The sequence below is a fragment of the Aythya marila genome (genome assembly GCF_965140915.1).
Source record: "Aythya marila genome assembly, chromosome: 23".
Classification (NCBI taxonomy): Eukaryota; Metazoa; Chordata; class Aves; order Anseriformes; family Anatidae; genus Aythya; species Aythya marila.
This window is the reverse complement of record NC_139064.1, coordinates 3757051-3886695: the sequence shown is the minus strand read 5'-3', so window position 1 is coordinate 3886695 and position 129645 is coordinate 3757051. Positions and strand designations below refer to the sequence as shown.

Sequence of the window (129645 nt, the reverse complement as noted above, 5' to 3'; positions counted from 1 at the left end):
TTTGTGCTGTGGGAAAAATAAACTGCATAAACGAGAGCATTTCAGCGTGCTGGTGTAGAGGGTGATGTGTACCCTGCCGGCCTCTCGGCATCCTCATCTGCATTTCCCGGGCTCCGTTCAGGTGCTGATTGGCTGCACTGCTGGTTATCTGGCACTGCCTGCCTGCACCGAGGGCTGGAAGGTCTCTGGGCTGTGGGAATAGTTGGGAAGGGCCGTGCGGATGGGTTTTGTACCAACCTGGGTGAGGAGGAGACACAGACTCCGAGAACTGGATGCTGCTGCTGCCCCACGAGACCTGGCCAAAGAGAAGCGAAGAGGAGGGTTTGTAGATGCTGCGACACAGAGGCATTTTTCTGCGTGCTGAGGTAAGTCAGGGTTTCGCTTCAAGCTATTTATGTAAACCTTCTTTACCTTGTGGCTGTGGCAGAGCAAACCTCCCTAGTGTTGACAGAGCAACACCATTTCCCCTGAGCCTATGCAGATAACGGTGCTGGAGGAGCCCAGCACCAACCTGGTGCAAAGGAGAAACCCCAAAGAACTTGGAGGGGTAAATATGCTTCAGAGCGAGCCACTGATGATTGCAGCAAGAGTGGTCTTGAAACGTGACCACAGGCGACTGCAGGCAGCCCCAGGGCTGGGCTGGCTCGTGGTGGTGGTGCCGATGCCATTGGGGATCCAGCTCTGGCATCGCTCCCCACTGACACAGCTCCGTGCCCCCGTGGAAACAAACAGGCTCATTTTTGGAGGGATATGGGAATCCGAAGGTGAGAGGCCAGCGTCTGTCCTAGGAGCCTGACCTGCCGGAGGGGAGAGAGCCACCCAGAAGCACCAGGAGTGTCAATGCTTGCTTGGGATCAGAATCTACTCTGCAAATGTAAATCCTTCCCCCCCCCCCTTGTTTTAATTCACACAGATTTCCACTTCATTTCCTGTATTCAAAATGCTCCCCGGCTGATGGCTCATTTCCCTGCTAACAGCTTCCTATCCCCAGGTTGAATTCATTAAGCAGTGGCTGCTCTGGGCTCTGACAGTGCCTGCAGGGCTCCTCCTGCTCGCCGTGGCTGTGGACCTGCACCACGGCAGAACTTTTCGGGTCCAGCTCCCCACAGGCAGCAGCTGATCCCCCCCCCAGGACAACGTGGACCTTTTTCAGGCCACAAAAGGAGCCTCCTGCACTGCCACCTTCTCAGTTTTCCCTTTGTGGGTGAGACCAGCATTGCATCAACCTGCAGTGGGAAGCGCAAACCAGATCCAGGCAGCCCCGTGGCTGCCGGTGGGGAGGAGGGAGCATTTCCAGAGCCCAGCAGCTCTGTGCTCGGATCACCCCAGCCTCTCCGTCCAGCCCGCAGGCTGATCAGCTTTTTGTGCAATCAGCTGCCGCCAGGTACAGGAGGTGGGAGATGAAATCTGAAAACCATCCAAAGCGGCGGTGTCACGAACCAGGAAGCAGTAATGATTTACCAACCTTTTTTATGCAAATCCCCAGCGTGGCTGGAGCTGGAGGGCTCTTACAAAGACCGGATGGTTTTGCCTGCATTGTGCGCCTGGGATCCGATCTCCTTCCCCTCCCAGAAGGGGCTCGGAGCTGCCCAGGTGGTGCTGGACAATGCTGGAGACCCGAATTTGGCCAAGCACTGGGATGTGCCCCTCATCCTGCACTAAGGAGTCCTCATGGAGCAGAATGGAGCCCTCCTTAAGGGCTCTTTGCCCATACCTGGTTTTCTTCCTTTTTGCCAGCTAAAATTTGGAACAATTGCTAAGTCCCAATTTTTTGGCCCGTCTCCATCACCTTTTGCTGCTTTAGCAGGGCAGAAATTTGCCCTGGGTGCTCCTCAGAGCTGCACGGCGAGGGCTGAAGGTGTCCCAGGGGCACATCCTCCACCTGGTGCAGCACACCAGCACAGTGCCTGCTTCAGCCCAGCCACGCCACGTTTTAAACAGGGCTCATCCAGCAGGGACACTGGATTTGCTGGGAGAAGCACAAATGGGACTGGCTTGGCCAAAAAATAAAAGGCAAAAGGGGAAGAGACAGCAGATATCAGAAGTTTTTCACTTACTGTCGCACCGCTGGCTGCCTGTCGCGCCCTCCTCTGCTGCAGTAACTCCTTGACTGTTATCTTTACTCGCACGCCTTGGTACACCTTGGGCTTTCCTGGAAGAATTCATGGGAAAAAAAAAACACTTAATGGGGTGGGAGACTTGCAGAGCACAGGGGACATACAGCAAATTTTCAGACATGCTCTAGGTGGAACCAACTTAGAGCTGACAGATATCGGTCTCTGGATGTTACTTGTAAGCAGAGTTCCCAGCCCTCTCTCACACCTGCTATTCAGGCTCGTGACAAGCAGACATTTATGAAAAAGTTGGTGTTGGATGATATGTATTAATCATACGTGTTCTGTTCTTCAGTATCTCTTTTTTTTCCCCCCCTCCAGGTGTCCTAATACCCAGCTCCATCTGGTGCTACTGTTGAATCCATTTAAATTCCTGTCATATTTGCCGCTCTTAGGACCTGAAAATAGATGTGGGAACCACTTCATCTGGCAGATGAGGAGCAGGAATAAAACAATGCAAATATGTGGGTGGTTATTCAGAGGGCTAAATAAAACACAAATAAAATGACTGCTTTCATGAATCGCTTTCTGCAAAGCCGAGATTATCTCTTTGTCTTGCTCATTCTGTACAACTCCCATTTATTTCAAAAACAACAACAACAACAACAAAAAGCATTTAGGATGTCTTCAGTCCAGCCAAAACCAACAAAACCATCAGCCACTATACCTATCACCACGAGGGATTTTTAGTACAGGAAACAGCAAAGAATTTATCTAGTCTGAAAAATCACTTTCACTCGCCGCACTCATGCCGAAATACTCAAAGCCTCTGGCAGTTCGGTTTCCGTCCCGACTTTTCTGCTGGTATTTTCACGCAGTGGCAGACCCTACAAACAGCAGGGTGGCTGCTGGCGGGTTCCCTGCCCTATTGCGAGAAGATGGGGCTGGGGGGCTGCGGGGATGGGGGCTGGGGGGCTGTAGGGCTGGGGGATGAGAGCTGGGGGCTGTGGGGTCGGGGAGCTGAAGGATTTGGGAGCTGAAGGGTTGGGGCGTTGGGGTCTGGGGTCTGTGGGGTTTTAGGGATGGGGGTTTCAGGGCTGGGGGGCTGCTCCGCACCTCCCCTATGCTGCCTGCCCCCAGGGAGCTGCTGAGGGTTCCCCAGAGGATTTTGCCCTGCTGAACCGGGCTGAAAAAAAACCCTTTTAGCACGCCCTAAGGCCGGGGAAGGCTGGGGGGCTCCCAGCCCCTCCTTCAACCTGCCCCAAACCCCCCGGGGGGCGGCGGGGGCCGGGGTCTCGGCGCTGCTCAGCCCCGCCGAGGGGCCGGGGGCTGGCGGCAGAGCCCCCCCTGCTGGGGGCCGGGGCTGGGACAGGACAGGGCCGGGGGATGGGGGGCGAGACCGCGACCCCATAGCCTCCCCCCTCCCCGTGTGCCCGTGCCCTCCGCGGAGCCTTCGCTGCCTCCTTCCTCCTCCTTCCTCCTCCTCCTCCTCCTCCTCCTCCTCCTCTCCTCCTCCTCCCCGCCCTCGCCGCTTCCTCCCCGCCCGGGCGCCGAGCTTTGGCCTCGCAGGCGAAATGACCCCGCGGAGCCCCAAAAAAAGGGGCCACCGGGGGGGTCCCCCGGCTCTTACCGGACATGGCGAGAGGTGGCGGAGGGGGCACCCCCCGGGAGACCCCCGGCGGCGGCGACCCCGGCCCCAACCCCGGCCCCGTAGCGGGGCCAGGGGGCTGCGGGCGGCGGGCTCGGGGTTGGGGGGCTCAGGACCCCGCTGGCCCCGCGGCGATGGCAGGCGGTGGCCGGGCCAATATTATGGTTTTATACCCCCGGGGAAAAGTTTGAGTTTTTCTCCCCTAATGCCAAGTATTTAAAACCTCTAGAAACCAATGATTTGACAATCAATGATTGCGCGATACTTTCAATTTGAATATTCAAAGGCTCCGCAAAATGGGCTATCTTTTTGTGAAAGCGAGCACATCCCCATCTAGCAGAGGGGCTGGGGGAACAGGATTCGGCAGGGCCACCCTCCCCACCCCTTGCTTTTGGGACATTTTCAGGGTTTTAGCCATCTTCCCCCAAACGAAGCAGATGCCTCGAAGCCAGCTCAGTGTTTTCCCCTCAGCCGCCCAGGCTGGGCTCCAGCCCTCTCATATTTCACTTGCTACCTGCAGAGAGGACTCCTCAAGGGCCGCCGTGGCTTTTTGCACGATTTGTCGCTTTTTCGGGGCAAATCCGAAGCTTTTCAGACCAAAATGGCACGGGGTGGGCGTGGCGCAGCAGAGAGGCCGCCCTGGGCACCCGGGTGGCAGACAGCACCCGAACCCCACTTCTTCCCCCAGGACCCCCTCCCCTCTGCCAGATGCTGGCCTTGTCTTGGCGTTTATTTGCATTTTTTCCCCCAATTCGGGCACTTTGCTGGTGCTGCACACAGTGGCCTCTCCTTCGTGTGCTTCAGCTCAGGCCTGCCCCGTGTGCTGCAAGCCGTGGGGCTGCAGGCCGCCGGGACCACCCAGATTTTGGGCAACCCCTCATCACCACACAGCACCGATGTGGCCGGGGGCTCGGTTTTTAAGGTCCCACTCCAACTTTTCCCTGGGCACCGCAGTCTCTGCCCTGCCTCGGGAATCGCCGGCCGATGGCAGAAAGCAGGCCAGGCTGTTAATAATCTACCAGCTGCTCAGCTTGGCTATTGTTGCAGCTGAATCTTTTCTTTCTCCTGAAGTTGGACAAATACACTCGATTTCGGGGGGGAGTGGGCACGGCGGTGATCCTTTCCCTCGTGCAGCGGGGCCAGCATTGCTCTGCCCCAGAGGGGAGCCCTCTCCTCGTCCTATTCTGGAGCATGGGGGGTTCTGGGGGGTCTCAATGGAGGCCTGCCTGCACCAAGGGGTTGGGGTCCCTCAGCTCCTGCCATGCTGGGGATGCTTCCCCCTGGAGTGCTGGTGGCAGGGGGCTGAGCCCCAGGTGTGGCCAGGAGCCCCCTGAAGGGACAACTTTGGAGTTGGGAGCGTTTGGGATCTGACACCTCCAGCACCTCAGCCCTGGCTGCTGGCTCCATCCCTGGGCCGGGCTTTGCTGGCCCCCCCGGGGCAAACAGAAAGGCGCAGCCTGCAGGGTGGGTGGGTGAGGGCTTGGGGCACGCAGAGCCGCGGGGGTTTGCTTTTCTGGACGGGTCTGAACAGGGCCGGGGAATCAGGAAGCAGGAGCAGGGAGCGGAGCCAAGGCAGGGCTGGAGCTGGGTGCTCCCGGCTGGCTGCAGCCACACGCCGGGGGCTGTGGGGGGCTCGGCCCCACAGGGGGTGCTGGGGGTGCAGCGGTGGGGCTGGGCTGTGCCCGGCCGTGTGGTGGCACCTGAAAGCTGCAGCACTTCCACCCCGTCCTCTGGTGCCAGCAGTGTGGCCTAGGGGGTGTTTTTGGGGGATCTGAGCAGCCTGGGGGCTTTCTGACTTGCAGCTGCAAGGGGGGGCTTTGTGGAAAGGGACCTGCTTGGCAGCCCCGTGCTGTGTTGCTCATGGGGGTCCAGCACCGCTGCCTGTTTGTGGGTACATGGCTGTGCCCCCAGGTCCCATGTGCAGGGGTGCTCGGGGCTGTAGGGCATGCAGCCTGTGACCCCAGGCTGGGCTGTGGTCCCTGGAGGGGGCCGGGGGGCTCCCAGTCCCCCCCCCATCCCCAGGGTTTAAGGGGAAAGGGCGAGCAGCGCCTTCAGCCACCCCATCACCGCCCCCTTCTCAGGCCCTGGGTCCCACAGGGAGGATTTTTGGGGTTGAGGGGGGGACGAGATGGGGGCCAAGGGGTGCAGAGGGCTCTGGTGTCTGTGTGGGAGCGTGTTTGTGTGTGTGCAGAGCTACCTCTAGTGGCCGTGGCAGCCTGGCCTGGCACTGGGACTGCAGGGCAGCAGGGTGCCCCATGGCAGCCCCACAAGCTGCAGGCAGCTCCTGGAGCCCACGAAGCCTTCGCTTGCCTCATCTAGGGCAGGCAAAGCACCATTATGCTATTAATGAGGGCCTCCCCCAGCCCCTGCCTCGCTCCCCAACCCTCTTTTGGTGGCACTGCTCTGTGGATGCAGTTTAAGGTTCAGCGAGACCTTTTTCCCTCAGCAGCTGAAAGCGAGTGCCTGAGACCTGTCCCTGCAGCACAGGCCAGTAACGTGCAGGTATTTTTCAGGCTGTGTATTTTACTCGTAGCACAGTGGGACGGTGAGCTCTGGCTCTCCTAAGGCACCAGAGCACCCCTGTAAGCTAGACGTGGCACATCCAGTGACCTCTAACCAGAGCGTGAAGCATTGCGTGCTGTCAGCATCCTCGGTCTGAAGGAAACTGCTGGGGAAAAAGCGTGCGAGTAGCTCGTTTGCCTCAATCACAGTCAATGCCTGCCCTTCCCTCCAGCTCTCATCCCTCCTCAATAAGTTCTCCGGCCTTCGTAGGTGCCCCAGGCGGGACTTCCATCCTCCTTCGCCCAGGCAGAGTTATCGTGGAGGGGCGGCAGCTCCGCGGGTGGCTCTGGAGAAAGGTGGCTCATCCTGGAGGCGAGCTCGCTCGCCGCGGTGACGAAAGGCGAGAAGGAGTAGGGCGAGGTGGCGGTGTAACTGGACGAGTAGTGGGCATCTTCAAGGGGATGCAGGGGGTAGGGCTGGGCTCCGGGGCCGGCCGGGGTCCAGCTCGAGCTCCGGTACGGGGAAGAGCCTCCGGGCTCGTGCGAGGCGAGGCAGCCGGTGCCCGTGGGCAGTGCCTGCGGAGGGTCGGAGCACGCGGCGTCCGACTGGCCCAGGCTGTCAGGAGAGGTCTGCTCCCACGGCTCTCTCTGTGGAGAAGCGGGGAGAGAAGGCGAGGGAGAGCCGTGAGGTTTAAAGCTTGTCCTGGAGGGGATGGCACACCTAGCCTGGTGTCACCATGCCACGCTCCCCTCCCTGCCCCGAGCCTGGCTGGGAACTCTCACAAGGGTTTCTGTGGGATTAGAGGGGTGTTAAAAGTGCTGGAAGGAAACATCCGTGGGGTTAGCGGTGGGCAAAGCTGGGCACAGGCTCCCAGAGCACTGACCAGCCCTGATCCTACAGGGTTCAGGAGCTCTGCCCCGCGGTGTGAGCCGGGAAGCAGCAGGGATAGGGACAGGGACGTGGATTGGGGTAGGGATGGGGATAGGGAGAAGGAAGGGATAGGCAATTTTCTGGAGCCAACACAGGATGTTTCCAGAAACTTCAGGAGCTTAATGGAGCTGTTATTTGGGGAACGGGGAAGAACATGTATTTAGCAGCCACTCTCCAACAGGAAAAGGGGCCATGAGGTGCGAACAGAGAGAAAAATAATTCCCTTTCAGCCCTGCCCCATCCGCCGCGTGCTCAGCTGGGGCTGCCTCGTGCAGTGGCCATTTCCTTCCCATGTGGGACCCCCTGACCTAACCCCAGCCTCAATCGGGTGATCGCTCACGGGGGGCCAAGAACCAGAGGCACTCACTAGTAGGAAATGCGCCGTGTCACTGGGGAAGGATGGCAGGAGAGGGGGCAGCGAAGGAGGGCTGAAGAAGGAGCTGGTACCAGGCGTGAGGGGAGCGCTGCGGAAATCCCCGTATTGCTCGGGGAGATAGGGGTCCAGGAGCGTTGGGTAGCCCTGGGTGGTGGAGGAATCGCACGCGAAGGGCTTGGAGCCCAGCGGGGATGAATAGACATCACCGACAAACTGCTTGGTGTTGTGGAAATCCAAGTCGGCTGTGAAGGATCTCCTGACTCCGTAGTAACCGGCCGTGGTAGGGGAACCTGTGGCGGTCAGAAAAAAAAGGGATGGCTAAAGGGAAACCACACCAGCAGCACCCGGGGAGCCGCAGAGCATCTCCACAGGTGCCAAGCAGAGCCCTGTCCTCTCCTGCACCTCCCCAGGTCGGAGTCAACCCTGATGTGAAGCAGCTGTGCCTGCCCAAAGCTTTTAGCAGCTTGGGCTGCCCCTTATCCAGCAGATCACCTCCATCTGCAGCAAACCAAACATGTTTGGGGAAGCTTTAAATATGAGGTCTTTGTTTTTTGTTTTTTTTCCTTGTCCTGCCACAACCCTGGGGGAAGAAGTGCATGAGAGGCTGCAAAACCTCCTGCCTTTGTTCCAGTGGTGCTTCCCTGTCCTGAGCTCAAGGAACAGCACAGGTCAGTTCCTGCTCTTGTGCTTTTTTTATTCAGTTCCAGGGAAAACTGGAAGGCACAGAGGGGTCAGAAAGGGGTTCACCAAGTGGTATCTCCACCAAAAAAAAGTTGGAGCTGCTGTAATTGCCTCTGTCTCCCTTCAGGATCTTCACACAAGACTATAGGGGCCTTCCAGCAGACCACTGCTCCTATGTTGACTCTTTGAAATACTTTCCTCCTGGGCTTTCTCTAAGGGGTGGCCCCGTTCCTGTGCTCCTTTCCTCACCTGTAGAGGAGCAGTACCTTCTGTCCAACCCCCACAGAAGGTATTTATGGGTGGGAGGAAAACCTCACCTGGCATTTGGCCGAAAGAAGACTGTGGTGTGCTGGTGCTGCCCTGCAAAAGATAAAGATGCGTTAAAAAAATGTGTTTTCAAAGCAAGGTGGTTCTCTGAGCTTGTAATTTGGGAAGGTGCTGGCATAGCTGTGATGTACTGTTTGAGCCTTGGCGTTATCAGTACGGAGAGATTAACTTCAAGATTTCAAGCCTGGGGCCTCTGAGGTATTAGCAGATGTAGGCTAAGAAGAGATTTCAAAGGTCTTGGACAGAGCTGATAACAGTAGAAATACCACGATAACTGGCTTCGTGCTCATACACCGCAACGTCCCTTAATGCAGCCACAATGCTGGGTGGTTGCTTTGGTGTCGGCATAAACCAGGTCCCAAAAAGTCGGTGTGCAGGTCCTGGGCTGGTCAAAGCAGGCTGGTTCCGTGCTGCCCATGTGCTAACCTGGCTGTGCCGTGCTTCCGTGCCACGGAGCCTCTTCAGCTGGCTCCTGGGGAGCTGCGTGGGGAAGGCAGCTCTCTCTGGCTCCTGTTTGGGTGGCACGGTAATGCCGAGAATAATAATATCAGCAGTTTCTTGGCCCCAAGGTAAGGGAGGATTAGTCCTGAGCGACCCTGGTGCTCTGGGTGGCTCATTCCTTACAGGGCACTGCGGGGAAGGCACCTGCTCCATCCCCGGAGCCGTGCCGAGGTCTGCCTCCAGCCCTCTGGACCCGCAGTGCCCGTGGCAGCGATGGTGCCGTGCTATTTCCAGTTTGCATAGCGCAAACAGGAGGTTCCTGCCATAGCAAGCAACCAAATTTAGAGGTTTTGATTTGAATTAAATTTGCCAGTGCTAAGACTTCCTTTTACTGCCCGGGGAGGCTCGCAGCTGCTCCCTGCTCCGTCATGGAAATGAGCCCAGAGCCCACAGGGCCACAGGAGTGGCAGGAGGTGGCAGGAAGGAGCCCTCTGGCTCGTGGGCAGATGAGCTCTCACCTTGCAGGGTCAAAACCAGGGCTTGCACCTGCCTGAGGCTGAGCCTCTGCTGGCCGCAGCCCTCAGCGAGGCTCCTCGAGGCTCCTCGCTGGTAACGCAGCGCCCTGTGGGGCTGAGGCCACCCCATGCAAATCTGGTGTCAGCAGACACCCCTCCTGCTGCATGCCTGCTGTTTTGGTGATCCCTTCTCCTGCTTCAGGGCTTTTTCCCCACCGCTTTCTCTGCCTGCCCATGGCCGCAGCATCCTGAAGGTTCCACTGTGGAGGGATCTTTGCCTGAAGGTGATGGTTCAGCCCCCTGCACGAGTGTTTACACCTCAGCCTTGGCAAAAAGCAGTCCAGAGCTGTCACCTGGCAACCCTAATACTGTGTTTGAGGCGTAAGGGAGCAGCAGGGCTGTGCTCTGCCTGCGTTTGGAGGTGCAGGTAGCAGAGAAGGGCTGCGCTGAGAGCTGGGGTGTGCTGCTGGAGGAACGGGGAGGTCCCTGGGCATCCTCTGTTAGGGAGCATTTCAGATCTGTGGTGCCTCTGAGTAAATCCTTGATCCTGCCTGTTCAACAGCCACTGGAACAGTGTCACAGGCCCTTTGGGGCACACCCCCGTGAAGGCCCTACATTGCCATTGCCTCCTGGCTCCTTATCAGGTGATGAATGGCTCGGCTTAATTTAAGCCCATTAGTCCATTTCCTCCCTGCATGACTTCCTTTCAGCGCTGTGGGACCGGGCTAGCTGGGTCTCCTGCCACACGTCAGCGTGCCTGTTCAGCATCACTTCAGCCCGCAGCACGGCCAGCTGCCGATAAGCCTGGCCCCCAGCTGCATTGCTTCACCCCCAGAGCTCAGGCCTGTTCAGCTACAGAGCTGCCTTGGGGTGGAAAAAAAGGGTAAAAAGGGTAAAAAGGGGTAAAAGGATGCAGGTCAAGCTGTGAGTGTTATGGCTCTGGCCCCGCGATGGGGAGCCCAGGTGCCCTGGGTTAATAAACGTGCTTTGCTGACCACAAGGCTCTGAGGGCTGCTGTGCCTGTCTGTGCACTGACGGGTGTCCTTGCCTAAGACAAGAACGTGGTTTAAGCCTTTTAGCATAAAAAGGGTGGCAGCTTGGTCAAGTCTCTGTCTGCAGAGAGCCAAAAGAGAATATCAGACCCTCCCCAGAGCCCAGGGCTCAGTCCTTTTGGCCCTGCAGTTGCTGGGAATTCAGATGCCCAAACTGTGCATTTTTTTACCATGGTACAAACTGTTTTCCTATCATTTAATGTGTGTCACGCCTGGATGTCAGGAAATGCTTCTGCTGCCTCCGCAAACAGCCCATCAGCTGCCCTCTGATGGGCAATGACCTCTCCTCAGAAGCTCGATTCAGCTCCGCAGACCTTCCCTTGCACGGCAAAGATTTTCTGATTTCAGAGCAAAGATCATGTTCAGACAAAAGATGCAGCTAAATTACACCGCATCATAAATATACAAAGGGGTGTTCAGTCATCTGCTGTTTGCTTTGATTCTGGTTTATGTTACCTGTCAGATAAAGAGCTGCTCCTACAGTTGTTCTTTTCATGATACGTTCCAGCAAATACGGATGTTTGCCCTGCACAATAATTTTTTGTCTATCACGGGGAATTAGCAATAGGGCAAATTTTGCATTAGATAGACACAGATCTACGTAGCTCTGGAATATAAAGCAAGGGGCAATAAAGCAAGCGGTGTGTGTTTTATAGTCCCTGGGGCTGGCAGTTGGACACGGTGAGGTGCTAAACAAAAAAGCTGCTGCCTCTGGAAAGGGAGCAAGGGAAGCATGAGAGTCCTCAGCGAGGATCTGGTTGTTCAGTGAATGCCAACAGCATCAGAATTCTGAAAATGTGTTAATTCAGGTAATTCAGGTCTCTGCTCCCACCCTTTCCTTGCAGGACCTGGTTTCAGCAGCTTGGCTGCATCTCCTCTTCTGTCAGCGGCCAGCCTGGAGGCAAGGTGCTGCTGCCTGCTAAAGGTGAGACCTGAAGCACCCAGCGATTGGCTTGTGGTGCCTCTGGGTGCCCCGTGGTGGCACCTGCAGTACTGTGTCCCTTCTGGGGACAGCATAGCTTGTATGGCTATTCCAGAAAAAAAAAAAAAACCACCAACAACATAGCGTACTATAATTTCACTTCGGTTTCCTGTTGCCATAGAACCACTTGAAAAAGACATCATCTCTTACAAGCTGATGTTTGGCCTCTTTCCAGACCATAACACCACTGCGCTTCCCCTGGCGCTTGGGTATGCCAGAGAGGAGCTGGAAGGAGCACAACATTCAGGGAAGATCATCTATTTCTGCGGCACTCGGCTGTTCAAATGTGGCTGGTGAGAAAGCAAGCTGACTTGGGAAGGTGTCATACACAGGATGTGAAGGGAATGGGAAATTCAGTGTTACTGGTTTGCTAAATATACACACGCTGCAACTTCAGTTCCTCCAAGGTTCACCGATGTGGAAAAATCAAGGAACCATCTGTGATTTTTGGGGGGGAAAACACTGGTGTTGTAAATGTTTGCACTGTTCCCTCCTGATGTTGGCGGTGCCCTGCACTCAGTGCAAATGCTCTTTAAACCAGAGGATTACACGGACTGACTTCTGGTTTAAAAAATAATAATAATAATAAATAAACAAAGCTGACTTACGCTGAAGCAGGAGCCACTGCTCTGCCTGGATCGCTTTTCAGCAAGAAGATCTTTGACTGTGTGTTTCACTCGCACTCCTTGGTACACTCGCTTGCCAAAATCTGTAGTAACTAAGTGAATGAGACAAGTGTTAGAGGAGTTCAGCAAAGGCAGAGAGTAGGCGGAAGAGGTTATTATGGAAGAAGCCAATTCCCTCCCTCTGCACACCAAGTTAGGGAGGAAGCACGTAAGACTTATTATTCATGCAAAATCATCCCTTAGGAACCCCGCAGTGAGGGCTGCTCGTCTGCAGAGAACAAAGACTGACGTGCCCTGCCCTGTAGTTAGCACTGGGTGCCATGCGGCTTCTGTGCAGCTCCATCAGTGCCTGGATGGTTGGTGGATTTGTTTTTTTTTTTTTTTTCCAGAGTGCTTGGGGGCTCCTACATCTCCCCTTTGGATCAGCAAAATTTGATTTAGTGGCACAGCCCTGCTTGCTTCCAGCAGAGATGCTGTGGTTTAGCTCCTCGTTGCCCTTCTGGCTTTCAGCACATTGCTCTGGGGGCAGAGATGGTTTTGATCTCTTTGCAGCAAAGGCAGAAATAGCCCAAATGGTGGGTTTGACCTCCCTAAATGGCAATGTGAATTAGATTGTGAAGGTATCATGAAAGGAAAGGAGGGTACGGTCTCAGCCATGCCACCCTGGAGGCTGATGGCAGTCCTGCCTGTTCCCTCAAGCTGCCTGGAATCCAGCAGAACCCATACACAAGGTCTGTGATTTGTGGTGCAAAGCGTTTGTCCTCTTCCCTTGCCTGGGAAAAGCTTTGAGGTCTGTCTGCCTTGTGTACAGGTGTTCTGCCACAAGTGAGGGCAGAGAGCTACGGGGTGCAGTTCCAGGGGAGCTCTTTTATCCCTGCCAACGGGCTGCGCCGCACAGAGCTCGCACCTGCGGAGCCAGGGAGGAGTGTCCAGATGGGCTTTTATTGGAGCCTTCCAGAGAAAAACTGAAGTTTGAAGTTAATCCCTTGGAAAACACCAAGCTGTGCTTTCCCGAGGGGACACCAACAGCCATTCCACAGCTGAGGTGTTTGTCTGAAATTGTGGTTTATCGTTTTGCCCGTCTGCTTTTCAGGAAGTGCCGTTTGGCTCCTTTTATCACTTTCAGTCGTGTGGCACAGTGTCCCCAGGTGCACATACGCATGGAGAGCTTACAAAGGGAAAAGGGTGGAAGCGACAGAATCGCAATGCTGGCTTGGGGTTACCCCAGATGTTTTCTGTTGGGCATAGCAGCTGCAATTTTGGGGCAACTGCAGCTTGGGTTTGGTGTTTGAATACCAACTGGAGAGAGACTTCAGCCAAGACAAGGTATGAGGCAAACACATTGCAAGGACGCTGCCCCCAGAAAACTTATGATCAATATAGTCTAAATAGGGGTGAAGACAGTCTGCATGCTGACCAGCATCTCTGGACAAGCCAGGACACTGCCAGCAATGGATATAATCTCTTGAGGTTGAAAAATTTCTCTGTATAGAGACTGGCTCTTCTCCATGGCCCAGAGAAGTGTTCCTCCTGTAGTCCCTCTGCTGGGCTGTTTTTACTGAGAGCAGTTGGAAGCAGAGGTACCTGTGCTGGCAGCTGGGGTTCAAAATCTCTGGCAGAGCAGGCAGAAGTGGCAGAAAGAGCTATGCTTCCTGCATCGGAATCTCTGCGTGAGTTCCTTTAGAGACACAGCGCTGCGATCTGATGGATGAGCCAGAACTGCAGAGCACAGCTCGCTGGGCTCCACCGTGGTTTGCTGCCTCCAGTAACTCAGGCAGCTGTTGCTGGCTGCATCCAGCTGAAGAATCAGGCCTCGATTCAGCACGGAGCTTTGGCAGAGGGACCCCAGCCATGAGTATGCTCATATTTAATTTTCAGAATGGAGATATTTCTAAAATAGCATTGCTAGAAAAGCCGTGAGCAGCTTTAATTCCTTAGTTCATCAGCCTGCTATTGCCAAATCCTACAACACCTTTGTTAGCTGACCCTAACAAAGGGTCCGTGTGACCCTTTCCAGCCACTGTCTGATGCTCTGCACTTCTGCAGTCCCGTTTCCCTAACATCTTTCCAGTGTCTTTAGACTGTAGTAAAAACGCTTCCGTAAATCTTTACACCGGGGTGTTGTGCTGTTGAAGTTTCTTCACTCATACACCCACAGTTATAAGAATTAGAGACAAAGTAAGCAATACAAGGGCTCTGTCCTCAAACCCCCTTTTTAAGGAAGCAGCCCAGCACATGCAAGTGAAATAACTTGGCGTGTTATTCAGCAGGATCGGATGCTGAGCTATTAGAACCCCACATAATCCTGCTCTTGGCAGCATCAAGGAAGAAAATGCTAATTTAGGCCAGAGTTGATGTAATTTTTCAAGTAAATTAGATTGTATTTCACATCACTTTGGCATAACTGCCTTTTGGAAAAAAAATATTGAAAATAAAATTGAATTTGGTTTAGAGAGGGCTGAATATTCAAATAAATATTGTTAAATTATTGGAATAGCAAAGGTATCACATGCTGATTTTAGCCAATTCTCCTTTCTGCATTGTTTTAAGTTGAGCCCAAGGATGGCACGGTATATTCTGTCCCCAGTATTTCCATTGTGCTGCTGCATCTTTATGCTTTCGGAAAGTCGAGGTGCCGAGACTCACCTGTTTCCATTGCGATCACTGGTGATGAGTCCCAGCTCTCAGATTCTGCAGGAGGTTGGAGAAGGGCTGTCATGAGCTTCCCAGAGCAGAGTGAAGTCAGTGCTCATTCTCCACTGATAAAGTTCCAGCTCAGCCTGATGGAAATATATTTTCTACAATTTAGTGATGTCTCCACAATACCTTGTTTGGGATTTGCTTAAATGCAAATCTCTTGATGCGTGTACCGCTCCGATTTGCATGGTCAGTGTGGATCATTCTCAATGGGTCTCTTTCCTGTCTGAGCTGACAGTTCATGGAAGAAAACTGAGCTGAGTTCATCAATGGAAAATGTTTGGTTCAAGTGAAAGGCTGGTAAGTCTTGCAGTGACGGGCTGTCCCTTCATGGGTGAAAGAACAAGCTGGAAACAAGCACTGTCAGTAAACGTGAAATGTCCGTGTGCTGATGAAGATGCACACGAGCCATGCTCAGGAAGTAGGACTGTCTGTCTGGGACCTCACAGGACAGCCTGGGCATTACACAAATTCTCTGAGAGCCATTTTCCTGCGACACAGCTAGCAGAGCACAGCAATGCGTTGAGGACAGGCTGCAGCGAGGCAGATGATCTTGGGAGCATTTTGTGCACAGAGTGGGCTGGTACACAGCATTACTGTGCTCATCTTACATGAGCAGGGCAAAACTGGCGCCATTGGATTCCTCATAATTAAATATTCCTCCTTGTGGAGCCTGCTGCCAGCTTGCGGGTCTGTTAGGTAAGATCTGTCTCTCTTTATAATTCTGTGTGCTCTCCCTTGCGTTGGCCCGGAGATGAATTTGGCCTGTCATGTGAACTGACTTCCTGAGGAAGGCTGCTATTGTTATTATTATTACTATTATTATTATTATTATTATTATTATTATTAAGTGTAATTATTATTTTCCTTTAGAAGACAAGCTATAAAGGGCAGCAGCTGGTGAAGGCTGATGTGATCAGGCCATTGAGAAAAGTAGGGAAGGCAGAGCTGAGGTAACATCACAAGTAATTCCCAATGTACAGAATTCCCAACTTATGGAATGATTCAGGTGTTCTGCCTGCTCTGATGTAGTGCTCAGGACCAAGAGGACATCCCACAGCCTCTTGGAAAACCCTAGCTCCTGTGAATGAAGTCTTTGACCGTGTACATTTGCCCTCTCCATGGACAAGTCTTATTTTGGCCAGACTGTCCCTGGCTGCCCCCACCTGGTATGCGGAGTGCTGGCAGGTGTTACAAGGGCAGGAAGCACCAGGCAGGGCAGGGAAGCGTGGGCAGATGTGAGGTCCCAACAGCAGAGTTGTCTTTGCCTCGTCAGCAATAAGCTTAGTTTGCCACCTGCTTCTTGGCAGGCTTCCCATCCAGTTTTGTCTCCCGTGCCAGATATTTATATACTTTAGTTAGGATTCACAAGTTAAAGCCAAGCCCTGTTCAAGCTAATAGCTTTGTGCTAGTCCAGGTGTACTGATTACAAAACAATTACACTGAAAACAACAACAGGTCCTGCAGAAAATAATTAAACAGAGATAAAATAAAAACTCAGCCTTCTTTTAGAGGGAATCCATCCCTTAACTTACATTTTCCTTTGAAAAAGCATCAGATCCAGATTTTCTATATTATTTAGTGGATTTAGGCACGTACTGTGTGTACAATAGGAGTTATGGAAGCAATTGTGTATTGACAAGGCACCTTTTTATGGCACGTTTTATAAAATCCCATTCTGTTTAGCATGGTATTTACCTGTGCCAAAGCAAACTGCTCTAATAATTGTGTCTCTGTTCTATACTACAAAAAGCTGGAGCAGCAGATGCAATACTCAATGCATATTTGTTTATTTCAAACTGTCATTTCAATCTGTCTTTTCATTACTGGGTAAAGAGAACATGTCACATTGTCTCACAGCGGCAACGTAATACCAATGGATAGCATGTTTTTTTTGTGTTTTGTGTTTGGCCAGGATGCCCAGATGTGTGTATTTAGGTTGCAAGCGTGTGCACTGAGAGGAATTTGGTTGGTTGTTTTTTTTTTTTTTTTTTTTTTTTTTTTTTTTTTTTTTTTTTTTTTTTTTTTTTTTTTTGATAACAGCAGCAGCATTTGCCCTGGAGGCGTTGAAATGAATCTGTGGCAGCTGCAAAGCCTTTGCCAGTCTTTGTACTCTGCTGCTGCAAGAACCAGGACCCGCACCAAAAACCCTGATGTGTTGGTACGGAGCCTGGGGTATGAGTTTATCAAGCCCAGGTGTGAGCTGGTCCCAGTGCAGTCCTGAAGGGTTGGTGATACTTGTCATCCCGTGCAGATATGCAACACAAGTCCTGTGAGGAGCGGCTGAGGGAACTGGGGTTGTTTAGTCTGGGGAAGAGGAGGCTCAGGGGACGCCTTATTGCTCTCTGCAACTGCCTGTAAGGAAGGTGTGGGGAGCTGGGGGTCGGCCTCACAGGTAACTAGTAATAGGACTAGAGGGAGTGGCCACAAGTTGTGCCAGGTGAGGTTTACGTTGGGATTTAGGAGACATTTCTGCTCAGGAAGAGCAGTAAAGGTGTTGGAATGGGTTGCCCAGGGAGGTGGTGGAGTCACCGTCTCTGGGGGTGCTCAAGGAGAGGTTGGACGTGGTGCTTGGGGACACGGCTCTGTGGTGACATTGGTGGTAGGGGATGGTTGCACCAGGTGATCTCGGAGGTCTCTTCCAACCCTAACGATTCCATTGGGGTCTGAGCTGGGCGATGCCGACCAGCCAGCAAGGTGATGACGGGCGAACGTCGCACAGGGCCATATCCTGCCCTATTGCCATGTTATGAGGGGTTAGAGATGTGTGCAGGAGGGCAGCCATAAGTAACTTTCTGCCCACGACGGCGGTGCTGAGGGGCTCCTGGGCCAGCCCTGTGCTGGGGCCAGGGGTCGCGGCCCTATTGGGGTTTGGGGTTTTTTTTGGGGGGGTGGGGGACAGATTTATGCCCGGAACCTTCGTTCTCCGCCTCCTCACCCCACCCGCCCCCTTTCCTCCGCAGGACGCGCGGGTGCGCGCCCCGCGCTGCGATTGGCCGGCGGCCGAGCGGCGGGCGGCTCCCATTGGCTGGCGGCCGGGGCGCGGTCCGTTGCTTTCCGGCTCCCCCTTCGTGAGGCAGGGCCGGGGCCGGGGCCGGGGCCTGGGCTGGGGCTGAGGCCGCCATGGCGCCCGTGAGGGAGGCGGTGGAGCTGCGCTGCGAGTGGGCCGCCTGCTCCTTCGCCGCCGCCGCCATGGAGGAGTTCTGCGGCCACGTAGCCCAGCACCTGCGGCACCACCTGCCCGGGGAGCGGCGCGACGAGCTGGACCCGCTGGGTGAGCGCCCGCCCCGGGGGGGCCGTGCCCCAAAATGTCCATATTTGGGGGTGTTTGTTGCATTTTGGGGTGATTTCCTGGCTTTTTTTGGTGCAGAGGAGTACACGTGCCTGTGGCAGGAGTGCGGGTTCTGCTCCCCCGAGAGCCCGGCCGACCTGGTGCGCCACGTCTACTTCCACTGCTACCACACCAAGCTGAAGCAGTGGGGGCTGCGCGCCCTGCGGGCCCAGCCCGACGTCAGCCGCTGCCAGCTGGACTTCCAGAGCCGCAACATCATCCCCGAGATCCAGGAGAACTTCCTGTGCCTGTGGGAGTACTGCGAGGTGAGGGCCCCGCGCGCTCCTCAGCGGTGCCCGAGGCTCAGGGAAGGAGATCTGCGCCTCCCCTGCCTCTATTGGTGGTGTTTGTGCCCCTGTAAGAGCGCCCGCTGTGTGCTGGCTGAGGTCAGCGTGGGCGTCTCACCCTCTTCTGCTTGTCTCTCCTCCCCGTCAGAGGTCGTTCGATAATCCCGAGTGGTTCTATCGGCACGTGGAGGATCACAGCTTCTGCTCGGAGTACAAGGCGGCTGGGAAGGAGAACCACGTGGTGCTCTGCGGCTGGAAAGGTAGCGGGGGCGTGCGGGGCTTCTCCGGGGGGCTTGGCGTGGGGCTGGGCTGCAGGGGTTGGACAGGAGGGCTCTGTGTGCCTTCCAGGGTTCCAGAGAGCTCTTGAAATTAAAGAGCGTGTGTGTGTGTGGTCCTGGTGATGCTCCTGCCAGGTTTCCACCAGGAGATTTATTAGGGTGTTGAATATCGAGCTTTTCACTTCAGGTTCATTACTACCTACGAGTGAAGGCTCTGAGTTAAATTTTTTAAATAACTTTTCATTTCCACATGTGGGTGGAGTTGCCCTAAACGCTTGTGGTGCCGGGGGGCCCGCAGCAGTTGTACAGCAGCGCTCTCATCCTGCTGCATCCTCCAAGGATCCTGCTGCTCAGCCGGGCTGGGGACGCTTACCCCATTGTCCCCGGGCGTGGAGGATCCTCACGGCTCTCTCTCCTCTCTGTGCAGACTGCGACTGCTCTTTCAAGGGGCGCTGCAAGCTGCGGGAGCACCTGCGCAGCCACACGCAGGAGAAGGTGGTGGCGTGCCCCACCTGCGGCGGGATGTTCGCCAACAACACCAAATTCTTCGACCACATCCGCCGCCAGACCGCGCTGGACCGTGAGCAGCCCCCCCGGGCGGGCGGGGGGGTGGCTGGGGCTGCCTGTGGGAGCAAAAGGGTCGGGTGTGGGGTGCTGAAGGGCCCGGGAAGGGTCGTGTGGGGGAAGCAGGGAGGTTAGAGGCTGCACAAAAGGAAGGCAGGTTGGTCCTTGCACGTTTTATTTATTTTCTCGTCCTTTTGGCGTTGTGTCTGCTGTTCCCGGCTGGAGAGGAGGGTTCCCAGCTCCGCTCTAACGACCTCTTTGTCTCGTTTGTGCCGTTCTCTGCGCTTTGATCTCGTTTCTCACCCCCCTCTCCGTTTCCTCCCCGGCCCCGGCGCTGCAGAGCAGAGGTTTCAGTGCTCTCACTGCTCCAAGAGGTTCGCCACAGAGCGGCTGCTCCGCGACCACATGAGGAACCACGGTGAGCAGAGGCTCCCTCTCCCAGCCGCGCGCTGAAGCACGAGCTCTGCCCTGCCCCGTGCTGACATTCCCTGGCATTTCCTGACGTTCCCTGACGTTTTTCCCCCTCAGTGAACCATTACAAGTGCCCGCTGTGCGACATGACCTGCCCGCTGCCCTCCTCCCTGCGCAATCACATCCGTTTTCGGCACAGCGAGGAGCGGCCCTTCAAGTGCGACTACTGCGACTACAGGTGAGGGCCGGAGCTCGCTTTTCTCCCAGCCCGGTGGCAAAAAGCACCCGGAGCGTGCGCCCTGCAGCCTGCTCCCTTTCTCCTCGTTTCCTTTTAGCTGCAAGAATCTCATCGACTTGAGGAAGCACCTGGACACGCACAGCAAGGAGCCCGCCTATCGCTGCGAGTTCGAGGCCTGCAGCTTCACCGCGCGCTCCCTCTGCTCCATCAAGCTGCACTACCGCAAGGTCCACGAGGTAGGGCCGTGCTCTCCAGAAGAAAAAAAAAAAAAAAGCAAAAAGAAACCAAAAAAACACTAAACTTGTGCTCTGCAGAAGCCTGAGACCAAAAAAAAAACAACCCTAAATTCACACTCAGCCCCAAATTGTAGGAGCGTGAGGCTGCGCTTCTTTCTGGCTGTGGTGATGTTTGATATCAACATCCGACACCCTGATTGCTCCCACGGGGTGCCAGCCCCTCTGCTCGGGCTCTGGGGGTGTTGATGTCCCTCTCTCTGCCCCCCAGGGTGACTCGGAGCCCCGCTACAAGTGCCACGTCTGCGACAAGTGCTTCACGCGGGGGAACAACCTCACGGTGCACCTCAGGAAGAAACACCAGTTCAAGTGGCCCTCGGGGCATCCCCGCTTCAGGTACTGCACCCCTTCATCACCCCCCTAGCGCAGGAGGCAGCAAAGTGACCCAACAGTGCTACAATCCTCGCAGCCACCGGGGTTTTGGAGCCCCAAATGTGATTCCTCCTTCCTCGGCGTCCCCCCTCCAGGTACAAGGAACACGAGGACGGCTACATGAGGCTGCAGCTGGTGCGCTACGAGAGCGTGGAGCTGACGGAGCAGCTGCTGAAGGCCAGGGGGAAGCAGGGGGAGGCTCTGGACGCCTCCCCCGACTGCGTGGTGCTGCCCGAGGGCGAGGGCAACCTGCAGGGCATCATCCTGGAGGCCCCCACCGAGCCTCCCCCGGCGGAGAACCGCGTCTGCGAGCCGCGGGCGGCCCCGCCACGTGCTGCAGCTTGTTCTGCTGCCAGCCCCGAGACAGCACGGCCGGGAGCTTTGCCAGGAGCTGCTCTGACCTCGGGGCACGAGCCCGGCGCCCCAGGGAGCCCCGTGGGGAACGGCAGCGACGAGCAGGGGGAGGGCGAGGCCGGGTATTACGGCCGGCAGCGGGCGGTGGCGCCCGGCGGGCTGCCCGTGGAGCTGGAGGAGAACGTCATGGACCGGCTGCAGAAGACGGCCGAGGAGCTGGGCATCCAGATCGTGTGAGCAGCTCGCCTCCCCCTGCGGCTCGGAGCCCTTTGCCTCCCTCCTGGGGGGTTTTTGGGGGGAGTTGGGAAGTGTCCGGGGGGAGAAAGTCGGCGGTGTTTTCTCCCACGTGCAGCCGGCTGCCTTCCTGCCCGCCTGGGTGGCGTGGCGGAGGAGAGGGACTGCTCTCTGCCGGCTGGGGGTCACAAAACTCAGCCGGAACGAGCTGTCCCTTTATTTTGGGGGCTTGGGGACCTCCCCCAGGCTCCCTCACCGGTGCCGTGGGCCTGTGTGGAGCCGGGTCCTCAGCTGGGTTGTGCCCAAACAGGTGCTGTGCAGCAGAATCTCACCCGGGGAGGCGTCAGGCCCTCTGCAGAGCTGTTTTCTCCCCGCCTTGTGCTCTGCATCTTCCCTCATCCCTTCCCTGCACCTCATCCTGAGCCCGTTGCAGGGGTCTCGGGGGCAGGAGGGGGCTGCAGCCGCTCTCCCTCAGCGCCCTCTGCAGCCCTGGGGGCTCGGAGCCTTCTTCACGCTTTCATTTTCCCCTGGGTTCCCTCCCCACGTTGGGGTTTGGGCTCCTGGCTGGGCGGTGGACTTGGGAGAGACGAATAAAAGCGTGCCAGGCCCGACGGTGTCCGGTGCCTGCTTCAGATGAGACCGAGCTGCCGGGGGGGCTGCAGCTCCACGGCCGAGCTGCTGGAGTTTTTTGGGAGTTTTTTTGTGCTGCTGCTCGGGGCAGCTGCCCCCTGCCTCGGGGCCTGTGGCACGGGGAGGCCGCGTTGAGCTCAGGCTCTTTTCCTCGCCGCTTCCTGCCACGGGTTTGATTTTTTTTTTGCTGCCTCCTTCAGGGCGTGCCTGTCAGCTGCCTGCAAGGTCAGCGTTTGCATCTCCGGAGTAGCCTGGGCCTGGGCGCAGAGCCTCTGGGCGAGCAGTTTGGGCGAGGACAGGGCAAAACCGGGCTCGCTGGTGGGGCTGACCCCGATTTTCCCCTTTTCCTTTCTCCAGCGGTCGAGCACAGGCTGCTGGAAGCCCGGGTTGGCGGAGGGAATGAGGCCAAACCCCGGCCATCTGCTCCTTTCCTAATCCTAAACTCTGGGGGGGTGATCCCGGGCTGTGCCCTTGTGCTGGGGCGATGCCAGCAGCCCCCACACACGGGGGCTGGAGGAGAAATTGGGGTGAAACGGGGAGAGCCGAGTGTCCCGGGCTGTGGGGGAAGGTTTCCTGGGTTGTCCCTTTAAACCCCGTGCCCAGGGAGGGTAATCTGGCAGGGATTATCCCGTGGGGAGCCACCAGCTAATCCCTGCCAGCCCAGGGAGCTCTCCTGGATGGAAACCCAGCTCGATTTCCCCCCTGGGCCGGGCTGGGGGGCGAGGGGAGGAGGGCAGCGAGTGCTATGGGGCTGGGGCTCCTCTTCCTCGCCCTGCTGGCCACGCTGGGCTCCGGCGAGCACCCAGGAGGTAACAACGGCGAGGTTTGGGACGAGGGGGATCCCCAAAAATGCTGAAATTTTGGCACTGGGGAAGGGAGAGCGGGCTGCAAGGAGAATTTGGGGACTCGAGGGGATGCTGAGAGGAGCCTTTGGGCTCACACCTCCCACCCGCAGCTCTCTGCGGGCTGTGGGGCTGGCGGGTGGGGTGCTCCTCAGCCCCCCTAACCCCGCTGCACCCCTCTCCCCAGCAGCCCAGGACACCTACTGGGCCGGCACGGCGCCCATCTGCCTGGGGGGCTGCAAGGGGAAGCACAAGGAGCTGAAGAGGAGCCGGTGCGGGGCCGGCAGCTGCTGCTGGCTGGGCTACAAATCCTTCTGCCGAGGTACGGCAGCACGATTTGGGGGCCGTGCGTTTTAGGGCCGGGATTTTTGGGGCCCGGATCCCACTCGTGGGGATTTTCTCCCGTCCCCAGTGAACTGCGGGCGGCCCGAGGTTGATTTCAACTCCCTGGTGCACGGCAACGACTGGTGGGTGGGCTCGGTGGTGCGCTACAGCTGCCGGCCCGGCTCCCTGCTGCTGGGGGACCCGGCCAGCGCCTGCCAGCCCGACGGCCGCTGGACCCCAAAACCCACCTGCCTCCGTGAGTACCCCACGGGGCGGCAGCGGAGCCGCGCTCACCCCAAACCCGCCGCGGGGATGGGAAAAGCTTCGGGGAGCACCCAAGGGACGCGCTGCGGTGCTGCCTGCCCTCAGGGATCTGCCTGCGAGGCCGGATCGAGCTCAGCGAGCGGGAGGTGGCCGGGGGGTGCTCCTCGTCCTGCGGCGCCCCGAGCCACATGGGGTCCCCCCCCCACCCGGCTCGGGGCTGCCTCAAGATCTCCGCCTGCGTCCCCAAACGCCCGGGCTGGGCGCGTTGGTTCCTGCGCTGCCACCGCTGCGAGTGCGACTGCTACGTCCCCTGCGGGGACTCCCAGTAGCAGCTTCCCACCCCCCAGTAAGGTCCCGGTGCTGGTTTTGGGGACGGGGGTGGTTTTATCTGGTTTTGCTCCAGGTAGGGCCGAGGTTTCTGCGCCCGCTGGTGCTGGTCCTTCGGCCACGCGTCCCCGTCGCTGGGCTCTCTCCACAAGCCCCGAGCACCCCAAGGCCTCACCCGGGAGGAGAGGTTTGGGGTTTGTGGCCCTCTGTCCTCCTTTAATCCCCCAGGGAAGGAGTGGGGACGTGCGAGGGGATCGCTGGGGGTGCATTTTGAATTTAATTTAATTCCCAGGGGTAATTAAAAACCCTTTGCAGCCCGTTTGGAGCTGGCCCCTGGACTGGAGACCCCCCCCCCGTCTCTCCGCTCCCCCCCAGCTGCGGGAGGGGAAGGCTTTCCTCAGCTCACCCCATTTTATTTATTGATTTTTAATTAACACCCTCGTTAGTGCCACCCATTCCCAGACATCTCTCACATTTCAGTGCCAGGTGAGGCTCTGGGGACGTGGGGAGCTGGGGGCAAAGCCCTGATTTGGGGTGGGGGGGGGACACACAATTTGGGGCCAGCCCTCGGTGGATGCTGTCAGCTTTGCCTCGCTGTCCCCTTGGGGTGCAGGGCGAGCTGAGCGGCTTTTGGGGTCCTGGGCGTGGATTTGGGGGTGATGGGGAAGCTGGGGGGGGGTGACCCAGGGGTGCAACGTGGGGGGGTGGCAAAATGGGGGCTGGGCGAGCTGGGGGGAGGCTGCTGGGGCTTTCGGGGCGTGCGGGAAGAGAGGGACGAAGGAAGGAAGCAGGGCCAGTGCCTTTGGTGCCTTTAAGAGGGTTTTTTTTCGCCACCCCCCAAAGCGGTGGGGGGCTCAGCCGGGCCGGGGGCTGCGGCAGGGCCACGGGAGACACGGACACAGGTGACACGGCCACGGGTGGCGCTGCCCCGACCCCCCCCGGCTCCCCCAGACCCCCCCAAAGCCGCCTCCTTCCCCCCCCCCCTCCCTCCCTCCCTCCCTCCCTCCCTGCCATCCGTGCGCATCGCAGCCCCGCGGAGGGATGGGGATGGGGATGGGGAGGGGACCGCGGCTGCTGGGGACCCGCAGGGACAAAGCTCAGCCCGGAGCCGGGTGCTGAGCACCGGGCACCCCCCCGGCAGCCCCCCCCCCGGGCTCCGGGCAGCGCCCCTTTGTCCGCAGGGGAGAGAGAGAGGAGAAAGGAGAGGAGAGAGAGGAGAGAGGCGGCGGCGCTGCGGCAGCGGGGAGCGGCGGAGCCCCGGGAGCTGCGCTGGGAACGGAGCCCGCAGCCCGGCAGGTGAGAGCCCCGGGGGGGTCCTGGGGGGGTCCCCAAAAAGCTCGGGGCTAACGGGGAGGGAAGGGGCCGGGAGGGAGGAGGGAGGTCCTCGGCCGAGCTGCCGCCCCCAGCCCCCGCTTCGTGAGCGCGCCCAGCTCCGGAGAGGGGATTTTGGGGGGGTTTGGGGGGATTTGGGAGCGCTGCTGGTTACGAGAGGAGGCGAGGTGAGCCTCGAGCCCCCCCCGCATCCATCAGCCCCCCGGCACTGACCCCCTTAAGCAAAGGGGGAGCAAAGCTTGAGGCTGCAGGGGGCGGGCGGGGGGGATCCTGCAGCCCTGGCACCCACCTTTTCTCCCTTATGGTTGGTGATTTTGGGGTTTTGTTTGTGTGGTTTTTTTGTGTTTTTTTGTTTTCTTTTTTTTTTTTTTTTCGCCCCCTCCCCACCCTCAGCCCTGCGAGGGATGTGCCTGCAGCGGGGAGATCTCGGCGCAGCTCCTCGCGAGGCCGTCCTCGCCTTTCAGGGGCTGCGTGTGTGCACTGCAGCTGCGGCCGGGAGCCGCCTGCAGCCTGCGGCTCGGCACCGTGTAGGTTGGCAAAGCCTCGGGGGGGGGGCAGCCCCACAGCTTGGGGGGGGTCCCTTTAGGACGGGGGGGATGCCCTGATCCCGGCTCATGATGCTGCAGGGGGACGGGAGCCGAGCGGGGATGGAGCGGGTGACAGCGTGGTGACACCAGTTTGGTGCTGGGCTGGTGACCGGGGCTGTGCTGGTGAAGGATGGGGGCATGAAATGGGTCCCTGGTCCCAAAAAAAAAAAAAAAAGGGGCCCCCGGTGAGCTCTGCGTCTCCCCCAGCGCGCCACCATGGCGGAGAAGGGCATGGATCCCGCCTGCGTCTCCATCGCCCTGGAGGACACCGTGTGCCACGGCAGCCCCCCGGATGCCCCGCTGCTCACCACCCACCTGAAGAAGGTGGAGAACCACATCACGGAGGCGCAGCGCTTCTCCCACCTCCCGAAACGCTCGGCCGTCAACATCGAGTTCATCGACCTGTCCTACTCCGTGCGCGAGGGCTCCTGGTGGAGGAAGAGAGGTAGGGGCCGCGGCCGGGCAGGGGTCCTGGGGCTGTCACGGCTCTGTCCCACTCCCTGACCTCTCCCAGGTCCCCAGTGTCATCGTCTGTGCTGGATCCGTCCTTTTTTTTTTGCCCCAAAATGAGCGCCAGGAGCTTGGCGTGGTGCTCAGCTGCCTGGCCCCAAAACCAGGTCCCATTTTTGGGGCTGTGTGGGGCACTTTCCTGGCAGGGGGGCAGCCAGGATGGCTGAGTTTCCTCAGCACGGTGTTTCGGGGTGTGGTGGCTGCTGTGCCAACTGCAGGAGACCCCAAAAGGTGCCCCAGCGTGGTAAGGGGTGTGTGGTGTGTGTGTGGGGTCCTTTCCAGAAGCCCCCTGTGCAGCCAGGGCCGTGCTCCCTGTCCCCGTGTGCCACTCTGGCCCAGAGCTCGGGGAGGAAAAAGGGGAGGCAGCTGGCAGCTGGTGGGTGGTAGTCGGCTTTAATTAGCTCTCTGTTAATGGGATGCCAATCAGGCAGCCCTGTGGGACGGGGGGGGGGAGCTGATCTGGGGAAGGTGAAGGGCGGTGGGGCTGGGGGTGCGCAGAGCAAGGCTGCGGGGTCCCTGCTCAGCCCCGAGGGTTTGCAGGTGGGGAAACTGAGGCAGCGCCCGGCAGCGGGACCAGCCCCAGGGCGAGCTCTGCCTCGGGATGCTGAGGAATCACGAGGTGGGGGCCAAACCCAGGAGCTGGGGGTGCCCGGGGCAGAGCAGGGCGCAGCACCCGGGGGTCCTGGGGTGCGCACCGGCGGCGAGGAGCGCGCCGAGGGCTCGTGGGGTTGCTGGGGGAGGCAGGAGGAGGAGGAGGAGGAGGATGCTGGCCTTCCCCCCGGAGCAGGCAGGGCGGCGCGGTGGTGCTGGCGGCCAGGATCTGGCCCCGGGTGCTGAAGCAGGAGGTTACTGGCAGTCAATGAACGCGAGTAACCGCTGCGCAAGCTGCAGTGGCGCCGACGTGAGCAGCATGCGCGCCGCTCGCTCGCCCCGCTGCCGGCACCCACGGCGCCCTGCCCGCCCCCCTCCCACCCCGTGCCTCTCCCCTCGGGGTGCCCGGACCCCAGGGGTGCGTTTTGGGGGCTTGGCAGGGGCTGGAGGTGCCGGATTTCTGCTCCAGGAGAGGGGCTGCCCCCTTATTGTGGGGTGTGCAGGGCTGGCCCCGAGGCTTGTCCCCACCTGCGGGGGGGGATGGATGTGGTGGCATCACCCCAAGGTGCAGCTGCAGCCACGGGGTGTGGGGTGGGCGTTTTGGGAAGAGGTGCCCAGCCCTCATCCGTGGTTCCTCGTAGCCCCAGCACCCCACAAACCACAGCTCCCCTGCCGGGGCTGCGTTTTGGGGCGCTTCCCCACAGCGTGGGGCTGTGCTCGTTCCCTGCTCCCCCCCACACGTCCTCGCCGCGTTCCTGCTGCCACAAAATGCTAACGAGCCGCCTTAAAGCAGAGATAATTCCAGGTCTGATTAGCGCTGGCTGCTGCCGGGAGCCACGGCGTGAATGCCAATGAAGGTGGCAGCCGGCAGGCCTGGGGGCTCTGCCTGCCCCTCCGCCGGGGTGGGACAAGGTGGCACCGTGTCACAGCCCCGTGGCCACCCTCAGCAGGCTCCCTCCTGGTTTTTTTCCTGCTCTGTGGGATCACCTAGGGCACGGCTCTTTCTCGGACCAGCCAAAAACTGGGGGCAGAGAGCACCCTAGAAGTGGCTGTGGCACACGTGGAGGTCTTTGGGGTGCCCCCGGTGCCGGGATGCTGTCGCAGCCCCCTTGCACTGATCCCAAACTCCGGCCCCTTTCTGCTCTCCCCCCCCAGGGTACAAAACTCTCCTCAAATGCCTGTCGGGGAAGTTCTGCCAGCGGGAGCTCATCGGGATCATGGGGCCCTCGGGTGCCGGCAAGTCCACGCTGATGAACATCCTGGCCGGCTACCGGTGAGGCTGGGGGGGCGCTTGGGGAGGTTTTGGGGGGGATCCTGAGCTTCATCCACCCCACTGGGCTCCTCCATCCCGCAGGGAAACGGGCATGAAGGGGCAGATCCTGGTGAACGGCCGCCCGCGGGACCTGCGCACCTTCCGCAAGATGTCGTGCTACATCATGCAGGACGACATGCTGCTGCCGCACCTCACCGTGCTCGAGGCCATGATGGTGAGCTCCTGGGGGGGCCCACGGGGCCTCCACGCTGCTGCTGGGTCCTTCTGATGAGGGTGGTGGGGTGTGGGGGGCCAGTCCTGCTCGCCTTTGCTTCCTCGCCGTGAGCTGTGACCCCCCCGACACGGATCGGGGATGCCCCCGGGGTCTGAGGTGGTCTCGCCCTGCCCGTCCTCCCCCCGCAGGTCTCCGCTAACCTGAAGCTGAGCGAGAAGCAGGAGGTGAAGAAGGAGCTGGTGAGTGCCGAGGGAGGTGGGTTTGGGGTTTATCTCGCCCCAGAACGGGGGAAGAAGGGACCCCCAGGTGGTGGGGACGGGGCGAGGGTCCCCGGGGTGTGGCGGTGACGGAGGCTGTGCCCCCAGGTCAACGAGATCCTGACGGCGCTGGGGCTGCTGGAGTGCTCCTACACCCGCACCAGCTCGCTCTCGGGGGGGCAGCGCAAGCGCCTGGCCATCGCCCTGGAGCTGGTGAACAACCCCCCGGTGATGTTCTTCGACGAGCCCACCAGGTGGGACCCCCAGGGGGACGGGCTGGGACCCCCAGGGGGGCTGCAATGGGGTGCCCTCCTCCGTGGGCCTGAAAGAAGAGGGTGCCTGCAGCTGGAGGGTGTCTTTTGGGGCGTCCTTTTCCCCCTCTCACCTCTCCCCTTCTCTCTTTGCTCTTTCTTTCTCCTCTTCCTCGCCCTCCGTGGCCGCAGCGGCCTGGACAGCGCCTCCTGCTTCCAGGTGGTGTCCCTGATGCGCTCCCTGGCGCAGGGCGGCCGCACCATCATCTGCACCATCCACCAGCCCAGCGCCAAGCTCTTCGAGATGTTCGACAAGGTTTGGGACGGGGCACGGGGCCCCTCGGGCAGGGAGGGAAGGCCTGGGAGGGGTGTGGGGGCTGATAAAGGTGTCCCACGGGTGGGGAGGAGCAGGAGAGGGGTCCCCGCTGTGCTCCGTGCTTGCCAGATTTGCTTTCTTTTTTTATTTTTCCCCAGCTGTACATCCTGAGCCAGGGCCAGTGCATCTTCAAAGGCGTCGTGACCAACCTCATACCCTACCTGAAGGGCCTCGGCCTCCACTGCCCCACCTACCACAACCCCGCCGACTTCAGTGAGTGCCCCCCTCACCCAGTCTCAGGCCGTGTTTTTGGGGTGGCGAGGCCCCAACCCCAAAGGGACAGGGGCTCCCACGTGCTGGTGGAGCTGAGGGGACCACGAGGGCTGGCTCAGCACCGCTCAGGGCTCCCGTCCTCCTCTCTGCAGTCATCGAGGTGGCCTCGGGAGAGTACGGGGACCTCAACCCGGTCCTGTTCCGCGCCGTGCAGAACGGCATGTGCACCATGGCCGAGAAGAAAGGCAGCCCCGAGAAGGCCGACTCGTGCCCGGCGCACTGCGTGGCGGTGAGCGGGGAGCTGAGCGGGCTCCTGGAGCCACGGGGGGCACGGATCCCGGGGTGCCCGGCTGGGGACACCTCCGTCCCCCCTGCCCCACGCTGCGGGTGCTCAGCGGGGGCACCCCAAGAGGTTTGGGTACCCCCCGTTGGGAGGTGATCCCTCGTCCCTGAGCCGTGTTTCTGGCTTGTCCGTGGTCTGGCAGGACGTGGACCACATCGAGAGCCACACCTTCGCCACCAGCACCTCCACCCAGTTCTGCATCCTCTTCAAGAGAACCTTCGTCTGCATCCTGCGGGACACGGTGAGGGGCACGGAGCCCACCCTGGAGCAAGGGGCAGGCTGTGCTCTGCCACCCCGGGGTGCTGCGGGGCCGGGGCCCTGCCTCGCTCAGCCCCCTCGCCCCCCGTTCCTACAGGTGCTGACCCACCTGCGGTTCATGTCCCACATCTGCATCGGGGTGCTGATCGGGCTGCTCTACCTGCACATCGGCAACGACGCGGGCAAAGTCTTCAACAACACCGGCTTCCTCTTCTTCTCCATGCTCTTCCTCATGTTCGCCGCGCTCATGCCCACCATCCTCACCTGTAAGGAGCTCCCGGCCCCGGGGATGGGGGTGCTGGGTGCTGGGGGGGGCTGAGCTGGCTGAAAGGGGGGAAACTGGGCAGGAGAGGGGGAAAAAAATCTTAAGAAAAAGGGAAAAACGTCCGTGGGGATGTCCCGGAGCGGATTGCAGTGCTGTGTTTGGTTGCTGCCCAGCCCAGAGCAGACTCGTGGAGTTTTTCTTCCTGCTGAGAGGAGCTCTGTGAGGCTGTGCTCCCTGCTGCTGCCTCTCCCTCTCGCTTCCTCAAAAAGCTCTGCCTGAAACCCCCCGGCCCTGCTGACTTCTCCACGCACCAAATTCCCCTTCCAGCCTCGTTTTTTCCCCCCCCGGTGAAGCCGTTCGGGTCCCTGCCCGCGGGCAGACAGCTGCTGGGGTGGGGGGGGATTTATCCCCACTGGGGTGGGCAGAGGGGCTGCAGCAGCCCGGGCTGGGGCTCTGCCGACCCCTTCCCACCCCGCAGTTCCCCAGGAGATGTCGGTGTTCCTGCGAGAGCACCTCAACTACTGGTACAGCCTGAAAGCCTACTACCTGGCCAAGACCATGGCCGACGTGCCCTTCCAGGTGAGCCCCAAACCGCGGCCCCCAAAACCCCCCTGGGCTCCGCTGCGTCCCCCAAAAAAGGGTCCAACAGGGCTCTGTCCCCTCCGCAGGTGATCTGCCCCATTGCCTACTGCAGCATCGTGTACTGGATGACGGGCCAGCCCCCCGAAGCCACGCGCTTCCTCCTCTTCTCCTCCCTGGCCACCGCCACCGCCCTGGTGGCTCAGTCCCTCGGGCTTCTCATCGGAGCCGCCTCCACCTCGCTGCAGGTCAGGAGGGGGCTCGGAGGTACCCGGGGTGGAAGGGGAGGTCGCTGGGGGGGGGGGGTCCCGGGAGTAAATTTGGGGACCCGCGTTCGGGCGGCTGTGCTCCCCAGGTGGCCACCTTCGTGGGCCCCGTCACCGCCATCCCCGTCCTGCTCTTCTCGGGCTTCTTCGTCAGCTTCAAGACCATCCCCACCTACCTGCAGTGGAGCTCCTACGTCTCCTACGTCAGGTGGGGACCCCCCCGTGGGGCTGGGGAGGTTGTGGGGGCGCACAGGGGGTGACAGCGCGGGGTGCTCTGCCCCAGGTACGGCTTCGAGGGCGTCATCCTCACCATCTACGCCATGGAGCGCGAGGACCTGGAGTGCCTCGAGGACTTCTGCCCTTTCCAAAAGCCCATCAAGATCCTGCAGGAGCTGGACGTGGAGGAGGCCAAGCTCTACCTGGACTTCCTCATCCTGGGCATCTTCTTCGTCATCCTGCGGCTCCTGGCGTACCTGGTGCTCAGGTACAAGGTCAAGTCGGAGAGATAAAGGGGTCGCGGGGGCCCCGCTGCCGCTCCCGGGCCTGGCCTGGGGACAGACACAGCCGGACCCGGCGCCCCGGGGCCGTTTCGGTGGGTGCCAGCCAGGCCTGGCTCAGTCGAGAAGGGTTTTGAGACATCTCGGAACTGTTTTAACCTTCCCACGCACTCCTCATCGCCAACGTTTTGTACAGCCCTGGCGCCTGCCGCCCTCATTTCCCCGGGGACCGCCGGACCCCACGGAGCTTGGGGGCCCCTCCGGCCACCCTGCTCCTCTCCGAGGGGCACCGGGGACGGTCCCAAAAGGCCGAGGGGGCTGCTCCGTGCCAGGAGGGGACACCCGCAGAGCCACCACGAGCCCCCGGAGCACCAGGCCGGCAGCATCAGCATGGAGAGGAGCCCAAAGACTCAGCAGGCCCCGTTGCACAAGGCTTTCGTGTTTCCTGCCGCCGTAGCCGCAGAGATTGCTGCATCCCCTCTTCCTTTTGGCCTAGATCTCCCCTCTTTTTATTTTTTTCCTCTTTTTTAATTTTTATTGTAGCCCTCCCTGCTGCCAGCCTGCGTGGAGAGGAAGGGGAGGCAGCGGGCAGAGGACGCGGGGCTCTCGTTCTGCTACAAACCCGGGGACCTGGCAGGGTCTGTGGGATTGGGGCGGTGCTCTCAGCCCTTTGGCAGCCTCCTCTTTGGTCCCGGTTGGCTTTGGGATCCGAGCCAAGAGGATAAAAGCAGCGGGACCCTCCTGGGGTAGGAGCACACAGAAATGGGTCCCAGACTGGGGCTGGGGAACAGGTGAGGTCTCGGCGCAGTTTGTGTGCAGCAGGTGAGCCTGGCGCTGGGAAAGGGCTTTGTGTTTGGGCACTGGTGCCCGGATGAGGTCCCTTTTTGGGTAAAGTCCCTTTTGGATAGGGTCCCTTTTGGCAAGGGTCCCTCTCAGCTCCCCCAGAGGCACCCCTGGAGGAGAGGGAAGGCGTTTGGGCACCTCGCTGCCTCTCTGAAGGACACGGGGCTGTGCTGATCCCACCAGGAACCCACTGCTGGAGCACGGACAGGGGAGGGCACAGCTCAGCCCCAGGCACGCAATATCCTCGGGACTCTCCTTCGCTTCCCTTGGCTCGTTTTGGGACTGCTCCGCATGATGGAGATGGATGGCAGATGCAGGGCTGGGTTTCCCCTGCCTGGACAGCACGGACACGAGGAGCTCGGAGCCACGAGGGGCTGGGAGCAGGACCTGCCCCCGTGCTGAGCATTTGGGTTTTCCCCAGGGGCTCTCGGCTGACTTCTCGCTGTCCCTTTGTGAAATTCCCTTTGGTTCCTTCGTCCTCTTCCCCTGCTGACCCCGTGCCGTGCCCTGTGGGGAAGCCACAAGGGGTGGCGGAGCTGCAGGGCTGTCCCCCATCTCCATCTCACTGCCTGGGGGGGATTTTGGGACTGCTGCCCCCCTCCTGCCCTTCTCCTGGGGTTTATTCAGCCTTGCCCAGCACGGGCTGGGTGCTGCTGGGCTGAGGTTTTTCCCCTGGGTGTGGATCCCGAGGCAGCCGGAGGTGCTGATGGAGCAGCTTAACGCGGGCCCTGCCTCCTGCTGCTCCAAACACGGGGACCAGAGGGGTGAGGACCGGGGCTGGGGTGAGCTCTGGAGGGGGAGAACGGCTCTGCCGGGGGCTTTGGGGTGTGGGGACGGGGGGCTTGAGGGGGGTCTGGGCTTGTCCTGAGCGCTGTGGCAGCAGCGAGGATGCACTTTATTATCAGAGACGGGGCAGGGCAGCGGGGACGCTTCTGGCTGCGGGCATCACCGCGGCTGGATAATCGCGAGGAGGGCGATGGAGAAGAGCAGGCTTCTTCCCCCACACCCCCTCTCCCCTCCTGCACCCCCCCTGCCCCTGCCATGCACTTTGAAGGGACGAGGCCGCGGCTCAAGGCTGTGGCTCTGGCTCCTGGGGAGCGCTGGTTGCACTCCGACCCCTCGCACCCTGCTTCAGCTCCTTCCCCTGGCTCCCTCGGCCCCAAGGCAGGGGCCCCTCACCTCCATGCAGGGCACACGCACGCAGGAGCAGCTTTACCCCAAGCTCCCGGGGTCCATTTGCCAAAAAAAATCGCGGAGATACCAGCCCTGAGGCCAAGGGAGGTGGGTGCAGGGGGGCGTTCGCCTCCAGTCCTGCTCCCTCGTTTTGGGGAGGCTGCGCCGCAGGGCTGGGGCACTGCTGACCCTACAAAAGGGCCTGGCCGGACCCAGGCAGGGTGGGAGCGAGCCCCTGGGGTCTGGGAGGAACTGGGGGGGGACTGGGAGGGACTGGGGGGCTGCCACAGGGGGGTGCCCCATGGGGGCAGCGTGCCCGGGTCCTGGCGGTGCTCAGCGGTGTCCGGAGAGCCCTGGGGCAGGCGGAGGCGTCGCGGCGTGTGTCAGGGTTTGGGGGGTGCCAGCTGTGCTCGTGGGGTTTCACACATCAATAAAACCTATATTTATAGTGTATTTATGGGGTGTGTGTAGTGTGTTTATGGGGCTGCCTCCCTTCTCTGGGGATGGGGAGGGAGAGGCGCACGGGGACGGGTGTCCCATGGGTGCTGGGGTGGGGGGGTGGCGCACCCCAACCCCCGTGGGCTTTCAGGAGGGACATTTGGGGTGCGAGTGCAAGCACGAGGGGGGGGCGGGGGGTGCAGGCTGGGATTTTCTGGGCGGTTCCTGGGATTCCCCAGCACTTTTTGGGGTGCCGGAGCAGCTCCACACCCTGCGGGCCGGCGGCGCGCTGCGTGCCCGTACAGGCGCGCATTGCACAACCCTGCCCCAGCCCGGCCTGCAGCCGCCCCCGGACCCCCAAAACACCCTCGGGACCCCCCCCCAATTCCCTCCAGTCCCCCCCCAGCCCCTCCAAACCCCTCCCGGTCCCCTCCTTGAGCCTCGTCCCCGCCGCATCCCCGGCTCCGGGCGGGGGCGCGCTCCCCCCGGCGCTGCTCCCGGGGACCGGGCGGGACCGGGGGCGGTCCGGGGGGGGGGAACCGGGGCGGAACGGGGCGGGCCGGGGGGGGGCCAAGCCTCAGGAAGTCCCCGGTGCCCTCCGCCGAGCCCTTCCCGAGCCGGGGCTGCCGTCGGGGGGATCCCGGGGGGGCCCCCGCGGGAGGTGGCAGCGGCTGCGGGGGCTTTGGGAACGCGGGGAGGGGGCTCCGGGGGGGGGGTTCCTCGGGGTTGGGTTTGGGATTTGGGGTTGATTTGGGGTTGATTTGGGGTTTTTGGGGGGCTGCTGAGCCTCTTGTCCGCGGCTGGGGACGGGCAGCGGGAGCGGGGCTTTTTGGGGTTTTAATGGGAAAGCGCTGAAAAGCCCAGCGAGGGGGGGGGTCCGGCAGGAGGAACCCCCCCATTTTCCCCTTTTTTGCAATATTTTGGCCCTCCCCTCTGGGTTTTGCCACGCTGTCAGGGCTGAGCCCAGGCTGCCAGCTGTAGGGCCAGGAGGTGGCAGGAGCAGGGAAAGGGTCTGGGGGGGGGGCTGCCCTGCCCGGCCCCCATCTCACCTCGCTGCCTGACCCTTCTCCTCACATAGGGGATGTCCCGGGCCGTGCAGGGCCGGGGCTGCCTGCCCTGGGCCTGTTTGGGGCCGTACCTTCGAGCTGCTTCGCTGCCAGGTGAGCCCACACCACCCCTACGGGGCCCAGACCCCAAATCCACCCCCGTCCTGGGGTCACCTCGTCCCCCCTGGGCACCCACCCCAGCCACCCATGGGGCACCCTATGGGGTGCCGAGGTGGTGCCGGGGGTGCTGCGAGCCCTGCGGGGCTGGGGGAGGCTGTGTGGGACCCCAAAGCACGTTGTGACCCCACAGGTGCTGCCGGCGGCTCCTTCCACGGGAAGATCCTCAGCGGGGACGGCGTCTCCCTGCCCAGGTACAGCACCACCCCATAACCCCTTCCCAATCCTGCCCATCCTCTCTGCCTCACCCCAACCCCGTGGGGTCCCCGGGGCTCTCCTCGTCACCCCGCTGCCAGCCCCTGCCCTCCTCCCGATGCTCTCCTCCTGCCCCAGGAGCTGTGTTCGCCACCAAGGAGGCCCCCAGGGCCCCCCAGCTCAGCGCAGCTCCTCCCGGCACGGCTTGGACCACCTGAGGACCGTGGCCTCTTCTGGTGAGCGTGGAGGAGGACGGGGGGAGCCTGTGGTCCCTGCTGGCGAGGAGCCCTCCTCTTGCCAACGCCTTTTTCCCCCCCAGATGCCATCAAGAAGCACCAGAAGAGCCTGGCGGCGTGGTTCAGCAACCAGCCCAGCGAGGAGAGGCAGTTCGGCCCTTCCTTCTCGCTGGACGCGGTCCACGTGGACCCGGTGATCCGGGAGAGCTCCCTGGAGCAGATCCTGAAGCCTTCCCCCGAGCTGACCGTCCGGCACCAGCTCCAGCGCTCCTCCAGGCGGGTCATCAGCCTCCAAAACCTCTTCGAGGCGGACTCCTGCGGGCGGCAGGTGAAGAACGTGGTGCTCTACGGCACCGTGGGCACGGGGAAGAGCACCCTCATCAAGAAGATGGTGGTGGACTGGTGCCACGGGCTCCTGCCCCGCTTCGAGCTGGTCGTCCCCTTCTCCTGCGAGGACCTGTCCCACAGCCGCGTCCCCATCTCCCTGCGGCGCCTCGTCACCAAGAAGTACCAGCACCTCCGGGACGTGGCTCCCCTTCTGGGCGCCTCCAACCTCAAGGTTTTGTTCATCCTCAACGGCCTGGAGCGCCTCAACCTGGACTTTCGGCTGGCTGGCACCGAGCTGTGCTGCGACCCCAGCGAGCCCATCGCTCCCTCGGCCATCGTGGTCAACCTGCTGCGAAAGTACCTCCTGCCAGAGGTCAGTGGCCCCCCCTTCCAGCTCCCCTGTGCTTCAGGCTTGGCTCTTGTGCAAATCGCTCCTTGTCCGGCTTGGCCGTGTGTCAACAGCCAGGCTCCGTCCCTGCAGGGACTCCCCGAGGTGGCTTCTCGCTGATTTGTCCCTGGGGGGTCTTTGGGGAGGCCTGAAAGACGAAGAAGGCAGCAGCTGGGGGCCTGCCCGCTGGGCTGTACCCTCCCAGATGTAATTTATATCCAGCAGGGGATGGGGAAAGCTCTTCGGTGCGCTTTGCCTGGGCAAGCTTTGAACCAGCGCGCTTCGGGCGGCAGCTTCTCCAACCCCCGGGGTGCTCCTGGTGAGAGGTTTGGGGTCCCGCTGAGCCTGGCTAAGAGGCGACACCCTCCCAGCTCAGCCGGCCACCTCCGCTTCCAGGCCAGCATCATCGTCACCGCGCGCCCGTCGGCCGTGCGCCGCATCCCCGGCAAGTACGTGGGGCGCTACGCCGAGATCTGCGGCTTCTCTGACACCAACCTGCAGAAGCTCTACTTCCAGATGCGCCTCAGCCAGCCCGGCTGTGATGGAGAGGGCTCGGGCGAGCAGGAGAACCTGGTGGAGATGCTTTGGAGGAACCTGGAGCGCCAGAACCAGATCGCCGCCGCCTGCTTCTTGCCCTCCTACTGCTGGCTGGTGTGCACCACGCTGCATTTCCTCTACTTCACCCGCACGGTGCCGCCCAGCCAGACCCTGACGGGCATCTACACCAGCTTCCTGAGGCTCAACTTCAGCGGGGAGGTGCTGGACAGCACCGAGCCCACCGCCGTCTCCATGATGAAGTACGTGGCCAAGACGGTGGGCAAGCTGGCCCACGAGGGGGTGATGTCCCGCCAGACCTGCTTCTCGGAGGAGGACCTGCGGCAGTGCTTCGAGGTGGAGATGAAGACGGAGAGCGAGCTCAACCTCCTGGAGGTCTTCCGCAGCGACGTCTTCCCCTTCTTCCTCACGCCCTGCGTGCAGCCGGGCAGGGAGCACGCTTTTGTCTTCACCATCCCCGCCATGCAGGAGTACCTGGCCGCCCTCTACGTGGTGCTGGGCGAGAAGAAGACCCTGGCGCAGAAGGTGGGCAAGGAGCTGTCGGAGCTCATCGGCAAGGTGAGCGAGGACGCCGCCGTGGTGCTGGGCATCGTCTCCAAGGTGCTCCCGCTGCGCTTCCTGCCCGTCCTCTTCAACCTGCTCAAGATCTTCCCCCGCTTCTTCTCGCGGCTGAGCGGCAAGGACCGCGACACGATCGCTCGCACCATGGCGGAGGAGCTGTTCAAAGAGGAGGACTACTACAACGACGACGTCCTGGACCAGATCAACTCCAGCATCCTGGGCGTGGAGGGCCCCCTGCGGCACCCCGACGAGGCCCCCGACGACGAGGTCTTCGAGCTCTTCCCCATCTTCATGGGGGGGCTGCTGTCCCGCCGCAACCGCGCCCTCCTGGAGCAGCTGGGCTGCTCCATCAAGAACCTGGCGGCCTTGGAGATCGCCGAGGCCATGAAGAAGACCGTCATCAGGAACAGCCGCAAGGGGCTGCCCCCCTCGGAGCTGATGGACTACCTCTTCTTCCTGCACGAGTTCCAGAACGAGCGCTTCACGGCCGAGGCCGTCCGCTCCCTGCGCACCGTCAACCTCTCCTCCGTCAAGCTCACCCCCCTCAAGTGCTCCGTGCTGGCCTCCGTCCTGGGCGCGGCGGGCCACGAGGTGGCCGAGCTCAACCTCACCTCCTGCAACCTGGACGCCGCCAGCTTGAGGACCCTCTTCCCCGTCCTGCTGCGCTGCAAAGTCCTCCAGTGAGTACCCGGCCGGCGCAGGGAGCGGGGTAGGGCAGGGCAGGAGGGTTTTGTCTGTGCTCGGAGCCATCCCCGAGGACTACAGCATCCGTCGTGCCCTGCTCCTGGCTCGGGCGCTGCGTGCCGGGACCTGCAGTCCCCCCGCAGCCTCCCCGCGAGCAGCGCCCGGTGCCCGCGGGCTCCATCCCATTGCTCGGTGCCCCCCGGTAACTCGCCCCGTTGGGTGCGAGCAGGGGATGGGGACCCCAAAGAGGGGGACACGGGGTCCTTCGTGGGCCATTTGGGGCGCTGCAGTCTTCCCGTCGCCCAGGGGGTGGCGAGCAGCGCTCGCAGAGATGGAGGCGGCCGTGCAGCGGGGCTGGGCGCCGCTTCCTTCCTCTGCAGCTTGGGGAGGGTTTGGAGGGGTCCTGCTCCCCCCCGAGACCCTCGGCACCCCCAGGCAGTGCTCGGGGTCCCCTCCTCTCCCTCGCTGCTGCCGGCGCTGGCTCTGAAGCTGACGCTGCCCCCGTGCCCCGTGCTCCTTTTTGGGGAGGAAACCTCGGGGGGCTTTGTCTGGGGAGCCCAAGCGGGGTGGCGATGGGGAGGACGGGGTGAGCGCCCCCCCCCCCCCCCCCAGGCAGCATTTTGGCTGCTCCACCCGCTGTATTTTGCCCTGCACCAGCCTGCAGCTCAACAGCCTGGGCCCTGATGCCTGCGAGGAGCTGCGCGCCCTGCTGCTGCACGCCCAGTGCGCCGTGAGCGACCTGCGGTGAGTGCTGCCTCCATCCCCACCCCAAAAAAAAACCCCCCTCCCCGCTCCGGGACCCCCTTCCCAGCACCGTCAGCTCCCTGAACGCGCGTCCCCGTGCCCCGCAGGCTGTCCAACAACCCGGTGGGGGTGCAGGGGGCACGGCACCTGGCCGAGGCGCTGGCGGGGAACCGCTCGCTGAGCCGCCTGTCCCTGCTGCACGCCGCCCTGGGGGACCGGGGAGCGGAGGAAATCGCTCGGCGCCTGCCCGAAAACCAGCAGCTGCAGGAGCTCAACCTGGGCTACAACTCCCTGACGGATGCGTCCGCCCTGAGCGTGGTGGAGGTGGCCAAGAAGCACGCCACGCTGGACAAAGTGCAGTGAGTTCAGCCCGCCCGCTCGCGGGCCATGCTCCCCGCCCGATAGCCCTCCTGCTGCCACCTCTCTGCCCGAAATCCTGCCCCATCGCCGTCTCCTTTTCTCCTTTTCTCCTTTTTTTTTCCCCCCAAGTTTGTACTTCAACGACATCAGCGAGGAGGGCAAGCGGGCGCTGCACAGCCTGCGCATGGAGCGGGACGGCGTCAGGGCGCTCGTCTTCCTCACGGCGGGCACCGACGTCTCCGACTACTGGTCCAGCATCCTGAGCACCGTGCAGAGGAACCTGCCCTTTTGGGACCGCGAGCGGGTTCGCCAGCACCTCGCCCTCCTCCTGCAGGACCTGGAGAGCAGCCGGAGGCAGACGGGCAACCCCTGGAGGAAAGCCAAATTCCTGCGGGTGGAGAGCGAGGTCAAAAGGATGCTGGCGAAGCTCCAGCACGGGACCCTGTGAGAGCCGCCGGCCGGGCGGGGAGGAAAATCTGTCCCCGGGGGGAGATGCCCAGCGGTCGGGTGCTGCTGAGGCTGTCCAAGGCGTTGGGTACGTGGGAGGACCACCAGGAGCCCAGGAACACCCGGGACTTCTTCTTCTTCTTCTTCTGGGCTTGGAGAGTCCCAGCCCTGCTTGTGAAATCCTCGGTGCCATTAAAGCGCTCCGCTTTACTTTCCTGGTCTCGCTCTTCCCTGCTGAAGCTGGGAGCCCCCCCCCCTCGGGCTGTCCCCGAGCCCCTTCCTCGGGGTGCTGGGTCCCAATTCCCAGCCCTGCTGGGCGAGGGCAGGCGGTGCCCCGGGGCTGGGAGGGCAGGGGAGACGTCGGGGGCTGTTTAACCATTAAACCTGGGGCGTCTTGGGAGAGGCGGGGACGCTGGCCTCGCTGCCACTTCACCCTGTACCTTGATCCCCCTTCGCCTTCGCTGCTGCCATGAAGCAAGTGGAAGGTAGGTGCCGGGGGAACGGGGCCTCGTCCCGCACAGCCCCTGCCCCACGGGCACGTCCCCGGTTCTGTAGGGCAGCGGCAGAGCCCGGGGAGGCACCGGGAGGGAGCCAGGAAAACGCAGCTGGGCTGTTTGGGGGGGGGCTCGGCAGGAATCCCCTCTCCGGGGCATTGTGCTGGAAGAGGTGGGGAGGTTTCCAGCAGTTTTGGGGTCTCGTCGCCCTCCTTACACCCACCCAAAAGGCTCGGGGGGGGGGGGGCTGTGCAGACTCTGCGAGCCCCCTGGCACGGCACGCAGCTCACCTCTCCTCTCCCCCCGCAGGGCTCGAGGGCGACAGGACGTCCATCGTGTAAGTGCTGAGCTCCCCCCGTTATATGGCCCCATAACGGGGCTGTGCTGGGGCGCTGCGGGACGGGCTTCCTGGTCCCGGGGAGGTTTTTCCCTGAGCTGTCAGCTCGGGAGAGGTGTAGGGTCAGCCCCAAAAGGGGCAGCCCCTCCCGGTGTGCCCCATTGGCAGGGCTGGGGTGGGCACGCAGGGGAAGGCGCTGGGGCTGCCCTAATGTGGCCTCCCCCCGGCCCTTTCTCATTTCAGAAAGTTTGAATTTAACCCCAAAGATGGGATCGACAACCCGGCCCTGTCGCTGGCTGAGGACACGGGTAAACACCCCGCTCTCCTGCGGGATCAGGGCACCCCAGGGCGCGCGTGCCAGAGGGAAACGGAGACCCCCACGGCTACGGGGAGGGGGTCCCGGTCCCGCAGAGCATCCCTGCGGCCCCTGCTCACCGCCCGTGCCCCCTCGCAGACGGAGAGGCCGCGGGGGAGCCCCGCTTCTACCTCCTGAGCAAGGGCAGCGCGGAGACCTTCGGCTTCTGCCTCCACGAGGAGCTGGGCGGCGGGGGGCACGTGGTGAGGCAGGTGGAGCTGGGGGGGCTGGCCCAGCGCAGGGGGCTGCAGGACGGGGACCGGCTCCTGCAGGTCAACGGGCGCTTCGTGGACCACCTGGACCACCAGCGGGTAAGCCCCGAGCATCTCGGGGGGGGCGCAGAGGGTCCCCGGCTGCCCCCCCTGAGCCCTGCTGGAGAGGTCCCGTTCTGCGGGGTGAAGTCCTGGAGGATGGGTTTGTGCCCCGAGGTGGTGCAGAGGATCAAGGCCAGCGGGAACCAGGTGCTGCTGGCGGTGCTGGACGGCGATTCCTACGAAGCAGCCAAAGCCCTGGGCAGGGACCTGGCCCAGCTGCTGCCCGCCGACGTCCGCCCGCGCCTCTGCCACGTCAGGAGGGACAAAAACGGCTTCGGCTTCAGCGTCTCGGGGCCAGAAGGTACAGGACGGGGACGGGGACGGGGAACGGGGATGGAAACCCGCCGGTGGTGCCACCCCGCTGGCTGCATCCCGCTCCTTCCCCCTGGCGCAGGCACCAAGGGGACGTTCCAGCTCTCGGTGCGGCACGGCGGCCCGGCGGACAGAGCGGGGGTCCCCACGGGCTCCTGGCTCCTGGAGCTGAACGGGGCCAGCGTGAGGAGCTGCTCGCGCGCCCAGCTCGCCCGAAAGGTGCGTGCTGCCCCTCCCGGGACGGGCGCGGGGCTGGCCGTGGCGCTGAGCGACCCCCTGGTTGTCTTGCAGCTGAAGCAGAGCGGCAGCAAAATGACGCTGCTGGTGGCGTCGGGCGCCGTGGAGGAGTTTTATCGCCTGCGGGGGCTGCAGGTGCCGGCCGCGGCGGCGGACGCCTCCTGGCTGCCCTATAAAGCTCGCGAGCTGCACATGGTGAAGGGCCCCGGTGGCTACGGGTTCCTGCTCAAGGAGGACAACTACGGGGCGGGGGCGATAGGTGAGGGGGGGATCAGGGAGCCCCCTGCCTGTGCTGGGGGCTGCTCCCAGCAGGATCTGGGGTCCAGCAGTGTGGGATCACCCCATGAACATCTTCTTTCCCCTGTCCCCGCTGTGCCAGGCCAGTTCCTGTGGGAGGTGGATGCCGGGCTGGCGGCCGAGCGGGCGGGGATGAGGGAAGGGGACCGGGTGCTGGCGGTGAACGGCGAGAGCATCGAGGGGCTGGACCACCAGCAGACGGTGCTGAGGATCCGCGCCCACGAGGACCGGGTGACCCTGCTGGTCATCGACCCCGCCAGCGACGAGTTTTACCGCTCGGTACGCCTCGGGGACCCCCGGGGTGCTGGGAAAGCAAGGTTGTGGGGTGGATCTCAGCCCCAAAGCTGCGTGGGGAGGTCCCTTTAGGGTCCCCGGCTTGCTGTGGGGCTCCACGAGCCGCTCAACTCACCCCTCGGTGCTCTTTTCCAGCTGGGGCTGTCCCCTCTGCTGTTCCTCGAGGACGGTGACCCTGCCTCGGGCTCCTGCACGCCCTCCCTGCCCTCTCCCCACGGCTCCCCTGGGCTCTGCCACGTCGATGTGGGACCAAAAGGCCCCGGCTCCTGGCTGGTGGCTGCTGCCAACAGCATAACCATCGCCCAGGTAACCCGTGGCGCCGCGCTGCTCCTGTCCCGGTCCTTCCCTGGCCCCCTGGGGCTGGTGGGAAGGGGCTGCGTGGCCCTTTGGGGCTGAGCACAAAGCTCCCCAAAACCCACCCAGGGAGCGGGTGGATGTGTGCTGCCCTCTTGTCCCCACAGAGCCCGCACAAGGAGGAGCAGAGGTGGCTGCACGAGGCGTTCTAGTGGCCCTCACCACGACCCCGGCGGGTCCAGCCTGCTGCTGCTCCCGGTTCCAGCTCCTCAGAGAGCCGAGGAGCCGCTCGGGACGGCCAACGCTGCTCCAGGCTGGAGCTGCCGGCATCACACCTCGCACGGACTCGCCTCCGCTGCCCGAGGCCGGCCCCAGGTTTTTATCAGAGGCCACCTGAAGGCAGAGCTGCGCCCTCGCCGCCTCCCGGAGCGTTTGGGGACGCGGCACTCGAGCCCTCGCCCAGCTCCAGGCTCTGGGTCGCCCCCAGGAGAGCCGAGGCAGTGCCCCTCACGCCGTGACCCGGGGCGAGGGGGAGCCTGGAGCTGGGCTCAGCCCGGGGCTGGCCCTCGGGCGAAGGGGAGAAGGAGCAGGGGAGGCCTCGGGGCACTGGAGGAGCCCCCCAGCTCCGCGCCTGGACTTTATGGGATGGTAAAACCGATGAGGATCAGGGCTGGTAAAAACGCCGTGACTGTGAGAATAGGTGGTAAGCTTTCCATCCTAACGTCCTGTTCTGCTTGGCGCTTTATAAAGGACACGAACCCACTCCGCCAGTCCCGTGGGTGGTGTAACGGAGGCTGTGGGGCTCAGGATCCGTCACCCAGGCTGGAGGTGGAGCTGGGAGGCTCCCCACATGCTGCTGGCCCCCTCCTGGAGTCCCCCGGGGTGCTACATCTCCAGGGGGTTGAGGCCAAACTCCTGCAGGTGCTGCTTGTGCTGCAGCTCGACGGCCGTGCCCTGCTCCTCCCAGTGCTGCCTGGCCTCGGCCAGCTTGGCCAGCACCAGGTCCAGGCTGTCCTGCTGGGAGAAAGGACAGTGAGAAGGGGAACGGTGCTGCCCGGGGGAGCCCCGTCCCCCAAAAAACAGCCCCACTCACGTGGAGGATCTGCTCGTACTCGCTCTCCATGGCGCGCATCGTGCCCTGCAGCTGGGCGATGGTCCTGTCCCGCTCTGCCAGCGCCTTGCTGGCAGCCTCGTGGCTCCGCTGGCTCTCCTGGAGCCTGCTGGCTGCGGGGTTGGGGACGGGGGACACTGAGGACGAGGGCACGGGAGGCTGGCACTGCACCCACGGCGTGTGGCACGGCCCCTGCCCCATCCCCGCTGCAGGGGATGCGCCGGGAGCAGGGTCAGGCTTTGCCTTCAGCTCCTGCTGTGCCCACAGCGCAAGGCGAATGGCTCCCATCTCCCGTTTCTCCCCCCAAAAAATGTGCTTTGCTGCCCTGGAAAGAACCCGTCCGCATCCCAGCAGCAAGAGGGGGGTGTCTGGGGCCGTACCGAGCTGCTCCCGCAGGCTCTTCACCTCCGCCTCCAGGCGCTGGCTGTGGGCTGCCGCCCGCCTCTGCAGCTCCTGGTGCTGCCGGCTCAATTCTGGGAGCCGGGGAGAGGAGAAAGGGGCGATAGGAGGGATGGGAGGGAGCTCCCCGAGCTGGGAACCCGGCCCTGGTGGCCGGGGGGGAGGCTCTCCTCCTGTGGGGGAACCGCTCAGCCTCTGCGCCGAGCGTGGGAGAGCGAAAACGAGCCCGGAGTTTTGCATGTGGCGAAGACCGCAAACCTCTGGCTGAGGTTTTCACCTCTGCTCACACCAGCTCCGGCTCGAGCACTGGAGGAAGCGGCACGGCCGGGGGCTTCTGCAGCCAGGGGAGGCGTGGGGCTGAGCAAAATGGCCCGAAGGGAGAGCTGGGGTGAGCTCGGTGGCGTCCCAAGGTGTGGGACCCTGCGTCTGCGCCCTCCTGCCTCTCCCTCACCTTGGTGCATGGCTCTTTTGTCCTCCCGTTCCTGCTCCAGCGCCCGCTCCAGCTCCTGCAGCCTCCGCCGGAGCCCCTCGCTGTCCGCCCTTGCCCACGGGGCTGCGAGGCAGAGATATGGGGCTGCTGTGGGGTCTGTGTGCCCACAGGGGGTGCCCCACGGGGATCCAACCCCTGGAGCAGCACCGTGCAAGCACGGGGAGCTGCAGGGCTCCACGCAGCGGGGTGCCCTGCTCAGTGCCGTGCCCAGCACCCCGATTTTCCTGCCCTCTTTCCCTTCCCAAGCTTAGCCCTGGCTCCTCCAAACCTCACCCGGGTGCTCTCCCAGGCTGTCAGCCTCTTCTGCCGCTCTCCTGGACGTGGCTTCAGCTCGGCTCTCTGCAGCCAGAGGGGAGGAAGAAGAGGGGGAATGAGGAGCAGCCCGGCTGTGGGGCTCGGCCCGGGGACACCGAGGGCTCGCACGTGGCTCGGGGGCAGCTCCCTCGGGATGCTCGCCCCATAAAGGCTTGGCTGGGACACACCTGCAGCTGAAAGGCTGGCACCAGGGCTGCATTTTTGCCGACACCGAGGCAGGGTGCAGCCGGTTTTACTCCAAGCAACTTCCCTGCAGAGGCTGCACCCTCACGCGGGACCGCGGGCTGATATTTCGGGGGGAAAACAGGGCAGCAGCCGGGCTCCTTGGTGCACGGAGCTTTGGGGACCTTTCCCAAACCCCGCTCCGGGCATTCTTCCACTCTCAGAGGTCTGTGGAAGCCGGGGCCTGGCACTTTGAAGCTCCCCACCAGGTCCTGGAGGTGCAGCGGGGCGCAGGATGCTGCGCAGAGCCCTGGGGACCCTGCTGCCTCCTCCTCCTCCTCCTCAGCATAGCGGGAATGCGAGGCTCACATCCCTGCTGCCTCAAGGCAGGCAGGACCCCAAACTCACCCCCTGCACTTCTCCTTTTCTGCTGCTTCACTCTTTTCCCCTTCCCTTTGCCCTTTGGAGGCATCCTCCGGCAGCGCCGCTGGCAGGGACCCGGCTCCCCGAAGGCGCAGCAGCTGCCTGGAAGCCAAACCCCGCTGTTGTAGCAACTGTGTCCGCAGCGAGGGCAGCTCGTCGCCTGGCCCCACGCCTTCCCCCGCCTCGCAGCAGCTGAGCATTTCAGTATTTCCCCTCCCAGTCACACAGGCGTGGGCCACACGCCCCTAGAGCAGCGCCGGGGTGGTCCGAGGCCGTCCCCGCTGCCGGCACCGAGCCGCTTGGGCTCGGCTGGACCCCGTCCCAAAAGCATCCCACAGCCCCGGTCCCACAGCAGCCCGGTGGCTCCGTGGGGATGGGGCAGGGAAGGCGACGCTCCCAGGTCGCAGCCCATGGCCAGCCCAGCGCCTCGCTCCCTTCCTGCCCTGGCTCTCCCCTCCGGCACACCCCAGCTCTGCCCTGGGGAGCGGGGCTGGATTTTGACCCTCTTTTATAAAAAAAAAAAAAAAAAAAAAAAAAAAAGAAGGCGAGGAAGGAAGGGAGGGGATTTCAGGCTGTTGTTTCTGCTCGGGACACGGTTAACCCCGAGGAGCTGGGAGCGTGTGGAGGTGCTTTCTTCCGCAGGATGCTGAGCTCGCTGCGTGGGCTCTGGGCGAGGAACATCGCAGTCCCAAATCCTCCTTCCGCAGGGAGGAGGCAGTCCCCAAGGAAAGCAACCTTTGCTTGAGGTCCTGCACGTAAAGAAGCCGTGGCTCGGGGTGAATCACGCCCGGGGAAGCAGATAGGCAGCAAATTTTTGTGCTTGGCTCCACCAGGCTGGTGTAACCCTCCCCAGCCCTCTCCCCAGGTACTTGTGGTATCCCGGAGCTGGCCAGGACACCCTCCGGTGGTCAGTCCGGCTTGACTATTAGCCAGAAGCCATTAGCATCTAATGGGAAAAAAACCTCAGGAACACGGCCTCAATAAACGTTGACATATTTGAGGTCAATATAATCCTTCGGAAAATTTGCCCAGGTAATTAAAGCCAGACAAGGAGCTGCCTGTCCCAGAAACATTTACCGACTTCGACCAAAGGCTGTAACATCAAGACGGGGACTTTTATAACCAATTTATACACAGTTACTTGGCCACATCTGGTGCAGCCAAAAAAAAAAAGTGTGTTTTTTTTGTTTTTCTTTTTTTAGGGGATTTGCACACCCTGGGGATCCCTGTGTCTGGGTGTGGGGCAGGGAGCTTGGCCGTGGGGTTTGCTCTAGCCTGCAGCCCCTGTCTCTGGGTGCTTGTGCGGGACACATGACATCGGCCACACCGCAAAATTTGCTGTTTTTGTGTTTTCTTTCCCCTCGTTGTTGTAGGAATTAACGCCTGAGCACAACATGGCTGTGGGGATGCGGCGACTGTGGGGCGAGGAGCGGGCTCTGCGGCAGCTCCTGCTGCAACGCAGCCGCCTGCTTCCCGATTTCTGAACGTCTTCGTGTGGAAAAAAAGGGAACTTAGCCTTTAAAAAGGGGAAATAATTCTAATTTGCAAGGCGCAGGGGGCGGCGCGGCCTGGGCCCAGCAGGCCGGCCCGCTGGCAGCCAGACCCGTTGCCATGGCGACGCCGCCCCGCCCGGCCCGCGCCCCCCTCCCGCCCTCACCAAACATGGCCGCCGCGCCGCCCTCCCCTCCCCGCGCGCCTGCGCGGAGCCGGCGGGAGGGGGGACGGAGTGCGCGGGCGCTGCCCAATAGCCGCCGGCCCCTCCCCGGCGGAGTGGGCGGGGCGAGGCGGGCGGGGGGGCGGTGCGACCAATCGGTGCTCGGCGGGGGGGCGTGGCCAAGGGGGGTGTAGGGCGTGGCTGGCGCGGAGGGCGGCACTTGGGCGGAGGGCGGGGCAGGGGCCGGAGCCGGGCGCCCCCCGCTGCCGCCGCCGCCACCGCCACCACCGCCCGCGGCTCCGCCGCTGCCGCCGCCCTCCCGGCCTGGCCCGGCCCGGGGCTGCGCCCCCTTCCCCGGCCGCTTTCCCTGCAGGGCCCTGAGGCCCGGAGCCGCCCCCGCACCGCTCTGATGTCGGCTCCGCTGAAGAAGGGCCCCGGGGGGCTGATCGGGCTGATGAAGGACGCCTTCCAGCCCCACCACCACCACCTCGGCCCCCACCAGCCCGGAGCCGTGGATAAGAAGATGGTGGAGAAGTGCTGGAAGCTGATGGACAAGGTGGGGCTGGGGGATGGGGTTTGGGGGGGATTTGGGGGGGTTTGGGGTTTGGGAAGGGGGGTTTGGGGTGGTTTATGGGGTTTAGGGGGGTGTTTAGGGGGGTGTTTTGGGGTTTGGGGGGGGAATGGGGTCCCTAGGGCCGTGGGAAGCGATGCTGGGGGGCTAGGGGAGGTTTTGGGGTTGGGGGGAGGTTTTTGGGGGGTTGGGGTAAGGAGGAGGCAGGGTGTGGGGTGTGGGGGGGTTATAGGGTCGTGGGGAAAGGAAGGGAAAGGTTTTGGGGGTGGGGGGGGAGGGAGCAGGGAGGGTTTGGGGTGGGGGGGTGGGAGGAGGGTTGGGGGTGGTGGGTAAGGAGGGTTTTTTTTTGGGGGGTATAGGGAAAGTTGAGGTGTTTTGGGGTGGGGGGATCGCCCCGTGATGTTCCCACGGGCAGAGGCTGGCTGTGGGCCGGCCCTGGGGGGCTGCAGGTGAATTTTGGGGTGCCCCATGGGGGTGTCGGCCTGTGCTGGGAGCCTGCTTTGTCCCCTGAGCCCCCAGGGCTGGGGCCGGGCTCAGCACAGCTCCTGCTCCTTAAAAAACCCCAAAAGCCTGGGTGGGGGGCCCTGGTGCAGCCCTGCGAGGAGCTGGGGGCTGTCTGCCTGCCCTCCCCTCCCCTCCTCCGCTGTAAAATGCCAGGAAATGGCTGTTGTGGGGGCAGGACAGCGGGACTCGGGGCCTGATGGATCACAGAGCTACGGCCTGGGGAAGGGGCTTGTCGTAGGAAACCCCAGCGAGTGCTTGGTTTGTTTGGGATCCTGGCGTTATTTATGGAGCGACCCGGGGAACGAGCATCCAGAAAGGAGCAGAGATGTAAAAACCTTCTGTTTTCCCCTCTGGGAGCAGGGCTGGGGGCATCCCTCACCCCCTCAGCCCACACTTCTCAGCCCTCCTCTCTCGTCCCCGCGGTGTTTATGCATGCGGCGTCTGAAGCTCCTGCAGCAAACGCCGAGGAAGGCAGCGTAGATGACTTTCTTCAAGCCGTATTAAATGGTGTTCGTGCCAAGAAATCACTTGGTGTTGGCTGCCTCGCCACAAGGCACGGCTCGTAGCTGTGCTCCCGGTGAGCTCTGGTCGCCTTTCCCAGCCTGAGGATGGAGCACGGGGGGTTTGGGGGAGCACCGGGGGGGCTAACGTGGGGCAGGTGGCTTGGGGAAGAGCTCAGGAGCGGGTTTCTCTTGGCAATAAGCTCCCAGATGCGACTTGTAGGAATGCAGCTCTTCGTTCCTGCCTGGACGTGATGGATGTGGATGTCAGCCCCTGTTTGACTCCGTCAGCTGGGCTGCTCGGAGCAGGCGGCCTGCAAAAAGCTCCGAGTCCCCTGGCGTGGCTGGGGGAGGCGTTCACATCACATCTGTGGAGCCACCGTGAAATCACCGCCAGAAAAGCCGAGCCAGGGCTGCCCCTGTGCGTGCCACGGGTCCAGGTAACCTCATCCCAGTGTGCACGCACCTCCCGGCTCTGCTGCTCGGACAGCTCCAGCTGACGGAGTCAAACGCAGGTTGGCAGCCACATCAGGTGAGGTTTTGGTGAATTTGGGTTGTGTTGTGCACGCTCAGAAGACGTTTGGGTCGGAAATTTGTTTAATAGTGCAGCAAATTGCCCGGCTTTTATACGGTGGTTGTGGAAGGAGCGATGAGAGAGGATAAACGAGCGGAAGCTGTCGGGATTGGGTTGGCTTTTCGGGCCAATTAAGCGAAATTACAGGTGCAAATTGGAAAAAAACCAACCAAACAATAACCATTAGTAGCTGATGCTTGCCTTGCAGAGCCGTGAGCTGTATCTGTGCGTTCACGACCCGGTTCCTTGGTCTGCACGATGAGCTGCTGCCCGAGCACTCGTGCCTCTCTGCTTCAGGAGCTGCCTCCTGCATTTCTATGCGAGCTGATCCCTCCAGATGCTCCTCAGGATCCTCTCTGATGCGTCCCTGTCCTTCAGACCCCTGCAGCTCAGCTTTTTGGTGGTGCTGAGCGCCTCTCCTGCCGTGGGACGTGCTAGGGTAGCACGGGTGGCCCTCTCCATCCCCGCAGCAGGACGCTGAGCTGGGTGAGGGCGATGGATTTAGCTCTGCCACGGCAGCTCAGATGCCTGTGAGCCTGCAAACCCGCAGCAGTCACTTCCTTCTGGGCTCCAACCTGGTGGCCTACAGCTTGCTTCAGCTGCTTTTGGGTTGTTTTTATCGTGCTGGCTCATCTTATCACGGTCTTCAGCAAATAAAGCGGTGCTCGGTGTCAGAAAACCGATGATGTATCGGCTGTTGAAACCAGTTCGGGTGTTTTTTTTTTAAGGGAAGGGCTGAAGCTGTGAATCAGCTCAGCAAATGTGACCCGGGCAGCCCACCAGAGCTCGGGGAGGGGTTTGAGGCACGGGTGGCGGTCACCAAACACCCAGGGAGAGGTGCAGGGGGTGTCACAGCTCCTGCTGTTCACAGCAGAAGGAGGTGAAACACGAGTTTGGCAGGGGATGGGGAAATTTTAGGTGGCTTCCCTTCTCCTGGTGGCTCCAGATGAGGTGGGATTTCCAGAGAACTTGGCTGTCGAGCTCCTCAGGGAAGAAATGAACTTGTCCGAACCATGGGAAGGATGGGGAAATGACAACCCCAAGTTGACTGGATTGGTTTCTTTGCTTCGAAAAATGAAAAATTGTTGAAGTCAGGCTTAGGGTTCTTACCGGGTCTTCTTCTTAGAGTCTTCTTGCTGGACTTGAGGAGCTTTGGAAGCGCTTCTGGTATCTCTAAAACCCCCAAAGTCTCCATAAAGCCGTGTTCCTGAGAGCACAAGGCAGAAACGAGGCCGGCTTGGCTGAGCTGAGACCGCTTAAAACCACGGGTTGCTTGTGCTTGCTGCTGTCACACCTAACGAAACGTGTGCTGGCTGCTCCGTTTCCTTCCCCATCGCTGCTCCCGGGGCTGGGGACACTTCTCGGGGCACTGTCACCCTGCTGCCAGCCCCGGACCAGGCAGCGGTTCCTGTGAAGGGGCCGTGTTTAACCCCTTATCTGAGCTGGTTTGGGGTGACTCGGTCAATCGAGAAGCTCGTTTGGTAATAAAATCAACGCTGCTCAGGCCCTGCTGCGAGCTATTTTGGGTGTCCTCGCGGGTCACGGCGTGTGAAATGTTTGGTGGAGGCTTTGAGGGGTTTGCAGGACTCGCTTCAGCTGCGAGGAAACGTTGAATTGCTCCCGAGGTTGGGCCCATTGCTGATTTTTGGGGTCTGTTCCTGCAGCTGGGGCTTTGGGGGCAGCAGCCAGCCCCGTTTCTGTGACAGAGCCTGCGAGCAGGGCTGGCATGCTTGCTTCGTGTGGCTTCCTCGTCCCGAGCGCTTTGAAGCCTCCAAACCCAGCGTGTAACAACCAGCCTCGCTGCAAGAAGGGGTTTTGCTCTCCAAAATGCAGCTCGGCTGGGATCTGCCTGCCCCGTGTAGGGCCCTGGCCTCACGCAGGGGATGGACGTGTTGCTTGGGGTGGCTTTTCCAGGCGAGGACTTCCCTAAAGGGCAGTCTTTTTCTTTTTTTCTGCTCAATTTTAGCAGCCCGCTGCCCTTCCCTTCTCCATCCCCTCTCGTAGGGGCACTGCTTTAATCAGATGCTGCCAAACCCCACGAGGTTGCTTATTGCACGAGCCCCGAATGACAGAGTGAAATGCTGAACTTCTCTTTTCGGACTAAATTACTTCCATTTTCCAACACCCCTTAGGTTTTTAAGGGAAGTGGGCGTTTAAGCCTGCCCTGTAGGGAACCAGTCCCTTAAATTCCTCTTGAAGGTCTCTCTCGCTGTCTTTCATGGCAGGTAATAGAAAATTTTGGCAGTGGTGGATGGTGAAGAGGCTTCTTTTACCCTCCCCGGTCATAAACTTCGTACCCTGAGCTGTTGGTGTGTCCATCAAGGACCTACATTAAGTTCAGTTTGGATCTCAATTTGCCTGTGAGGCCTGAGCAGCAATATTCTTGTGATTTACACCTTAACTGCAGGATGCACGAGTGCCTAAAAATGCAGTTATTCTGTCAGTGAACCTAACAATTCTCTTTAGATGGTGAAGCTCTGGGTTGACGTATTCAGGTTCTTTGAGAATGTGATCTGCCTGCCTTAAAAAAAAGGAGAACTTGGGGCTGGGAAGGAAGAGAAGTTAGATATTTAGCTGTGCGCCAAGAGCAGGCAGGGCATGGTCAGCCAATAGCCCTTTACCCTAATTATTTAACCAGAAGAGCTGTGAATATGCTACGTTTTTTTAAAAAAAGGCACAAATTATTGTGAAGAATTCCCTTTTTCTATGAGATTTGTCTACTGGAAGCCAGGCTGATGCGGAACAGGGAACACACGTTCTCAAGAGCTCAAATTTTTTCCGAGCTTTCCCCTGCGGTGTCCATCATGCTGTGGCTCCCTTCTCATCCTTGCCCAGATTTCCTTTGCCTTCACCCTTCCCTGATGGCCGTAATTACCCCCAAAAAGCTCTTGTTCCTCGTGGTCCTTGCACTATTGAGGTGAAATTCTGCTCGGGGGTGTGCTCAGAGCCCGTGGCAGCAAGTCCTGGGCGCACCGGTGGTCGGCTACATCCATGCCACTACAAACCCCATATGCTCCATGTTCTTGAATTTTGTTTTTTATGATGAGGTGGGGTGAAAAGCAGCCTCGTGAAGCAGTTACCTGTGTGCTGGGGGTTTTGCTCTGTGGATTTGGTAGTGGTTGGATTCCCCATCTGGACTCGAGCACCCAACACAACTTGTTGGGAGCGAGTTTTGGTGTGCCGCGTTCGTAAGTAACCCCGAGCTGTCTTTAAGTGACCGATTGCTGCTTGATTTTTATTTTTTTATTAAAAATGAGTGTTGTGGATTAACCGCAGGTGGTGCGTTTGTGCCAGAACCCGAAGCTGGCGCTGAAGAACAGCCCGCCCTACATCCTCGACCTGCTGCCTGACACCTACCAGCACCTCCGCACCATCCTGTCGCGCTACGAGGGGAAGATGGAGACTTTGGGAGAAAACGAGTATTTTCGGGTCTTCATGGAGAACCTGATGAAGAAAACCAAGCAGACCATCAGCCTCTTCAAGGAAGGGAAGGAGCGGATGTACGAGGAGAACTCTCAGCCTAGGTAATGGGGAAATGGTTTCAGATATCCGTGGTGTGAATTCACTTTGGTGAGATGGCTGCTGAATGGCATCTTGTCTGCCCCTCAAAGCAGACCTGGGATGAATTTAAGGCTAAACGTGCAGTTTGAAGTAAAATATACTTAGCTACGTTGGAATCAGAGTGTGGAGTAAGTGTTCAGAGCCTGCGTAGCCTCGGCTGTTGTCTGGTTCAGGTGTGCTTGGTTCATGTGAACCATCAGGTGTGCTGTGGAAAGGTTTTGCACGTATTTTTCATTCTCCATAGAGAATGCTTCATGAGAGAGGCTGGTAAGGTCCAGAATCACCTTTCTGGCCATTTTTGGAAGCAGAAGAATACTTTGTTATCTGTACCAAAGGAATCATCAGGCTTCCTGGGATTTTTTTTCCTTTTTCTAGAAACTGTTTCCAACAGAGAGGGAAGAAGTAAAAGAACCTCAATTTGTGGGAAGAAGGCATTGAGCTAAAACCCCCAAACCTTCATACATTGAAAACTTGCTTTTTAAGGGTGCGAGCAGTCTTGCAAATGCATTTTTTTTTCAGCAGTCATATCTTACAGGTGAAGAGTGCTCACTGAAATGGGTGGGTGGAAAAGGAGACTGCAACTGTGTTTGGAAATAAGCTTCACTTGGTTCAAAATAGCGTGAATTTGATGAGCACTGCTCTGTGCTCGACTGCTTTCCTTCCTTTGGCTTTAAGGAAAGCAAAGCTCGGGTGACTTAGGAGAAGGGTAAAGCTCTGGGAAACGCCGATCCAGCATCCAACGTGTTTGCCTAAACTGCTGGCAGCCGGGTGTGATGGACAGAGATACAAAGCATGCGCCTGTAATTTTAAACTCCGTTCAGGGTTTTGCAGTAGGCATCGAATTAAGAAAAAAAAAAAGAGGAGAAAAAAAAAGTGAAAACAACCCAGTAGCTGAGCGTAATTGCCCTGGGGAGAGTATGTGGTTAACGCCCTGGCAACTACTTGCTTGAATTACTTCGGGGGGGAAGAAAAAAGAAGTGCTGGCACATGTTTCTGCTATAGCATTGAACTCCCTGTAGCTTGCTCTGTAATGCTGAGCTCCAGCAGCCCGTGATAGTGGGTATGGAAGTCATTGGTGGTGCTGCCTTGTTTCTCACCGCCACTGTTCAAGAATGAATCAAGATTTTATGTATCTATATAAATATCTTTCTGCCTTGCTGCCTAGCGCCGCTTGGTGAGCGTGGACTTCCTCTTCGACTTTGTTTGAGGCAGGGTTTGGGAGTGGAAATGCAGCTCGTGGTGCGGTGTCGTTGCTTCTTTCACGAGAAGTTCAGTTCTCTGTACGAGGCCTTCAGGAACTGGCTTTGGCGTGATGTGCAAACACAAGGGGTGGACGTGTGGGGCGGGTGGTTCTTTTTCCCCTTTTTGGGGAGAATGTGGTTTCTGTAGACACAGCCAGCTCCTCACGCATCTGTTGCAAGTTTGGGTGAGTTTGGGGGCGATGGTGCTAGGTGGAATTTTAATAATTATTACAGAAGCTCATGGATATAACAAGGATGGGGGGAAGACCACACGAGCCTGCTCTGTTTTGGGGACGAGGCAATATTTAGTGGAAAACGATGGAGGGTTTTGTGCCTGCGCTCAGATCCAAGTGAGCTACAGCATGAAAAGCACTTTTTACTGGGAATGCATTGATTAAACCAATTAAAATTGATCTCTGGGGCTTCTGCTGGAACTGGGCATTCTATTGGATTGTCCTTTGAGATGGTGACAGCACAGATTGTCGCTTCAGACAATGATTTTTACAGCGCAACAGGTTGTTCCTGGAGTATTTCAAGGAGCATTTATCACTTAGGATTTGTGTATTGCTCCCATATAACGCAGGTGATGTTACTTTCTCAAACACTGACTGTTGCCTCCAGAAATAGGCTAAGAGGGTATGTGAAACCCTTGCCTGTGAGCTTTGTTCTGGTCGGCTGTGTGTGTGTTGTGACCATAAATAAGGAACATCCGATGAGCAAGTGATAGGCAGCCCTGTCAGTAAGTCCAACACCTCGCCTCCTGTCCCACGTTATTTCAGGGAGAAGCAAGGAGCAATATTTCAGGAGAGTTCAATCACCCTGGAAAAAAAACTCCTTATTCACTTTGCAGTCAAAATAATTGGAAAAAAAAAAAGGAGGGTGGGGATCCAAACCAGTGAGCTTAAACAGGCTTCCAGTGGAGGATGCTTGCTGGCAGAGGTGGCAGGGGGGCTTTGGGGAATTTCTAACTGTGCTGTTTGTGAATAAACAGCTTACCAGGGAAGCGACTGTGGTGAGACGTATAAACATAAGCATGAAATCAGAATCACATCCCAGCTAGTCTCATTCCATCTTCCTTTGCTTTTTGCTCAGCCTGGGAATCACCAGGTAGTGTTTTGGCCCAGGAGCAGGGTGTCCCAGCCTTTGGTGCTGGTAACGACTCCAGTAACTTTCTCAATTCCCTAATTTTCTTGTAGAAAAGGAAGAGGTTAGGGTAGCCTGTGGATTTGAATCATATGCTGATTCAAGAGAGACCTCTGCACTGAGGATGACACTTCTGCTTCGGCTAGGAATCTGCTCATTACAGCACTTCCAGCATCAGGCTGCTTGCTTGCGTGGGCTCCTGGAGCCTGATGACTTGAAGTGCTATTCACTTGCTTCTTCTTAAATTTAATTAAAAGAAATGGTGCTCTAAGTGCACCTCTAGATTTAAAATGTTTATAATCAAGCGAAGAAGCTTGACAGATTTCCTCACCTTGTTAGGAGTTGAAGGAAAACTTGCTTTTTTTTTTTTTTTTTTTTTGGCTTGTAAGAGTGAATGAGTTCAAATATCCAAAGCGTGGGAGAAACTTTCTGGAAGATTGTCAGCAGCCCGTAGAGCAAACAAATATAACTTGAATCTGGTATTCATTGGAAATATACTCATGGCAGCGTGTGTGTGTGCTTATGTGTATATAAAAAATCTGTTTTGCTCTTGATCTTATGCGAGCTTACTGCTGATGTTAGTCTGCAGTGTTTTGAAAACATGCCTTTAAAAATCTAATTTGGTGTACTGAATGATCGCTTTTTCTTGACTTTCTGACATTTTTCCCGTTGTCCTTGAAGTTTCTTTCTTCCTGTCTTCCAGATTTAGCATTCAGTTTGTTTCCTGTTGTGTATGCTGTTGTTTTCCTCCCCCGGAGGTCTCTTGCTGTAGAGAAAACGCTCTGTTTTGACGTTTGCATAACCAGTGTGCAAGCTGTGCAGGTGTTTGCTGCTAGCAAACACACCAGCCATTAAAAACGAGCGAGGTCTCCTTCAGCTGTAGGATCAGGTTTGTCTCAATCACTCGAGCATCCAGCTTTTATTTTTATTATGTCTCAATCTTGGTGCATTTCCTCTTCTCGGCGATTCTGCAGCCTGTGCCTCCACGGTGGGCAAAGGCAGAAGTGGAGCAGGGCTGCGGGGCACCGTGTCCTGTAGCTGCTTGTGCTGCCCTGAGAGCTTGCGAATGCTGCAAGATGTGTGTCATAGTGTCCAGTTTTTCGGCACACTGTGGTCTGTGTGTTTTGGGTAGGCTGTGTGGGAGTGTAAGATGGATGCTGGTTGGTGCCAGCTTAAGGCAGGCTTAATTTAAAGCCCAGAAGTTCAAATAAGATTGCGTTTGCATGTTGAAAGTTTCAGGGTGTATTTGCAAGGAGCAGAGGCCTGGATGTGTTCCCCTCTGATGTTGAAACTAGAGCAGAGAGGCAGAGGTGCTGAGAGCAGGGCTCGAAGAGGCTCGTGTGAGCGCTCGCGGATGTGGGTGAGTCTTTGTTCCTTCAATTTCAGCCTTGTTGCAATCGTGGGGCTGTTAGAAGTGAATGCAGCTCTCCTGTGTAATACCTTAACAGTCGCTGTGCTGAAAGCAGCCTCCTGTTGTGGCTAACATCACCGTTAGCACGCCTTCCAACGCCAGCAGCACTCAATGGCTTGATTTCTTTTCCTGGGACTGTGACAGCCTCGCTGGCTCTGCAGCCCTGCGGTTTTGATGTCCAGGCCTTCCCCAGAAACTGCTGTGAGCTTGCACGACCTCCTCCTGCGATTTTAGCAAAGGGAACCTGCCTGCTTCTTGTATCAGGAGAGCTCGACAGATGCTATTCAAATTCTGCTGTGGCTCACTTGCATTTCTATTTCAAAATTAACGCTGCTGAGGGTGCTTCTAAAGCCCTGCGTGCATTTCCTGACTAATTGAGTGCATGTGGTAACTTCTTGTTTCTGTTTATAGACCGAGTAGGCAAGCAGATATGATTCAACGTGGTGACTTCCGAGTAGAGCTTTTGTTTGGTGGGGGCACTGTGCTGTTCTGCAGAGCACTGACGGTTTGGGAGCTTGTTTTGGTTGCCCTGCTTGATGGCAGCGTGCCCTCGAAAACCAGACTGTAGGTTTGGGCATCTGGTAGGCCCAAATGATAACATCTGCAGGGCTGGGGATTGGAAGCAAGGGGTATTTCAGGAGTTAAGCCTTCTTAATATTCTGTTGTATGTTTGCCACGAGCCAAAGGTAAGTCATTCAGTCAGTAGCAGGTTTTCTGGAGGAGCACAAACATTTCAGAAACTGTTGGCTTGGATTCTTTATGGGTTCACAGTGCTGCACAAGGCACGTGAGACTTGTCACTTTAAAATAAATAAAAAGCCACACAGAGGTGACATTTGTAGCCTGTGTAGCTGAAGCAGTGCAGTAAAAGGAATTCTGTAAAGGACAATTAACAGGTCTGCACCCAAAGGAGAAAGGTGCCCGAGCTTAGCCCTGAGTAGCGTGCTGGGCTGCCTACAGTGGTAAATGGGACTTCTGTGACCCCTGTAAATATTCTGAGTTTCTTGAGTTTACTTTTTAAATAATGGTAACAAAAACTGGCTGAACATGCATATCTTTTTCCTGCAGTGTGCTAGTAGTGCCACTGACTGACAGTGCTGTGGCACTACTCTGACCATGCTCAACTTGCCTGAACTCTTGATTACAGTTTAATTTAGGGACTCGGTGGTTGTCCTTTTATTGTTTCTACTACAGAAAGCTTTTACTTGTCCAGATCCCTTCCTTGCAGAGAGGAGCTGCCATGTGTCAGTTTGCCCTACTACAGAAATTACTCACAGCAGCAGCTTCCTTGCAGCCTTGTACCTAGATTATTTACACTACGTGCGGCAGGGCAGGAAAATAACTTGCTGGGAGGAGACTGGGAGCGGAATCCTCTGCTCCTTCAGAGAGGATGAATCAGGGTGGAGAACCTCCTTTTCACCATGGAATCAGCTCTACCGAGGATGTTAACACAGCCTGTTACAAGGGAAAATTCAGAAGTTATTTTCTAAATAAGGTCAGCCCCTCGCGAGCGTTTCCATGTGAGAACGTGGTTATGTAAGCGGGAGGGTGGGGGTAGGTGAAAGGCTGAGGAGAAGTCATTACTCAGGATGTAGACTGGATGTTTAGGAAATAGCACAAGTTATTTTGCTCGTTCGGCTGGCATGCTTCGGGAACCAAACTGTTAACAAAATTCATGTATCCGCAGAGGAGAAAATGGGGTTAGGCAGGGAATGTCACAAGCCCTCTCCATGTAACGTGGAAATGCAGACGGTTTTGGGGAGCTAGGCTGTGTTTAGCTGTTGTCTTTCTGACAGCAGTCTTAAAGGGATGCTGGCTCAGCAGGATTTCGTATCCTTCTCTAGCTCCAGTATGAAGACTTTACTAATTCACACAGGAAAAAGCGACCAATATTTAATGCCTACTGGAAATGACCGTGCGTATCGCTGAAGGGGAAGGAAATGCATGAAGAATGACTTGGAAAAAAAATGCTGGAATTTAAAGAGAAAAAGTTGGAGAAGACTTGTGTTATGCCGTGAACTAGGGAAGCCCTCTGGGGGAGGTTAGTGCTCTGGGTGCGTATTTTGGAGAGCTAACAGACACACTTCTGTCCAGCGAAAAAGATGTGACAGAATACGAAACTCAAGTGGTGCATGCGAGTCCTCCTTCTGTCACTTCCTCCTCATGCAGCTAGGACTTTTTTTTATTAACAAAACCCATCAGGGTGAAGTCTACATCTGCATTTAAATTAGAACATCTTAAAGAAAAGAACAGGCTCCAAAGCTGCCCACAAGAAAGGTTTCCTTGCCAAGCTCCAGCATATGAACACTAACTAACTGCTTATTACCCAAGAAGAAATTCATTATCATTTAAATGTTGTTGGAGAGTGGAATGTAAATTATTTCTCTTTAATTTGGCTTTCAATTGCTGGTTTAGGTGATAATTATGGAACTCAGATAAGACTTAGCATAATTGGTGTAAATTCATAGCCATTTTAGTTCTCTTTGCATCGAATTGGACCACTATCTTGAAAATCAGTTTATGGGGAAAGGTAACCTTCCAGATCACTGCACAACAAGGAAGTAAACTTCTTATTCCTGTCAGCTTCTTTGCTTTCAGAGCTTATAGACTTGGGGAGTTGTACAGAAGGCTAACTCTGCGGACTTGCTTTTGTGGCTGAGAGTCCAAGTGCATTGTTTAGCTGGTAGTAATTATTTTTTAAAGCGTGGCTAGGTTTCTCAGAGCTGGCAAAAATCTGATTCTGCTTCTTGGCAACTGTGTGGTGTTTCTTGGGCTTGCGTGCCGAGGGCCAAGACAGCACTTTTTGGGGTTCCTTTGATGGGAAGGGGACCGTGGTCATGGCCCTCAGTGCGTCATGGTGGGGCCTTCTGTGGTGTGAGCTGCTGGCAGTGCTTGGTCCCATCTAACAGCAGGGCTGTGCTGCCCCCCGGTACGTGTCACCCACGTGCAGGGACAATGTCACTCGCTGCCACCCATGGAGGGGACACCGGGGTTACGAGTGGGGAGGTGGCAGCAGCTCTCGGCCATCTGCTGCGGGCCCGGTGGCTGCGGCCTGGGGAGCAGGCCTGCGCTGGAGCTGGCTGTTTGTGCTGGAGTCTTTGTGTCCTGAAATCCATTAGTTTTGGTGTTTGGACAGGATGTGGGTTGGGGTGGGATGCTGGAGCTCACAGGCTGCCTCCAAGGAGTCTCAGGCTGCGTTGTGACAACCGAGGCCGGAGCCCAAATGCCAAGTACGGAGCCTGCCCTGGGCTGGAGATGAGGGTTTGGGGCCTCCTCCTTCCCTTCGGTTGTAGCACATAGCCCCAGAAATACACACTTTTATCTCCAGTCTGAAGAGCCCAGGTACAGATACATGACCAGGAGGTTTTGCTGTGTAGCCCCCGTTATCAGGTCAGCAAATTACGCTGATACCTGGGCGCGAGGCTGCCCTTTGTCTTGTCGATCCTCAGGGCTCTTTCAAGACCCCACTAATCAGATGTGTTGAGCTCTTTAAAAACCACTAATCAGATCAAAGTAAGTATTTTCTTTTAAGTACTTTCCATAATACATAAATCCAGGAAAACAGGGATTTTCTTTACCCTCCCAACGCTGACAGACGTCTAGCTCGTTAAAAATGTAAAATAGTGTTTGTGCTTTATAGCTGCAACTGGTTCTGATGGGAATGGAAAGGCGTACTGCATGCAGAGAGCGCCTTTCAGTAGTCAACTATTGCATTTCTGGCAGTGAATATAACACGTAATTGTGTTTTAAAAGAAGGGGGAGGCTTCCCAGCAGCATCAGCACGGGCTTGGAGCAGATGCTGAGCAGGTGAGGATCTGAGATGGCGTTTTCAGGCACTCCTGACGAGGTTGTGCTGCCATCGTGCCTCCCGATGCCTCGAGCTGGGTGCTGCTGTGGGGTACATGGGGTGAGGGTGCCTCACCCCACAGCCCCTGTGTTGCTGGCCCTGCTGTGCAGTTTCAGGAGGGGAGGAACCCTTCTGCGATCAGCAGCCCCGCGCCGCCCTGTGGGGTGGCTTCTGTTGAGCTAGCAATAGTTAAATGGAATTTCGTTCGCTTCCTGTCTTGCACGTTTTGTTGAAAGTAGTTCCGTTGTTGCTATTTTTAAAGCTGATTACTGTGCAGAGAGGACTCTGAAGCTGTCTGCGTTGTACAAGTCAGCTTGGGATCACCGCGAGCGTTTCGACTCGCTGCTGATGTGAGCAGGCTGGAGGCTCGTGTTAACATGAGGAGCGCACAGAAAACTTCTTGCTGGTGTGGTTGTCGGATATCAGATCCAGTTGTGCTTTCTGGAGCCAGGTGCAGCCACCTAGCTGCTCGCATTGAGGCTAACTGCTGCTGTCTGGTGCATAGCTGGTAGCATCTGAAAAGCATGTGTCGTGTGATAACCTCCTGCCTTTGTGGTTTCTGAAACGTGCCTTTTACTTGTTGGGGGCTTGTTAAAAAAGCCGACTTTTTTGAACTCAAATATGGAAGGTGGTTGCAGGAAAAAAAATACCAGCTGTTTGCAGAACCCAAAAGCTGTGGTTTTTTGTTTGCTTCAAATTATTAAGGTCAGGAGCATATACTTCCAGATACCTGTATGGTACTGAGCCTGTTTCCTAAATGTCATCTGGTAACTGTGCAATTAATTACAGGATAACCCCAGAAGTGGGAGGAGATAAAGTTCCCTACCCTCTCCTCTGATGTCTTGCAGTAGTACTTAGTGGATGGCGTTCTGCAGTGCTGAGCACACGATAGGGGATTAGAAATTCCCCAGCTGTAATTCTGGTTTCCAGCACTGTCCGTGCTTCAGCTGCCTCACCTGTAAAATAACGTAAATAACCTGTTGTGTTTTTTTTGCCTCTAGGAGACTTAATATGATCTCATATTGAGAAGAATGTCCAGGTCCTGAAGGAGGTTGTATCCATCAATAGAGTTGTTGATGTGGGATTTACAGAGAAGCAGGCATTAATTGCTCTGCTATTGAAATAATTACGGTGTGTTTGCAGCTCAGCGTGGGGTGCTATTGGGCTGTGAGGCTGCAAGAAGTTTTGGATTCTGACTTTTTTTTTGGGGAAAATAGAAATTTTCAGCAGTAGCAAGGAATAGTACAGCGATTGGAGTGGTTTACCTCAGTCTGAGTAATCGTCTCACTTCCAAGGCAGTCAGCTGTCCTCCTTTTACCATCTAAACGGAGCGTTTCTGGGGAAAGGAAGTGGTGTAGCGGAGTTGTCCGAGGTGCAGCTCTTAATTCTGCGAAAACAAAAACAATTAGAAACTGCGTCATCATCGCTTTTAGGAGCCCTGACTTGGAGTCAATGAGTTAGCGTGAAGTTCTCAGATCCTCCCACATCCTCTCTAATGCTTTTTTTTTTTTTCCTTAATTTTCCATGAGACTGAATGAGCGTGCTTTGCATTTTTTGAAGAAATGCTCGTAGTCATTTTTCCGTGCACTGAGATTGCATTTCTTGCTGTGAGATCAACTTTGGGTCGTGCCCTTCTAAGCAGCCAAGCTTACATGTGAAGAGCCTTCACTTAAGTTTTGAGTAGGATGGTTTTACAGTAACTCAGGCGCTCTGATTTGAGTTTTGTACCCTCTTAGTTGTCAGAATTGACTTGTACATCAACTCCGTTGTATGGAATGGGGCATTTGGGGTTTAACCAAGGCAGCTGAGCACTGTTATTTGTTTCAGGGCCATGGAGGTGTGGCTGAGTTCAAGTCCTAGCTTCCCTTGAAGAATCTGCTGCCAGCAGCCGATCCCTAGGGGTGCTGAATGTTCTTAGTGCAGACCCCGTGTTCACAGGTTTGACTGAAGCCAGCAGGAGCGCAAATGCACAATCAATTTGCCAACCTGCTCTTGAATAAGGAGTGTGCACTACAACTTCAAAACCAATGAAGCATTTTGTAGTTGGCTGTCTTCTTGCAGCTCCTCGTTCCTTCTGTACAGTGCTTTTTTGTAGCCTGCTTGCAGTGAAACAGCTCCACAGCCGTGGGGTGTGTGCCAAATCGTGGCACATGGCACGGTGCTGTGCCCATCGATCACCCGGTTGGGGTGGTCTCCTCCTCGCTGCGTGTGAAGAGCCCTGGGGAGGAGTTGAGAGATGCTGGAAGGAAACAAAAGCTGTGGCTGGCGGTGGCACAAGTGGCAGTGCTGGCTTCCCGTGGCCTCGAGGTAAGGATGGTGTCGGAGTCCTGCTCCAGTTGGGTGACTTGGTCACTTGAAGCTGTTTAACTAATGGCCTCGCTGCTGGAGGTGCCAACGCTGTGATTCAAGCCTTCCATCTGCCAGTAGTGGCTTTGCAAGACTGAGCCCGTACGTAGAGCAAAGCTTTTGCCCAGGAAATGGGAAAAGAAAAATCAGCTCGGGGAGGAGCAGCAGTGAGGAGGGGTGAGTGCTGGAAGCACCCGGCTGGCTCCTGCCTTCACCGAGATGCATGGAGCACGGCCAGCCAGGAACAGAACACCACAACCACAGCAGCAGAGGGAGGATGGAGAGCTGAGGAATGCATCTGTGCAGCCTGGGGAGCTGATGAAGAAGCGCTGGGCACCTAAAGACACAGCCTCGAGCCCAGTGTCAAGGCAGCACGGTGTTGAGGGCAGCTGTGACTGCACGGAGTGGAAAAACGGTTGGCTTTCTGAGCTTCCCCTCATGATGTGTGGTTGGTTCAGTACCTGACGAGGTGCTGAGAGCTCTGCGTGTGTGTCAAACGGCTCTCGGGGGAGCGTAGGAAATCCCACCCAAACCGTGGCTGCTGCTCTGTCACCAGACCGAAGCCCAGCCCCAAAACACGCCGCCCGTCCTTTGAAGCTGCTGCAGGTGCTGCCTCCGGCTTATTCGCAAGCAGCGAGGGGAGCAACTGCTGTGGCTTGTGGTCCCTGGGATGGTTGAACGGTGCCAAAAACGCTTGGCTGGTGGGTGTTTGAATCCCACACACAGCCAGGGGCATTCAGGTGCCCAGGGCAGCGGTTCCCAGCCTGAGGCTCAGCTCTGGGCACCAGTACTGGTGGGATTTGTGCTCCTGCTTGTTCAGCTCCAAGTTTTCCAAAGGGGCAGCGAGTCTGTAAGAAACAGAGGGCTGCTGGGCTCAAAACACGTGGGAAGCTCTGGTCATTGAGCCATTCTTTGAAAATATTGCCGTATTTTCTGGAAAATGCTTATTTCTGCATGCTGGAGCAACGAGGTGAGGACAGCTGCTGGTGGTACTGAGCACACAACAGCATCGTCGTGACTGATGTGCCAATAACCACGGGTGTCTGTCAGTGCAGCCTGTAAATGTCACTGTAATTGCCAGCGTTTACTTGGTGTGTCTTCGTTAACAAACGTGTAACGTGGCTTGTTAAAATAAAGGAGTGCACTTGTTGAAATATTCTCTTAGCCCAGGTTTGGCAGCTGGGTGCTGTGTGAGCAAGCTGGCTCCTGCTTTCCTGTTGTTATTTGGAGATGCAGCTCAGCATTTACACTAAGTCATGGTGACTTCTCAAGCTAAGAAGCTCACTCCTTTCAAGGAAATAAGCCACTTTTCACCTCCTGGAGCACTGCATCGCTGCCGGCCTGCCTAACTTAAAGGGTGCCAGGCCTGCTGGTGCTGTGCAAGGTGCTTGGCATGGCCCCTTTCCTGGCTGAGGCTGCACACACACTGCCCACCAACCCTTCACGGAGATGGTTCAGAACTTAATTCCTGCAAATTGCTTCAGTGTTAGTGTAGGGAAGTCATTTTTGCTGTTAGCTCAAGCCTCCCCTTTCATAAACTGAGTAAAACCAACTTCCATCCCTCTTGCTGCCTGAGTTGTGAATGCGTTCAATGACTCCAACCAGCCTGCTGTCAGCTTTTCCTCCCCCCACGGCCACAACCTGTCCTCTTCTCTGTCCTTTTCTCCAAGTGAGAGCTTTCAGAAGAGGGCTGGGGGAACGGGCTGTACGGCTGGGACCTCTGCTTTGCAATTTTTCTGTTTTTTTCTTAGCCAAATGCGCTGTGGGGACAGAAGGGGACCCCAACAAATGGGACCCCGACCCCTGGGCTTCTTTCTGGGCCACGCTGGGCTGCGAGCTCACCATTAAATCATCTCCAAGGGATCAGCTGGGGCTCTGCCTCCTCACCTGAGCCTCTGTGGGGATTGCTGCTGGGAAGAGGAATACAAAAGCTGGAGTTACTGAGCCCTGCAGCGCTGTGGGGTGCTGTGTGGCTGGGTTCCCCGGTCAGGGAGCAGCTGGGGTGCGGCTGCGTTCACGTGGGGAGCTGGCACCTCGCTGTCCTCATCCAGCTCCTTGGCTCGCGTGGTGTTTCCTACACGTGGGACCTTATCTGCTGCTTTCATTTGTATTTAAATAAAGTTCCTTTAAGGGCAGGTGAGGGATTCCAGTGTGGATCCATAGGACAGGCTGATGAAGCAGGACTGGAGCTGAGGTGCAGCAGGGCTCCCCGACAGCCCCTCTCCTGTTAGCTAACACAGCCTGGTGAGCAACAAAGAAAGCTTTTTGGGGGTGTTGGAGCCAAACGCCCGAATCCTGTGGCTGCTTTCCAACACGTCGCGTGTCCGTGGGAGAGCTGCCGAGTGGAGCAGCCTCCAGGAGAGCGGCCGGGTGGTTTCGTGCTTTCACTCGGGGTCATTTTCGGGGTCTGCTGGCGTTGGGCACGTGGGAGGTAACACAAAGCAGGATCCCTCGCTGGGAAGCCGGCACCTTCTGCGAGCACTGAGCAGCTCTCGTTGCTGAGCCACAGCACAAAGCGCGCTGGAATAAGCGAAGGTGAGAGAGGGAAGCTGCTGGCAGAGGTGATTTATGCTTTTGAGTCCCGTGTGCCTTTTATAGGGCATGGAAAGCCTCCTCTGGGCACTGTGGGCTGGGTCAAAGTGTGGAAAAAGGGCTCGCAGCACACGGGCACATATCACAGCGAGCAAAGTCGCCTCTGGGTGGGTTTAGGCTCCGTGGAAGCCTGGCGTGGAGCTGGGGGACCCGAGCCCAGGTGTCTGGGGGAAATAGCTGCAGAAAGGCCAGGAGCAGGTTGTGGGGTAGGTGTTGCAGCTGGGACGGCGCGTCTGGCACAAGGAGGATTGAAAAATGCCCAAGATGGAGCAATTTGGGGCTGCTCCAAGCAGAACAGGAGGAACTGGTGAAAGAGAGGGGCTGGGGGCTGATTTGAGCTGCTAACACCCCTGGGCTCAGCACCCTGACCCCCAGCTTTTAGGGGAGGGTCACTACCCATTCGGAAGGAAACCCCAAGCGTTGGGACCTTCCCTTTTCTCTGAGTTTTGTTTCCTTTTGGCGGGGGGGAATTTGCCTTGGAAATAGCCTGGCTGCCTCAAAGAGGTCCTGCGAGGCAGCCGTGGTGGAAAATGCCCTAAGAAACGCCGCCCTTGCTGATCAGCTCCGTGTGCTGGATGGGTGCTGGGTGAACACCCGAAAAGCAGTCCCTTGTAGGACAGGGTTTTGGGGCTGAGCTGCTTCTGGAGATGCAGTGGGTGCTGTTTCTGCCCGTTTCGGTCACTTTTCTAAAAGAAACTTCTCTTTCTGTGATCCTTTGCAGGCGTAACCTGACCAAGTTGTCCCTGATATTCAGCCACATGCTGGCAGAGCTCAAAGGGATTTTCCCCAGCGGCCTCTTCCAAGGGGACACGTTCCGGATCACCAAGGCAGACGCTGCCGAGTTTTGGAGGAAAGCTTTTGGGGAGAAGTAAGTCTCCGGCTGTGCTCGACGTTACGGATGTGACACCTCTAAAAGTGGTGGTTGGTGACTCAGAAGAATCGTTATTGAGGTTAATCAGAGAAATTAATGCCGGGAATGACCCATTAGGTCATTTGGTCCACTCTCTCGGGTTGGGTACAGGATTGTTCCTGCTTTCTGTTTTCCACTTCTTTGTCCTGTCTTGTTTTCAATGTGCAAAGTGATCCGTCCTTCACTTTTCCTAGGACACTGTGGTACTGTCACGAGGTTCCCTGGCTTATTAAGCCTAAATGCTCCTCTCCTTAATTTAATTCCTTAACTTCTAAGGGAGCTCCACGAACTATGCAAAATAATCTGCTTTCTTCTTCCGAAGGCTACCATGCCCCCACTATTAGCTGTCCTTTCGCTCAGCCACTCAATTAAATTCTTTCATCTTCCCTCCGATTAGGCTTTCCAATCACTTCGTCACCTTTCTTCAGGTTCCTCTGAACTTTTGTCAGTCTGCATAATGGCTCTGTTAAGGTAGAATGAAGGAGAAAGTTGAGAGCAACGTGTGTGTAGGTGCAGACTGTTGAAACGTCACTTTTAGTTTTTTGTACCCAATAAAACACCGACGGAATGAGCTTCAGAGGTGTCCCCAGCAGTGCTGGGGGATTAAAGTTGATGGAATTGGGCACTGCCTTCCAGCGGAGGCATTCCACGTGCAGGGTTTAATTAGGAGCTGTCAGAACAAAAAGCAGCGAGATATTTACTCACGGGTACCACAGTTACCTGTAGCTAGGTGTGCTCACAACAGGTTTCTACTCTGATATTTTAAAAGAAAGGAAACACTCCTTTAAACAGGAGCCTCTGTTTGGGTTTCTGGTTATCTTACTTCTCCAGTTAATCCCTGGTTAGAGAGTTGCAGCTTTTTTGTTTTAACTGTCTAGGGCTCTGCTTAGTGCTGACTCCTTTCTCTGCTCTGAAACTCTTACCCAGTGGTAGTGCTGCGTACAGCCCGTGGTTTGTACAAACGCTGACGTGATAGCACTGCAGAAAAAGGGGAAGGAGAAAGCAGAGAGGGACGTCAGCTCCCAGAACCGTGTATACGCAGAGAAAGCTGGCTAACGTGTGCTGGGCTGTTGATTTCCCTCAGTGCCAAGAAGCCTTTTGCTCACATTATGGGAGTAAATCTCTTGGGGCTGATTTTTTTTTTCCTCTCTTCTGTTCCCGTGAGGCGTCTGCTCACAAATAAAGCTCACGAGGTGGGTACGTGGTGGTCCTCAGACACACAGCATTTACAGCTGGCTTGCTTTTCCCCAGGACCATCGTTCCCTGGAAGAGTTTCCGTCAAGCCCTGCACGAGGTGCACCCGATCAGCTCGGGGCTGGAAGCCATGGCCCTGAAGTCCACGATCGACTTGACGTGCAACGACTACATCTCAGTGTTTGAGTTCGATATCTTCACGCGACTGTTTCAGGTAAGGACTGAGGAGTGCAGATCACTTGAAATGTACCTTAGTGCCTCAGGTCAGACTCTTTTCCCGAGATGAACCATATTTTGCACATTAAAATGACATTACTTATGTTGTAAAGGACTTGGTCGTCTTACCCCTCATCCTCCGTCCAGTTTTGGTAATAGTTAGAACCAGTAAAAGCGTTTGATACTTCTGGTTGAAGAAGAAAACGTCTAAATATAAATTGCAACTGCATGCAAGGCACATCCAGCATCCTCCCGTGAATCACTTTTTCCTTTTCAAAGGTCACTTTTAGTCTGAAGTCCTGACACAACTTCTGTTAGCCAGGAAATGCGAAGCTGAGTTTATCAGTCTGCCTTTCCTCGCGCCCTTTTCTTTCGTGTTAGATTTCTTTTCCGTGGGGGGATGTTCAGGATGGAGCACGAGGAGCATGGAAATTTGTGCTTCCTCCCTTCTGAACTGACACAGCCAGGATGTCGCAGACGCATTTTGTGCTCTGCGTGCAAGAAGTGTTTATGTTACTGCGGGGATATTAATAGTAGGTAAAACTGTAACCCACGGTCTGTAATAGTTCTGAGCTCTAAAACGCAGCTTTTGATGGTGCAACTGGGTATTTACAAGAACAAACACTTACTTCTTTGGCTCCGGCTTGCCTTTTCCCATGTGATAGGGTGGGTTGTGATTAAGATATGTCTAGATGAAAAATTCCCATGTTCGGTGTTGCAATGCATCTGATCTCATTCAGCACTTTTTCCAGCTCTGGTACATAAAGAGCGAGTTGAGAGCCGCTGTGATTTCCGAGAGATACATACAAGCTTCCTGGGGAGAGCTAGCACCTTAGGCAAGTTGAGAAATTTGGAAAAACTGAGTGAAATTCGGACACGCAAACACTTCTCCGAATCGAAAGCTTTCCAACTGTTGTTGTGACTTTTCAGGCATCGTTTTGGGGAATATTTAACTTGTATGTGCTGCTTTATGTACTCAAACCTCAGCCTAAGCAGCAGTCCTTGCCACACCCAGGTGAGGTTAGGTGGCTGAGGAGTAGTCACGAGCATCTTACACACGGTGAAACTGAGACAGAGAGGGGAGATCACTTTCCTGAGGCCATGTAGGAAGCTTTTGTTAGGCATCCGACTAGTCATGGTTTCTGGTCCTGTGCATAATCTTAGGCGATTCCTGTCTCCATCACTGGCTCAGGGATGAGTAATTTTCTCTGCAGAAGCAGCACGTATTGGTAGCTCTTCTCGAGCTGTCTTTTTGTGACCTCAGTGACCTCTCCCGTGGTGTTTTTTAAAGGAATTTTGGTTAACTTCTGTCCTCAGTGATATTTTTATCGCTGATGAGAGAATTTCAAACCTTAAGGCTGGTGCAGGAAAACACGGGTTCTAGTTCCTCTGCAGGATTTATGGTGGGATAAGAAACCTGATGCTTTAACTGACCCCTTTTATTAAGGAATATCGCGTGTGTTGCTGCCCCTTAGAAGCGTGTGGCTAATACATCTCTTTGTTCTCTCTACAGCCATGGTCCTCTTTGCTCAGGAACTGGAATAGCCTCGCGGTGACTCACCCTGGTTATATGGCATTCCTAACCTATGATGAGGTGAAAGCCCGGCTTCAGAAATTCATTCACAAACCTGGCAGGTTGGTGCTTGGCAGCAGTGGCCCTTTTGATGGCTCCCGATAACGTCGCGGATTACTCACTGGCGGAGGAATTATTGGGCTTGGGTTTGTCTCTGTCCTCCTTCCTCAGAAATTTTAACTAACCTGGGGGCTGGCCAGGACCCTGAACGACGGGTGCACAAGAGTGCACCTCTAGTTCTGTGCTGCTTTTAAAAATGGAAACCTTGTGCAGTCTGTTGTTTTTTTTCTTAAGTTAATTTGAAAGAAATGATTATGAGGATGCTGAGTTCTCTTGCTGTGGACCCTGGGTTTCGTTTCACACTGCGCCAGGTGCTTGGGTGCTTTTCTCACTTGGTGTCAGATTGCAAAGTTCTCCTTTGGTCTGCCTGGGGGTAGAGTGAGAAAAGCTGGTGTAAATCGTCCAGCTCTTCCTCCTAGTTTTTATTTGATGTCCTAAGATAACCAGACAAAGGCTGCCTACTTGACATCGAGTCGTTTCTGCCCGTTCCAGGCTAAACTGGAATTTCTTTGTGTTTTCAGTTACATTTTCCGGTTGAGCTGCACACGACTTGGTCAGTGGGCCATTGGCTACGTCACTGCAGATGGGAACATCCTTCAGACAATCCCCCACAACAAACCCCTTTTTCAAGCACTGATCGATGGCTTCAGGGAAGGCTTGTAAGTAGCTTATCAATAACAAGTTTTTGTCCTTTGGGTGTTTTTTTCCTGTGAATTATCCATCTTAACGCTGTGGTAAGGCCTGAAAGTCAGTTGAATGGTAAAATGCGCGCGCTGGGCTCATCACACGTTGTGTCCTCAGGAGAGGCAGCGTGTTGCAGAGGTCAAGCAATCACTGTTGACATCACCGAGCCCCCTTTTGGACATCTCTCAGCTCTTCCTTTTTATTTAGACCTTGATTCAGCAAAACACTTGAAGCAAGTGAATAGTCCCATTGATGTCAGTGGAATAATTCATATGCTTAACTGCTCTGGCACTCGAGAGTACTCAGCTATCATTTGCACTGGAGATCTGCATTGTCCTTTGCAGCAGCAGACGATGAGCGTGTGCCTGCCTTTCCCTTGTCATACATTCTTCTGCAGTGGGTTCCTTAACCTGTGCTACCACAGCTGCTATTACAGGCTCAGTTTTCTTACACTGGCTGTGCCAGTTTCACTGCAGGATGATTTAAGAATCGTAAACTAGGACCGTAACCTCGTGTTTAATTGCTCCCAGGAAGGGAAACGAATTTCCTTTTATTTTAAAGAATGGCATGTTTGGGTTTTGCCTGGTAGGAATATTCTTCCAAAACTTACTTAGAACTCAGAGTATCCTGAATTTCCTCCTCTTGGTTCTCACCCTCACTCTTATTTCCTGCTTACAGTTATTTATTTCCCGATGGCCGGAATCAGAATCCTGACTTGACTGGCTTGTGTGAACCCACACCTCAGGACCACATTAAAGTTACACAGGTGAGCAAAGCCTTCTATCCCATCCTGTTACGCTCGTTGTTCTGCAAAATATTCGTTCTTCTGTGCTCTTCACCGTGGCTGTGCCCTTGAACCCTGAGTTCCCAGGCTGTTCTTGGGAAACCTCAATAAGGATCTGGTATAAGTTGAAGCCCGCTTTCTTCAGAGCTTGATGGATATATCCAGCACATAAAATCCCAGTGAAGTTTTTGCAGATTTCTGTTCTCTTTTGCAGTTTGTTCTTGTGTTGGGAATTCACTTTGTCCTGCACGTCTTCTGTTGGATTTCTTGTAGCTCTGATAACTCTTGCACGTCGTTGTACAGTATCAACACTGTCTGTCTGTCTTTCTCCAAGGAACAATATGAATTGTACTGCGAGATGGGCTCCACGTTCCAGCTGTGCAAAATCTGTGCTGAAAACGACAAGGACGTGAAGATCGAACCGTGTGGCCACCTGATGTGCACGTCCTGTCTCACTGCGTGGCAGGTGAGGCGTTGGCTCTTGTTTATCTGAGTGAGGCAAGTTGCTTTTTTACAGAAGCAGTATCTCCTCTTCCCCAAACTGTTCAGTTTCCTTCAGGTATGGAGGGGAGGGAGTGTAACCGAGGAAATACCAATGCCAGCTTCACCTGCCCAGGGAGAAGGTGGGCAGATGCCTGATCTGAGTGCAGGAACAGGCAAGAAGTGCAAGGACTTGCTAAAAAGCTGTTCCTCTGCTCCAGACAGAAAATCCTCCATTTTTATAGCACAGTTTGCCTTCCTCTTCCCCTCGGTTGAACAAAACCTGTGAAAAAGCAGGCTTAAAAGTCTCTGTATACTACCCGTGTATTTAATCTCTGCATCTCAGGGGTGGTTGTAACAGATCTCTCCTCTTCCCTGAAGGAATCAGAAGGCCAGGGCTGCCCTTTTTGCCGCTGTGAAATCAAAGGCACGGAACCGATTGTAGTAGACCCGTTTGACCCCAGAGGAGGAGGAGGATTGTCACGGCAAGGGGCAGAAGGAACTCCCTCACCCAACTATGATGATGACGACGACGACAGAGCCGATGATTCCCTCTTCATGATGAAAGAACTCGCTGGTACCAAAGTAAGGGCGCCTGCTGGTGTGCTAGATGTGGCAGCGTGTACAGAGGCCGCGTGTTCTCCATCAGAGAGGATGTGGTCTTGGTGCTTTGTGCACGCGAGGGTAGTCAGACCTTAAAACAGGAGGGATTTTAATCAATACGAGGAGGGTGAGGTAAATAGGGATTCAGGTTGGGTGCTGTCAGTGCAGCTCACGCTGTTCTGTGAAGCAGGAGCGAGCACACTTTGATCAGTTGTATGTTGCCTTGAAAGATTGGGTGTTTGTCAGCCCTTAGAAGGTTGAAAAGGCTGCCTGGGTCTATGGAAATGTGAGGTCTGGGTCTGTAACACTTCTCTGCGTGCTTAGCAGTGCTGTTTTTCACTTATTAGCCATACTTCACCCATATTAGCAAAAGCTCTTCCATTTTCCCCAGCGATGAATGCAGCCGACCAGGTACAGCCTTCCCAAGGTCCTGATGAGTAACTGGGTAGAGGGCAGGGTGTTTTGCTGAGCGAGTCAGTTTGTCTGTCACCTTTTTATATGGTGTCTGATAAATAAAGGTCTGATAACTCACTGCCATTCGTGACAGGCATTCTTTAAGCCTCCCTGCACATTTTTTTTCTAAATAGGCTGCTTTTTCTGGCCACAAGGAATGCTCTGCGCTGGTTACCCTATGGTCAGATTTCTCTTTAGCTTCCACCCTGTGAAATACTGTAAGCTGGAGTCCTGGGGATTATTTCTGTGTACATAACTTGGGGAAGCAAAGCACAGCTTCCTCGCTGTGACATCCTGTTGTGGTTTGCAGTGGGCTAGCACGCCATTATTTGCTGGCAATCAGTGAGTTCAAACCTGTGCAAAGGTTTTCAGAGTTACGTAGTGCTCACCTTGCTTGTGAAACAAGCTTGATAAGAAGGAGAAGAGGCACGGTTCTGCTAGGTAGAAAAAGAGGGACAAAAATGGAGGTTTTGCTGCACACTGAGGATTGCTGCAACAGCCATGACACCAGTCAAGGTACTCTGCACAGCGGTGCCTGCAGTGGTGAGTAGGATTTGCAGCAGATCACGCCCTCTCGTGTCGGAAAGAAAGGCAGCTTGCTGCTGCTGTGGGCTCGGCAAGGCGGGTTTGTTACTCCAGCAAAACAGCTTGTCCTTTATTGTGCCACTAAGTGTGCAGTTGTGGTTTTGTGCCACGGTTAAGCCAGTTAGTGATGCTCAAGGCTTGCTGCAAGACAAACGCAGCTGTGCTGTGAAATTACCTTCGATTGCTGCTGTGTGGTTGGCATCAGTGCAGTCATTTGTTACCGGCCGTGATACCGGAGCCAGCACAACTCACTGAACTTGAAAGCCTCTCCAAGGAAGAGGAGTTCTGCTGGATTTTGTCATCCGTTGATTTTCTTGGTCTTTTTTTTTCAGGTCGAGCGTCCTCCCTCTCCCTTCTCGGTAGCCCCGCAGGCCACCCTCCCTCCCGTGCCGCCACGACTGGATCTTTTGCAGCAGCGAGTGTCCAACCCGCCTGGGGCTTCCAGCCCTGGGACCTCCTCAAAGGTAAAACACACTCCTTGCCCTGCCAGACGGTGGGGCAGGGGGGAAGGAGAGTGCTTGGGTAAATCCTCTGCATTCTGTGTGACATCCCTGAAGGCAAAATAGTGATTTCTTTGACTTGCTGACTGATGAGTAACTCGTGTAAACGACGCGCAGTTGAAGCTTTTTGAAACGATGAGTTTCCTTTATGTGGAATCCAATCCAATGATGCTCTGAGTTGTTTTGTGTGTTTTTTTTTTTTTTTTAATTCAAGAAGGACAATCAGAAGTGCTTAGTGCCTAGCTGTAGCTGCGTATAATTACTGTGTTGTCTCCACAAGCTTGTAGGGAAGGTGTCCCTGGAGAGCTAACTTGGCATCACTCCACATCCGTTGAGATAATTTCTAGTGAAAAAACAGATGAAACAAAAACAGACCTCGCCCTCCTGCCACCCACCTCCCACCTTTCTGTGTTCCGTGGCCGGACTCCCTTTTGTTAAGCCCTGTTTTTGCATTCTTCTGCTTCCCAGGCTGCTCCTGGCACCCTCCACAAGGATAAGCCTCTGCCCATCCCACCCACGCTCCGCGACCTGCCGCCGCCACCGCCTCCGGACAGACCCCACTCCATCGGGACCGAGGCTCGGCCTCAGAGACGGCCCCTGCCCTGCACTCCAGGGGACTGTCCTTCCAGGGACAAGCCCCCCCCCGTGCCCTCCACCCGCCAGGGGGATCCGTGGCCCTCCCGGCCGATCCCGAAAGCCCCCTCCTCAGCTCTCAGCCCCGGGGACCACTGGACCGGCAGGGAACTGTCGAACAGGCACTCGCTTCCCTTCTCCTTGCCCTCTCAGATGGATTCCAGGGCTGAGAGCCATCGGCTTGGGAGCACGCTCAGCCTGGACAACCAAGTGGTGAGTAGAGTTAATGGGGGTGAAGGTTGGTTTTAAGGAATTAGGTCTTCCAAGGTGCCCTGTTCTCATCTGCATCTGAGTAGGGCCTTCCTGTGCCAAAGGAGAGAACCTGGTGAATGCCAGACAAGGGAGAGTAATGGGAAGACTTTGAGCAGTCGTGAGCCACAATGTTATGATCACTGTTCACCTTTGAATTTTGAAAAACTGAGAATGTTTTGCGTTAGGAGCTGTCCTGGTGAAAAAGTGTAATTTCCTCCTCTCAGGATTCAGTCCTGTGAAACATGCACACAGAAACAGTGGTTACTTTAACTCAGTAAAATCTGAGTTAAATTTGTGGCTGTTCCTATTAATTAGGTGTAACTTAGTAGTCCAACATACTGTTCTCTAAGAGAAATCACAGGCAGTTTTGCTTCCCTTGATCCCTGTTGCCTACCTTTTCCTTTTAAAACCTCCAGCTTTCTTGAAAATTGAAAGCGAGTACATTTTTAGCCGGATTGTCTAAGGAATTGACACAATTGACACTTTTGCAGTTGTCATTCTGTCTCTGTATATATGCTTGTCTGCATCCTTTTCCTCTTTTCCCTATTAACATTTTGGCCTTTTGGCCAATTCAGCTGAATTTCGCAAAGTCATTAGAGTCTGAAAGATAAGAGATCCTGTGGCTCTTGTGTAAACAGGCAGAAGGCAACAGGAGAAAAACTGTGCTTGTGCTGTCAGTGAGGGAAAAGTATCAAAACCTGTGGGTTTCTAAGGTGTCAGCAAATGCTTTTGAATAAATGAAGGTGCTTTGTTCCCAAGAATTTGATGACTGGCTGACATCCATCCCCAGGTGGATGACCAGCAAACAGTTTTGCAACTACACTGGTCAACCTGGTGTCTGTAATTCCTTGTTTGGCCTTTTTTCTTTCAGAGCTTGAACAGCGGTCCACCAGCAACCTCAGAGTGTGAGCACCCCAAAATTAAACCCTCCTCCTCTGCCAACGCTATCTACTCCTTAGCTGCCAGGTATGTTGTTCCCTATGAGGGTCGTTGTAGGTCTCTGTGCGTGCTGGTGCCAGGGACAGAATTTGGCATAACTCTGTCAAGCCTTAGTTTCAGTCTCTGATGGATTATTTATCCAAAGCACACAGCCTAGGTGAAAGCAGATGAAATCAGCAGCCTGAAGATTTGTGGATGGTGGCGATAGGAATCAGGCTACGGTTACCTTTAGCTCGTCTGTAAATTTAATTCTGAGTTGGTCTTTGTAAATGTGCCCTGTGAAGCAGGTGATGTGTGTGATACTGTCAGCTGCCTCTTCGTAATGACCTTGTGCCAGCTTGACCTTGCAGCTGGGCAGCTACAAGCCAGGTTATTTCTCTAGGCAGTATCAATATAGCACTGCTACCTCGGCTGTGGGTTTGAAAAGCCACTTTGATGCTAATTAGATTTCCAGTAAGTGTTTTTCTGGTGTTTATATCTTGTTTCTTCTGCCTCCAGACCACTGCCTGTACCAAAACTGCCTCCTGGGGAACAGTCTGAAAGCGACGAGGACACCGAATACATGTCGCCCTCCTCGCTGCCAGTGGTGCCTCCAGGTCCTGCTGTACAAAAACCAGAGATGAAGATGCCTTTGGAAATGACTCAGAGTTTGCGGTGAGATGCTGTTTGCATGTACTGTTCTTCCTCCTCGCAGCTCTGGGGAAGCACATTTGTTTACCAGGGTGGAGATTTCGCTTGCTGTGTTGGCTGAATTCCCCCAGTGATGCTCACCAGATCTAGACTAAGGCAGCGAACTGCAGATGAAACGTGGCTACCGCTCTGCTGCAGAATCCTGACACAGTATTAAAAGGGCTAGATAACCTCCCCCTCCTTCTGCTGGTAACAGCAGCAGCCACCGAAATGCAAAATTCTGTGAAAAAGATTGTTTTCTGGTGGTGTCAGCTAAACCCTTCAGTGCTGAGCTGCTGTCTTGCAGCAGGCATCACTAGAGCACTTAGGGGAACAAATGCTCTCTCTCAGAACAATGGCAGAACATTTTGAAGCAGGTACCTGTGGATAATCTCGGTGACAGGGGCTGGGTGATGGCTGCCCAGTGCTGTCTGTGTGAAGGGAGATGTGTGCTCTCTCCTGCAGAGCCCTGGAGTGCGACCAGCAGGCGGATGGCTGCATGTACGAAGCGATGTACAACATTCACTCCCAAGCAGTGCCCTCTGCTTTCGAGACCCTCAACGCTTCTGGTGAGTGGGTGTGCTAAGAAAAAAACACACAAAAGTCACCAAATAAACCCGGGATGCACTGCGTTGGTCCCAGTGCCAGTTGGAAGAGCATTTTAGGGTAAATTAAATGTTTCTTGCTGTTGTTGGTGAAGTAGCTAGGATGTCTGCGGAAGCGTTTGTGTCTGCGCACTGCAGGCTGCGTGTGGGGATGTTGGTGAGCAGCCTGGCTGGAATGTGCTGTAAAAATACCCAACAGTTGTTTAAAAAATTGCTGTTTTGAAGATTTTGTTTTCTGGGCTTCGCTGCTGTAAGCAGCTGCAGCAGCTGTCAGCCCACAGCTATGGTAAGAAATTTTTATCTAGCGCTACTTTCTGGAAGGAGCTTCCACTGAACGTGGGGTTTTGGCAGCAGAGCCTCGTTCTGTGTCCTGTCAGTGCTTTTATGGACTGCAGAGGAGCAGAGGCTGCTTGGAGAGACGGATCTCTGTTCAGTCCCAGAGCTCAGACTGTGTCTCTTCCTCTAGATGAAGGGGATCTGGCTGCAGCCACTGCCAGCAATGGCCCCGAAGAATCAGAAAATGAAGAAGATGGCTACGATATCCCCAAACCACCACTACCAGTTGCTATTGCTCGTCGCACACTGTCTGATATCTCCAACGCCACGCCTGCCTTCAGCCGAATGTCTTTGGAGAATGACCCCGTGACAGGTTAGAGAACAGCTGTGCTCTGGGTGCTGTAGCGTGCACTGATGGCTTGAAACTTGTGTCACTGACTCAGGATTTTGTGGGTAGGCTGTAAAATCAGATTTGCAAGGCTGAATTACACCGATCCTTATTTGTTCAGCTTGCTTTGCGACTTGTAATGCGTTTCCTTACTCCCTTAAATCCCAGAGCTAGTACATCACATTTAAATCACAGTTAGCAAAGCCTTTTCCCAGCTTTAAGGTTGCTCCGTAAGGCATCACGTCACACGGGGCACAGGATATAGCTTGTGCCATGAAAAAGAACTTGAGAATATTGCAGCTTCTCTCTGCTCAAGCTAAAGATGAGGTGGCTGGCCTTGCACTCTCTGTGTCTCAGAGGCTTGGGTGCAGCTGTTGCCAGCAGATGGCACAAGTGGCCCGTGTGGTGCTTTGGGTTTCCTTCAGCAAGGACACGGCGGCTCAGCAAGGTCAGCTTTTCATCCCCGGGGAGCAGGGGACATCTTGTCCTCCTGGCTGGGTGACGCTGTCCAGGGGAATCCCAAAGCCTCGTCTCTCCAAAAGCCTTTCCAAGCAACACTTGGCTTCTTCCCTACAACCGTTCAGGGGCACCAGAGGAAGCTCTGAAACTTCCTGGTGGGGGGTTTAGGATTCAGCACGTCGCAACCTCCGGCCGTTTGCCAAGTGAGAGGGGCGAGTCTCTTGTTCCTTCTGGAGGCTGGCAGCAGGCAGAGCCTCCTGCACCCAGGCCTGCTTGTCCCACGGAGTCTTCTGCTCACCTGCTTCACCAGTTCCCTTTTCCAAAGTCTTCTCTTCTTCAGCTCAGAGAATTTATCAGCTCAAAGAGATCTGTCAGCTTTTGCCACTCCTCCCTGCCTCGCTCTGTGACCGTGTCTGTAGAATATGGGATGAGGGAGGGCAGAGGGAGCTCACATCCTGCTCCCAGATGAACTACGGGGCTTAATCATCGACCCCTCTTTGTTTATACAACCCTGAAATTACAGTGCTTTTGTCCTGCTTTGTAGGGTATGGAGATCTGCTAACGAAAAATGCTGAGGAAATGCTGAAATGCTGATTGTTACTGCCCTGGGAAGCTGCTGCAGCTTTCTGAAACATTGGCTACTGGCCACTGCCGAAGCCTGGCTAGGAAGGGATGCGTTTGGGCAGATTTGTGTTCTCACACACGTTGCCCTACAATTTAGTTTCTTAATCATTTACCAAAAGAGCTGAGCTGCTGGCTGCCCTTTCAAATTGACCTGTGGTCTCTGAAATTTGAGCCGGTTCAGGCTGAAGCAGCCATTTCAAAAGACACTTTGGGGGAGAGGAGTGGGCAGTCCTTTCTCTCAAACGTACAAAAAGCTTTTTATGTGTCAGGAGCTTGTTCTGTGACGATCAGGGAGACAAACTGCGTTGTGGCTGCTGAGGAAGCCTCCATGAATTTGGGTCCTGAGGAGCCTTCCCCGGCGTCGTGCTCTCGGTGAAGTTTTTCAGGAAGGCCCCAGGATGACTGCTGCTGTTCTGAACGGGGCTGCGGTGCCAGTCTTAGGGATTGTTTGGACATTCCTAGGATGTGTGTGTTGTACACCACTTCAGCAGTTAGAAAACTCTGCCTTGAGTACCTCGAGGAGGTTTTTTCAGCAGACAAAAATAGCTCGCTTTAAGGTGGTGTCAAAGATTCAGGCAGAGAAGTTCCCTGTCATTTGCAAAGTAGGAAAAAACATTTTCTGCAGGGATATGGGAGGCGAGGACTCCAAATTATCAGAGATTGGATTAACGCTGTAAATAATGCATTTTCTCTACAAGCCACTAATTAAATCCCTGCAGTGTTTGGTGTCCTGCTTGCGATTTTTGGCTGCTCCTCTTGTTCCCCAGGAGGCGAGGGTGGGCTCCCGCAGGAGCTCGTGTGTGGGTCTGAGATATAACTCAGTTTTTGGAGAGCTTGTGGCGGAGGAGCTGTGACTAATCCATTCCTTTTTGTGCGGGTGCTGATCAGCACCGTGCTGTGGGAGGATGGGGCTGAGTCGAGATGGTAGCACGGGTCGTGGTGGCACGGCCGAGTGCCAGTCGTCAGTCTGATGTCAGTCCTGCTCCCTTCCGAGCAAGAGTCCCTGCCTTTCCTTGAAGCGACGCGTTTCTTTCTCCTTCCAGGTTTCTCGGATGGCTCTCAAGTTCCCGAAAGGCCGCCCAAGCCGCTGCCACGGAGAATCAATTCAGAGCGAAAAGCCGGGAGCTGCCAGCCCGGCGGAGCCAGCAGCGGGAGCAGCGCGTCGCTGCAGCTCTCCAGCGAGATCGAGAACCTCATGAACCAGGGCTACTCATATCAGGACATCCAGAAAGCGCTGCTCATTGCACATAACAATATCGAAATGGCCAAGAATATTCTCCGGGAGTTCGTTTCCATCTCCTCCCCTGCTCACGTGGCCACATAGCACATCACCTCCGACGCCTGCAACTTCTGCGGACCGGCTGCCCCGGGCGGCCGCGCACCCAAGGGGAAGGGGGTTCCTTTAGAGACTGCGTGCGGAGCTCAGCCCTGCCTCTTCCCGAATCAGTTATCAGGTTTTTGTGGTTCCAGATTTCAAAGCAGTGGGAGGAAATGGAAGCGGAGCGGTGTTTTTCTACAGTGTGCGTCTTGGAGTCCTTCTCCCCCCGCCTCTTGGCTGTGAGAGAACGGATTTGGGGTGCTGGTAGAGAGAGGTGGTGCCACGAGGGACCCCAGAACCGATGCCCTGGAGGCCGGGGGGAGTGTTTTGTGCTGTGAATTCCAAGTGAATGCTCTGAGAAACCGGGTCAGTGTGGTGTGTCCTGTGGTTCATGGTACTAGGTTTGGACCTGCTCGCTGCTCGGGCTTTTCGGAGCGGCCGAGCGGTCGCGGTCTGCTGGGAACAAGCAGGAGACCTTGGGAGAAACCTTCTGATTGCTTCCCGTTAGCTGTGGCGTCCCCCTCCTCCCTGTAACAATGACAGCATTTATTGCTCACCATTTCGGTCATCCCTTTGCTCCTGGAGCCGGCGTGCCTGGCTTCTGCGGGGCGCTTTGCTCGTGGCCGCGCCGGGCGTTGGATTTCTCTCGGCCGTGGCCTCTCCCCAGCAGCCTCGGATTCCAGGCTGCTAGAAATGCTGCAAGCCCCGCGTGTCTTTGAGGGGTGGGAGAGGGAGGGAAGAATCCGAGGGAGAGCAAAGAGCTGGCTGCTGCTTCTCCTTTTCTTTCTTTTTTTTTTTTTTTTTTATTTTTTTAGCCTCGAGCGTTTGGTGCTGCAGCGCTGGGGCTCGGTGGCAGCCCTGCTGACCTCTCCTCCTCCCGGCACGCTGCACCTGCTGAACGTGGACGCGCTGCTTGCTGTGCCTGAACTGCGTGGTGGCCGTCGCAGCCTCGTAGCCCCCTCACACCAGAGCCTCCTCTTTCCATTCCCGTTTCTCCGAGGAGTCCCCAGAGCTCGTGTCCGGGCGGAGCTGGGGCGCTTTGTGTTCGGAGAACAATCCCAGGGCTCGGAGAGGCAGGGCTCAGCTGCTCCTCGCACAAAACCTGAGCGGCTCCTGAGCTCCCCAAATAATAGGCTTGACGCGAGAGCAGCGTGGTGCCTTTGGGGGAGCCTTGCAGTCGGGCAGGGACATGCAGCTCCCGGCCTGACAGACGGACAGCCAGCCCTCTGGGTACACGGCGAGGCTGCCAGCCTTTCAGAGCACGTCCTGCAATTATTTGCATCCCTCCAAGGGATTTTCCTTTAAAAAAAAAAAAAAAAAAAAAAACAGGAGCTGGGCCCAGATTTCGGGGAAGCAGCTCGCGGCTGGCGAGGAAATGAAGCCTGAAATGTTTGTGGGGTGTGCAGTGGGGGGGTTTCTCTAAACCTGCAGCTTTATAAATGGATGCAGGGGGGGTCCAGGTGGTTTAAAAGCAGGAGCTGGCCCCTCGCTCCCCTCCTGTCCGTAACAAAACGCTCCCTGAAGCTGTAAGGGGATCCCTGCAGTGCAGCTCTCGCTGTTGCTATTTTAGGGCCGGGGCTGAAACGTGCGAGCTGGGGAGATCTCTGCCCATCCATCGAGGCAGGTTTTGGGACGCAGCCCTGCCGGCCCTTCCCCTCTCTTCCGTGCTCTCCCCGGCGCTGCCACCAGCCCCGTGTTGCTTTTGGAGCCGCTTCAGCGCCGCCTTTGCTGCGTAAACTCAGCCCGAGTGAGTTCAAGGGTGGCGTGAGACCGGGGCTGCTGCTGCCAAGGCTGTGGGAGAGCCAAATCCGGCAGCTAAAGCCTCAACTCGTGTCCTGCACAGCCCGTGAGCCCGCAGCAGCGATGCCCTGACCCCTCTCTGCGCCATCCCCGTGGGTCTTAGCGACGAGGGAGGGCGATTTTCATGGCATGTATCACTGGCTGCCCTGCATGTCTCCTTTCTGTGCGCTGTTTCTCAGACTGATTTCAGCAGCCGAAGCCTTGGCTTTGCCTCCTCGACCTGGGAGCGTTTTGCTTGCCCCGCTGGCGTGCAGCGGGCTCTGCCCAGGCACTGTACAGCGTATTTTCCTTCCTGTTTTCCTTCCCGAAAGGTGAGCCTGATGCCATTTTCTCTTTTCTTTCCCCCCCTTCCGCCTCCTCGCTCTTTATTCTGAAGGAGGTAACTTGATAACGCGACTTCAGAAAAGCAGAAGCCAAACGTCTCGTGCCTTTCCTGCCAAAAGGAGGAGCCCGAGCAGCCAGCTCCGAAAGGTGAAGGGGCAGGAGAGCCGGGCTGCTCTCACTCCTGCTGTGTCCCTGCTTTTTGTTTTTTTTTTTTTTGCAGCATTTCAGCTGCCGAGGTTTCTTTCTCAGCCTGGTGCCCGCAGTGTTTTGTCGGGGCTGGTGCCGAGGACGGGAGAGCAGTGGGACAGGATTGCTTTTGCTTGGAACAAAACGAGCTCTGCTCTTTTTACCAAAACCGCCGTTTTTCTCCCCACCTGCCATGCCAGGGCGCGAAGCAAGCAGCAAACCCTTCCTCGGGGAGGAGCTGGGGCACCTGGCAGCCACCTCGCTCGGGGTTTTGGTGTTTTAGGGTGCCCGGAGCCACCCCGACAGAGTGGGATCTGCAGCGAGACATATCCCGAGGGGCAGGTGGCTGCGGATTTGCTTCCCTGCACGCCCCTCGCTGCGCCCTGCCTCGGGGACACGTCGCCTCCTGCACTAGGCTGATCCCCTTACTGTAGCTATCCCTTGAGGCAGGGCCATCGCTGTAAATTTATTATTATTATTTTTTAATTATTATTTTTATTATTTTATTATTTTATTATTATTTTTTTTTTTCAGTCGAGCAAGAAAAAAATGCAACTCCCAGGGCGCTTTTCCCGAAGGTGCCGCGTTAAAAAAAAGTGAGTTGGGGAATAAAGGACGCGTGGTTTTTTTTTTTTTTAAAGCTCCTGCTGGAAATCTTTTTTGGGAATTTCTGGTGGGGGAGGAGCGGTCGTTCTTTCTCTCGAAAACACCAATTTGTATGATGTCAGTGTTAAAAATGTGGAGATTTTCACGAACTATTTTAAAGAAAAAAAAAAATCTAATAGTGTCATTAATATAAAATATAATAGCAGTATTTAATCCTTTCAGATCTGTAAAGAATAAGGAAAAACAGAAGGTAAATATTCTTACAGAGAGTAGCTGAGCTTTAAGGTTCACTTGGTTTAAAGTCCTCGGTTTGTTTGCAAGTGCATTGTTAATGTTTAGAGGTTATACTAATGTTATTTATTAATTGTTTCCATCCTTGTATGCTGCCCACTAAGAGCTTCTTTGGGATTTCCTTCACCTGTGTCAGTCGAAAGAAAACGAAACAAAGTTTTATTTTTCAATAAAATTCCCTTTGTCGTAGCAGAGCGGCTGCCTGCTGGTGGTTCTGTGAGCCCAGTTTGGGGCGTTCGGTCCGTCCCCTGCGCCCCGTACACACCTCACTGACACCCAACCTGCTTCCAGACAATGACCTGACCCTAATTAAGGTCAGGGATGCTCACAAAATGGGAGCGGGGAAGGTTTAAGAGTGCAACACGCTGCTGGAGCCAACCACGAGATGAGACGAGCCCAAAGAAACCATTAAATGGCGAGGCTCTCGTTAAGAAGTTCGTTACCAAACATTAACAGGGGCCCGAATTGGGGCTGCAGTGCCCATAGGGTGCCCGGTAGGTCCCGAAACCCAAATCCTGCTCTGCAGGAGCCCGTTAGCCTCCACCTGCCCCTCCGAAACAGCTCCAAAAGCCTTACAATTACTGCCTCTCATTTACAGGAGATAGAAAATAATTAATAAACTAATCCCCGATGTTCTATATAGGGGATCTATAAGGAGTTCAAGGCTACTTCCACATCCATAACACGCCCCCAGTGCTCTGGTAATGGGTACATGACCCCTTCAGCCCCCCATGACCCCTGCTGTGAGCCTATAGGGGGGTTTTGGGGTCCCCGTTGGCCCTGACCGTGGGCCCTAGGGGCTGATGGAGGTTGTGGGGTCAGGCAGGGGCTGCCTGGGGGTGGGCGCTGATGCTGGATAATGGGGCATGTATGGGGTCTGTGGGGATGTAGGGGGCTATGGGGAGGGCAGGAGGGGTCTGGGGGGTTGATTGAGGCCAAGTGGGTGCAAAGCAAGGTGGCTCTAGGGTCAAACGAGGTTAATTAGGGTCAAGTGAGGACATGGGGGGGTCATCTGAGGTCAACTGGACTCAAGAATATGGCTTGAGAGGTCAAATGAGGTTAATTGGGGTCAACTGAGGACATGGGGGTCAAATGAGGACAAGTGGACTCAAAAGAAAACGGCTCCAAAGGTCAAATGAGGTTAATTGGGGTCAAGTGAGGACAGGGGGGTCAATTGAGGACACGGGGGTCAAATGGGGACAAGTGGACGCAAGAAAGCGGCTCCAGAGGTCAAATGAGGTTAATTGGGGTCAAATGAGGACACAGAGGTCAAATGAGGACACAGGGGTCATCTCAGGTCAAGGGGACTCGAAAGAAAGCGGCTCGAGAGGTCAAATGAGGTTAATTGGGGTCAAATGAGGACACGGGGTCAATTGAGGTCAAGTGGACGCCGAGGGTGTGCCCCGGGAAGCCAGGCCAGGCTCATTGGGGTTGGGCTGCACTGGGTCCCAGTTGGGGCTGGCTGTACGGGGTGGTACTGGAGGTGCTTGAGGCCGTCTCTGCTGGCTCCAGGTGAGTGAAACGACCCCAAAAGCCCCACGGGGGTCCCATGGGGGCTGCGGCATGGTCCCCCCAACCCCTTATGGCCACAGGAACCCCGCTGGGGGGCTCCATCCCCCATCCACTGCCACCCCCCAGTGGCCTCCCCCCAGGTCAGTATGGGGACAGCCCTGTCACGTCCCCGTCCCCCTTCCTCATCCTCACTTTTCTCCGTGAGCACGTCCCCAGGTGGGGTGGGATGTCCTGGGGGGGGCATCGGTCCTGGCCAGGTCCCCTCCCAGCTCCGGGTGCACCCCAACCCCCCGGGCAGGGCAGTGCGAGGGGCACTATTTATTACTAATTAGTTATTATTATTATTTATTACCCTTTATTACCATTATTACCTTTTATTTATTATTTTTTATTTATTATTATCCATTATTCCCTATTAAAATGGCTCAGGACCTCTCACTAGGAATTCCCCCCTGCTACCTGCAGAAGCTGAGGGATGAACACCAGCCACAAGCCCTCAGGCTCCTTTAGGGGAATTATCCCTCAATAGCCCAGATCCTCTGTATTAGCAATAAAACGATCGATAATTATCAATAAAATCATCTCTTTTGGTTTCTTACCCAACAGCTTCGATTATTGGGGGCTGTTAAATCCCGTTACCACACTCCCTTTTAGCATCCAGTCACCCCTACTACACTGACGTATTGCAATCTAATAGGGTTATCAATTAGAAGCCTCATTAATTAATAATAGAGCTACCTGTTAGCAATTATTGGGGGCTGGTAGCTATTAACACCATTTCTAATTAGCAGCCCTGTACGGAATTACCTGATAGCATCCCTAGCAGGCATCGCTCCATCACCTATTAGGATTTGACCAGGATTTCCTCTTAATTCCTATCAGGAATATCCTGTTAATTCCTATCAGGACCTCTCATTAGCTGCCACTAATTGCCTATTAACACTGATTAGCACTGATTAGGCTGTGAAAGGGGAAGGGAAGGGAGCGAAGCGTCACCACCGGACTCACGCCCAGCCTTTGACCTCGGTACTTTATTTTCACATATATATATATATAAAAAAAACAAACAAACTGGCAAATATCAGACAAAACTCCCGGAAATGTACACACAACCCAACAAAAATATATATATAACCCAAAGCTTCTGCTTCCACGACGCAGCTCACGAGCGGGGCCGAGCCGAAGGGGAAGGGGCTGGGGGGCAGCAGGGGAAGGCTGGGGACGGGGTTTTCCCTCCCCGGAGGGGGGGCAGGAGGTGTCAGTGAAGCAAGAAATAACCCAGTTTCCCCTGGGGCTGATAAATGTTTAGCAAAAAAAAAAAAAAAAAAAAGGAAAAAAAGAGAGAAATCCAACCCTGAGACATCGCCGGCTGGCCCTGACCTGACATTCCTCGGGTTCACGTTTTAAGCACGGCCCAGCGGTGCCAGCAGCTGTGCGGCCTCCCTAAAAACAAATCAATTCGTCCTCCCCCTCGGCAGCAAACCTTCAAACGGGAGGATTTCAGGACCTGCAGCCCCCAGGGAGCCCAGAGCCCCGGCCCTGCCCTCGCAGCCCCTCGGGGGGCTCCCTGCCCACAGCACCCCGGGGACTCAGCACCGAGGCCGGGGGGGGGGGCTCAGAGGGAAAACCCCAAAAGCCCCACTGCTTCTCCCCTCTGCCCCCCAAAACCCAAACCCGTGAGGTGCCAGCACCGCCCTGCTGCGAAAAAGCGAAGAATCCCGCCAGCTTTTCTGAGCGAATTTGGGGAGAAAAGGCGTCAAAAAAAAAAAAAACAAAAACCCTTGCCGCGCATGGCGCAATTTCCTGAATGAAGCCTCGGCTCCTTCCCTCGGGCAGCTCAGAGGGGGAATTTCTTTCGAGTATTGCTGTCGGCTTCCCCGGAGCAGAAAGCAAGTCCGGCTCCGCCGCTGCCAAGCCGCGGTTGAGGTATCGGAGGGGGGGTCCCGGGGGTGCCCCCGTGGGGTTTCGCCGCCGGCCGCGCTCCCCGGGGGCTGGAGCAGGGGTGGGAGAAGGCAATCGGAGAGCAGGGAAGGGTCGAGGGGAGAAAGCACTTGGGAGATCCCCTGGTTAGTTCCTCAGATCGATGTATTTCTCGCTCTTGAAGAGAAAAGAAGGGGGAAAAAAATAAAGTTAGGGGGGAGAATAAGGATAAAAGACGGCTCCTCGGCTGCTGGGACAGGCGGTGGCGGTGCGGGGCAGCAGGACCGGGGCTGGGGCTGAAAAAATCTGCTCAGCGGGACGAGGAGGAGCAGAAAGCCCAGCCCTGGAGCCCGGGACCAGCTCCTGCAGCCCCCCCGCTGGCTCTCAGCCCCGTGAGCCCCACCTCATCCTGCACCGGGAGCTCGGGCTGGGCGATGCTCTGCCCCCCTCGGCGCCTCCCCGTCCCCCTCCCCGAGCGATGCCGCTGGCTTTAGGGTGCCCATGCAGGCTGCGGAGCGCTGGGCGAGGAGAGAAGCGTTACCTCGGGCACCCCCTGGGCTCCTCGGCTCCGCTCCCAGCCCTGCCCGACGCCCCCGTGGCCGGCGGGGCCACCAGGTCCTACCTGGTCAGCGGCGGGTCCCCTCTCGCCGTTGGCGCCCTGCAGGAGCCCGGCCTCTTCGGCGAGTTTATCTGACTTAACTTCAACTACATTCTTGTCTTTACGTGCCTCTGGCTTTGTGCTAGGGGAGGGAGGTGACAGCTTTGAGACCGTGCTTGCGCCACCCAAGAGGGCACCTGGCTGGGGGAAGGGGGAGCGGGGCCGGCCGAGCCCCCAAATTCCATCCCGGGGGGGATGCTCGGGGGCAGAGGGTGCCCAGGGGCTGAGGATTTGGCTCTGGGAAGCTCTGGGCTGCCCGGCCCTCCCTGCCAGGGGTCCCTGGGCTGCTCTGCGGGGCTGCTCCTCTCCTCCCTGCGTGGACGGGCTGAGCCCTGCGCACCCCGGGGGCTGCGGGGAAGCTGGAAGCGAGACCCCCACCCCGTGCCCCCGGGTGCCTCCCGCTGGCGTGATGGGATGGGAAGCAGGAGCGGGGGGGCAGCAGGAGAAATAATGGGATGCAGGAGAAATAATGGGATGCAGGAGAAACAGGCAGCCCCTGGGGGCTCCCCGGGGGCGGCGGCAGTGCTTACATGTCCTGCTTGCCGGCTCGGCCACAGGAGATTTTGCCTTTCTTGTGCAGGAAATAGATGACGGAGCCCAGCACGGCCACCAGCAGGATGCAGACGATGATGGCCACGATGATCACGCCTTTGCTCTCCGAGCTCTTCCCATCTGGGCCAGACACGGGGAGCTCACCGCGCTGCCCACCCCGGTGCCCTCCAGCCTCTCCTCAGCGGGGCAGGCTCCCAAAATACCAAAGCAATCCGAGGGAGGGGGAGCAGCAGGGGGGTTGGGGGCTCACCCAGCAGCTGGATGTGCTTCTCGCTGACCCCCAGCGCGTTGGACACCCGGCACATGGCCCCGGCCCGCAGCAGCTCGTGGCTCACGCGCACCGTCAGGTTGCTGGCGACGTGCTGGTTCTCCACGTACTCGTGGGTCTGCGGGGAGCAGCGCAGGGCTCAGCACCCCGGGGATGGTGACAGCCGAAATTCAGCCCCCCCCTCCCCGCCCGGCTCTCACCGTCCCGTTGATGCTCCAGCGCACGGAGGGCCGGGGGAAGGCGATGGCCTTGCAGGTGAGGTTCACCACCTCGTCCTGCCGCACGTAGAGCGGGGAGCTGATGGCCACGATGCGCGGTTTCCCTGCGGGGGACGGCACGAAAAAACCCCTTTGGCTCCCCACGGGGGGGAAACAAAGGGCTGAGGCTGGCGGCGTGGGGCTCCCCCCGGGGTTATTCCTTACCCTGAACGGCCACGGCCACCTGTTTGCTGCGCTCCAGCCCCGGCACGCTGCGAGCCACCGCCCAGCAGCTGAAATTGCTGGAGGTTTCGAAGGTGAGGTTCCTCAGGAAGAGCTGGTTCCCCTCCGCCACCTTCCTGCCCTGTTGGGGAGGGATGATCCAAGGCGCTGAGCCCCCAACCTGCCCCTTAGGACCTCCCAAAGCGAAGAGGGGAAAATCCTCCCCTCGGAGGAGCCCGGGTGCCGCTCACCTTCTCGTCCCTCCACTGGAAGTCCAGGTCCACGGGGCTGTGAGCGCTGCAGCTCAGCCTCACGCTGTCCCCTTCGTGCAGGGGCGAGGAGGGCTCCATCTGCACCCGCACCCCTTCGATGTCTGGGGGGGACACGGAGAGCAGGGCAGCGGGAGCAGGGGGACCGGGGCGCCCCCCCTGTCCCCCCGTCCCCCCCTGGGGGCCTTACAGTTGACGACGAGCTCCACCTCCTTCTCCATCTGCGTCATGTCGTCCAGGTCCAGGATCTGGCAGCGGTACAGCCCGCTGCTGCTCTTGTTGACGCCCTGCAGGCTCAGCACCCCGCTGCTGGTGTCGGCCAGGGAGGAGACGTCCTGCCAGTCCTCGGGCTGCGGGCAGGGCAGCGCTCAGCCCTCAGCCCCGTGCTCCCGAGGGGCTTGAGACGAGGCACAGGCAAGCCAGGAGCTGCCTCCAGGAGCCCGGACCTCCTCCCGCCCCCAAACGCCTCACCGATTTCTTGTAGAAGCTGAAGACGGGCGCCGGGTTGCCGTCGGCCTCGCACACCAGCTTCACGTCGTCCCCCTCCTTCACCAGCGCGGCGGTGGGCACGATGTGCAGCTCCACGTGCTGCGTGGGGTCTGGGGCACGAGGGAGCGGGCAGGGTGGGTGCTGGCGTCCCCCCTCCGTCCCTAAACCCGGCCCCGGGCCCCTCACTCACAGAAGACGGTGACGTTGACCCGCCGGGAAGCCTTGGAGAGCCGCTGGCCCCGCAGCCAGTAGTGCACGGCGCAGTGGAACAGGGAGCTGCGGTCCTCGCGGGTGACCACGGCCAAAAGGCTGCTGCTCACCGTGTACAGCCCGCTCGACTTGCGGGTCAGCGTGGCCAGGAACTTCACCTCTGCAGGGGACGCGTTTGCTGTTCCCAGCCCGCGGGGAGGGCTCTTTCGGGTGGCCCCAAACCCCCCCGGATCCTCCCTGCTGGGGCAGGATGAGGTCCCCGGCCCCGTCCCCAGCCCTCACTCACTGTTCTCCTCGGCCTGCAGCTGCTCCCCGTTCTTGTACCAGGTGATGTTGGCGGGTGGGAAGCTGTTCTCGCTCACGCACCGGGCGATCTGCGGCGGCACAGAGCGCCTTGGGCACGGCACGGCCCCCCGGGGACCCCCGCGGGGAGCGGGGAGAGGGGAGCCCGGCACGGTGGGGGGCTCTGGGGGGCTCCGGGGGGGCCCCTCCTCACCTTCAGGGCGCTGGGGCTGTGCGCGGGGATGCCGGCCGAGCTGGCCTCGATCTCAGGGGTCTCGGGGACCTCTGGAAGAAGCCCCCGACGCGAGGTGTCAGGAGCGAGGGGGGCGGGATGCGCCCCGTCCCCGCGCCCCCCCAGCACTCACTGTAGACGTGGAGCTCGGTGCGGTTCTCGCCCGCGCCCTGGCTGCCAGCCCTGACCCGGCACACGAAGGTCCTGGCGTCCTGCGGGGTCACCTTGCTGATGGCCAGGGCCATGTCCTCGCCCACCGACAGCCGCCCCTTGTAGCTCGTCTCCTCCTCCAGCACCTCGCCGCCCGCCACGCGCAGCAGCTTCACCGGGCTGCCACGATCCACCTGGGGGACGAGGGGACAAGGACGGGCTGATGGGGAGCCCCGGGGACAGCCAGCACCCTCCCAGCCCCCCGGCACTCACGTAGAACCAGTCGATGAAGCTGTAGGAGCCGTTGCCAGGGATGGAGAAGCCGCACTCGATCCTGGCCGTGGACTCAATCTCCGCTTCCACCACCTCCGCCATGGAGACCTGCACAGCGCCGGCTGCACCTGGGGGCAGGGACGTCCCGCTCACACCACCACAGCCCCGAGACCACCCCAAGACCCCCGGTTATGTCCCCAGCCCAGAACAGGACGCCCAGCTCCCTCCTGAGCACGGCCCCTCTGCCTGCTGAGCCCCGCGGGCGCTGCCTGCCCGCGGCACGGGTGGCACCGGGACCTGCAGGGCAGTAATGGAGCTCCTGGCCACGCTCCAGGGCGGCTCCAGGAGGTAATGGCTATCGATCCCAGGCGGGGAGAGGGCTCAGCAGATGCCCTGCCTCGAGGCTGGGGGGCTGAGCACCACCCGGGCATGGTGCAGAGAAGGGCTGCGTCATGCCACGGCTGGGAGCGCCGCCGCCTCCACGCTGGCGCTGCGGGCGCTGGATGAAAGGGGGCTGCACGCCCCACAGCGAGCCCCACAGCGAGCCCCACAGCGAGGGGACGGTGCCAGGGAGCCCATTAAGGGGTCCGGCAGCCCAGCACCTGCACCCAGCCCAGGTTTGGGAGCTGGGGCCCAGAGGGCTGCAGGAAGGCAGCTGTGTCAACAGCTCGCTGATAGCCGCGCCGCTATCAGCTGCTCAGCCTCGCCAGGGAGGGAACTTCAAAGGGCAGCGCCCTGCCTGCGAAATGCTCTTTATGTGAAGTGGGTACGCGGTGGCACAGCCCCGACACGCAGCCGGGAGCCCTTTTGCCACGGCAGAGGTGCTGCCTCACGCCGTCAGCCCCGCCAGGGAACCCCAAAAGCCGGCCCCTGGCCCCCGGGTCTCCGCGCGCCCGGTGCACCAAGAGGGACGAGAAGCAAAGCGGGGCAGGAAAGGAGGAGGCATTAAAAAACAGGTGAAAGCCCCAAAGATAAGCAGGCAGCGGCGTCAGGAAACTGGACCAGGCGCACGGGAAAGGATAACTTCGCACCGGAGGCACCTGGGCACGACACCAGCCACCCCCGGCCCCGCGCACACTGGGGGCGCACCCCAGCCGCTGCCGCTGCCCCCCGCCGTTCCCAAACCCCCAGCAGGGTCCCGGGCAGGGCCACCCCTGGGAGATGGGAGCTGCTGAAGCGCTGGGAGCGGGAGCCCTCGAGCCCTCGTCCTGGCGGCAAAAGCAGCAGAAGCATGAGCTCAGAGCTGGGGAATGGCTGGCATCCGCGGCTGGCACCAGGCACCCTCCTACCCGGCCGCTGCCCTTGAGGAGGCGGACACGGGGGCTGCAGCCCCCTCCCCGCTCCCCCCAAAAGGGCTCGCCGGCCCTTTTGGGAGCACCCAGCGACACCCCGAGTGCTGCTGGAAGCAGAGGGGGGGGACGCAAGCGCCCCTCGTGCAGCCCCTGGGCACGACCTGCAGCCCGGAGCGAGGGGAGGCTGGGTTTTGGGGACACGGCGACGCACCCGCGCGCCCCGCTGCGGTCCCCTTGGGGCCACCGGGGCAGGGCTGGGAGCTTCCAACCCCGTTATGGAGCAGCCCGAGCGCGGCACCCAGCGCCTGGCACAGCTCCAGCGGGGGACCCGGGGCGAGATCCGGAGAGGGAGCGAGAGGGGAAGGGAGGAGAGCCCCTCGCGCCTTTCCATCTGGCTGGCGGACAGCCGGCCGGCAGCCAGGGCTCCGCGAGAACAAAGCTTTGCTTTTAGAGCCGGGGAAAAGGGGTGGGGAGCAGCACGGCCCCTCACGGCCCCTCCGCCAGCCTCCTGCAGAGCTGAGGTGTGCGAGGAGAAGCCTGGCTGCGGCGTGGGGTCGTGTGTGTGTGTGTGTGTGTCCCCTCCGACCCTGGAGCGGAGCGGCCACAAAAAAAAAAAGGGGGCACCGCAGCGGGATGGGGCTGCACCAGGGGTGCTGGAGGTGTCCCAGGTTTTTCCGGGTGCCTCTCGGGGAAAGCAGCTGCAGGAGAGCCTCGCCGGGCTGGGGCTGGGGACAAAGCTCTGCTGTGGCACCCCGCGCCCCCCCCAAAAAGCCCCCCCCCTAAGCCGTGCGCAGCCGGAGAAGCAAAGCTCGCAGCCCCCAGCCCTGCAGCCAGGTGGGAACACCCCAAAAACAGCCCCGCAGGAGGGGCCAGGGGGGCACCAGCAGCTCCAGGCTGAGCTCCATGCCCCGGGGGGGGGCACACGGGGAGCCCCCCAGCTTGCCCAGGGAGGGTTTGGCTGCAGCCCCTCGTGCTTCCCCGGCACCGCAGGGCAGGGAGCAGCACCGGGACCCGTCCCTGGGGCTTGGCGAGGGGCAGGAAGCGCACACCCCCCCTTACCCACGGTGGGGGGGGGGTGGAAAACGGGCTGGAAAGAAGGATAAAAAAAGAAAGAGCGTGAAAAGCCAAGAGAAACACAGCGCCCGGGGGGGGGGAAAACTCCTTAGAAGGCGAGGGGTGGATGGATGCTGCCCCAAAAACCTGACCGCCGCACCCAAAACGCACGTGGGGGCTCCCCGGCACCCTGCCCCACGGACCCTGGCCACAGCAGCCTGGCTACTGCCAGCCCCCTGCTGCTAGCCACCGGGCTGGCAGCCCTGGGGGGCCAGCAGGGAGCACCCCTTTTTTTTTTTTTGGGGGGGGGGAGGCTGCAAAGGGACCCCCAAAGTGGCACCAGCTCCATGCCCAGAGGCTGAAGCGGAGCTTGGGGGCGTGCAGGGCTGGGAAAGGGGGGTCTGGGGGGGTTATTGGGGGGCTGCTCCCCCCCTCAGGCTGCCCCCCCCCAAGATTTGGGCACTCCTGGCCCCCAGCGGGCGGTGCCCCAAGGGCGTCAGCTCCGGGACGGGATGGGGACAAAGGGGGGGGACACGGGGAGGGGGTCGTGGGGCCGGGGGGGGGATCGGGAGGGGTTCAGGGGGGGTCGTGGGCTCAGCAGGGAGCGCCCCAAAGCGCCTTCAGCCCCCCCCCCGGGTGCTGAACGAGGCTGGGCAGCTCCACGGACACAGCAGGGGGAGGGTCCCCGTGTGCCCCCCCCTTACCTAGGGACTCCTGGGGGTCCAGCAGCACCCCATAGGACCCCCCAGCGACCCCACAACCCCACCCCGTCCCCAAAAAACCCTCCCGCACCCCTCAGCGGCTGCGCGCCCCCGGGCGCCGCAGGTGCTGCGCTCCCCGCGGGCGGCCCCAAAACGCCCCTTTCTCTCCCCAAAAAAAAGCACCGCCCCCCCCCCACAAAAAAAAAAAAAAAAAAAAAAAAAAAAGAAAAAAACCCAACAACTCACCGCAGCAGAGCAAGAGGCAGCACCCCCAGCCCCAACCCCAACCCCAGCCCCAGGAGGGGCCCCCCCGGCGCCCCCCAGCCATCGCCCTCCGCCGCCGCCTGCCCGCGACTGCTCGGGACCCGCGGGCTGACGTCAGGAGGAGGAGGAGGAGGAGGAGCGGGGGAGGAGGAAGGCTCCGGACCTGCCCCCCCCCCCCTCAACCCCTCACCCCCCCCCGGCGGCTGCCGCCCACCCCGCAGGGCGCAGCCCCGACCCCGGTCCCCCCCCGACCTCTCCAAGGCGCGCTCGGGGCGCAGCCCCCCGGGGGTGGGCAGGGGGCGCTCCGGGAGGGGGCTGGGGGGCTGGGGGTGGGGGGGGGGGACACGGTGGGGCTGGGGGGGGGCCGGTCCCGGTGCATTCCTGCCCGGCCCCGCCTGCCCGGGCTTGCTGCGGTGGCTGCGAGCCGCCAGCCAGGCGCTGGAGGTGGGAACTTTGGGGGGGGGGGGTGAGGGAGGGGGGGGTTTAGAGGGGCGGGGTGGGTTTGGGGAATGCTGTTTGGGTGGGGGGGGGCACCCTACAGGAGAAGGGACCCCCCCCCCCAATTCACCTCGCTCCGCCCCAAAGCCCCCGCTCCGTGCCCAAGCGCACAAATTTGGGGCGGCCGAGCCCCCCCCCACACCTTGAAAAGTGGCAAAGTGGGGGGCGCGCCCCCCCCCACCCTAAATCCCACCCCCCCCGGGGTGCCCTGCACCCACCTGCAGCCCCCTCCCCACCGCAGGGACCCCCCCAGGCTGCAGCCCGAGCCCCCCCTGCAGCTTCTTTTGGGGTGGGGGTGGAAAAAAAGGGGGGTGGGGGATGCCCGGGGGGGTCTGGGGGGGGTCAAAAGGGATCGGGACCCCCCCATCTTGCCCCCAGTCCCCTGCTGCAGCCTGGCCCTGCCTCAGTTTCCCCCTCGGCTTCTCCTGCACCTCGGGACCACCCCCCCCCAAAAAAAAAAAAAAAGGGGCTGCACCTCTCAGGTACACCCTAACCCCCCCGTGGGGTCAGGCTGGGGGTGTCCCCAGGGCAGGGGCATCATTTTGGGGACCCCCCCCCAGCACCCCCCGTTTGGGCTCCCTCGGTGCCATCCCCTGACCCTTCCCGTGCCCCCCCCCTCCAAGCCTTGGCTCCGTGCCGTGCCCCCCCCCCCCCAACACCACCACTTTCCAAGCCGAATGGACCTGATGATTCATCGGAAATGATTAAATTTTATTTATTAAATTTCTCCCCCCCCCACCACCCCCCCCTTGGCGAAATGGGTTGCTTAAAATGGCAACGAGAAGGGAACAAGTGCAGGGCGCTGCCCCTATGGCTACACCAAAGGTGGGGGGGGGAAATTTTGCAACCGGGGACCCCCAACTCTGGGCACGCCGATGTTTCCCCCCCCCTCATGTGCACGATGCAGGGATTGGGGTACCCATCGCCCAAACCCCAAAAATCTCCCCCCCCCCCAGGGCCCAGGGGTGCCACGTTCCCAGGAGAAAGAAGCGCCCAGCAGGGCAAACAAAGAGGCCGGAGAGCCGGCTGGCACGCTGCTGGAGCAGCTCGTTCTCGTTGCAAAAATAAAGAGAAACGTCCCCAAAAAAAACCCCAAAAACCTCCGCAGGACATTCCCAGCCCTCGGCCCCTGGGAGCAAACAGCCCCAGTGACCGCCGCGGGCCTGGGGAGCTTCTGCTCCGCGGAGATCCTTTTGCTTCAAAAAAAAGAAAAAAAAAATGCTATTTTAAATTTAAATTTTTCTAAGCTTTAAGCTTTTTTTCTAATTTATTTATTTATTTATTTTTTCTCACACCAAACTCACGCTTCTGGGGAAAAACCTTCCAAGATTTCCCGGCCGCTGTGAACCCCCCCCCCGGCACCCGGTGGGCTCGGGCTCTCGGCGGGGAGCGGCCGCTGTCATCTGCCCCAAATCCTGCCTCATTTTGAGCCTGATTATTTATTTTTTTGGGGCCGAAAGGGCCTCGGCTCCAACCCTTCTCCCCGCTGGGCAAACAAACAGCGCCGAGCAGGCAGCGCCGCCGGGGCGGGGAGGTCGGGGTGTGTGGGGTGCGAGCCCGACCCCGTGGCCTCTTGTGGTGCTGGGGGGGGGCTCCGAGCACCTCAGGGGGCTCAGGAGGGGTTTTGGGGTGCGTGGGGGGATCCGGGTGCCGGCTGCGTCCCCATGAGCCTGGCCCCGGGGATGGAGGGTGGTAAGGGTGAGGAGGGTGCTGGGCGCACTGGGCGACGCGCTGCCGGCTGGCACGGCTCGGGGTGGAACCCAAAATAATAAATAGGAACCCAAAATAATAAAAGGAACCCAAAATAATAAAAGGAACCCAAAATTTCGGCTGGGAACCAGTTGCTGCGGCCGTCCCGGGGCTGTTCCTCTTCACACAACACCCTCAGGGCCAAGAGGGGTCCCCGCTGGAACAGCCGGGATTTGGCTCAGCACCACGCAGGGAGGTTTGGGGACGTTTTTGGGGTGGAAGATGAAAGAGGGACGAGCACCAGGCAGCCAGGGGGGGCTGCACCCCGTCTCCATCCCCCTACAGGACCCTATTTGGTGTCCCCATGCCCTGGCCCAGGAAAATGTCGCCTCCGTTTGTGCCTCCCCGCTCCTTCCTCCGTCCCCGGAGGAAGGAAGGACGTGAGCGGCCTGGGGGGGCAGGACGGGGACATCTGGATTTGTGTGCACCAAGGGGGGGCTCAGCGGATGCTGAAACCCCAAAAAGGAGAGCGGGGCAGCCCCAGGGATGGTTATGGGGCACGGAGCAATCCCCGGACACCCCGCTTTGGGGGGGGGGGGGGTGAGGCAGACGGACGAGGACAGCTGGGGGGAAACCTTACCCGGTTTTGGGGTAGGGGCCCCAATGTCCTAGGGGCAGGTGCAGCCGTGTGGGGCGTGATTTTGGCCACGTCCTGCCCTAATTCTCGCTCCCATGTGTGTAAAACCCCGGCCCTCCCAACCCCAAACGCGCACGCAGGGCGGCGAGGGGAAGGATTTGGGGCTATTTTTGTAAGCCGGCCTTTTCCTTCGGAGGATGCTGAGTTCATCTTCCCCTCCTTGTCATCGTCGTCGGCCTTCGGCCTTCGTCCGGACGGAAAAAGGCCCCATTGTCTCCCAGCCAGATGGGCCGGGGCCTGGGCACCCGCCCCAACAATGGGGTGGATTTATAGGGCCGGGGTTTGCGTCCTCAGCCCCGTGCTGACACCGCAGACCCCAAAGGAACGGGGGCCCCGGGGTGCTCATCCTGCCCCACTTGCCCCGAATCTGAGAGGCGAGGACGGGGATAAAAGTCCCGAGGGGGGAACCCTGAGAGATTTTGGGGTCTCTTCCATAGGGTTTTGTGCTGCTCGGGGGTCCCCGAGGCGCCGGGGAAGGCGCCAGGCCGGCAGCACCCATGGGAGCTGTAGGGCCGGGCAGGGATTTCTCCTCGCAGGACGTTCCCATGGACGGGGATTTGGCTTTCCCAGGGCCGCCTGGACGGGATCCAGTGGGATGGGGCCACCTATGGGGGGAGGCAGCACCCTAAGGAGGGTCCCAAATGCCCGGCTGGGGTTGGGATTGGGATTGGGATTTAGGGGCACGGTGCCAGCAGCCCCCACATCCCAGCTCCACCCTTCCTACAGCGCCCAGGGTCCCGTGGAGGAGGTGGGGGCCGAGGGGGGGTCCCCGGCCCCATTTCCCCCCTCGGCAGCTGCCCCAAAACCCTTTTAGCTCCCTATTTTCCCGCTCCAGACCTGCCAGAGGGGTCCCCGGAACCCCATTTTGAGCAAATCTGGTGTTTCCATGTGAAAAAAAAATAAGAATTTGGGGGTTTCCGACCCCCTGCACCCTCCCCAGGGGGCTGCTTGGGCCCCCAGGGAAATGGGGAGGGGGCCGCAGGTGTATGGGGTTTATGGGGTTTGTGGGGTCCGTCCCGCAGCAGGGAATGAATGGGGCCCGCCCGGCCCCTCCGCTCAGCCCTTTTTATTTTTTATTTTTTTCTATTTTTTTCTTTTTTTTTTTTTTTTTGGCCGGGCCCTCGGGAACCCAAACATTACCATAAATGCTCAAAGCCGCTCGGCCCCGTCACGTGGGGCTCCGCACACACCCCGCTGGGGGGCTGCGGGCTGCCTTTTGGGGCCGGGACCCCCAAAAACCAACCGGGCTGGGAGCGGACAGACCCCCGTGGGGACGGACGGGCGGACGGGGGCTCTGCCACCCCAGCCAGCTCCGGGGCCTTGGGGTGTGATTGGCTTTGGGGTCGTGGGATCCCGTTCCTACAAAGCCCTGGGGCTGCGGGCTGGGGGCTGCCGGGCTCGTTGCCACCACCAGGGCTTGGGGACACAGTGGGTGCCCAGCCCAGGGGATGGTGGTGAGGGTGGGATCCGCTCTGTGCTGCACAGAGCAGAGCCCCACGGCTTTAGGGTTGCTCTGGCAGCCCCATAAGGGACCCCTGGGGCGGTGCTGCCATGGCCGGCCCCGGCCCCACCAGCGGGTGGCAGGGCTGAGACCGCCGCACTCATCACACCCATGGGTGGCCCCACCGCCTGCCCGCCTTAACCGCCGTTGCCCCTTTAAAACGGGCGGTACCCAACCGCCGCCGCCATCCAATCGTAGCCTCCCCGCCTCGCCGCGTCGCACGAACCGCCCAATGGCAGGCGAGCCGAGCCCCCAACCTCCTCTCCCATTGGCCGGCAGGCGCGACAAGATGGCGGCGCCCAGCAGCGGGGGGCCCGGCGGCGGCGATAGCGGGGCGGGCGACAAGATGGCGGCGCCCATAGGCGGGCGACCCGGCTGCGGCGGCGGCGGCTCCGACGACAAGATGGCGGCGCCCAGGCGCGGGGGGCGCTCCGGCGGCGCGTACAACAAGATGGCGGCGGGCGCCCCCCGCTGAGGCGGGGCCCTTAGCAACCATGGCGCTGCTGCTGCTGCTGCGCGGCCTGCGCCTGGCCCTGGACGTGCTGCTGCTGCTGCTCGACCTCAACTTCTTCCTCGTCTCCTCGCTGCTCGCCGCGCTGCTGTGGCTACTGAATACCATCGCCAGCTTGCCCACAGCCTGCTGGCACGGGCTGATGTGGGCAGCGGGCGGCGCGCTCCAGGCGGTTGTGGGGCTGCTGAGGGGCTGCTGGGCAGCCATGGAGGGGACGAAGGCTTTGGGGCAGCTGGTGGTGCTGCGGGGCAAGGAGGCGCTGAGGCAGAGCCTGGCGGGGCTGCTGGGCTCGGGGCAGGCGGCGTGGAGGCAGGCGTGCGATGGGGTGGCCATCGCGGGCAGCCTGCTGGCTTATCTCCTCAACAGCGCGCTCAACGTGGGGCTGCTGGGCGCCCAGAGCCTCGGCGCCCTCCTGCCCGCCCTGTGGGACGCGGCGCTCAGCCCCGCGCTGCGCCTCGCCGAGCTGCTGGCCGCCTGCCTGGCGCACGTCTCCAGCAGCGCCGTCGCCCTCTCCATCCTCTTGTGGGCTCCCTGCCGCCTGGCCTGCGAGACGCTGGCTTCCCTGGCCGAGCTGCTCATCGGGGTGTTTTTCGTCAATGTGTACGGATTGGGGCTGCTGCTGGTTATTATCGGCGTTGGGGCTGTTCTTGTGAACCCCGGGGTGCTGTGGGTGCTGGTGGGGCACGTTCGGGTGCTGCCCGCCTGCCGCCGCCTGCAGCGGGAGGCGTGGAGGCTGTGGCAGCTGGCGGTGCTGGCGCTGGGCATGGCCCTCACCTCGCAGGCTTGGCGCAGGATGGTGGAATGGAGCCTGCAGGTCACCGACTGGAGCCGAGGAGGGAGAACCAGGCACCAGGACAGCGAGAGGCGAAGAGACGTGCCCCCGCCGAGACCGGCGGCGCCAGGGAGATTGGTGCTGGCCGTGGCGGGGCAGGAGGAGCAGCCGGACACGCAGCGGGTCCCGCAGGCACGGCCGGCGTTGGGGAGAAGCTCTGCGGCAGGACAGCGGCTGCAGAACCCCAGGGAAGAGCCCGGCAGCTCCCGGGGGAAAGCTCCGAGGAGAGAGCAGCTGAACGTGGCAGCTGGGGACGGGGCGCCCGATGACGACCCCTGGGTGCTGCTGAAAGAGCAAGAGGAACGGAAGAAATGCGTCATCTGCCAGGACCAGACAAAGACGGTGCTGCTCCTGCCCTGCAGGCACCTGTGCCTGTGCCAGGAGTGCACAGAAGTCCTCCTGCAGCAGGCCGTCTACCAGCGCAACTGCCCGCTGTGCCGCCAGATGATCCTCCAGACGCTCAACGTCTACTTGTGAACGTCTCCTTGCTTCTCCCAGGAGGTCGGGGCTGCCCCCAGCAGTTCCCAAAGAACTCGGGGTGGCTTGAAAGAGGCTGCCGGGGGCGTCTGTCACAGCCACGTTTGGGACGTGACTAGGTTGTAGCTCTCGCTAGCAAGCGCGCGAGGTGATCACCGCAGCAAGCCGAGGGAGGGGTTTTATTTTTTTTTGTTGTTGTTGACAACTTTTTGCTGTTTCAGGGCCCGTTGCCTGAGCCTGCAGCGGTCCCAGACCCAAAGCAGAGCACAGAAAGATGCTCGGCTCCCTCCTAGCCAAAGCTGAAAGGGTGAAGGCTCAGCCCTCCTGGGAAGCGCTGGGCCTAGTGCAAGGCAAGGGAGGTTTTGTTGTTGTTGTTCTTCTTTTTTTTTTTTTTCTTAGTGAGATTTGGCCAAAAAACTACCTGGCAGACTGCATTTACAGCTCGTTCTTCTTTCTGCCACGTAAACGCAGCAGCTCCCAGTGCAGGGCACAATGCACACCCCTCCTGCAAGGCTCCTGGCAGGCGCTCTCCAGCTCTCCAGGGGGTGACTTCGGGAGGGAAGGGGACTCCCCAAATCCTCGGGGAGCCCCCCGAGACATTCCAGCACCAGGCACACGCGTGGGGAGCGGTACCAGGACCACAGCGAGGGTTGCGCTCCTCTTCTGTCTTGCTGCCTGGCTGAAATGCAAAAACGCAGCTGGTTTTGTTACAGGGGGGCCCAAAAAGCCCCACGGGGCCCTGCACACCTCGCTGGGGAGGGCTGAGGTGCCTCGTGGCCCCCAAGGACGCCTCGTGCTGAAGAGTTTTTCCTTTCCCAGCCGCTCGCCTGGGCTCAGCCACGCGCCGGAGCCAATTTTGGCTGGAGCCAGCTTGGAAGGAGCCTCGACTCCTCGACTGCGAGCCAGGAGCCTGAGGGCGGCTGGCGTGGCCTGCGCCGTTCTGCTCCCAACTAATCGATTTTGGTGATTTTTAGCCAAAACGGAGGCAGCAGAGGGGCTGGGCTGGGAGGCGCCTCTGCACTGCAAACCTGAGCTGTGGCCGGGAGCAGCTCCCTGGGCACATCCTCCTCGTTTTGGGGCGTGCAGAGCTCCCTGCCCTCCTCAGGCACACAGCACCCAGCAGAACTTCGGGGCCAGCCAGCTTTTGGGGTGCAGCATCTCCTCCGGGGGCTTCGGGACGAAGGACACCTTCCCAGGACTGCAGTTTCTCCCTGCAAACTTGATTTATTGTTATATATATTTTTTTGTAATGCCAGCAGCCACGCTTGTTCTTTTCGGGCCTGTTTGTAAGAAGAGAGAAAGCTTTCGCCTTACGTTTACCTGTTTGCACTACGAGCTAGATACCGAGCGGATTAAAGTCTCCTTCACCACAAACTGCCTCATTTTTGGGAAGGGTTTACCTGTGGGGGGCTCTACCTTCCCCATGGGCTTTGGGGATGCCCGTCCCTGACCCCACAGGCTCAGGAGCGCAGCCCGGCCAGGTTCTGGCTGCGTGGGGATGGCACCGGGGGACACCGAGGCACCCCCAGCCTGTCCTTGGGATGCTGGGGATGCCCCCAGCACCCCCAAAACGGGGGATTAAAGGCTCTGCAGCCGTGCTGCCGAGCGAGGACGGACTGTGAAGGACACGGCTCTCCCCCGGGAGCCGTCCTGCACGCACTTGGCTCGCTCACAACCCGAGCCACCAGCAATTACCGGAGGGAAATGCAGCCACCGGGCGGCCGCAGCGTCCGGACACTGCCCTGGCACGGGGCCTGGCTGCACGGAGCCATCCGGGGCACAAAATTGGGGTTTTTTTGGGGGGGTTTGGAGCTCACCCGGGAGCCTCGCAGCCGGAGTTTAAGCCCATCGGGGCTGGGGGAGCATTCACGGGCACAGATGGGGGGGGAGGCTGACAGCTTGCTGGCAAGGAAGCCCCCCAGGCTTCGGGAAAATCCCCGAGACCCCTTTGTGTGCCCAGCTGCAGCCCCCCGGCCCTAATGAGCTGCAGCAGGGCTCGGGGACAGCGGGGAGCTGGCAGGGATAAAGGGTCCGGGCCGGTGGGGAGGGAGCAGGTGACGATCAGCAGCAGGACCACGGGGGGGCTTTGGGCTGCTCCCTGGCACCAGCTTGGCTCCCTCGTTATCGGGGGAGCGGAGCAGGATCCCATTCAGCTGGATCGGGGATGGGGATGTGGGTAGAGGCCTCCTGCAGCCCTTTTGGGGCCACCTGAGGCCGGGGGAGGTGGTATCGGCCCTCCCCGAGCTGTTTTCTCGCCAGGACACGGGGTTCTCCCGCTGGGGTTGATGAAGAGGCCGGGCTCTGCTCTTCTGGGGTCCGTGCTCGTGGTCCTGTGGCCTTGTTTTGGGATCCTGAGCTCCTCACCCCCTTCGACCTGCTGGCACCCCCACAGCAGGGTGGCTCCGGGTCCCAAAAGCACCAGACAGAGCCTGGGTTCGTGACGAATTCGGTGCAGACAGCCCCATACCTGTGTGCTGCAGGGTCCCCCCCAGCCCTGCTTTGTCCCTACGGCCCCAAATCCCCCCCAAACACCCCACTGGCCCACCCCATTGAGATTTATCCCCCCATTTTCCCAGCTTGGAGCCCTCCTTACCCGCTCCCAGGAGGCCCCTTCGCCGTCGGGGGCATTTCCCCTCCCTGGGGAGGATTCGGGATGGGGTCTCTGCGGGGTCTCGGGGTCTCCTTTTGGCTTCTTCCTCGCACAGCCCTATCGGGCTGAGATTTGGGGGATTCCTGCTGGCTCCTGGCCCCCCCCATTGCTGCAGGAGCTGCTCAGCACCTGCTGGGGACCCTGCCCTTGGCGCGCCACCGAGCTGCTCCGGGAAGAGCTGCCAGCACTTTGTTGTATTTTTATTTTTTTTCCTCCTATTTATTTTTAAATAAACATTTCTGCACAAACCGCTGCCTCTGCCAGCTGCCCTGCAGGCCCTGCCTGCTCAGCCCGGCGCTTTTATAGGGTTTGCCCTGGCCAAAGGGGTTGTGGGACCCCCCCCCACCCCACAAGCCGGGGCTCAGCTGGGACCGGGGCTCTGCCCCCTCCTTGCTCGGGGTGCTCGTTAGGAGCTGCCAGGAATTAGGGCCTGCTGTGGCTCCCCTCCCCTAATCCCAATCCTTTCCTAATCCCCCTCCCCAGGCAGCAGCAGCCACCCTCCTGTTCCTCTTTGGGGGGTCTCCGGGGGTCCCTCCCCGACCCCACAAAGCTCCCAGCGGGTCCAGAGCCTCTCCAGAAGCTGCCGTGCTCAGCGTGGTGCTGGGCGCCCCCCCCATAACGTGATGGGGCCCAGAGGATGCTCCCAGCCCCCCCCCACCCCACAACCTCCCCTGGCCTGGTCCCAAGGAAAGTCCTCTCCCTCCCAGTTCCGCCCGGCGAGCTGCCCTGTTTATCCCCGAGCGGCTCTGCTGACAAAAAAAGGCCGATTTCAACCCAAACACACGCTTCCGCCGCGACCCAATCCTGCTCCGGGGCTGGACGGGGAGCTGTAGGGCCTTCAGCCCCGGCCCCAGAGCCCCTATGGGGTGGGGACACCCCGGGGGTGCGACCCCCAGGTGGGACGCGGAGCGAGGTGCCCCCGACCCCAAACCCCATCTCTGTAGGGCCGTGGGTTTGCTCGTCCCGCTGGCTGAAGGAGTCGCCCCCCCTATCCAGAAGCCCCCTCCCTGGCTCGCCCCAAATCCCCGCGGGACCAATTTGGGGCCGGAATGAGGAAGCCCTTCGCTCCCCCGGCTAAAAATAGGGTCCCCTCCCGGCGCCGGGTCACCGCGCTCCCACTCCATCCCGACCTATGGGGGGTCCACAACGAGCCCCCCGAGGCACCGGGGGCAGGGTGGGCTTCTCCCCCGACCTACGGGCAGCCGGGACCGGGGGGGGGGCTGCTTGGGAAATGCCCTCCCCCAAAAAAATGCCCTCCCGGCCCCTCCCCAAAACCAGGGCAAGGGCGCACGGAGGGAGCGCAGGGCGCAAAGCGGCGCCGCTGCCTCCACCTAGCGGCTCCCCGCCGGCTCTGCGCCCCCCTGCGCCCCTTAGCAGGGGCTGCAGCCCCCCGGGAGGGGGTCCCGAGCCCCCCCCAGCCAGCCCCAGAGGCAGGGATGCAGCAGGCACAGGTAGGGGGGAGGACCCTTTTATTGCGGTGGCCGGAGAAGGGCAGGGGAGAGGGGTCGCGGGCAGGGGATTGGGGTCACGGGCGGGGGTCTGGGGTCACGGGCCGGGGTCTGGGGTCACGGGCAGGGGTTTGGGGTCACGGGCAGGGGTTTGGGGTCACGGGCAGGGGGCCCCTCGCCGTGCCAGCGGCCAGGCAGCCCAGGCTCGCCCCGCACGCAGGGAGCTGAGCCCAACCCCGGGGGTGCCGCGTGCCGGGGGGGCGATGGCAGGAAGCTCAGGGCGCGCCGATATTTGATTTTTACAGCTCCTTCATCCCGCCCTGGAGCTGGGGAGGGAGCTAAAAACGCTGAAATCCCGCGCTGTGCAACCAGGGGCCGCATCCTGCCCCCTTCCAGGCACCACAGCGGAGCAGGGGGAGGACGCCGAGCCCCCCACCTCCTCTCCAACCAACCCCTGCCACCTCCCCGCGCCGTGCCCGAGCAGGGGAAGGGGCGCGCACCCCCCGTGTCCCCGTCCCCGTCCCCGGGCTCAGGCGAAGACGGCGGAGCTGTGCCAGTAGGAGTAGACGAGGAAGCCGGTGAAGGTGCTGTCCGTCTTGACGCTGGCGTAGAAGCCGCTGTAGTCCCCGACTCCCACCTGCACCCACACCTCGTCCTCGGGCTCCAGGCGGACCAGGGCGCCCCCGGAGAGCGAGGTGGGCTTGGGCCAGCCCCCGTAGTACTGGAAGAAGGAGGCGACCGACTGCCCGTTCTTCATCAGGTCGAACTGCAGGCTGGCGCGGTAGACGGTGGCGTGGACGGCGAAGTAGTAGAGGCCGGGCACCTCGCAGGTGAACTTGCCCGTGGCCGGGTCGTAGTGGCCCTGCTCGTTGGCCAGCACCACGTCGAAGCGGATGGGCTGCTCGGCCGGCGGGGGGCTGCGAGCCTCCGAGCGCTTGGCGCTGAAGGCCGAGCGGGGGGGCACGGCGCACTCGCCCTGCGCCCCCTTCTCGCCGTGCACGCCGTCCACGCCGGGGCTGCCCGGCTCCCCGCGGGGCCCCGGAGCTCCTGGGGGGAAAGGGATGGGGATGGTGTTGCCTCAGGTGCTGGGACAGATCCCCTAAATTCCCCCCCCCCTCCAAGTGCTTTGGGGTTGGGTGGGTATGGGGTGGTGGGAGTGGGGTGTGGGCTCGCTGGGGAGACCCCCTGAGGGTGGGAGAACCCCCCCAAGGAGCCAGGGGATGGACGGGGCACCCACATTTGGGGTTCCCAAAGAGGGAGGTGGAAGGGAGGGATGGGGACGGGGGAAACGGGGCAGTGCCAGCAGTGGGGAGCAGGACCGGAGGGGGTGGGTGGCAGGAAAAGGGCTCTTTTTGGGGGATTTTCTCCCTGTTTGGCAAAGTAGAGCGGGCTCCCCTTTATGGGATTTCTCCTTCCTTACCAGGTGGGCCCATCTCGCCCTTCTCCCCTGGCAGCCCCACGGCCCCGTCCCGGCCGTCTCGGCCGTCTCTGCCCGGCAGCCCCTGGCCCCCGTGCAGCCCCGGGGTGCCCGGGATGCCCGGCTGCCCCGAGCACAGCCTGGGGATCTTGTTGTCTTCCAGCTGCACCGAGCTGCCCACGAGGAGGAGGAGGAGGAGGAGGAGGAGGAAGAGGAGGAGCAGCTTCATCTCGTCCGCCGTGGGGGGGCTGCAGGGGGGCAGAGAAACATAACAGCTCCGCAGACCCCGGCGCGCAGGGCTCGAAATGGGCAGGCAACCACCACCCTGCAGCTGCCCCCCCCTTTTTTTTTTTATTTTTTTCCCCTTTTTTTGCCTTTTTGGCAAGTGCTCGGGACCAGCTGCACCTGCCGCAGCATCCCCGTTGCCCACCCCCGAGCCAAAAATCTTTGGGGGGGTGCCCCAAATCTTTTGGCACGGGGAGGGGACCCCGGGGGGCACCCGCAGGAGGTGCCGGCTGCGTGTAGGGGCTCAGAGGGGCTGTGCCAGCTCTGAGCCTGGTTTTGGGGTGCTATAGGAGGAAGATGAGGGCTCGGGCCGTGCGTGGTGGGGCGGCAGCTCGGGGAACTCGAGGAGATTGGGGAACTCGAGGAGCTTGGGGCTGCGGCGCGGCCCTGCCCTTGGCAGCATCCCCGCGGCTCCGCTCGGCTCCCGGCTGGCTCCCCGCGGCACGGCCGGCTGGGGCTGCAGCATCCCAAGTTTTATGGGGCCGTTTCGGGACCACCCTACAGCCGGGACCACCCTGAGGGCCGGGACCACCCCGCTGCCCCCAGCCCTCTCAGCTACCGGCGCAGCGTTGGCCCCTCTCTCCCCGTGGCCTTGCTTCTCTTCCCCATGGTGAACGGGGAGGAAAAAAGAGGAGGAAAGGGGCTTTTCCTCCACCCCGCTGCCGCAGCCGGGACCCCAATAGGGTCCCCACTCACCGCTCCTGCGCTGCGGCGGGGCCGGGCTGCGGGCTCTTCCCCAGCTCCTCGCTCTGACGAAGGCCCTCGGAGAGGCAGCCTCTCCCCCCCTCTCTCCTCCCCACGTCTCTCTCCTCCCAAACTCCAAAGGAAATCGCCACGGGCCCCGGGAGCCAAAAGCTACAAGACAAGGGGAAAAAAAAAGGAAAAAAAAGAGAGAAAAAAAAAAAAAAAAGAAAAATAATCCCCACGGTGTGGGAAGCGCGGTTGAGCAGGGGGAAGGGAGAGGAGGAGCGGGGCGAAAACCACACTGCTGGGGGCAGATGGAGGGAGGAAAAGGGGAGAAAGGGAAAAAAAAGGGAAAACCCCGGCTCCGGGGTTTTGGGGACATGGGGACCCTCAATTTGGGGGAAGTTAACCCTTCCCCTGCCGGGCTAGCAGCTGTCGGAGAGGCTGGGCAGAGCCTGGAGATGCTGAGACCCCCATGGGGGCAGCTCCAACGCCCGGGCACGGCCCCCCCACCATAAATCTTTCCCCGTAGCGAGGCTGGGGAGGGGCAGCCCCTCTCCAGGGGCTCAGTCCTGGGGGAAATCTCACATCACCAGGGTGCTGAGCCCTAAGAGGATGCCCTGGCCCCGGGGCAGGACACGACAGGAGTTGGAAGAAGGGGAGAGGAAAGTTTGGGGCAGGAGGGCTCGCGCTGGGGGGGCTCAGGGCTGGAAGCACTCCACGGGGTCGCTGGAGTCGGGCAGGATGTTGCAGTTGATGGGCCAGAGGATGCCGAGGAGCCCCAGGGACTGCTGGCAGCGCAGCTCGGCCGCCAGGCAGACGGCACGGCAGGGCTGCAGGACGCCTCCGTCCGGGGTGCATTTGGGCACGAAGAGGCTGCAGATGAGGAGCCGGAGGTGCTGGTAGCAGGCCAGCTCCATCAGCGTCTGCGGGACGGCGCTGGGTGAGCTTGGCACGGGGTGGGCGAGCGTGGCACGGGGTGGCCGAGCCACCCCCAGCCCCCCCGGCTCACCTGGTAGTCCTGCAGCACCTCGGTGGCCCCCTCCTGGTCCGGGATGGCCAGCCAGATGTTGGGGAAGGAGGTGGCGTTGTAGCCCAGCCCCAAGCACATCTCCACCTCCACGGGCTCGCAGACAGAGCCTGCCACGGGGAGAGGTGCTGCGCTTCTGGCACAGGGGGCACCGCTTTCCGGGGGATCCCCTGGGGGTGGGTTTAGGGGGAAAAGGGGTGAAATCCCCCCAGATGGGGCTCACCGAAGGCCGGGTAGGAGACCCCGGTGCAGTTGAGCTCGTCGGTGCCGTCGGGGCAGTCGTGCCAGCCGTCACACACCGACTCCAGCGCCCGGCACTCGCCGTTGCCGCAGGAGAACTCGGCGGGGCTGCAGGTCTCTGCGGGGCGGGAGGACGGGGGGGGGGGGACACAAGGGGACGGTTTTGCTCAGCCTCGGCCTCGAACCCCGCCGGGGACGGGCTGCACAGCCCCGCCACCTACTCTCCGTGGCGTTGCGGGCTTGGTAGGTGGCGAAGAAGCCGTCGTCTGCCACTCCTTCATCCGCCACGAACAGCACGGTCATGACGTGGCGCGAGGAGGTGAGGGCGGGTGGCAGCTGGTGGCCGCAGAACCTGCGGGGCCAGGGGGGCAAAGGATGGGGTCAGACGGGCAACGGGGCCATACGGGATGCCCCAAAAGCCTGTCCTTGAGCAGCACGTCCTCGCCAGCCCTCGGTTTCCCCGGCTGAGCCGCGGGAGCTGGATTTGGGGAGGGGTGGTGGTGGGGGGTACCTGCCCATCAGGCTGGCGGCCCCGGTGCCGGCGCTGTCGTGGACCTCCACGAAGTCGAAGCTGCAGTCGTCGTGCGGCTCCAGGCTGAAGTTGTGGAAGCGCAGGTCCACCACGTGGCCCAGGGGCACCGAGATCTGCCACAGGCACAGCTACCGGGGCGGGGGGACACCGTCAAGCCGGGCAGGGGCACCCGCCGACCCCTCAGATGGGAGGAAGCCTTCCTCCCCGCCCGCCCTCCTCCTCCTCCTCCTAGCACCCCTCGGCTCACCTGCTGGTGCGGGTAGGGCTGGGGATGGCTGGGGGTGGAGAAATGCCCCTCCAGGGCCGTCAGCGGGCCCCCGCACTCTGGGGACACACACACCATGGGGCTGTACCCCCAGCCCCTTCCCTTACGCCCCATTTCTCCCCCCCGTCCCCCTTCCCCGGGCCCACCTTTGTGCTTCAGGCTGCAGTTGGCCTCGTCGCTGCGGTCCTCGCAGTCGTGGAAGCCGTCGCAGACGAAGCCCAGGCGGATGCAGAGCCCCCGATCACACAAATGCTCGTCCCAGGCGCAGCTCTCTGCGGGGTACCAGGGCTGGTGGCCGTGCTCTGCGCGCCCCCTGCCCCAAATCCCCCGTTTCTGGGGAGGTTTTGGGGGTGTTCCAACCCGCGGGGGGTGCTCACTCTCATCGGGGGCCACGGCACGGTAGCGGGCGCTGAAGCCCGGGGCGCCCACGCTGCCGTCGGAGACGAAGGTGACGCGCAGGAGGTTGGAGTTGGTGTTGAAGGTGGGGGGCACCACGTTGCCGCAGAACCTGGGGGGACCATCCCGCAGCGTCCCCTTTCTCCCCCACCCCAAAAGTTGTTGTTGGGGGACGGGGGTGGAGGGGTGCCGAATCCTTCCCGGATCCTACCTGGTGGTGCCTCCCCGAGCCGGGGCTGGCTCCGCGGCGCCGTCCCCGTGCTCCTCGTGGAGCTCCAGGCGGTCGAAGAGGCAGGACGCCGTGCCCTCCACGCTGAACGCCTCCATCCGCAGCTGGATGGCGAGCCCGGGGGCCACCTCGATGCGCCAGACGCAGAGCGCGTGGGGCGGGTAGGGGCCGGGGTGGTTGGGGGAGCTGAAGGAGCCCTCGGGACCCCGCAGGGTGCCACCGCAGGCTGCAAGGGGGACAGGGGGCACCCGGTGAGCCGGCACCTCAGGGTGACGCCGTGTTGGGGTGTGTGGGACTTACCCGGGGCTGGCGGCGTGCTGGCTGCGGGAGGCTGGCTCCAGGTGGGGGTGGAGGTGGTTTTTGGGGCCGGGGGAGGTGTCGGGGTGGGTGTTGAGGGGCTGGTGGTGGTGCCACGGGCGGGCAGGGCGGCGGCGGGGGATCTGGGGGGCCGCAGGGACGTCAGCTCTGTGCGCGGGGCGAGGAGAGGCTGCGGTGTGGGGAGGGGGCTCGGGAAGCCCACCCGGCCCCACGTGTCAGGTCCCTCCCCGCTCCTGCACGCAGGGATCCCCCTTTTTGGGGAGGTTTGGAGCAGGACGGGTGCCCTCGCCGTGCCCCGAGTCCCCCCCCAGGAGCCACCTCTGTGTCCCCATCCCCACGGACCCGTCGCGGCGCCCCCAGCCCCGCACTCACGGTGGACGACGATGGCCAGCAGGAGGGCGATGAGGAAGAGGAGGACGGCGCTCATCAGGGCCACGCAGAGCCAGGTGAACCTACAGTCGGCCCGGTACCTTCCACCCTCCTGACCCCACAGCTGCCGGCCTGCGGGAGGGCGAGGACAGCGGGCAGAGCACGGTGCCACCGTGCCCCCACCCCGCCACCCCCTCCCCAGCTGGCTGATCCCAGCCTTTTGTCCCTTTTAGGATCCTTTTGCCCCCCCTCAGACCCTTTTGTGCCCCCCGGGACCCCCGGGCAGCCCCACAGCCTGGTGGGGAGCTCCCTGTGGGTGTGTGTACAAACCCCAGGCGGGTACCGAGGCCATCCTGGGGGGACACGGGGCTGACCCCATCCTTGTCTGGGGACGTTCCCGGGGGCTCCTCGCCCTCGAAGACGGGGTTGCAGAACTCGGTCTGGGCGAAAAGACGAGGGACACGAGAGGGACGGCGCTGTGGGGACGCGCAGAGACCGTGGGGGACCCGTGGGGCAGCTCCCCAAACCCGGCCCTACCTTGCTGTGCTCCAGAGCCTCGGGGCAAAGCGTGATCTCGGTGAAATCCTTCATGGCACCAGGCGCTTCCCAGCACGCTTAAAATCCTCCCCGCTGTGCCACGGCCACCCCTGGTGCCCCCCGCACCTCCCCGCCCGTCCCCATGGCCGCCGGCACGAGCTGCGCCCCGCGGAGACCCCAAAACTCGTGGAGACCCCAAAAGTTTGCGCGGAGAGCCCCGGGCGGCCCCAGCCCCGTCCCCTCCGCCGGCCCCTTCCCCCTGCCCCGTTAATCCAGCTCAGCTGAGGATGCCGAGGTCAGGCCCTGGCACGGAGATCCCAGCACCTTAAAGGGGAACGTGTGCTCCCTCCAGAGCTGCGAGCCCACCCCACAGCTCGGGGAGCCTCTTTTGGGGTTCCCAAAGGGGCCGCTCGGTTTTCCCGGTGCCTCCAGGTGTCCCCAAAGGGGCTGCGATGGGGAGCTGGGGCTGAGCACGTCCCTCCCGGCCCCACATCTCCCCGTGCAGGGTGTCCGAGCCCCACTGCCTGCGTCCCCACTTAATGCCCCATGCCGGCCCCGTGCCTGAGCCAGGCAGAAAGAGGGCTTTGTTTAGGGTTTTTTGGGGCAGAGCGCGGCTGCTGGAGGACCAGAGGAGGAAGAAAAGCTCCCTTGGATGCAGGAGGGGGCCCTGCCGTGGCCACCACCTCCCGTTTTATCCCCGTGGGGTGGCAGCTCGTGGGTTCTCCTCCTCCTGCCTCGGTTTCCCTGCTGTCCCCACAGCCCCCGTCCCTCTCCGGCCAGGCACATGACGCTTCCAGCTACCCATTTATTCCTGCACGAAGTCTCCCTGGTACGAGACACATCCTGCCCATCTTGCTTACACAGTAAACGAGCCACCTGCCGAGCAGCAGCGCTGCCCCAGCCCGGGGACCTCGGGCAGGGCGGGATGGGGAGGAGAATAAATTAGAGAAAAAAAAGGCTAAAAAAGGCCACTGGCGATCGCTAGCCGGAGGACGGAGCAGCGGGGCCAGAGGGGGGGGACACGAGCATCCCCAAGGGGGGCTCCTGGATTCGGGGGGAGCTCCCCGGTTGCAGACAGTCCCAGGGAGCCGCTGTCCCCCCCCCCTTATGGGGACGGGCACCCCCGTGCCACCCCCCGGATGGTTTAAGGCACCGGCGTATGAGGAGGCAGGTGGACACCCGCCCGCAGCACCCCCGGCTGTGAAAATAAGTCCGGAGAAATTCCTCCCTCGGGTCCATCGGTCGGGATCTGGGCTTGTGAAGGTGTCCAGAGGGCTTCAAGTCCTTGGCCAGGAGGTTTGGGGCAGCTGAGGGATCCTCGGGGATGGGCGAGCAGCACCCGGGGGGCACCGCGGGTCCCCCCAGCGCCGGGTGCTCCCCGCGGCCCCACGCCCGCCGAGTCCCTCTCTCGGTGTTTTTTATTACACAGCAAAAAAAAAAAAAAAAAAAAAAAAAAAAAAAAACGAAAAAAGAGAGGAAAAAAACCTACCCCAAGGTAAAAACCAACCATCGGGGGGGCGCTGGAGCTGCCTGGGTCCTGCCCTCAGCCCGCAGCTGGGGGGGGTTGTGCCCGGCTGCCTCCTGCTGCGGCCCCTCCGTGCCGCCAAGCTGCACCCAAAGGGGGGTTTGGGGGGCAAAAAGCCGAAATCCTGGGGGGGTTTCCAGCTCCGGGGGTGGTGTCCAGCTCCGGGGGGGTGTCCAGCTCCAGGGGGGGGTGTCCAGCTCCGTGGGGGGGTGCCCGGGGAGGCTACATGCGGGAGGCCGGGCTGGCCAGCTCGTAGAAGAGCAGGTAGGCATCGCTGCTGCGCACGTGGCTGGAGGACATCGGGGTGACACTGCGGGGACAGGAGGGGTGCGGTGAGAGGCGGGGGGGTCCCACAGAGCGCTCCCTCCCCCCTCGTCGTCCCCCGGCCTCCAGGGCCTCACCGGGAGTCGTTGAAGCTGTGCCACTCTCCGGAGACGGGGCTCTTGCAGTAGGCGGTGTAGTGGCCCCCCATGGTGGTGCCCGAGTGGTTGGAGACGGCGTAGAGGTTGTAAACGGCGTGGTCTGCGGGCGGCCAGGGCGGTGCTCAGCGGGATAAACCCCCTAAAGGGGTCTGCAGCCCCCACCCCAAACCTCTGCCCCCTCCCAGGACCCCCCCAGCGGGCACGGCCCCGGCACTCACTGCAGCTCTGCGCGGCGAATTCCCGCAGGTCCAGGTCCTTCAGCTGGAAGTTGACGAAGGTGGTGAGCTTGCTGGCTCGGATCCGCGCCTCCGAGAAGCGCTTCAGGTCTGGGGGGGAGCACGTTAAGGAAGCGGGGACCCCCCCAAAAAATAAAAACACACAAAAAAACCCCCAGCTCCCTCCAGCAGCACCCGCGGCGCAAAGGATACGGAGCACCAGGATCTTGGGGAACTTCTGGATGCTGAATTTCTTCGTGCACCTCGTCCTGGCCTTGCAGCGGCAGCAGGTCTGGGGGCAGCAAACGATGCAGATGGCGGGGTGAGGGCTCAGCCTGCTCCCCAAAATCCCCCCCCCCGTGCCCCCAATCCCACGCCCCGTACCGGTTTCTCGTCCCCATCCAGGACGTCCTCTTTGGTGAAGAGCCGCAGGCAGTCCATGAGCGTCACCTCGCCGTAGCCTTTCTGCGGGAGCAGGGAGAGCTCAGGGGCAGGGAATGCAGGGTGAGGGTTTTTTTGGGGGGGGCAGCGGGGACCCCTCACCTTGGGGATGGGCAGGGAGAGGTCCCAGAAGGGGTCGAAGGCTGTGGAGCAGTAGCCGCACTCGCTGCAGGTCAGGGAACTCTTCAGCTGGCCAACGAAGAGGTCTGGGGGCGATAGGATGAAGGGTGGGGTGGAGAGGGGTGGGATGGAGAAAGAAGGGGTGGAGAGGGGTGGGGTGAAGGATGGGATGAGGAAGGATGGGATGAAGGAAGATGGGATGGAGAGGGATGGGATGAAGGATGGGATGAGAAGGGGAGGGATGGAGAAGGGTGGGATGGAGAGGGATGGGATGGAGAAGGGTGGGTTAAAGGATGGGATGAGGAAGGATGGGATGAAGGATGGGACGAAAAGGGGAGGGATGAAAAGGGGTGGGATGAAGAAGGATGGGATGGAGAAGGACGGGATGAAGGATGGGGTGAAGAGGGATGGGATGGGATAAAGCAGGACGGGATGAAGAAGGATGAGACCCCTCGTCCCCCCCCCATCCCCTCCCACCTCTCCCCAGCGCCCCGCTCACCGCTGACCCTGCTGTCCTCCCTCTCCTGGTACCTCCTCCACATCTGGCGGCTCTTCTCGTCGTCGCTGCGAGGCGGAGAGGCAGAATGGTGCTGGGTGCCGCTGCCCACCCCCTCTTTGGGGCAGCCCCGTGGCCTCCCCCCTGCCCCGTCCCCAACTCACGGGAGGTGGTCCAGGGTGTCGGCGCTGGCCCGCGGCCGCACCAGCACGCGGTTCACCTCCCCGTGCAGCCCGTCGAGGAGGAACCTCAGGAACTCCTGGGCGTCCTGCTGGCTGCGAGACCAGGGGGCAGAGGAGGTGAGGGGCTGACTGGGGGGGGCTCGGTACCCTCTCCCCACGTCCCCCCCCCCCCCCCCCCCGAGCCAAACGGCCCCTACTTGTAGCCGACGAAGCGGGGGGCGTATCGCTGGATCTGCGTCTTGAACTCGGAGGGGCTGACGCTCTCGTTGGGGGACGAGGTCCAGAGCAGCTGGATCAGCTTGGCGAATTCTGCGGGCGGAGACGTGGCTCAGGGGGACGGGGACGGGTGTCCCCTGGCTGTCCCCGTCCCCTTTGTAGCCCCCCCCTCAAAGCCTCGGGGTGTTTTTTGGGGGGGGGGGGGGGGGGTGCCGTTACCTGCCATGAGCGCGGTGCGCATGCGGCTGTTGTTGTTGAGGTCCCGCAGGTAGAGGTTCTGCAGGCAGTAATCCCGCAGCTCCCTGGTGTTGCTCAGGCACTGCAGGATGGAGTTCATGAAGCACTGGGGGAGGAAAAAAAATAAAATAAAAAAATAAAAAAATAAAATAAAAAAAAATAAACCATGGCAACGGGAGGCAGGAGGGAGGCGGGCGGCGATGTGGGGGGGACACCCGGGGAGGGTGGGCAGAGGATGGGGACGAGGCAGGACGGAGAGAGGGGACCCCTCCGTCCTCCAGCACCACTGGGAGCAGGGTGGGGAGCTCCTGGAGGGGGAATATGGGTCTGGGGGGGCGAGGGAAGGGCCGGGGTGCCCCACACCCCCCAGCTGTGCCCGCAGAAGGCCGCGGTGCCAGCAGGGAGCCCCGCAAGCACTCACCGTGTTGCCCAGGTTGCGCAGGCCGGTCAGCCCCTGCACCGCCTTGGAGCTCTGTGGAGAGAGGGAGCAGGGCTGGGACGAGCCAACCGTGGGGGCCACCAGCCCACGGGGCCACCAGCCCCAGCGTGGGGCAGCCCCCCAGGTGGGCACGGAGCGGGGCCAGCACCGCGGCCGCTCCTGGCGCAGGCTGCACGCAGGACGGTGGCTGAGGACCCGTCCTGGTGCTCAGCTCCCTGTCCTGGGATGCCTCCAGGGCTCAAAGTCCCCCTGGCTACCCCGTGCCCTGGGCTACGAGCCAGGCTGGCCACCCCCTGCCTCCTTTGTGCCCTGGGAAGCTGGGGGTGGCATTGCCCCACGGTGCCCCAGGGTGCCCCAGGGTGCCCCAGGGTGCCCCACGGTGTCTCACCCCCCCGGGACACCCCATACCAGCACCCCACAGATTTGGGCACGGCTCTTTTATGGGATTAAATCCCAGCAGGGCGCTGCAGGGCGCACCCCCCGGGTGGGTGCCGGGGCAGCCCTGCTCCTGGTGCCCCCCCCCCCGGCTCCTGCAGGTTGCCGCGGGTCCTCCCTGCTCCCGGGAGCGAGGAGGGGGAAGGAGGAGGAGAGGAGGGGGCCCCGCAGCTCTGAAATAGCAGCAGCTGGTGCGTGTGTGGGAGGTGCTGAGCACCCAGCCCTGACAGCAGCCCAAAATAACCCAGATACAGTTACACGTGCGCCTTCGCCGCGGTGCGGTGCGGGCATCACCCACCGCAGGGCCAGCGGGCACCCAGGTGCCTTCCGCGGGCACACGCGGCTCTGCGGGGCAGCCCCGTGCCCCGGCGGGGTGCTGACCCCGTGTCCTGCACCCTAAATCCCCGTGGAGGTGCCTGGGCACCTCCTGTCCCTGTTCTGGGATGGGCAGGGCGGCGGGCAGGGTGGCAGCAGCTTCTGGTGGCTTCCCCAGAAGGGATCGGGGTGCTGGGGTGGGCGCAGCCCCCATGCCCGCCGCCTGGCCCCACAGGGCACGGAGCAGCCCCAGCCCACCCCCGGCTCTGATTCCACCTCCTGCTTGTTATTTTTTTGTTGTTTTTTCGTTTTTTTTTTCCCCTCCCCTGGGTGACTCAACTCCAGCTAATCCCCCTCGCCCGGCCGGGGTGTTATCTAGGACACGGCGCTGCTCGGAGGCGGCGGAGGAGAGCTGGCTCACGCGGCGGCGGCTGGGGACTCCCCGAGGCTGCACTGCGGGAGGGGGGGGACAGGGGACAGGGGATGGGGACAGGGCACAGCGACCGGGCACTCGCCCTCCATCCACGTGCCAAGCACCCAGCGGGGCAGCGGGACGGCCGGGGCAGCTGGGCTTACATAAATGCCCCGATCCTGCCCCCTCCCCGCCCCCTGATGTCTCCGTGGACCCACCGTGGGCTGCGTGGCTCTGGGGACAGCCAGGCTCGCCCCGGTGGCACCGCCACGGCACCGCTGTGGCCACCAGCAGCCTCCTTGCACCGGCCAGTGCGGGGCACGCCACTTGGCCAAGGTCACCGCAGGGGCAGGGCTGGCACAGGGACCCCGGGCACGTGCTGTCACCTCCCCTCCTGCCCCCTGCTCGGGGCAGCGCCGGGAGCTGCCGGGTCCCCCCCCGGTGCCGCCAGCACCCGGTGGCACCCATGGGTGCCAGCCCCGCGCCCCCCGTCCTGCAGCGAGGGGCACCCCGAGGGGCAGCCAGGGGCGGACCCGAGCTCCACGGGGAGCGCAGGGGTCGCCCCCTCCCGTGCCCCCCAGGCTCCGAGCTCGTACCTTGGTCTTGTTGAGGACGAGCCCGACGAAGGTGGAGACCAGCAGGGACCCCGGCATGGAGGCGCGGGGGCGCAGCTCCTTGTGAAGGTCGGGGAGCGCGGGGGGCTCCTCGGGCAGCGTCACCGTGTACGAGTCCCTCATGGCTCCCCTCCCGGCTGCTGGGAGACGGCGAGGGGCTGCTGCTGCCGGGGGGGACCCCGGGGACCCCCTCTCCTGGGGCCGGCCAAGGTCGGGGGCAGGGGGTCAGGCGGGCGGCCTTGCCGGAGCAGCGCCGTGGCCGCGCGGTTGCGGTGCCGGAGCCGGTGCCGGTGCCGGCTCTCGGGGCTGACGGCACCTGAGCAGAGCTCTGACATCAAATGGGTGGAGAGGCGGCAGCGGCAGCGGCAGCAGCAGCAGGGCTCCGTGACGGCCAGCCCCCGCCGCACCGCGTGGTACAGCGAGCCGGAGAGCCAAGGGGGCCCGCGAGGGGCGGCCGTGCCCGCCGGCCACGCGCTCGCCGTGCCCAGACCACCGGGGAGGACGCGGGGAGCAGCCCCCTGCCCCCTGCCCTACGGCTCCCGGGATCCATCCTGCCACTGCTGTGGGGCTGCATGGGGTCGGTGCCACGCAGCAGAGCCCCCTCCTGTGCCCCCCAGCTGATGGGGAGCAGCCCCGGGGTGCCCGTGCCCGGAGCGGGGCTGCGGGGCTGTCCGAGTAGGATTTGGGGTTGTAGGGACAGTTTTAGGCTCCCCGCGGTGCTGCTTTGGGAACAGCAGGCAGTGCGTAGCCCCCTGCTTTGGGGGGCTGCTTTAGGGCCGGGCTCGGAGGTGTTTCACTGCTTCCCCTCACCAAAGGCAACCCCCCCGTGGGGCGGAGACCCCCCCGCTGGGATCGGAGCGGGGGGAAACTGAGGCACGGCGCGGGCAGGGCTCCAGCCATGCCCCTGCAGCAAGGGCAGGTGCGGAGGCTGGCAGGGAGCCCAGCTCTCCTGCGTCCTCGTCCTGCGCCTGCCTCCGCTTCACCCCGCTGACCGCAGCCGGCCCAGCGCCCGCTGCGTGCACCCGGGTGTCCTGGGGAGGGTGAGGGGGGGAAATTTCCACGGGCAGGGAGCGCGGCCGGGCTGCTACGGGGCTGGAGGGAGCCCCCCAGCCTCACCGGGACGGAGGCACCGAGCGGGGGCTGCTTTTCCCCGGGGCCACCCCCGCAGCCAGCGGTGCTCCGAGCGCCGCGGGCGCGCGTTCGGCACAGCCGGCGGAGGGACTGGAAGCAGGGGAAGGGAGAGAGAGGGGAGGTGGGGGGGGGGGGGAGGAGGGAAGGAGACTATTTTTGGCACCAGCAGAAATATCTGAGGAGGCATCTTGCAGCGTTATTCATCTGCAGGGCCGGGGCTTTTTGCATCACAACAGGATGCTCGCCGTAATCCTCGCTTGCGGGGATAGATTTGTGCACCCCCCCCCGTGGTGTGCGCGCCGTGCACATGCAGGGACGCAATGTGTGCACCCCACGGGGCTCATGCTGGTGCTGTGGGGGCCCCACAACTTGTAGGGCGCTTCCCAGGCCCTGGGGACGTGGCACAGCACCCCAGGGTGCTGCACGAGCCAGGCTCTGCTCCTGCCCTGCAGCCCAGCGCGTGATTTGGGGGCAGGATCGGGCCCCGGGCGCTGTGTGGGTGCTGGCGCAGAGCTCCCCGGGGATGGGGTGTGCCGGCTGAGCTGGCCCCACAGCAAGAGGGGTGCTGTTTGGCCACGTCCTGTGCCGAAAATCGTGCCCTGGTGACTTCAAGAGGACCTGGGAGCGCGGTGCCCTCCAGCTGGAGCGCCGTGTGGGCTCCTGGGGCAAGCTGCAGCCACGGAGCGAAGGAGCCAGCGAGCTGTCCCCTGCTGTCCCCTCTCCAGCGGTGACCTTCTGCCATGGGCAGAGGTTGCCACGGGTCTGGCTGGCACCGTGAAGGCAGGACCAGGGCTGGCCACGAGCCAGCACCGTCAGCAGCCTGGGATGGGGCTGCGGAGAGCTGCCGGCGTTCCCGTGGGTGGCTCTGGCCTCCCGACCCCGTGTCCACGCAGGGCGGTTAATGGGGTGGCACAGCTCCGGTCCCACCCTTCCCGGCCCCGTGCAGCTCCCCGTGCCCTGCAGGATGGGAAACTGAGGCACGAGGGCACCCTCTTGTCCCAGCTGCGGGCTCCTCCGCTTGGCTTCCCGCAGTGCCAAGGCAGGAGGTGGCCGGGAGCAGGCACGGGGCCAGCCCCTGCCATGCCCTGGGTCTGGAAGGATCGGGGGCTGCTGGTGCTGCCCCCGGGGCCGGGTAATGGGGCAGAACTGATGGCAGTGCCGGGGCTGCGACGCGGCCTCGTTTCCGGCACCGTGCATGCCCGCGGGCACCTGCAGCCCGTTTTACGACCGGTACGTTCGCTTCCCAGCTTGGGAACGGGGGGAAAAATGCCCAGGAATGGAAAATTGCAGGGGTGAGCATTAAAGCACCGGGGAAACCTAAACCAGCGTCACCGATCCGGCCTCTGAGCCTGCCCTGGCCCTCCCCAGCACCCTGTGCTGGCCGCCTTTGGCACCCCTTGGGTAGCAGGGGCAGGGTGGGCACGGGGAGGGGTCTGGCAGGGGGCTGCAGCAGCAGAGGGGGGTTAAGATAAGGGAGAGCACGGCCACGAGGCTGCGCAGCACCAGCTGCAGCTCCTGCTGGCCTCTCCTCCCTGCCCCACACCTCGCTGTGCCCCCCCAGCCCCTCCAGTGCTCCTGGCTGCTCGTGGCAGCCCTGCTCGCCCCTCAACTTCTCCGTCCCATGTCAGGGGCGAGGCCTTGAGGATGCTCCACAGCCCTTTTCCCAGCCCCGTGGGTACGTGGGGGCTTGGGTGGGAAGGGGCAGAGCCCCCCCATCCTGCTGGTGGGGAGCAGAAGGGGACCCCCAGCCCTCACCCTCCCTGCTCGGTGGGACGGAGCTGCTGGGAAGCAGCGGGCGGGTCAGACCCTGCTCGGGGGGGCACCGACCTTCAGCGTGGGGTGGAAAGGGAACGGGAGACAGCGCGGGCACAGCCCGATGGCTCCGTGGAAGGGAAGCCAAGTGGAAAATTACCGGGCTGCTGCCGTGCGCTCCTGAGCAGGGCTGCGTGCGTGGTGCCCGCTCCCGGCCTGGGACGAGGCTCTGGGGATGGCGCAGCGCCGATTTGGGGCTGGGACCCCGAGTGCCACCAGCACGTGTGATGGAGCAGCCATCACGATGCTGCCAACGGTGGCCCTCGGAGCTGCTGGGGACGGGGAGCAGGCAGAGCTGGGCACCTCCAGCTGCTTGGGGACACGGCACCGGCACGGCGCACACGTGGCGGCAGCACGGAGACCCCACCGACCCCACTGATGGAGACCCCAAAAGGGAGCGCACCATTTCCCTCAGCCCCCCAAGCTCAGCACGAACCCACACAGCACACAGGACCCCACCAGCCCCATCCTGTCCCCCCTCCACGGCGCACCACCTACCAGGGGTTCAGGGGCAGAGGTGCCGCCGTAGCCATCGCTCCTCTCGCAGGGCTGGCTGGCGCCGCGGGTGCCGGCTGAGGACAGGGCAGCTTGGGAGGGTCCGGGGGGGCTGCAGGGGAAGCTGCAGTGGCTGCTCTTCCTCTCGCAGCTCTCCAGGTAGTCACGGACGTAGTCGGAGCGTGCGGCGGCCTGGTACAGACCCTGCAGGGCGCCGAGCTCCTGGCGGCCCTGCGCCCCGGGGCTGGAGGCGTAGGCGCTCTCCGAGGCGCGCAGCCCCGAAAACTCCTGCACCAGGTCCGAGTGGCTGATGGATTTACGACGGCTGAGGGGCGTCGAGCTGGGCAGGTAGCCCGAGGGGCTGCCGGGGGTCCCCGTGAAGGTGTAGCACGAGCCCCCGCTCAGCCCCACGCCGGGCGGCCGGGACTGGGTGCGGAGGTAAGCGGGGCTCAGGCGGATGCCGGAGTCGGGGTAGAGGGGCAGGCGGCCGCTGTCGTAGGCGCTGGTGGGGGACAGCCCCGAGTGGTGGTAGCGGGGGGAGGGCAGGTAGCTGGCTTTGAAGCCGATTTTGTCGCTGTCGGCGTAGGCCGTGGTCAGGGTGGAGCCGTAGGAGGTGTAGGAGCTGTAGCCGCCGGGCACCCTGCCGTAGGTGGCCTCGGCATAGCGCGACGAGTCGACGTAGCGCTTCAGCGTGGAGGAGAGCTGGGACATGCTGCAGGCTGGGGCTCAGCGGGCTGGGCTGGAGGCATCGGCTGCAGGAGAAGAGCCCGGGTTCAGCTTCGAGGGGCCGCAGCCCGCGCGCATGGGGTGCCCGCCGCCGGCACCCAGCGGAGAGAGCCTGAGAGGGGCGAGCGGGGAACAGCGGGGACCCAGGGGACGTCATCGCGGGGTGGGCACGGCTCCTGCCAGCCCTCCTGGAGAGCTTGGGGCATCAGGGCACTGCTGGCAGTGCCACCCGGGTGCCTGTGGGCACCTGGCACCACAGGAGGGAGCCCTGGGGCTCTGCTGGGCACGGACGGAGGCGATGGGCACCCGTGGGGACAGCAGCGTCACCTCTTCCCTAGCCTTGGCCACACTGCCCCACGGCTGTCAGCACACGGGTCCTGGCTCTCCGTGCCTGCCCCCCCAGGGGCTGCCTGGTGTCAGGGAGCTGCTGAAGACCTTGCAGCAGCCACAAGCCACCCAGGGGTGCTGGGGGCCGTGGGGACAGCCAGGGAACACAAGGACGGAGGCACCTGGAGAAAAAGGGGAGCCAGCCCCGGAGCCGGGACAGGGCGGCCAGCCACCTGCACCAGCTTAAGCAGGGGATATTGAAGCCAGAAAAAAACTTGCTCACGGGCTGAGGGCTGGTCCCATACCTGTCCTGGGGCCGTGCTCGCTCCCCTGGGTGCCTGGTGTCCCTTCCCTGTGCGGCCAGCAGCTCACGGCTCCGAGTGTCCTCGGTCACCCAGGAGATGACCCCGGCTCCGAGGCTTTTCCCAGCCCCGCCAGGGCGGGCGCTGGCCCCGCTCCAAAGCAGTGCAAGAGGTGCCGGGGATGGAAACAGAGCCCAGCCCTCAAAAAGTGGGGTGCAGCCGGGCTCGGGGACGGGGACCAGAGCGTGGCCACCGCAGGATCCTCCTTGCCTGGCCCCGAGCTGCTGCTGCCGTGGCCGGGGAGCAGCACGGAGGAAACTATTTACAAGCAAGAGCAAGCCGGAGCGCACAGACCTGTTTGGGAGCCGAGGCCGAGGGCTGAATAATGCGCTCGCAGGCAAAGGAGCCACCAAACACCCGGCTCTCCCCCACCCCGCCGCAGCCGCCCGCCCCCTCCAGCACCGGGAGGACCCCGGAGCTGCTCGGCCAGGCAGGAGCTGGTGCGCACCGAGGGGGTTTGCTGTGGGATGTGGGGCCCGGCAAAGGGTCCCCGTCCCCATGGGTATTGGGGTGAGGGTGCTGGAGCCCTGCGGCTCCAACGGGTGCCTTCTGGCAGCGGGACAGGTCCCCGCGGGGCACAGCGTGGCCTGGGGATGTGGGGAGCCGGTGGAGGGATGTGGGATTTGGGAAGGGGAACCTGCCCTGGGCACAGCAGGGACCCTATTGGCATCACGGGAGGGGAGATCTTACCACGTAGGGCCGCCGTGTCAGCTGGGAGCACCCGTGCTGTGCCGTCCCCGTGTCACATCACAGCGGACCCCAGGGCTGGAGGAGAGCGGAGCGTGCCATGAGCCCGGGGAGCCGAGGAGGTGTGAGAAATCCCCGGTTCCTCCCATCGCTTCCTGGGCCCCTCCCTGCCCGTAATAACGCTGAGCTTCTTCCCTGCTGCCTGGGCGAAGCCCTGGGGCCGGCACGGCTGAGTCAGGCCTCCTGCACCCTCAGCATCCTCCCCGGGGAAGCTGAGGCACAGGAATGTCCGGTCCGCGGCCGCGTGCCCGGGAGCCAGGAGCCAACCCCAAGGGGACCCGAGATCCCGTTCCTGGGGAGCTCATCCCAACGGGAGCCTCAATTCGGGATGGCCACAGGTCTCCTGGAGAGGCAACCCTTCACCCCGGAGGCTTGAGGGAGGCCTCTCCTAAATTCCCGGTGCCGTCCTCTCCTAAATTCCCGGTGCTGGTGGCCCCCGGTGGCCGCTGTCCCCCCCGGGGTGGCCGCGGAGCCCCAGGGCAGGCTCAGCTTACACGGCCCTGGCTCCGTGCAGGGAGCTGTGGCACAGCTGCTTCTCGCTTACGCAGCTTTGGAGCCGTGGCCCCGTGCCCTGAGACACAATGTCCCAGCCCGGGGGTTATTCATGAGCTCCCAACCCTCTGCGGCAACCGGGGGCCCCTGCGTGGAGCGAGGACACCCCGGGGCTGAGGGGCTGCGGGTGCTGAGCCCCCCGGGATGTCCCCAACCAGGGGTTTCCCTTTCCTAATCCTGAGAACGCTCCCAGCTCGGTGCACGTGTGCCGGGCGGGCGTCACCGCCGCTGACACATCCCCACCTGGCTGCAAAACCTGCTGCTCGCCGCTCCCGGGCCGCCCCCCAGGCAGCAAAACCCCAACCCCACGGGGAGCCCTGACGTCGGGCTCGACGCCTGTTATTGCTTTGAGGTCTGCGGGTGGGGGAAAAAAAAAAAAAAAAAAAAAAGAAGGGACCCCGGGGAGGTGAGCGGGACGCGGCTCTGCCCACCCCGGGCACCGGGAGGTGCTGGGTGTGCTGTGGGTTTGCCATGGGATCCCGCTCCCCGGGGACAGCGAGAGCGCAAAGGTCTCCCCTATAGCTTCACCCAGCTGAAGGGAGAGTGAGGAGGGGGTTTTAGGGGCTCTCCCTGGCACCTCGCAGCCCTCTCCCCATAGGATTGTCCCCTCATGGCCCTTCCACTCACCAGTGTGCTCGGCGGGGCTGCGGTGCTCATGGGGCGACGCCGAGCCGGGGGAGCCGCTGCTGACACCTCGGGGTGCTCCCCTGGGGCCGGAGCAGAGCGAGGGGGTTTTTTGGGGTGCTGACGGCAGGGTCAGGCCCCCCCCTGGGGCTGGGCTCCTCCAGCCGGGTTGGGAGCGGGCGCAGCGGCCGTGCCGGAGGGCTGGGGGGGCCGCGTGAAAACGCCACGGCAGAAATTGAGGGCTCAGGTTACCGGGTGGATAAATATAGAGCCTTTATCTGACCTCGCAGGGCGCCCGAATGCGCCTCTCACATTCCAGCCTCCCCGAGGCTTAAAGGGGACGTGAGCCCCAGGGCGCCCCACGGCAAGGGGAGGCTGGAGAGGCACGGAGGAGGCCTGAGGGTAAGCGTGGGGAGAGAGGGGGTTTGGGAAGGTCGTGGAGGTCCAGGAGGGGAGGTGGTCTGCGTTTTGCTCCCTGATGGGAAAAGCCACGGGGAGAAGAAGCCCCCCCTGGCCTGCAGCAGAGCAGGAGCGGGCTGGGAGCACCCTCTGCCCCCCGTGGGGACACCGGGGGGGACACGGGGGGACGCCAGGGCGCAACCCCCAGCTCCGCTCCCTGACGCCTGACCCGCCCAGGGCGGCTCGGCCTCGCGGTGAGCCGGCACCTCGGTGGCCGTGACTCAGCCAGCACCTGCCGACGATAATTAGGCGGGCTGCAATTAGGCTGGCATTTGCCTCCTGCCCGGCTCCGGCCCCGAAACAGGGAGGGCCACGTGAGGCTGGCGTCCGCGCCTGGGTGTGACTCCGGGAGGCTGCCGCGGGGTCATCAGCGGCGTGAGGGGCGGCGGTGGCACGGCCCCGATCCCAAACCCACCCCACAGATTCTGTGGTTCTCGGGGCAGCACCGGGATCCAGCACGTGGCTGCTTCAGGAGCTGCCAGAGCCCTTGGCATCCCCAGGGGCATCACACGGGTGCACGCAACACGCACGTCAGCAGGCACGGGGGAAGGACCCTGGCACAGCTCCGGGACGCGCCCGCACGCCCGGCCCCGCTCACGCACGCTCCCTGCCCGTGGGATGCCAGGGCCGGGGCTGCCTCCACGGGCACGGCCCCACCAGGACGTGCAGGGCACGAGGGAGACGGGGGCAGGATGGGGACGGGGTGCCGGAGGTGCCCGTGTGCGTGGGGTGCCCGGTGGTACCTACCCCGCTTCGCCCCTCTCCCGGCTCCGCAGGCGCCCCCAGCCCTGAGCTCACAATGGGGTCATTGGGATGGAATGGGGGGGTATGGGGACACGGGGCTGTGCCCCAAGGGGCAGGACGGGGTCACCCTTTGCTTCTCCACTAAAGGCTGGGGCTGCCGAGGAGGTGCTGACCCCCCATAGCCCCCCAGCCCACCCCACACACACACACGGGCGGCCACGACTCCAACACACGACCTAGGCTTTTATTGTGCAGACGGAGGAAAACTCCCGGAGGACAGGTGGTTTTGTTCTTCTTCTTGTTGCTTTTCGTAGGGTTGGCTTTTCTTTCTTTTTTTTTTTCTTCTTTTTTTTTTTTCTCCTTTGAACAGAATCTCTTTTTACGACAAGCTGTGGAAACAACTACAAATGTTCACCAAAAAAAAAAAAAATATATAAATGAGACCGGAGGATGCGTCCGCGCGGTCGGCTGGGCTCTGCCCTGCCCCGCTGCTCCCCGGGGAGCTCCAAACCAGCCCGGGGAACGGGGTGAGCCAAACCTCAGCCGTGCACGGCCTCGGCAGCACTAGACAGCAAGAAGCAAGCAGGCAGCGAGAGGGGCAGGGATGGGCAGGACGGGGCAGCGGGGCTGGGGGCAGCTCGCGGCGAGGAAGCGGGGAGCAGCTGCTGGGAAGGGCTCTCAGCCGTCGTGGCACAGCCTGGGGAGCTCAGCAGGGCTGGGGTTGACCCCACAGCCCCAGGTGGTCCCGTCACTGCCTCCCCCAGCCCCCTGCCCGCTCCTGGGCTGGGGTGCGCGGGGCCAGCCTCGTGGTTTCTCCTGGTCCGAAGGCTCCTGAGGTCCTGCGGGGCATGGGGACAAGGCTGGGGCTGTGCTCGGGGTCCCTCTCTCCACTCTCGCTGACCCCTGGGAACATCCTTCTTGAGGCGGTGGCCAAGGGCTGGGCTTGCCTTCGCCCCCTTTTTCCTCACTTTGATAGAGAGAAGGGAGCGGGGAGGCACGGGGGGGACACACGGAGCTCCTCCCTGCGCCATGGGGGGGCTGGAGAAAGAGGGGGGCGCGTGCCACGGGGAAGGACGGGGACCCCCCAGACGTCCCCATGGAGCTTGGGCGGGGGAGTGGTGGTCCCCTGGGGGAGCCCCCTCCCCACCTGGGGGCACGGGGCGCTGGCCGGGCTGCGGCTAGCTCGGAGAGGCTCCGCGGGCCTCCGCTGCGGGCGCTGGCGGCACTTCTCTCGTCACAGCTAAGGACTGGTCCCCGGGGAGGACCAGGGGGGTACCCGGGCTCGGGCAACCCCAGGGCACAAGGCGGTGTCTGGGGGCCTCGCTTCCAACCCGGCTGCAACAAAGAGAAACCACCAAGTCACCCCGCTGGCACGTGGCCTCCTCCCCGTCTCCTCCCAGCACCGGGACCCGTCCCCGCGCTCTCCCGTCCCCTCCCTTACCTGCTCGTCCGGCTGTCTTTCCCCAGCTGAGAACAGGCCAAGGAAAAATATATAAAATAAAAACAAAAAAAATAATGAAAGAAAAGGGGTGGGAGAAGCGGGCTGAGGCTCCGGTGCCCCAGCAAAACCAGCACAAGGGGAGGGTGTGATGGGAGAAGCGACGCTGCCTAGCGGAGCCACCATGCTTCGGAGCGGGGCGTGCGCGCGCGCGTGTGCCGGCGGGTCTCAGCACAGGACGGTGGCTAGCGTTAGATATACGGCTACACAGATAACATAGAGAGAGGTTTCGTTGCTTCCAAATCTGCTCTTTCCGAGGGCTGCGCTCTGGCGGGGGAGGCGGGTTGGCTGGGGTGCTCCGTGGGGGGCGCGGGGTGGTTTGTTTTGTTGTTTTGTTTTTTTTTTTTTTATCCTTTCACAGGGACACGAAGTCCACGGCTTGCAGGAGAGGCAGGGACAGGAGGAGCAGCAGGAGCCACGAAGTGTTCTGGATCAAGAGGCTGAAGCCGGCGCATTTCTCCAGTTTGTCTGCCGGGATGGGGAACGGGGAGAGAAGAGATGAAACCCCATGGGAGCAGGGGTCGGGGCGGCTGGGACCCCGGCACAGCAATGCAGCGAGCCCAGCCTGCCCCACTGCCCGTTCCCACCTTGTGCCCGTGGAGCAGGGAGGCTTTTGAGGGTGCAGAGACCCCGGGGAACACCAAACCCTGCCTGTGCCAGAGAGCAGGGGCGAGGGGGTGGGCAGCAGGACATCAACGGGGCTCGGGGAGCCTTTGGGGACACCACAGGGGCTGGGGCTTTCTTGCCTGTCCCTGCCAAACCGAGGGGCGGGGGAGGAGGAAGGGGCTGAAGAGGAGCTGGAGGCCGGGCACCGCTGCCCCTCTCACCTTTGATGACGGTGATGTTCTTTATCTGGTTGCCGGTGTAGTCGTTGGTGGCCTTGAGCTCGCACATGTAGACCCCCTCGTCGCTGGTGGTGAAGCTCTGCAGGTAGAGGCACACCAGGTTCTTGTGCATGGTGACGTTGGCGCGGCTCCGGTAGACGTTCTCGGAGACGCTGATGGTGCTGTGGATGACGTGCTTCCTGTTGTCCTTGGTGATGCTGAACTCGTAGGTCAGCGGGTTGCTGGTTTTGTTCTCGTAGCGGCAGTCCACCCGCAGGCTCTGGCCCAGCAGGCAGGCGCTCAGGTCCTTGATCATCTGGCACTGGGCGGCCTGGAGCACTGGGACAAGGGGTGGGACATGGTGGGTGTGGAGCACGGTGAGCAGCAGGGACACCCGAGCAGCCTCCCGGCCCCGTGGGTGCCGCAGCCCACCCCGACCCAGAGCCCTACCTGTCAGGATGACAGCGATGCCGACGGTGGGGTTCATCTTTCCGCTGCTCAGGTGCCCGGGGGGAGGCTGCCGGCAAGAGACGAGCCTGGGGAGGGGGAGAGAAGCGATCAGCGAGGCCCCCACCGTGGCACAGACGATGCTCTGCAGCTGGCTGCACGGGGAAGGGATGGGGATTGAGCACTGCGTGCCCACCAGCATCACCTTCCCGCGTCCTTAGGCGGTGCCAGCCACGCTCTTTTCCCTCCCTGGATCCCCCTGGTGCCCAAACCTTTGTGTTCTGCCCCCAAAATCTCCCCGCCCGAGGGGCGGGCAGCAGAAAGCAGGATGCGCCCCGGTGCCCGCCCGGCACGGTGCCAGGTGAGGGACCCTTCGTGCGGGTGCCAGCCTGGCCCCCCCGCGGGTGAGCTCAGCAGAGATGACTCACTGCGATGCGGTGAGGGAAAGGGGCCAAGAGCCTCCAGGAGGGAGAGGCAGCAGCCGGACAGGGAGCTGAGACTGCCAAAGGATGGCACCGGGTCCCCAGGGACCGAGCGGAGCCCGCCCGGACACGGGCTTGGGAAGGTTTTGGGGTGGGAGAGTCCAGCTACAGGGTCCCTGGCCCCTCGCCCACCCTCCTGAGGGCGAGGGGCTCGTGGATGTGCCGTCCAAACCCCAGCCCTGCCGGCGGTTTGATGCGGCCGAAAGGAATCAATTAAAGGCTTGCAGCCCGGCCAAGCAACCGCACGGGGAATCCAGCCGCAGACATGCGGAGAGGAGGGAGGAGAGGGGGGGGGGGGAGAAGCAGAGCAGAACCCGGGGCTCAAGGACGCGCCGAGGGCCCCGCAGTCGCTCCTCCTGGGTGGGGGCTGCGGCCAGCACCGAGAGGGGGAGCTCAGCTGCCACCCCTTTGGGTCCCCAGGGGGGCAGGGGGGAGCGCAGACCCGCCCCACCGTGCCCCATCGCAGCTTGGCTCAGCATCCAGGGAAGAGCTGGGAAGTGCCTGTACCGCAGCCAGCTGGATTTTACTTTTTTTTTTTTTAGCATTTTTTTGGGTCTTTCACATAACATTCAAAGGGGGAAATGCCAAGACCATGTGCTCATTCCATAGTTGTGAAAGACCTCTATATCTGCAACCCCAAACCCAGGCCAAGCAGAAAAACTCCCTTCTGCATGGTCTCGATAACCAAGGGGTCGCAAAGGGGGACAAAGGTGTGACAGAGGAGACCGTGTCCCCTCCGGGACCCTCCGAGCTGGCCCTGGCCCCTCGATTTACCCTTTCCCAGCTCAGATTTGCTCCTCCTTGAGCATCCTGGGACTCTGCCCAGGTTGCAGCCGCAAACGCAGCGCAGATGAGCTCCCCGAGAGCAGGGCTGCCTCCCACCCATGTGCAAAAGCACACAGATCTTCCAGGTTTAGGGTCTGCGAGCCTTTTGCCCCCCTGCACCCCCCTCTCCCCCCTGGCAGGAGCTGAGCCAGCCGGGTAACCCCAGGGGCTGTGCACGGGGATGGGGCTCACAAGGGCGGTGGCACCGGGGGGGGGGGGGGACACCCCTGTGGGGTCGCAGAAGGGGCTCTGGGAATGGCGAGGGTGGGGACACCGGGGGGAAAAATGGGGATGCGGGAAACCCTGAGCCCCAAAAACCTGAGAGCGAAAGTGGGGCTGCGAGGAGGAGGGCGGGGGGGGGGGGGTGCCTGGGCTTGGTGCAGGAGCTGCCGCCCTTGCAGGGATGCGGGTGGGTGCGTGGGTGCGCGCAGGCGTGCCCGCGGAGGAATGCCGCAATCCCGACGGCTTGGGGGGAAAGGAGAAGGAGGGGGGGGGCACCAGCATCGCTGCGAAAACCCCAGAGCATCCCCTGCATCGCCCCCCGACCCCCTCGAATCTCCCCGACCCCCCCCGCGACGCTCCCCAAATCCCCGCAGCGCTGCGCCCAAGGCGCGCACGGGGACCGGCGCTGGGTACCCCCGGGGGGGGGCTGCATCCCTCCCGCTTCCTGGTGATGCTGGTGGGACTGGGGATGCTGGGGATGCCGGTGCCTACCTGGGGGGCCCCGCTGCCGCCTCCCGGCGCTGCTGCCCGCTGCTGCCCGCGGCTCCCGGTGGGGCTGGGGGCGGTGCGGAGCTCCCCGCAGTTTGGGAAGGGCCGGCCGGGCGGCCCCAGCAAATCAGGGGCGGGCGGCGTCACCGAGGCTCAGCCCCCAGCCCTGCGGTGATTTTTTTTTTTGGGGGGGAGGGTGCGGGGGGGTCCCTGATTCTGGCAGCCCGGCCTCAAACCTACACCCTCGCCCCCCGCCCCTCAGCATCCCGGCTGCGGGTTTGGGGTGCTGGGGGTGCAGGGAGACCCCCTCGGTGGGGGATTTTGCAGGCTGGGGGTTTGGGGGCGCATCCCCATCGCCATGGGAACTGCGTTTGGCAGAAGAGCCGCCGCCCCCCCCCTGCAATGTGGGGGTGCTTGGCCTGGGCTGGGGAACAGCAGAGCTCCCCCACCCCAAATATGTAGGAATCGGGGTCCCTGCAGCAGCTCTCCTCCCTGTAGGGGATGCAGTTTGGGCTCTCTGTGATGCCCCCGGGCACCCACCCCCCTCGTGTTTAAGCCCCACAGCTGGTGGGGCAAATAAAGACTCATCCCACGCAGCCCCCCATGGATAAGCAGAGCTGCTTCTGCACAAGGAAAATGTCTTTGGACCCAGAAAGCATCCCTGCAAAATCCCTCTGCCCTGCTCTTGGGCAAGGTGGAGGTGACAGCAGCACGAGGAGCTGCTCGCCCTGAGTTTTTGGGGTCTGAGGCACCCCAGGAAGGAGCAGGGCATGCAGGGTGGCCTGCCCCATCCTCACCTCCTCCCACTCCCCCCGGCCAGGCTCTGCAAAAAGGGCTGGCAGGGTGAAAGTTGAGATGAAAAGTCATATTCTGCCCCAGCAGAACCTGATCCCAGGTGACATCCGA

General features: G+C 60.4%; 14 protein-coding genes across 20 annotated transcripts in view; 6 read left to right on the top strand and 8 right to left on the bottom strand.

Annotated features, from left to right (window-relative positions):
• The window catches only part of POU2AF3 (POU class 2 homeobox associating factor 3), a 6170-nt gene extending 2368 nt beyond the window's left edge, over positions 1-3802 (bottom strand). The window contains exons 1-3 of the mRNA XM_082777791.1: positions 3685-3802; positions 2058-2152; positions 238-295 (exon numbers count right to left, since the gene is read on the bottom strand). Coding sequence (XP_082633917.1) covers positions 238-295; positions 2058-2152; positions 3685-3691 — 160 coding nt within the window. The 5' untranslated portion in view covers positions 3692-3802. The remainder of the gene's footprint in view (positions 1-237; positions 296-2057; positions 2153-3684) is intronic.
• A 2647-nt stretch (positions 3803-6449) lies between these two features.
• POU2AF2 (POU class 2 homeobox associating factor 2) lies at positions 6450-14790 on the bottom strand (the record flags this gene model as incomplete). Its single annotated transcript, XM_082778021.1, has 5 exons — positions 6450-6851; positions 7502-7800; positions 8509-8551; positions 12117-12226; positions 14781-14790. The coding sequence occupies 5 exons, from the start codon at positions 14788-14790 to the stop codon at positions 6450-6452; spliced, it is 864 nt and encodes a 287-aa protein (XP_082634147.1).
• A 3116-nt stretch (positions 14791-17906) lies between these two features.
• On the top strand, positions 17907-21825 carry HINFP (histone H4 transcription factor). Its single transcript, XM_082778160.1, has 9 exons — positions 17907-18105; positions 18202-18428; positions 18598-18709; positions 19155-19307; positions 19632-19709; positions 19820-19940; positions 20038-20176; positions 20445-20569; positions 20701-21825. Exons 1-9 carry the CDS (start codon positions 17955-17957, stop codon positions 21194-21196), a joined length of 1602 nt encoding a protein of 533 aa, XP_082634286.1. The 5' UTR covers positions 17907-17954; the 3' UTR covers positions 21197-21825.
• A 2973-nt stretch (positions 21826-24798) lies between these two features.
• On the top strand, positions 24799-33017 carry ABCG4 (ATP binding cassette subfamily G member 4). 2 transcript variants are annotated; one of them, XM_082778101.1, is made up of 15 exons: positions 24799-24876; positions 25707-25944; positions 27756-27873; positions 27955-28087; positions 28276-28326; positions 28453-28598; positions 28788-28911; positions 29070-29184; positions 29337-29473; positions 29670-29768; positions 29883-30051; positions 30529-30629; positions 30719-30877; positions 31050-31103; positions 31179-33017. In XM_082778101.1, exons 2-15 carry the CDS (start codon positions 25716-25718, stop codon positions 31527-31529), a joined length of 1986 nt encoding a protein of 661 aa, XP_082634227.1. In that variant the 5' UTR covers positions 24799-24876; positions 25707-25715; the 3' UTR covers positions 31530-33017. The 2 variants fall into 2 exon arrangements, with proteins under 2 accessions (XP_082634227.1, XP_082634228.1); XM_082778102.1 differs by having other exon boundaries at positions 30985-31103.
• A 1437-nt stretch (positions 33018-34454) lies between these two features.
• Positions 34455-40249, top strand: NLRX1 (NLR family member X1). Its single transcript, XM_082778184.1, has 9 exons — positions 34455-34507; positions 34925-35006; positions 35203-35263; positions 35403-35500; positions 35584-36200; positions 36612-38011; positions 38673-38759; positions 38867-39118; positions 39249-40249. The coding sequence occupies exons 2-9, from the start codon at positions 34928-34930 to the stop codon at positions 39565-39567; spliced, it is 2913 nt and encodes a 970-aa protein (XP_082634310.1). The 5' UTR covers positions 34455-34507; positions 34925-34927; the 3' UTR covers positions 39568-40249.
• On the top strand, positions 39612-43247 carry NHERF4 (NHERF family PDZ scaffold protein 4; the record flags this gene model as incomplete). Its single annotated transcript, XM_082778185.1, has 10 exons — positions 39612-39654; positions 40370-40397; positions 40641-40705; positions 40852-41063; positions 41181-41367; positions 41461-41597; positions 41670-41874; positions 41995-42191; positions 42342-42512; positions 42668-43247. The coding sequence occupies 10 exons, from the start codon at positions 39612-39614 to the stop codon at positions 42710-42712; spliced, it is 1290 nt and encodes a 429-aa protein (XP_082634311.1). The 3' UTR covers positions 42713-43247.
• Positions 43248-43299: 52 nt separating this feature from the next.
• On the bottom strand, positions 43300-45449 carry DRC12 (dynein regulatory complex subunit 12 homolog; the record flags this gene model as incomplete). Its single annotated transcript, XM_082778020.1, has 6 exons — positions 43300-43514; positions 43594-43724; positions 43992-44084; positions 44462-44563; positions 44774-44839; positions 45386-45449. 6 exons carry the CDS (start codon positions 45447-45449, stop codon positions 43386-43388), a joined length of 585 nt encoding a protein of 194 aa, XP_082634146.1. The 3' UTR covers positions 43300-43385.
• A 1864-nt stretch (positions 45450-47313) lies between these two features.
• Positions 47314-82945, top strand: CBL (Cbl proto-oncogene). Of its 3 annotated transcripts, XR_014318969.1 has the most exons (17): positions 47314-47610; positions 52480-52727; positions 66065-66211; positions 67505-67661; positions 69177-69298; positions 69818-69955; positions 70659-70746; positions 71099-71230; positions 71626-71829; positions 73218-73349; positions 73854-74231; positions 75142-75236; positions 75708-75863; positions 76344-76447; positions 76950-77132; positions 79274-79684; positions 82393-82945. XR_014318969.1 is itself a non-coding variant. In XM_082777882.1 (16 exons), the coding sequence occupies exons 1-16, from the start codon at positions 47464-47466 to the stop codon at positions 79552-79554; spliced, it is 2712 nt and encodes a 903-aa protein (XP_082634008.1). In that variant the 5' UTR covers positions 47314-47463; the 3' UTR covers positions 79555-82945. The 3 variants fall into 3 exon arrangements, 2 of the variants coding, with proteins under 2 accessions (XP_082634008.1, XP_082634009.1); XM_082777882.1 differs by having other exon boundaries at positions 79274-82945; XM_082777883.1 differs by lacking the exon at positions 76950-77132 and having other exon boundaries at positions 79274-82945.
• A 2317-nt stretch (positions 82946-85262) lies between these two features.
• Positions 85263-93378, bottom strand: MCAM (melanoma cell adhesion molecule). Of its 2 annotated transcripts, XM_082778133.1 has the most exons (15): positions 93282-93378; positions 89990-90117; positions 89700-89910; positions 89549-89619; positions 89339-89426; positions 89033-89212; positions 88825-88952; positions 88544-88703; positions 88336-88457; positions 88088-88226; positions 87866-87987; positions 87648-87783; positions 87376-87517; positions 86810-86927; positions 85263-86364 (listed from the first exon to the last, which is right to left on the bottom strand). In XM_082778133.1, exons 1-15 carry the CDS (start codon positions 93361-93363, stop codon positions 86335-86337), a joined length of 1857 nt encoding a protein of 618 aa, XP_082634259.1. In that variant the 5' UTR covers positions 93364-93378; the 3' UTR covers positions 85263-86334. The 2 variants fall into 2 exon arrangements, with proteins under 2 accessions (XP_082634259.1, XP_082634260.1); XM_082778134.1 differs by lacking the exon at positions 86810-86927.
• Positions 93379-97954: 4576 nt separating this feature from the next.
• On the top strand, positions 97955-100872 carry RNF26 (ring finger protein 26). The gene has a single exon (XM_082777818.1). It carries the CDS (start codon positions 98179-98181, stop codon positions 99502-99504), a length of 1326 nt encoding a protein of 441 aa, XP_082633944.1. The 5' UTR covers positions 97955-98178; the 3' UTR covers positions 99505-100872.
• A 2746-nt stretch (positions 100873-103618) lies between these two features.
• C1QTNF5 (C1q and TNF related 5) lies at positions 103619-106074 on the bottom strand. The gene is made up of 3 exons (XM_082777944.1): positions 106001-106074; positions 105023-105267; positions 103619-104649 (listed from the first exon to the last, which is right to left on the bottom strand). The coding sequence occupies exons 2-3, from the start codon at positions 105246-105248 to the stop codon at positions 104132-104134; spliced, it is 744 nt and encodes a 247-aa protein (XP_082634070.1). The 5' UTR covers positions 105249-105267; positions 106001-106074; the 3' UTR covers positions 103619-104131.
• A 218-nt stretch (positions 106075-106292) lies between these two features.
• Positions 106293-110646, bottom strand: MFRP (membrane frizzled-related protein). Its single transcript, XM_082778019.1, has 13 exons — positions 109905-110646; positions 109694-109807; positions 109371-109593; positions 108981-109145; positions 108663-108906; positions 108433-108563; positions 108202-108327; positions 108038-108114; positions 107770-107918; positions 107480-107610; positions 107242-107376; positions 107001-107128; positions 106293-106914 (listed from the first exon to the last, which is right to left on the bottom strand). The coding sequence occupies exons 1-13, from the start codon at positions 109956-109958 to the stop codon at positions 106690-106692; spliced, it is 1902 nt and encodes a 633-aa protein (XP_082634145.1). The 5' UTR covers positions 109959-110646; the 3' UTR covers positions 106293-106689.
• Positions 110647-110695: 49 nt separating this feature from the next.
• Positions 110696-122963, bottom strand: USP2 (ubiquitin specific peptidase 2). 3 transcript variants are annotated; one of them, XM_082777936.1, is made up of 14 exons: positions 122753-122963; positions 121517-121591; positions 119415-120163; positions 114180-114230; positions 113741-113864; positions 113503-113614; positions 113288-113398; positions 113127-113191; positions 112610-112713; positions 112451-112531; positions 112280-112358; positions 112070-112177; positions 111831-111951; positions 110696-111739 (listed from the first exon to the last, which is right to left on the bottom strand). In XM_082777936.1, exons 3-14 carry the CDS (start codon positions 120120-120122, stop codon positions 111652-111654), a joined length of 1752 nt encoding a protein of 583 aa, XP_082634062.1. In that variant the 5' UTR covers positions 120123-120163; positions 121517-121591; positions 122753-122963; the 3' UTR covers positions 110696-111651. The 3 variants fall into 3 exon arrangements, with proteins under 3 accessions (XP_082634062.1, XP_082634063.1, XP_082634064.1); XM_082777937.1 differs by lacking the exon at positions 121517-121591; XM_082777938.1 differs by lacking the exons at positions 119415-120163; positions 121517-121591; positions 122753-122963 and adding an exon at positions 115956-116277.
• A 1214-nt stretch (positions 122964-124177) lies between these two features.
• On the bottom strand, positions 124178-128805 carry THY1 (Thy-1 cell surface antigen). Its single transcript, XM_082778041.1, has 4 exons — positions 128743-128805; positions 126725-126810; positions 126278-126613; positions 124178-125918 (listed from the first exon to the last, which is right to left on the bottom strand). Exons 2-4 carry the CDS (start codon positions 126759-126761, stop codon positions 125806-125808), a joined length of 486 nt encoding a protein of 161 aa, XP_082634167.1. The 5' UTR covers positions 126762-126810; positions 128743-128805; the 3' UTR covers positions 124178-125805.
• Positions 128806-129645: the final 840 nt, after the last annotated feature.

What these genes read in the sequence shown, in the direction of transcription:
- HINFP (XM_082778160.1), top strand. Translation starts at nt 17,955, where the DNA reads ATGGCGCCCGTGAGGGAGGCGGTGGAGCTGCGCTGCGAGTGGGCCGCC. An exon ending in GCCTGTGGGAGTACTGCGAG is followed by an intron (nt 18,429 to 18,597) that starts GTGAGGGCCCCG and finishes CCTCCCCGTCAG; the next exon opens with AGGTCGTTCGATAATCCCGA. An exon ending in TGCGACTACTGCGACTACAG is followed by an intron (nt 19,941 to 20,037) that starts GTGAGGGCCGGA and finishes GTTTCCTTTTAG; the next exon opens with CTGCAAGAATCTCATCGACT.
- ABCG4 (XM_082778101.1), top strand. Translation starts at nt 25,716, where the DNA reads ATGGCGGAGAAGGGCATGGATCCCGCCTGCGTCTCCATCGCCCTGGAG. An exon ending in CCGTGCTCGAGGCCATGATG is followed by an intron (nt 28,088 to 28,275) that starts GTGAGCTCCTGG and finishes CTCCCCCCGCAG; the next exon opens with GTCTCCGCTAACCTGAAGCT. An exon ending in CCACAACCCCGCCGACTTCA is followed by an intron (nt 29,185 to 29,336) that starts GTGAGTGCCCCC and finishes TCCTCTCTGCAG; the next exon opens with TCATCGAGGTGGCCTCGGGA.
- NLRX1 (XM_082778184.1), top strand. Translation starts at nt 34,928, where the DNA reads ATGTCCCGGGCCGTGCAGGGCCGGGGCTGCCTGCCCTGGGCCTGTTTG. An exon ending in GACGGCGTCTCCCTGCCCAG is followed by an intron (nt 35,264 to 35,402) that starts GTACAGCACCAC and finishes CTCCTGCCCCAG; the next exon opens with GAGCTGTGTTCGCCACCAAG. An exon ending in GAAAGTACCTCCTGCCAGAG is followed by an intron (nt 36,201 to 36,611) that starts GTCAGTGGCCCC and finishes CTCCGCTTCCAG; the next exon opens with GCCAGCATCATCGTCACCGC.
- CBL (XM_082777882.1), top strand. Translation starts at nt 47,464, where the DNA reads ATGTCGGCTCCGCTGAAGAAGGGCCCCGGGGGGCTGATCGGGCTGATG. An exon ending in GCTGGAAGCTGATGGACAAG is followed by an intron (nt 47,611 to 52,479) that starts GTGGGGCTGGGG and finishes GATTAACCGCAG; the next exon opens with GTGGTGCGTTTGTGCCAGAA. An exon ending in TTCATTCACAAACCTGGCAG is followed by an intron (nt 69,299 to 69,817) that starts GTTGGTGCTTGG and finishes TTGTGTTTTCAG; the next exon opens with TTACATTTTCCGGTTGAGCT.
- MCAM (XM_082778133.1), bottom strand. Translation starts at nt 93,363, where the DNA reads ATGGCTGGGGGGCGCCGGGGGGGCCCCTCCTGGGGCTGGGGTTGGGGT. An exon ending in GCTTCATCGACTGGTTCTAC is followed by an intron (nt 89,911 to 89,989) that starts GTGAGTGCCGGG and finishes CTCGTCCCCCAG; the next exon opens with GTGGATCGTGGCAGCCCGGT. An exon ending in TCAGCTTCTACAAGAAATCG is followed by an intron (nt 88,704 to 88,824) that starts GTGAGGCGTTTG and finishes CCCTGCCCGCAG; the next exon opens with CCCGAGGACTGGCAGGACGT.
- RNF26 (XM_082777818.1), top strand. Translation starts at nt 98,179, where the DNA reads ATGGCGCTGCTGCTGCTGCTGCGCGGCCTGCGCCTGGCCCTGGACGTG.
- C1QTNF5 (XM_082777944.1), bottom strand. Translation starts at nt 105,248, where the DNA reads ATGAAGCTGCTCCTCCTCTTCCTCCTCCTCCTCCTCCTCCTCCTCCTC. An exon ending in GGGCGAGATGGGCCCACCTG is followed by an intron (nt 104,650 to 105,022) that starts GTAAGGAAGGAG and finishes CTTTCCCCCCAG; the next exon opens with GAGCTCCGGGGCCCCGCGGG.
- MFRP (XM_082778019.1), bottom strand. Translation starts at nt 109,958, where the DNA reads ATGAAGGATTTCACCGAGATCACGCTTTGCCCCGAGGCTCTGGAGCAC. An exon ending in CTGCAGCCTGAAGCACAAAG is followed by an intron (nt 108,115 to 108,201) that starts GTGGGCCCGGGG and finishes GTGTGTCCCCAG; the next exon opens with AGTGCGGGGGCCCGCTGACG. An exon ending in GGTCTCCTACCCGGCCTTCG is followed by an intron (nt 107,129 to 107,241) that starts GTGAGCCCCATC and finishes TCCCCGTGGCAG; the next exon opens with GCTCTGTCTGCGAGCCCGTG.
- USP2 (XM_082777936.1), bottom strand. Translation starts at nt 120,122, where the DNA reads ATGTCCCAGCTCTCCTCCACGCTGAAGCGCTACGTCGACTCGTCGCGC. An exon ending in GACACCCTGGACCACCTCCC is followed by an intron (nt 113,192 to 113,287) that starts GTGAGTTGGGGA and finishes TCCGCCTCGCAG; the next exon opens with CGACGACGAGAAGAGCCGCC. An exon ending in CACAGCTTCAACGACTCCCG is followed by an intron (nt 111,740 to 111,830) that starts GTGAGGCCCTGG and finishes CTGTCCCCGCAG; the next exon opens with TGTCACCCCGATGTCCTCCA.
- THY1 (XM_082778041.1), bottom strand. Translation starts at nt 126,761, where the DNA reads ATGAACCCCACCGTCGGCATCGCTGTCATCCTGACAG. An exon ending in CATCGCTGTCATCCTGACAG is followed by an intron (nt 126,614 to 126,724) that starts GTAGGGCTCTGG and finishes CCCTTGTCCCAG; the next exon opens with TGCTCCAGGCCGCCCAGTGC. An exon ending in GAACATCACCGTCATCAAAG is followed by an intron (nt 125,919 to 126,277) that starts GTGAGAGGGGCA and finishes CCATCCCGGCAG; the next exon opens with ACAAACTGGAGAAATGCGCC.